This window comes from Monodon monoceros, unplaced genomic scaffold (genome assembly GCF_005190385.1).
Source record: "Monodon monoceros isolate NGI ecotype Baffin Bay Population unplaced genomic scaffold, NGI_Narwhal_1 Super_Scaffold_13, whole genome shotgun sequence".
In the NCBI taxonomy this organism is placed as follows: domain Eukaryota; kingdom Metazoa; phylum Chordata; class Mammalia; order Artiodactyla; family Monodontidae; genus Monodon; species Monodon monoceros.
The window spans coordinates 11,256,839-11,392,050 of NW_021703769.1; the positions used below are offsets into that span (position 1 = coordinate 11,256,839).

Here is a 135,212-nt window from a genome sequence, read left to right on the forward strand (position 1 = left end):
CACACACACACACACACACACACACACACACACACACACACACACACCAGCATTCCTTCTCTCCTTCCTCTTCTTTTTTTTAATACCAAAGTCTTTTTTATTTTTTTATTGCTGTCTTTTTTAAATTTTATTTTATTTATTTTTATACAGCAGGTTCTTATTAGTTATCTATTTTATACATATTAGTGTATATATGTCAATAAAGTCTTTTTTAAATTTTTTTATTTATTTATTTGGCCGCACCGAATGGCTTGTGGGATCTTAGTTCCCCGACCAGGGATCAAACCCAGGTCCTCGGCTGTGAAAGCACAGAGTCTTAACCCCTGGACTGCCAGGGAATTCCCTCTCCTCCCTCCTCTTCATTTTTCTTCACAGCACTCACTATCTGACCGGCTATATCCCCCACCATGAGGATGTAAACTCCATGAAGACAGGGCTTGGGGCTGTCTTGTTTTCTGCTGTATTCTTGGGCTTAGCCCAATGCCTGGCACATGGCAGGTGCTCATTCCTGGAGCACATCTTTGAGTCTTCTGTGTGCCAGACTTGCGATCGCAGATACAGCAGAGAACAATAAGGAAACATCGTGGAAAGTGGCATCAGAGGCTCTGGGTCCAGGACCTCATGCAGTCACTTCCCAGTTGCGGGACCTCAGAAAAATACCAGAGGCCTGAGGCATAGCTGATCCCACAGACTAGCGCCACAGCCCCACTCCCCCAGTGCCATCCCCTCAGCTCCTTCCAAGGACCCTGTGACATCCACAGTGCCATTATTCTTCTCTGGAAAATGCTGGGCTCAGTTATTGTTGATACCGTATGGTCTGTGCTTTCACAGGTTTCACAAGAGGCACCAATTAAACAAAATCCACCTCAACAGGACCCTTAATGACCCAGAACTGGGTTTTGTTGTTTGTTTTTTCCTTTCGTTTCCATTAGTTCATTTACCAGCCATTTACTTATTGGGCACCAAGCACGTGATGAGGTTGGTGAAAATGTATCATCTCTTCTGGACCCAGGTTATACTTCCATAAAAGGTTTACCTTTTAAAAAGTATAACAGAAAAAAAGAAGGAGGGAAAAGACACATTGGCACACAGGTTGAAGTAATGCACAGACAAAGGTCTGGAAGTTTGCACCCCAAAATCATAAAACTGTCCTGGGAGGGTGAGGAAGGGGCTGGCCCTCGGGCAGGTGGTCCAAGATGGACTTCAGCCTCATCAGAAATGTTTTCACATTTTAAGAGAATTAATGCATGTACAGTATTACTAGCATCATTTGAAATCACAATTTAATCGTGAAAAAGGCAAAAAGACAGGTCGGCCAGGGAATCAAAGAGCAACTTCTATCTATTGAACACCTACTGTGTGCTCCAGGGGCACCCGGTTAGGCCCACCAAGTCCTAATCTTCCCAAGTTTCACCTTAGATCAGCCAGTGAGGGAAGCTGGGAACCAGAAGACTGGGTTCCTCTCGTCTCCCTGTGGCCTTGCACAAAGTCTTTCTTCCCACTTCCCAGGTGAGGAAACTGGGGTCAGCAAGGTCAGTGATGGGGACAGCTACACTCAAAGAATGTTCCTGAACGTCTAAGGAGAAACTCAGTGCTTGCTGACCTCGCTGCATGCCACAGCACCCGCTAAGTGCAAATGTGGAGACCCTCATTCTGAAATCACTAGGAATCTCAAGACAATAGCAGAGCATTAAACCTAGCCCGGGGCCCTTCTGAGCACAGGGCCCTGTGCACCTGCCCAGGCTGCAGGCCCGTGAAGCCCGTGCTGGTCTTGCCTTAGCTTACCAAAAACTTTTTCAAAACTCAGAGTGGGAATTAAGTGAGTTTTCTGAGTAACCTTCAGGCAGTCTGAAAGCTCCTTTCTCCAGAGCTTTCCATTCCATGCCAGCCGTCTTAACATGCTGGTATTCGTAAGGCCTAAGGGCAACATGGGCTCCCCCTTTCCCACAAATAGCAATAACACCACCAACAAGAGCAGCTACTATTATTGGGTACTTAGTACGCGCAGGTATTGTGTCAAGATGTGCACACATTTAACTCCTCGAGTCTGCTCAACAGTGCTGTTAGCTAGATGCTCTCATGGACAGGCTCTGGAAGTGGAACCTGAGGCATAAAGTGAGGAGCCGCTCAGCCCAGGTTACCTAATCAGATGGGGGCAGTGCTGGGATTCGTACCCAAGCCTGTGGCGCTACAGAGCTCACGTGCTGGCTCAGGAAGGAAGGCAAAGGCCGGTGGGAGGCGGGCGGAGATTGGCAGAGCTGCCCCAGGCCAGGGAACGAGGCTCCAGGGATGGGAGTTGCAGGCGGGGCTGCCCTCTGTCCCACTGCCTCCCCTCCCCACTTGGAGCCCTGAGCTCTGGGCTGGAATGGCCTTTGCCAGGCAGTGGTTTCATCATCCCCTGCCAGGCCCTGGGGAACCTCTGGGAGCCTGGCACGGCTGTCCAGCCCCCTGAGTCCAGGCCAGAGCACTGGGTAAGGAGCACACTCCGGGGTCACCCAGACCCAGGTTCAAATCCTGCCTCTGCCACCCACCAGCTGTGGGACCTCAGGCAGCGTAATCCCCTTCTCTGAGCTCTTGTGTCTTTTTGGTTTTTCCTTTTGAACCTGAGGTACAAAAGGCCAAGTTATCCAAGCTGATTCCTCAATTCACAGTGTTGTCATCATTGCCCACACAAGGCTCCTCTCTGGTTTTATTTATTCCCCTTAACCCCACTCTCCACTCCCTGCCCACCTCATTCTCATGTGTTCAATGTGTATCTTTAATTTTTGGTAATTATTTTACTTTTATTCACTTATGTAGGACAAAGTTCAGGAAAGGAACTTATCTCAATGAATTTTTACCTCAATGAATTTTTACCCCAGCGCCTATTTATATATGTGACCACCACCCAGATCAAGACATAGAACTTTTGCAGCAGCCCATAAGGCTCCCTTATGTCCCTTCCCAGGCAATAACTCTACACCCAAAAGGAACTGCTACTGTGACTTCTAGATTTGTCTGACCTGTTCTCAAACTTCATATCAGAGGAATCACACGGTACGTGGTCTTTTGGGTTTAGCTTCTTTCCCTCCGCATAATGCTTTTAAGATCCATCCACAACGTGTGTGAATCAGTCGCTTACTCCATGTTATTGCTGAACAGTATTCCATTTATAGATGGACTACAATTTGTTGATCTTCTCACTTGCTGAAAGACATTTGAGCTGTTTCCAGTTTGGGGCTATTGTAAATAAAACTGCTGAGAACATGCTTACAGGTCTTTTTGCGGACATGTATTTTCATTTCTCTTAGGTACATTGAAGGTCAGACTTTTTATTTGTTTTTCTAATTTATTTTGGTGTAACTTTTGAACTTACAGAAAAAATTACAAGAGTTACAGGAACTGTTCACCCAGGATACAGAATATCCTTCACCCAGATTGTTTATATTTTTTCCCACTTACTTCATCACTTCCCCTCTATTTATATTTCTCTCTTATCCTGAATTATTTGAGAGTCAGTTGTAGACCTGATGTCCTTTTATTCCTAAACCCTCCAGCCTGTATCTCCTGAGCCCCCATTACGCACCTGGTACTATTATCAAATTCAGGACACTTAGCATCGATGCAGCACTACTATCGAATCCATATACCAATTCGATATTCCATAATCGTCCCCATAAAGGTCTTTATGATTTTTTTCTGGTCCAGGATCACTCTTAGCTTCCCTCAGTTGTATGTAGACTCCTTCCACAGTTCCTCAGCCTCTCCTGGATTTTCTTGTCCTGCTTTTGAGGATGACACGCTAGCTATTTTGCAATATGTCCTTCACTCTGGATTTGTCTGATGATTCCTCCTAGTTAGATTCAGGTTATGCATCTTTGCAGGGATATAATACAAGTGATGCTGTATTCTTCCTGCGTGTCCTGTCAAGTGGCACACAATTGTGATTTGTCCTATTGCTGGAAAATAGGGACAATAAAAGCTCCCACCTCCTAGAGCTGTTACAAGGATTAAATGACACAACCTAAGGCCTGCTTTTGTAATTATTATCTCTCCTGCATTTGGAGGGAGGGCCAGGCATGGGGCCAAAGAACAAACACACGGCTGTCCCCACCCAGACCTGTCTCCTGGGCCCTAACCCTCACCCTGCCTCCTAGAATTTGCAACCAAGATGCACAGAGAGACAGGGGTAGGCAGAAGCCCAGAATTCTAGTCAGGCCAGACTGGAGGCCCCTTCGTGCTGTCTCAGCTTGATCCCATGAGAGATGGGGACCCGAGGCCCTGAGAGCACAGAGTACAGTCCCCAGTGTCACCCAGCGAGCCAGTGGGGACTCAGCCCAGCCGCTGCATCCTCCACGCCAGGGGTTTTCAACTCAGGGGGATTTTTCCCCCCAAAGGACACTTGGCAATGTCTGGAGACATTTTTGGTTGTCACAGCTGGGGGCAGTGATGCTACTGGCATCTAGTGAGTAGAGGCCAGGGATGCTGCAATGCCCAAGAGCCCCACAACAAAGAATGATCCTGCCCCACACGCCAACAGTGCCACGGTTGAGAAACCCTGGTCCACAGTGAACTAATGACAGCAGGCACCAGATGAGCCCTGGCCAACTTATGTTGCCTATTTTCTCCCAGGACCCAACTGGCTGCAAAGAAAAGGCAGTTTGGACCTTCAGCAACATCTAGGGCTTAAAAAGAGGAGTCCCCATTGCACACATGGGGGTTTGCTGCCTCAGTCTCTTTTTTCCTGAGTCCACAAGGGTTCAGATCAGTGCTGTTGGAGAGGGTTTGAGGATGTACAACCTCTGGGGAGCTGGGTGGTAGGAGCTTACAGGGGCATCAGGAGCCCTGGCCTGGAAATGCAGGGGGCGGGGAATCTTAAACCACCTGTGGCAGCTGGGATTGCTGGGTAGAGGTGGTTACACCCTGAGATTATGTCTTCATTTCTGGCCTCTGATTTTTTATTTTTTTATTTTTTTTACTTTTGGCTGCGTCGGGTCTTCGTTGCTGCACGCAGGCTTTCTCTAGTTGCAGTGAGCGGGGGCTACTCTTCGTTGCGGTGCGCGGGCTTCTCATCGCGGTGGCTTCTCTTGCTGTGGAGCACAGGCTCTAGGCACGCGGGCTCAGTAGTTGTGGCTTGCAAGCTCTAGAGCGCAGGCTCAGTAGTTGTGGCGCACGGGCTTCGTTGCTCTACGGCATGTGGGATCTTCCCGGACCAGGGCTCGAACCTGTGTTCTCTGCGTTGGCAGGCAGATTCTTAACCACTGCATCACCAGAGAAGCCCTGGGCTCTGATTTTATAGAACTGAGGCTCCAGGTGGTTCTAGTTCTGGGCAGAGAGAGACAACTAACACTGACATGTAGCAGATTCTCAGTAAACAATTTGTAGGCAAAATGAATTGTGATAATAATTGATATTTATTGAATATTTACTATGTGCCAGGCACTGCTCTAAGCATTTCACTTGTATCATCTTACTTAACCTCACCACACCTATGAGGTAGGTACTATTACTGCCATCCCCATTTTGCAGAAGAAAAAACCAAGGTACAGGGAAGTTAAGGCACTTGCCCAAAGTCACAAGCTGTTAAGAGGAACATGAATGGATGAATGAATGAATGAAATGAAATGAAATGAATACCAGTCCCCATCTATATTAGCGTTTTTCCTTCAAACATTACTGAATCAAAAGTCTGGTTACAACCCTTCTTGGGGCATAACAACCCCAGTCCAACTCCCCGACTCCCTGGTCCTCTCCAGAGGGAGAGGTCAGCCCCTCTCCCTCTCACTGCCTTAAGGGATTGTGTCCCCAAACCTGAGCCTGAGGTAGACACTTACGCCACAAAGGCCTAGGGACCCTATTTTAATGGGACCCTTTTGTTTATCAAGGGCTTATTTTCCACCAAGCTCCATGCTACACAACAGTCAGGAATGTGAGAGACCCATTGCACAGACGAGGAAACTGAGGCTTAGAAGGGGAGGTCATTTATTCCAGGTCAAACATCTAAGTGACAAACACCTAGTGACCCACACCCATCTGACTCGTGAGCCCCACAGGGAGACAGAAGGAACAAAGGGCGATGAGGAAAAACTGACACTGGCAGGGGGATCATGAACAATCAAGCTCATCCCTCGATCATAGTCTCCCCCAAACTCCATCTCAGGATCTGGACAACCTAACCTACACAGAGACACATTCAATGACATCATTACAGTGTTTGTGGCTGAGGGAACTTGGAGGCCACATCAGTGTCCATCATAAGGGGAAAAGTACATTAAAATGGGGCAGATACATCAGAGGAATGTTATGCATCAGAGTAAAAAGCAATGAAGAGCAGCACGGAGACATCTCTAAAACATAGTCTTCCAGCAATGGATCTGATGTGGCTGTCCCTTATAGTATTGCCTGAGCTAGAAAAAGGTCGGAAACAACTTAAATGTCCATCAAAAGGGGATTGGTTCAATGATTATGGTACATCCGTGCAATGGAATATTGTGTGATCATTGAAAAGACTGAGGCAGCTCTACAGTAGCACTGATATGAACAACCTCCAAGATACACTGTTCAATGAAGAAAGCAAAGTACAGACCATGATGGAAAGCGCCACAATGTGACGTGTGTAAATATCATGTGCGTGTGCTCCACCTCACACAGACAATCTGAAACAAGAAAAACTGCTGGGAACTGCACTGACCTCTGGGGAAGGGAACTGAGAGTGTGAGGGCTGAAGTGAGAGGGAAACCAACTTTTCACTGCAAACCCTTTCATACCTTTTGGAATTTTGAACAATGAGCATATATTATATATTTGAATTAAATAAATTTAAAAGAAAAATGCAGAGAGGCCATGGGGGAGTTCAACTGAAATCATCCACAAGAGAGGTGACATAGTGTGGGGATCACAGGAGGGTAAGGAGGGCGTCCAACTGGGGAGGGGGGCCAAGGCTGTGTGTGCAGAGACAGAAAATTGGTTACACGCAGGGGACTGTCAAATAAGTAAATATATTGAGGATAATGCGAGCCAATTTTCTCACTGTTGAAAAGAGAGTTCCTAATATGGAAAGAGAGAAAATCAGGATAAATGTTGTGGTGATGGACTGGAACTAGAGTTATCAGCTGTAAACTCATAGTCTTCTAAATAGATGATAATGATGAAGATAGATAGACAGACAGACAGACAGATGCATAAATAATATGGATGTAAATATACGTCTATATATACACACACACACACACACACACACACACACACACACAGCCCTAAGAGAGCCTGGGAATAGGGACACCTCAGCAGCAATGAGCACACTTCCTGCCAAGACGTTGGCTTCTAAATACTGTTCTCTACTAAAAGGAGCCCGAGCTCCTAGGAGAAATGGCTAATTCCAGGGCTGGAGCAGGGAAAGCACTAGCTGAACCTGGAACACCTCCTGCCAGAAGGTAAGAGAAGTGCTCAAAGAACGATGGTGACATGTCAGAAGGACAAAGAAGCTCAAAAAAATAAATTAATCATTGAAAGTTTGATGAGGAATGGGATATTTACATGGTTTCAAAGTACCTCCACTCAAACAGTTATTAATTGCAAAGGGGAAAAAAGTAACTTTATAGATGTGAATTCCCCCAGATATCTCTTCAATCAAGTGATCAAAGTGAACATCACCATCCTCACCACAAGGAAAAAAAATTTTGTAACCATGTGAGGTGATGGATGTTCACTAAACTTATTGTGGTAATCATTTCATTATATATACAGGTATCAAATCATTCTGTTGTACATCTTAAACTTCTATGATGTTATACATCAATTATTTCTCAGTAAAACTGGGGAAGGGGGAGTAAACACCATCAACACTAGGACAAAGAGAAGAACACAGCATCACTTCTGTGATTTATATGCCTGACCTGAACACGCATGACCTGAATCTAACCACAAGGAAACAACAGGCAAACCAGGTGAGGGACGTGCTACAAAATAGCTGGCCTGTCATCCTCAGAAGTGTCAAGGTCATGAAAATCAAGGAAAGACTGAGGAGCTGTTCTAGATTAAAGGAGACTAAAGAGACATGGCAACTAACTACAGCATGTGATTCTGAACTGGATCCTTTCACTGGACATTATTAGGGCAACTGGTGAAACTTGAATGGGTCTGAGTACACGGCAGTAATGTAGAATGTTAATTTCCTGATTTTGATGGTTATATTGTGGTTATATAGAAAATATCCTGTTTGTAGGAACTATATACCAAAGTATGAGGGGGTGATCAGGCAACAGGGTCAGGTCGACAATTGATTCTCAAATAATTCAGGAAAAAAATGTTCTTTGTACCATATTGGTAACTTTTCTATAAATTTGAGATCTTTTTCAAAATAAAAACTGCTAGGGGCTTCCCTGGTGGCGCAGTGGTTGAGAGTCCACCTGCCGATGCAGGGGACACGGGTTCGTGCCCCGGTCCGGGAGGACCCCACATGTCGCGGAGCGGCTGGGCCCGTGAGCCATGGCCACTGAGCCTGCGCGTCCGGAGCCTGTGCTCCGCAACGGGAGAGGCCACAACAGTGAGAGGCCCGCGTACCGCAAAAAAAAAATAAAAAATAATAAAAAAAACCAAAAAAAACTGCTAGAGACTGAATGTTTATGTCCTCCAAAATTCATGTGTGGAAATAACTCAATGTGAGGGTATTTGGAGGTAGGGTCTTTGGGAAGTGATTAGGTCCCATTAGGAATGGGATTAGTTCCCTTATAAAGAGACTCCAGAGAGCTCCCTTGCCCTTTCTGCCATGTGAGGACACGGCATCTATGAATCAGGAAGCAGGACCTCACCAGACACCAAATCTGATGGCAATTTGATCTTGAACTTCTCAGCATCCACAACTGTGAGAGATAAATTTCTGTTGTTTATAAGTCACTCAGTCTATGGTATTCTGTTATGGCAACCAAACTGACCAAGAAAGAAAGTTTTTTTCAAACAGAAAAAAAGTAAGAAACGGAATAAGATCTAGGATTGAATATGATTAACAGGAATTAAACACATACTCATAGCATTTCCTATGACTCAGTAAGGCACTCCTAGGTATATGCCCCACTGAAATATGTACATATGTTCACCAAAGACATGTATTCTAGAACGTTCACTGCAGCCCCAATTTTAAGACCTAAAAGCTGGAAACAACCTAAATGTCCCTCAGCAATAAAATGGGTAAATGTATTGTGGTATATCCATACAGTGGAATTCTGTTCAGTAACAAAAAGAAACAACGCTGATACACACAGAAACTTGGATCAATGCTGCAGTTACAATATTGAATAAAAGAAGTCAGATACAAGAGGATGCCTATTGTGTGATTCCATTTGTGTAAAGTGCAGAAATAGGCAAAATTAGTGTTTGCGGTTAGAAATCAGGATAATGATCACCCTTAGGTGGGGGCTCTGAAATGGTCTGTGTTTGGATCTGGAAGCTGGGTACACGCACGGGTCCACACGGGGAAAATCCATTGAGCTGTATACCTATGCTGTGTACACTTTCCTGTATGTGGATATTTCACTGGGAAGAAAAGACATAAAACGATGAGATGCATAAATAAGGATAGACATTAACCACATTGGGGTGAGGGCTATGAGAAGTGGGTGGAATGGATGTGGGGAGCCAGGATGAAGGCAGAGAATAAAACGCAATGCAGACCTTGAAAGGACTGACAGCAATCTCGTCCTAAGAACCGGGAAGCGTGATTAGTTACTGCTCTACATCTGAGTTTCAAGACGCAAGGAAGAAACGGGTCCCCATCATCTGTATGTCCCTCACCAACCCACGAGAGATTCAGCAAGGTGAGCTTGATGACCAGCCCCATTCGGCATGAGAGGACTGAGGCCTGGCTTGGGTAAAGCAGCCCAGGCAGCCCCAACTCCTACCCCAGTTCTCTCTCCTTCACAGCCTACTGACCCCCCCGCCCACCAGTTTCTCTGAGGAGCCATCTTCCTCCCTGGCCACCTCCAACCTCCAGGGCCCCAAGGGCTGGGGCCTGTGAGGCAGGAACCTGGTGACAGCTGTAAAAATAAAAACTCACCTGCCCACAGGTGTGTGGGAGTCTGTAGGAGTCTCTGGCCTACAGACTCACCTCGCAGAGATCCCAGCTGGGCAGGCCCCAGGCAGGCTGGCCAAGTGCCTCCCAAGCACCAGTAGGCCAAGGGCTCAGCAGAGCAGAGGGGTTATTTGGGGTGGTGTGGGGTATCTGGTCCCAGCGCAGCTGCCAACACGCTCTGTGAGCTGCAGCAGGGGCTGACCCTCTCTGTTTTCAAACTGAGGGCCTCCTTGGTGGAGCACATATGGAAAGTGCGGAACAGGATTTGAGCTCACTGGGGTTAGCAGAAGAGATTCTGTCCATTCCAAGCGCCTGATTCAAGCCTGCCCTAACAGGCACTGAGATTCAGTCTCAGAGGAGACACCTGAGGACAGGCAGAAAACTTTCATAACAGATATCTTCATGCATTACTTCTGTAATTAAAATGAATTGAAAGAAATCCTTCCACCACATCTGATGGGAATTATTCTTCCTAAGCAAAGAGCAAGCCCCTCGTTTTGAGCTCATGTGCAATAGTATCAGTAAAACATTCTCAGACAAGGAAGCACTGGGGCATCACTAAGAAACGCAGGTCACAAAATAGCTCACATAGGTTGATTCTGTTTTGGCAAATACATCAGTTAGAAATAGATTCAGCTGCCAGTAACAGGAAGCCAAAGTGTCAGAGACCTCAATAAGCACAGATTTATTTTCCTATCATGTAAACAAGTCCAGAGCAAGGAAGACAAGGACTGGTATTGCTGTTCCATCACCATCAAGAACCCAAATGCCTCTTATCTTTTGGTTTCACCACTCTCTCCATGTTTCAATGTCTGCCTAATGTTCAAAATGGTCCTTGAAGCTCCAGCCATCACATTCCAGGCAGGAAGCAGAAAGAGTGGGGACTGGGGGGATTGCAGAGGAAGGAGGCAAAAGGGAATGTATCTCACAGCTGAGTCAGCCCATTTTAAGGAACGTTCCTGGAAACCTCACCTACAACCTCTATTTATATCTTATTGGTCACCCCTAGCTGCAAGAGAAGCTGGGAAATGTAGTCTTAGTATGGCACTTGCCCCCAACAATAGAGAGGTCCCATTGTTAAGGAGGAAAGGGGGATGGTGTGTGAGTATCAAACAGACGTTAGCTACCCTGAAGAAAAAGTACACATAGAACAAAAATTCTGGAAGGAAATAACTGCTGCATACAGAGGTCTCTCTCTCTCTACAATCACCCTGCATGAATTAACCTGTCAAAACTCTACCAAACACTATAAAGAATTTTACTCTCTTCTTGTTACAGATGGGGAAACTGAGACACAGTGAGATACAGTCACTTGCCCCGAACCACACAGCCAGGAAATGGTAACTTCAGAACTAGAATACAGGCAGCCAATTCTTCTAGCATCTGAGCTCTCAACCCACCAAGATGCTAATGACGTTATTAATAACAATGATGATGGCTAATTCTTACTGTGTGCTGGCACTGCTCGAAATATGTTGCATGGATTAACTCATTTAATCCTCACAACAACTTTATGAGGCAGGTACGATCATTATTCCATTTCAGAAACAAGGACATTAAGGCACAGAAAGGTGAACTGACTTGCCCAAGGCCACACATCAAGTGTTAACAGGGTTTATTTCTGGGTAGTAGAATTATGGGTGCTTTTTATTCCCTTCTTTTATTGATACTCTGTATTATCTAACCATCCCACCATGATCGTACACTACTTAGGAAATCAAATAAAAAGAAAACACCCCTCCTGGAGTCCAGCCTCCTGCCTTCCCCCTAGCCACCTACTACCCCACCCAGAGGCCTCAGGGAGGCCTGGCCCCGCCTCCCTCCCCAGCCTCCCCTCTCCCCTCCTCAGTGCCCTCTCCCCTGCAGTCCCCGCTTCCCAAAGAACTCTCCCTCTCTTGGCTCCCAGCCTTTGCTCCTCCCTTACCCGTATCCTGGCATGCCCTTCCCCTCATTCCTGCCTGGTGAACAGCTCCCTATGGCTCCAGGCCCTGGGTCAGAGGATCCTCACCCACAAGGTCTCCTGGGCCCAGGCAGGCAGGCTCCTTCCGCTCTTCACCCACTGCACTTTGCCTAATCCAGAGGCCGAAGGACATGTTTCATCCCATCGATAAACTTGTCAAGGGCTTTCTGGGTGCCAAGCCCTGGCAGGGACACCTGCTCATTCATCCTCATAACCACCTCTCTGAGCCTCACCCTGGCCTCCATGGCCCTGCAAGAAAGACCCTGCACCCCTCTGTCCTCCTTTCCCCACTCGACCCCTGGCTGCCTCTACTCTAGCCATACTGGCTCCTCACTCTTCCCCTGACACACTGAGCTTGGTCCTGTCTCAGGGCCTTTGCACCTGCTGCTCCTTCTGCCTGGAATGCTCTCTAAACACTCTCCCCAGTCACCCTCTACCACTTTCTCCAAGGCCTTAATACAGTCTGAAGTTAGCCTGCTAATCCATCATCCATCTCCCCCAGCAGGATGTCAGCCCCAGGGATACAGGGACTGTCTTGGGCTCACTTGACGCTAGCTGAATATGTAAATGGAAGCTGGTACTGCTCTTTGTTCATGGGTGAGGAAGCCCAGGCCCAAATTTGTCAAGAATCTGGCTGAAGGTCACCCAGCAAATAAGGGGCAAAACTCAGAGGTGTTTTTTTCCCCTGCCTCTTACTCAAAGATGGGCCAAAGAGTGCAAAATTGAGGTTTGCCCACCTGTTCCCCCACATGCAGTAACTAGCCGACAGGAAAGTGGCTTCGCCTGGGTCCAGACAGACATGGATTCAAATCCCAACTTTTCTGCTTTCTGGGAAAGTGATGTCCCTTCTCAGAGCCTTAGGTCTCCACTCTTTGAAACGGGACTCCTACTTCTTGTTCTCAGAGGGCACCTGGGAGGGGCTCAAACTCCAACCCCCAATTCCCCAGCCCACCCTGGCCTGCCTCACCCCCTGCACATGGCTACGGTCAATACAAGGTTGAAAACCCCCAAGGAGGGGCGGCCAGCCGGCCAGCCAGCTGGGGCCTCTGGGGCTCCATCACTAGCCACCCAGGTGGTCAGCCAGGCCGAGAAAGGACTAAGGGGGTGGGGGGCAGGAGAGGAAAGCAGAGCAAATGAGAGGTTTGGGGCCATGGAGGGGGAGGCAGGAGGAGAAGGCCTCATGCTAGTCACTCACCAGTCGTTGGGCCAATGCCTTCATCTCTCTGTGCCTCAGTTTCCCCAACTAGGGAAGGGGGATGATAAACAGCGCCCGAGTCATTGGATTATCACAAGGATAAAAGGCACATAAGGCACACACGATAACACCTGGCGTAGAGTGTGTGCTCAGGAAACCGAGGCTCTTCCCCCCTCACACCTCACCTGGCTCAGGCCTCTGCTCAGACGCCACCCACTAGAAGAGGCCTTCTTGGACCTCCCCACCCCTCCCTGCCCTACTTTCCTTCCCTCAGAGCCCTCGTCCCCACCTGTCATTACCTTGTTCTAGTTACTAGATACTGTCTCTCCCCATAAATTGTCACCTCCATCTTGGTCACCACATGTCCCTAGCACCCAGCATAGGGCCTGACACAGAGCAGGTGCTCAATAAATGTTTACTGAATAAGTAAAAAAAAAGAAAAAACTGGACAAATAAATATCTCAGAAACAAGGACAAAACAGTCCCAGGGAGGTCTAGACATGGTTTGGGTGGAGGAGGACACACTCTTTAGGTATTTAGACGGGGAAGTCCCGCTTCTCTTTCCTACCCACAAATTCCACCATTCTTAGCTGTGCAACCTTAGACAGGTCACTTCCCCTCTCTGAGCCTGCTGGCTTGGCAGGAAAATGCCAGCAACAAAAGCCATGGCCTCCAAGAGCACACGGCCCGGCACCCGGCAGTGTCTCCAGCTTTCATTTCTGACACCCACTTCTATCCTTGGTAAGATCACCAGGCTGTGGGGCAACTACACAAGATTATGAGGTGTAAATGTGTTGTCAACTCTCCTGTCCTGAGCAAACACTGGTTGGGCTTCCCAGCTAGCCTCAGTGGTCAACCCCACTAAATGGGTCTGTGGTTAACATGACCAGCCTTCCTGGGCAGTTGGAAGAAACCAGCAAATCCATCTATGCCAAGGTCTAGGCGTGCTATTTTGCACATCATAAACACTGAACTTGCATCCACTATTATTCCTGTTCCTCAAGGCACGTCCCTGGCCTCCTCGTGCTTCACCCCATCCAGCTCTCTTTCTTGTTTCCCAGCTTTTGAATGGACTGGCCCCTCCTCCCTGCAAGCCTTTAGCTCTCCTAGCCTAGTGATCCATAGGGTAGGTGTCCCCCCATTTATGACATTTCCTCAAGTCCTTTGGGCACAGCTCTGGCCACAGTGCTCCCACAGGCCACCAGGACCACCATCAGAGCCCTCAACCTGTTAACTATTTCTCCAAGCCCTCCTCAGGGGTAGTCAGAGGGGATTGGGTTCAAACTCCCTTAATGTTGCTTCCAAACTGTGAAACCATAAGCAAGTCACTTAACTCTGGCACTTGGGGTGCCTAAGCCCGGGGTGGGGCAAGGAGCCCTCCAGGAAGGGCCCAAGATTTGGGGTGGGGGCTGGGATGACCAGCCAGGCTCTCAGCCCTAAGCTTTCCCCAGAGACTTGGGAGTCAGACTTAGCTTCCTAACTGGCTCCACCCTTGCTCTACCTGAGCACTAACCCCGCTACTGTGGGCCTCAGTTTACTTTTGTAAAACCAGTGTAGCACCTTCCCTGGGTGCTTATTCAGATTATAGGGAGGGTGTGAGTGTGTAAAGAGCTGCACTCAACACTCGTTCTCAGGCAGCACTCAGGAAGGGAGAGGCTGGGGGTCACTCTTTGACCAGGCTGCTCCCCTCTCACCACTTCTGCGTCCTCTGGTGACAAAAATGGGTGAGCAGCACACATCAGCCAGCTCTCCATGACCAAAGGAGTGGGAATTAGAGAGGTTCGTTCCTAAATGGCAATTCGCCCCCCCACCAAAAGACTGAGCTACCTCCTTCCCTAGGTCCAGCCCCCAGGCTCTGCCCTTCAGCAGGTAAATCCTAGAGGCAGTTGAGCCGATGTGCTCGTGCTGACACTGGACTGACTTGGAGGTTCCAGGTTCCCATCAGTCATCAGGCCGCTCAGGATAAGACCTGTCCGGGGCCACACTGGAGGCCCAGGACCAAAGTGAGGTTATTTGTGCCCAGCGCTCTGTACAGCCCTCAGGCCACGAGCGGGAGACACTAGGGTTAGAGGGATGGTGTTTGCCTCGATCCTCAGCTCCATAACGGTGGGGGCTGAGCGTCTCTGTTTCCCATATCCTGGCCTCCCACAGGGAAGGAACATCCAGGCCTCCAAAGGGAAAGGGAGGGCAAAAGCATTTCCCCTTCTCAAACCACAAGATCAGCAGCTGCTCCCAAGATCCCAGGCTGCCCCAGGCCCTCAGCAAACTAAGCTATGAAGCCCCCCATTCCACCCTCCCTCCACCCCCGAATTCCTAGAGCAGGGGGCCCCCAAACCACTTTCTCACCCTTTTGGATTTGACAGCCAAAAGGCTGTTCCACAGCTCTAAAAGCAGGCCTTGTAATGGTAGCAACCTCTCCAAAGGTTGCTGTGAGGTTTAAATGAGATGGGGCAGGTCCAGGGTTTACTGGACACTGGCCCCTGGCAAGCGCTGGCCATGCTCGCGCTGCGCTTTAGACTCAAGTGCCAAATGCCAGGAGCCTCCCAGAGAAAAATAATAACAAGAGCAAATGCTTATATAACACCTCCTGCGTGCCAGGCACCGTGGGACACTGTACGTGTATCCACCAACCCCTCCGTCTACATCCTCAACTCTCAGGAATGCTGTCCAGGGCTGGAATAGGGGTGGAGGTGCAGTGCGAACGGGTGGGTGGGAGGGTATCAAGGGGTCGGGAAGAAGCCTCGCCTGGGGCCATTTCTGTCCCAAGGAATCAGGGACTGCAGCCCTGGGTTCACACCTGGGCTCAGCCGCCTTGAGCAGGTGAGGTTGGGCCTCAGTGTCCACAACTGGGCAAAGAGGACAAATGGCACATCTCCCACTCCTAGGAAGAGGAGTGGAAGTACAGGAACCCTTCCCCCCACTTCCCCTACCTGGCCCGGATTCTCCCCTCCCGCTGGCCAGGGACACAAACCCAAGCTTGCCACCCAGGCCACTCTCTTAAAAATACACATACACACACACACTATTTTCTAAACAGCCGGCCCCACTTCACTTTCCAAAAGAATCTGCCCCATCTTGGGCTCAGCAGGACCAAGACCTGTATCTCCTCCCCTTTCAGAGTCACAGTTCTGCTGGCTGGGTCCCTAAGCACTGCGCAGAGGTCAGAGCCCTCCAGGCCCGTCTAGACCCCAGCCTAGCACTAAGCCAGCCAGAGTCCCTGAAGGCCCTCCCCAAGCAAGGTTCCGAGTCACTCCTCCCCAGCACCCAGCAGCACTGAGTCACCCTGAAAGCCTGGCCCAGCACTCCTATGCCCCTCCCCCGCCCCAGCCTGGTACCCCCATCTCCAAGCACAGGCCCTGGGGGAGTAGCAGAGGAGAAAAAGCAGCTGCAACCCCCCCCACCCAACCACCTAAAGAGCCAAAAATAATATAGCAGCTCACACACACACAACAACCCCACACACGCCAGAAAAGCAAATATAAAATCATAAATCCAAAATAAAGGGGGAAAAAAAAAAATCAAAGCCAACTACTGCCCCCAAAAGGCTCTTTAACCATTCTCAAAAAACAAAAAAAAAAAAGTTTATTAAAAGTGTTCTTAATGCTTGAACGGAAAAGATTCCCAAATATACAGATGCCTCTTTTCTCATAGAAATAGATTATTTTTTTATAATACAAAAAAAAAGACCAAAAAAACAACAACAAAAACAAAAACAACAGCAAGAGCAACAACCCCGTAGGAACATCTTTAAGCGATTACTCAGGGCCCGGCTGACAGTTACACGTGGGTTGCGTCAGTCCCGTGTACACACGCGTTCAGCCATGTTTAAACCGATTGCATCAACTTCGAAACCGGCCCGCCCGCCAGCGCCTGGAGAGGGGTCAGAAGGAGAGGCAGAGTTTATCATTCATCTGTACACATAGACATCTCTTCTTTAAATAACACCACGGGCGGGCGGCCCATCTGCATGTGCGGTTGGTGTGGACAAAAATATAGATATATATATAATAAAATATTAAAATTACCGACGAGCTCCCCGCGCTGCCAAGTGCCCCAGTGCCAAAGTTTTGCCGGCGCCACCAGGGGCGGGGGCGGGAGCGCGGGCGCTTCCCGGAGTCTCGGTGGCCGCGGCGCGCCCGGCAGCGCGGAGGCCGGCCGGCAGGGGGACGCGCGCGGGGGCCGCGCTAGCAGTGGCCGGAGGAGGTGAGCAGGGGTTCTGGCAGCTGCTTGAACAAGTTCCGCAGAGTGCTGAGCTCGCGCGACAGCTGTTCCACCTTCTTCTGGAGCCGCTCGTTCTCGGCCGTGAGCTCCAGGACCTTGTGCTGCGTCTCCAGGTTGCGCATCTTGGCCTTGTCGCGGCTCTTGCGCACCGCGATGTTGTTGCGCTCACGCCGGATCTTGTACTCGTCGCTGTGCTTGTCCACGGTCTTCTTGGCCTTGCTCTTGACCTGCGAGGGCGCCGGCGCCGCCCCCACATAGCAGGCGGCCGGGGGCGCCTTGGCGTCTGCTGGGCTCGGCGTGCCGGGCGGGCTGGACGACGAGGACGTGGAGAGGCTCCCGCTGCTGCCGCTCGGCACCGCCTGGTAGCCGAGGTAGGCGCGCAGCGCGTACGGGAAACCAGCCGCCATGCCTGCGGTGCCGCCGCCCGGCGCTCCGGACTCCTCCTTCCGCTTGCAGTCCGCGGGCTCGAAGCCCGGCTCCGCCTTGAGCTCGGCCGGCTGCGGTGGCGGCGGCGGCGGGGGCGGCGGGTGTAAGGGCGCGAAGCAGCCCGGGTGCAGCGCGCCCTTGGCGGCCCCCAGACGACCCAGGCTCACGTAGCCGTATTCGGCCGCCTTCTTGCAGTTCTTGCCCCCGTAGTCGTCAGAGAAGAGGTCGGAGAGGAAGTCGTGGTGCTGCCCGGAGGAGGCGGGAGCGGGGGCGGGCGCGGGCGGAGCCGCCTCGAAGGTGTCCGTGGCCGGCGCCGGGGCCTGCGGCGCGCCCAGCGGCTCCAGGTATGGACTGAAGTCGATGGCGCGCTCGTGGTCACCGATGCTACCCAGCTCGCCGGCGGGGGGGCGCGGCCCGGGTCTGGCCGCGGGGGGCGCCGCGGGGGCCGCCTTGCCGCCGTACGCAGCAGCCAAGCAGTCCGCCTCGTAGTAGAAGTTGGCCACTTCCATGGATTTAAAGGCAGGCGGCGGCGGCAGGGGGAGACATGCTGGGTCCCAGGCCACCAGGCGTTGCATGAACGCGGGTGCCCGGGGAGGGGGCCTGGGGCTGCCCGCTCCGGCCGGCCCGCAGGTGGCGCGGCCTCCCAGCTCCGAACTGTCGCTGCTGTGTCCCTGATGCTGTTGCCGCTCCCTCCGGCGTGGCCGCTATTAGTGCGGGGGCTGGCGGCTGGACCCTCGGGTGGGTCCCCTTCCCGGTCCCGTGCGCGGCTCTGACTCGCTAAAGTTTCTCCTGAGCCCGGTTATTTATAAGGCGGGCCATGGCAACGGCTGCGTCACAACTGGAGGCCGCCCCAGCCCCTCCCCAGGCACGCAGAGGACACGCTGTGGCCGCCCGAGACCCCCGGGAGGGCGGCAGTGGGGCGTAGTGGCCAGACTGGAGACCCAGAGCGCGCCCTCGGGGGTCCCTCGGCCTGGTGGGGGGCGGCATCGCCCCCTGCCCACTCCCACCCGGTGGCCCCGGGATTGGGAGCGAGAGAAGGCGCTAACCCGCCCCCGGACCGCCCCCTCTGGGCTGGAGGCTATACTAGAAGGGAGGAGAGAAACCGGGGAGGGGGCAACGTGATCTTCTTCTCCCACCCCAAACACGGCCGCGGCCCGCCCCCTGCTGGAGGAGGCGCTGGCTTCAGGATCGGCTGCAACCAGTCCCGACTCCCCACCGAAGGGACACGCTCCAGGCGGGATGCTGGAGACCCCAGCTCTGGCTCCCGGAGAGGTGACCCATCTCCACGGCCCTTCCCTGGGTCCAGCCTCGCCCCTAAACTTGCCCCCATCCCCAGATCTTGGAAGGAGGGAATTTCACACCTATGGCGACTTCCTGTCTTAAATACGAAGACCTGGGTTTGGGGGCCTGCAGGTCAGGGGCGAGCTCCACTTGGGCCTGTGCCAAGGTCGACCGCGCCCCTCCCCTAGCCCCGCCCACCGCACCTGCCCGCCCCTCAGACCACACCCGGGTCATCTCCAGCCCCACCACAGCCCGACATGGGCCCCGGGAGGGTGGAAGGGGACAGGGATGCTTGTCTCCAACACACTGTGTGACCTTGGGCAAGTCACTTCACTTCTCCAAGCTTCAGTCCGTGAAGGTGTCGTTACTGTTATTATTATTAGTTGTATTACTGTCTCCACCACAGACTCCCAAACATAAGGCTTACGGCTCTGGGACGCACATCATAAAGAAGGGCCTTCTCCCAGGGTACAAAGAGGCCCAGAGGCCCACAGCACACCCAAGATCACATGGCCTCATGTCCCCCACTGTTCTCAGAAGGAAAGCCCTTGTCCAGGCACCCTCAGACCTATTTGCACCCGAGCCCAAAACACCTGTTTCTGAGGCTGGTGGGGTGGGGGACCAGCCAGGCTCAGGAGGGGCCATGCAGGAGAGAAAAGGGAATGCCCCTATTTTCACCAGGTCCCTACTGGGCAGTGAGGGTGGGCCTGGACCCAGAGTTTGCTTTTTCACCCTGCCAGAAGCATGCCCTTGCTGCCCCCCTGGTTCACAGATGGGGAAACAAGATGGCCCACCTGGATCTGAATTTAGGCCTGAGGCCCTCCCTGCAGAGTGGGCTCCAGTGGCCCTCCCTGCAGAGTGGGCTCCAGTGGCCCCTTACCCTCTCCTGAGCCATTCCGAGGCCATTTGGGCAGCTCCTGGGCCTACCCCTCTGCCACCCCCGGCCCAGGCCGCCCAGGCAGGAGCTCCCAGCCTGCCTGGTTGCTGACCCCCAGCCCACTGACCCCAGCCCTGGCCCTGGCGGGCAGGTGGACATTGCTCAACCTTCAGCATTATCTGCTGAGCTGGGGTGACCTCCGCCCTGGAGAGCTGGAGAAATGACATCTCTTGAGTGCCCTTGGGGGGTGGGGGGCAGGGAGGAACAGGATGAAACACTGGCCCAGCCTGCTGGCTTTCTAGGCCTTCCCAGCAGCCTCTGGGCCAGGGAGGGATCCAAGGCCCCAGGGCCACCCAGCCAGGCCTCCCAAGCTGCAAAATGGGACACTCAGGGCTGAGCTTGAGGGCCACTGCCTCCAGGAGGCCCTCCCTGCCCCACCTGCTGGTGAACTTCCTTCCCAGCCCTTATCTCCAGCCACCGTTATCCTAGTTGTCTTGTCTGCCTCAGTCCCACTCCAGACTAACCCCTCCATGAGTGCCAGCCCTCAAATATGGGAACTCCTGGATCAGGCGTGCTCAAAATGTACCAGGGGACGAATGCATTTGCTGTTACCTCTGGACCAAGACCGTTGTTTCCCCAGCTCTGCCCAAGGCAGCTCCTCAGGGCTCAGCCCAAAGGTTACCTCCTCTGAGAAGGCCTCCCTGACTTCCCCATCCTAGGCCCTTGATCACTCCTTTCGCATCCCCCTGCTTCATCTCCTTCACCATTCTCAATTACAATCAACATTATCTCACCTACGCATCTTGATTTCTGTTCCCACTGCCCTCTCCCATTGTCAGCTCCAACAGGGCCAGGATTTTTGTTTGTTTTATTCACTGCGGTTCCCCCAGTGCCTAGAACAGTGCCTGGTACACAGGAGGTGCTCAATAAATGGAGGAGGCTGAGAAGAAGGTGAGGTTCCCCCCACCATTAGCTGGGCTGTGTGACCTCAGACAAGATGGCTCCCCTCTCTGAGCTTCAGCACCCACCCCCACCTCTCAGGACTCTGGGGAGATGCTGTGAGACCTGGAGAGTCTGCAGCTAATTTGTGTGTGTCCTCACACAATCTTTCACCCTCTCTGAGCCATATTTTAAGCTCTTTACATATATTAACTCATTTAATCCTCCCGATAATTGGTAGGAAGCAGGTACTATTATTATCTCTGCTTTACGAATGAGGAAACTGAGGCCCAGCAGAGCTAAGTGTGTCCCAGGTCACATTCAAGGGGTGGGAAGGATTAAAGTCTTTCCAGCCCGACCTCCTGCTTTGGGTTTGTAACAAATCATAACGGGTCTGGCCACAGGGGCCCCATTTTCTAAATGGAAAAGCTGAGGCTCAGATAAGGGCAGTTGGGGTCACACAACAAGTCAAGGGGCAACCCAGACCCTGGGAACCAGCCCCCAAGGACCCGACTCAGTCCCATTGGGGTCTTGCCCTTCTGACCTCACCTAACAAATACTGAGCCTTTTGCTTCCCACTCTGCCCTGGCCTGACAGTGAAATCAGTGGCCGTTCCCACCCCAGTGCCACCCTAGGTGTCCTGCAGGGAGGCTGCGTGCACGGGTGACGTAAGCCCTTGTTTTCACAAGGCTCGTTGCTCAACAGGCCCTGCCTGCTGCCCCACCATTAATGCCCAGCCTTTCCCCGAGGAGGGCGGTGATGTGAGCTGAACCACTATGGCCCAGAGGCCTGGAACACACCCCAGCGGGCCTGCAGGCAGCAAGGGCCGAGAAACCAGGATCCACCTGACACCACCCACAGTGACTTCTCCCAGTTACCATCTGGCATAGGTGTCTGTAGGAACCTGGGGCGGGGAAGGGTCTCAAAATGGCAGCCAGCAGCCCTAGCCAACCCAGAGACGTGTTCAGCTTGACCCCATAGTGTTTTGCTCCAGATTTTTTGTTTGTTTTGTTCTTTAATGAATGTATTGCCAACATTTAAAAAGCAAGACACTTCACATCAAAATTCAAACTTCCAGCTTCTCTTGTAAGACCGGAAGCCGTGGGCCGGGACCACATGGCTAGGAATGGTGGGCAGGAGCCTGGCGGGGACTGTGGAAGAACAGGCACTTCCTACCCAGATACATGCCCCTCCTCTGCCCCCAAACTGCTTTAAGAATTCCTTCTCCCAGTCTCTGCAGCTTTTCTTTAGCCCCATTTGCAGGAGGAAACCAAGGCACCTTGCCCAAAGGGAGTGCCATTGTTGCTTCCTTGACAGAGAGAGGTGAAAGGGCTTAGAAATCAGCCAGCAGGTCGAAAAATAAGGCTGAAGAGGGAACCAGCAGAGATGGTCCATGGAGATTGTCTCTAGTGGATTTGGAGTTGGGGGTTGCAAGGAAGGACTTTTGTTTCTGCTCTGTACCCTCCTGGCTGTGGCACCCTCTAGACCTCAATCCCTGGTCTATTAAATGCGGGTAATTATATCCCCTCTCTCTTGGGCGTCTGGGCCTACTGTTCCCCCTCACACTGACCCACCTCAACACATGAGAGTGAATTACCTCCCCTTAGCCCCACAGAGGGCCTGACCTCGCAAGTCATGATAACCTCACAAATCAGGCAGGTGGGAAACAGGCCCAGAGTGGGTTAGGACTTCCCCCACCCAGGATCACAGTGAACTGGTAGAAGAGCCAAACTTAAAAGCCAGATTTCCCCTGATTCCTATGTCCGTGATTTTTCCCACCATGCCTCCTCTTTGAGACCTCACTCAGGTCCAGTGTCCTGGGATCCGGAATTTTGGAATCCTGGGATACCCTTGCTGCTGGCTAGTGAAACTTGCCTGAGCATATGCTGCCACCACGTGGCAAGCTCTGGGAATGCAGGAGTGATTTAAATGAATTTTTTTGATGGAGGACCTACTGGGTACTTTGCTTATGGGATATAGAGGTCAGCACTATGGATATAATAGATGCTCACAGGATAAGAGCAAGCCATCGCTGAAAGAAATAAAAATGTCCAACAAACAGACGAAAGGTACTCACTTTAATTTAGTCATTCATCAAATATTTTTTGGCACCTGAGCAACGTGGTTAAAAATATTTAAAAGATGCATTCTCTTTGACTCACAATTCCATTTCTGGAAAATTTGCCTAAATAAACATTCATAAATGTGTGTAAAAAAAACATTTTTGGCACTTACTGTGGCTCATGCCCTAGACACATATTCATGAACAAGACAGAAGTGATTCCTATTCTCATGAAGTTGATATTCCTCTTGGGGAAGACAAACAATAACCAAGATAAATGAGTCAACTATAAAAAGTGTTATATTCTGGTAAGCACCATGGAGAGAAACACAGCAGAGGAGGAGCATGGGGAGTGTTGGGGGATTTTACTTTAACTTTAGACTGGTCCAGGGAGGCCTCATTGAAGTGACAGGCGAGCAAAAACATGAATGCAGTGAGGGAGTGGGCCATGCAGATAGCAGCAGCGAGAAGAGCAAGTGCAGAAGCCCTGAGGTAGAACCATGCCTGGCCCATGTAGTCGCTGTGGGTGGAGTACAGGGGAAGTAGCGGGAAATTATCTCACAGAAATAGTGGAGGCCATATCACACAAGGGTTTGTGGGCCACTGTAAAGACCTGGGCTTTTACTTTGGGTTAGTGGGAGCCATGGAGAGTTCTGAGCAGAGGAGGGACAGTATCTGACTTCGGTTCTAATGGAATCCCTCTGGCTGCCTATGACGGATGGACTGTCCTGGAGGCAAGGGCAGAAGCAGGGATCTCAGTGAGAAGGTAACTGGAGTCATGAAAGCAGATGACAGGGGACTCCACCAAGCCATGGAGGTGGTGAGAAATAGTCTGAATCTATTTTAGAAGTAGAACCTGGGACTTTCCTGGTGGTCCAGTGGTTAAGACAACACACTCCCAATGCAGGGGGCCGGGGTTTGATTCCTGATCAGGGAACTAGATCCTGCATGCCACAACTAAGGATCCCGCATGTTGCAACGAAGATCCTGCACGTGGCAACGAAGATCCCACGTACTGCAACTAAGACCCGGCGCAGCCAACAGCCCAATTAAATAAATATTTTTAAAAAATTAAAAGTAGAACCTTCAGGATTTGCTGATCGATCCAGTTACAGAACAACCACACAATGGACCACTCTATAGCCATTTAAAGTGACAAGGTGTATGACACAAAAAGTACTAGCAACCAACAGGAAAAAAGGAGATATATTTGATACATTCAAAATTAAAAACTTCTGGTCAGTAAAGGACAAAATCAACAGAGTGGAAAGACAGCCTACAAGATAGGGGAAAATATTTGCAAGTCACATATCAGATAAGAGGTTAATATCCAGAAAATATAAAGAACTCCTACAACTCAACAACAGAAGGGGCTTCCCTGGTGGCACAGTGGTTAAGAATCCACCTGCCAATGTAGGGGACACGGGTTCGATCCCTGGTCCGGGAAGATCCCACAAGCCGCGGAGCAACTAAGCCGTGTGCCACAGCTACTGAGCCTGTGCTCTAGAGCCCACGAGCCACAACTACTGAAGCCCACGTGCCTAGAGCCCGTGCTCCACAACAAGAGAAGCCACGTCAGTGAGAAGCCTGCACACTGCAATGAAGAGTAGCCCCTGCTCACTGCAACTAAAGAAAGCCTGCGCGCAGCAACAAAGACCCAACACTGCCAAAAATAAATATTAGGAAAAAACAAACAACAGAAAAACGACTCAATTAAAATTGGGCAAAGGCTTAGAAATAGACATTTCTCCAAAGAAGATACATGAATGGCCAATAAGCACACGAAAAGATGTTCACAATCACTAATTATTACGGAAATGCACAAAACCACAATGGTAAACTACCTCATACCCACAAGGATGGCTACCGTCAAAAAAAAGAAAAACAGAAACAAAATAACAAGTGTTGGTGATGACATGGAGAAATTGGAACCCTTTTGCATTGTTGGTGGGAATGTCAAATGGTACAACCACTGTGAGAAACAGTAAGGCGGTTCCTCAAAAAATTAAAAATAGAATTACCATACAATCCAGCAATTCCACTTCTAGGCATATACCCAAAAGAACTGAAAGCAGGGTTTTGAAAATACATTTGTACAACTATGTTCATAGCAGCAATTATTCACAATAGCTAAAAGGTGGAAACAACACGTGCCCACTGATGTATGAATGGATAAACAAAATGTGGTCTATACATACAAGGGAATGTTATTCAGCCTTTAAAAGGAAAGAAGTTCTGACACAGGCTACAACATGGATGAACCTTGAGGACATTATGCTAAGTGAAATAAACCAGACACAAAAGGACAAATATTGTCTGATTCTACTTATATGAGGTACCTAGAGCAGTTAAACTCACAGAGATGGAAAGTAGAATGGTGGTTTCCAGGGGCTGGGGAGAGGGGAAAGGGGAGTTGTTTAATGGGTACAGAGTTTCAATTTGGGAAGATGAAAAGTCCTAGAGATGGATGGTGGTGATGGTTGCACAACGGTGTGAATACATAATACTTAATGTCAGTGAACTGTAGTTAAGATGGTAAATTTTTTTGAACTTTTTTAAATTGCCGATTGATTTTAACTGTTTACTTAGTAACATTTTTAGGTTACAGAAGAGTTGTAAAGACAGTACAGCATTCCCATAAAGTCTTTGTGCAGCCTCCTCTAATAATAGCATCTTACATAAACATGATACATTTATCAAAACTATTGGATTATAAGATGGTAAATGTTACAGAGCTACTATATGATCCAGCAATCTCACTCCTGGACTTGTATCTGGAAAAGACAAAAACTCAATTCAAAAAGATACATGCACCCCAATGTTCACAGCAGCACTATTTACAATAGCCAAGATATGGAAGCAACCTAAATATCTATCGATAGATGAATGGATAAAGAAGATGTGGCATATATATATATATATATATATATATATATATATATATGACTATTAGTCAGAAAACAAAAGAATGAAATAATGCCATTTGCAGCAACATGGATGGACCTAGAGAATATTATACTTAGTGAAGCAAGTCAGACAGAGAAAGACAAATACTATATGATATCACTTATATGTGGAATCTAAAAAATAATATAAATAAATCTATATACAAAACAGAAACAGACTCACAGACATAGAAAACAAACTTATGGTTACCAAAGGGGAAAGAGAGGAGAAGGATAAGTTAGGAGTATGGGATTGACAGATACAAACTACTATACATAAAATAGATAAGCAACAGGATTTACTGTATAGCACAGGGAACTATATTCAACATCTTGTAATAACCTATAATGGAAAATAACCTGAAAAATATATATATGTATATATAAAACTGAATCACTTTCTTCACTGTATACCTGAAACTAACACAATATAGTAAATCAACTATACTTCAGGGACTTCCCTGGTAGTGCAGTGGTTAAGAATCCACCTGCCAATGCAGGGGACACAGGTTCAATCCCTGGTCCAGGAACTGGTCCGGAGCAACTAAGCTGGTGCGCCACAACCACTGAGCCTGCGCTCTAGAGCCCATGCGCCGCAACTACTGAAGCCCACGCACCCTAGAGCCCACAAGCCAAAACTACTGAGCCTACACATCACATCTACTGAAGCCTGTGCACCTAGAGCCCATGCTCTGCAACAAGAGAAGCCGCCACAATGAGAAGAGTAGCCCCTGCTCGCCACAACTAGAGAAAGCCCACGCGCAGCAACGAAGACCAACGCAGCCAAAAAATAATAATTAATTAATTTTAAAAAAGAATAACGTCATCTTAAAAATATATATATATATACTTCAATTTTTTTCACTGGTAAATTTTATGCTATGTGAATTTTACCACAATTTTTTTTAAAGGACAAGGTAGATCTTCATATGCCAGCATGGAGAGATGCCCAGTGGCATTGTGAGGTCAAAGAAAGGCATGGCAGAGCAGTATCCTGATAGAATCATGTTTATCTTGAAAACCTTCGCCATTAGCTAAAAAAAGTTTTAATTGTGAATTCACACAGTGTTGATGAAGGTTCGGGGAAACTGGCACACTTACACACTTTTAGTGGCTTTGCAAAGTTGTACTTTGACCATAGCTATCAAAATGGGAAACATCATTGGGCCAGAAATGCTGGGCACTTATACTACAAAGACACTCACACCTGCACAAGCACAATGAACACTGCAATAGCAAATCTTGTGACATAACATCAGGGGCTGTTGTTTCCAGGAACTACTCTCCAGCTGCCAAAAAGAATGGGGCAGGGGCTTCCCTGGTGGTCCAGCAGTTAAGACTCCACACTCCCGATGCAGGGGACCCGGGTTCGATCCCTGGTCAGGGAACTAGATCCCGCATGCCACAACTAAGACCCAGGGCAGCCAAATAAATATATAAATATTTAAAAAGAATGGGGCAGCTCTACGGGAGAGGATCCAGACCAGCACTGTCCCGCAGGACTTTCTGGGATGACCGGCATATTCCACATCTGTGCTGTGCCATGTGGGAGCTGCCAGCCACATGAGGCCACTAAGCACTTGAGATGTGGCTCATGTGACTCAGGAACTGAATTGTTTACTTCATTCAATTTCAATTAAATTTAAGTAGCCTCCTGTGGCTAGTGATGACTGTATTGAACCGCACACATCTGGGACCATCTCCAAGGTCTATCGTTAAGAGGAAAAGGCCAAGTGCAGGCCAGGATGTGTGGTGTGCAAACCCCACGTAAATGAGGGGAGATACGGAAGCGTCCTCGTATGTTTTAGGAGGATGGAGTCTCCTACTGCAAGAGCCATAAGAAACTGGCTGCACTGGCCGCGTAGACTTCAGGGTGCTCGGAACGTTGTGTAATAACACACCCCAAAACTTAGCGGCTAACAACAACCCCCATTTTGTTTGCTCACGATCCTGCGGGTCAGGAATTGGGACAGGGCACGAGGGGACAGCTTGTCTCTGCTCCAGGGCTGGCTGCAGGCTGGAACATCCAAGGTGACTTCTCCATTCCCATGTGCGGCACCTCAGCTAGGCTGGCCTGAAGAGCTGATGGTTGCTGGAGCACGTCTGCCAGTGAGTTTTTCGTTTCCCCCGTTCTCCATTATGTAGTTTCTCCCTCCACGTGTGGCCTCTGCGTGTGTGTTATTGTCGTGTGGCTCCTGCATGTGGTCCAAGCTGTCTCTGCTGGAGTTCTCTCCTGTGGCCCCTCCAGGCGGCCTCTCCTCATGGTCTCCCCATCACAGTAGCTGCACTCCTTACACAGCAGCCGGCTTCCCCCATGGCACAGAAGTGAAAGCTGCTAGGCCTTCTTAGGCTGAAGCCCCAAACTGGCTCGCCACCATTTCTGTCACATTCTACTGGAAAGGCCAGATGCAAGGGCTGGGGACTGCACAAGGGCATGCCTACCAGGAGGCTGGTTCACTGGGAGCCCCTAGAGGAAGTGCACTGCAGGAGGAGGGCAAGGGTCCTGAGGTGGGAGGTGGAAGACCCACCTCCTTTTCTAACTTTAAAATGTTCACCATGGGTATGTATTACCTTATTACCATTTGTTGGAGCTTAGAAAGCCATGCATGGCATGGTCCTGCCTCCACGCCTTTGCTCCTGCTGTCCCCTCTGCCTCTACACCCTTCCCTCCCACCTCCAGCTGAGAAACGCCCTGAGAATCTTTCCCTGAATGCCCAAGTCAAATTACTCTCCACTTCCTCTGTGCTCCCTACACCTGGTGACCCTAGGATCTTATTCTGCCCCGGCTGGAGTTAGTTTTGTGTAATCTCCCTCTCCTTGGAGCCCCTCAAGGTCAGCCCAATATAGGTCATCTCTTTACACACACACACAGAGGACTCATGCAGGTGCTGAGGAGGTGCTCAGTGATTTGGGGGCACAACCCAGGAAAATACACACTAGCCTAACCCACAATCTCCCCACCCGGCTGGGCACAATGCTGGCATCTCTGGTTGCATTTGTCTAGAGTCACCGACAGGTGACGACAGAGCCCAACCTCCAACCTCTGCAGCTGCTATGAGTAGAGAAAGCAGATGTAGGTGGTGAACTTGAGATGTCAGACACCCCAGGGCAGGAAGCTCCAGGCTCAGCTTTGAAGAGAAATTTCCCATCCTTATTGCCCAACCCCCTCCTCCTCAACTTCAAAATTTGCTTCCCCCTCAAGCAATTGACTTTAATCTTAGGCGTGACAACCATTCATAGGTGCAGCGACCTGGTTACCTCTAAAATCTTGCGCCAAGTGAAAAGCACCAGACACAAAAGAATACTCACTTATATCAGTATGGACTCATGGATTTTACTTTATTCCAGGGGTTATAAATCCATCATTACCATCATTTGTTTTGATGCTCAGATTGGTCCTGATTTGGCTAGTGTCAGCCCCTTTCAGCTGGCTCCTGTGTCCTTTTATCACGTCCCCATCATTCTTGGAGCATGTCCTTATTTTCTGACACAACAAGATGTTCCAGGCTCAACTTCTACTTTTCTTACCCCAGCCCTCGTTCCTTTCAGTGGCGAAAATCTGGGTGCTGTCCAACATTAATCGTTACCAATCTAATAGGTGTAAAGTGATAGCCCCTGGTTGTCTGCATTCGCATTTCCTATTACTAGTGAGTTTGAGCCTTCCTCCCGTGCTTGTGGTTTCCCCTTCTGTAAATTGCTCTTCACGTCCATTGCCCTTTTTGCATTGGGGCTGCTGTCTTTCCTGTTGTTTGCAGGAGTTTCTCATATATTCTAAGCACTGCAGTCTTAGACACTGCAATGTCTTCCCACTTAACATCTGCCTATTAACTTTGTCTATAGGGTCCTTCGGTCAGAATTCCTTCATTTTGATATAATCAAAATGGTTTGGTTTTTTTTTTTTGCTTTTTATACATTTGTGCTTTTTTATTGTGGTAAAAAATAGATAACATAAAATTTACCATTTTAGTTACTTTAAGGGTACAATTCAGTGGCGTTAAATACATTCCCCATGTTGTGCATCCATCACCACTGTCCACATCCAGAAATGTTTCATCATCCCAAATGGAAACCCTGTTCCCATTAGACAGTAATCCTCCTTCCAGCCTCTTCCCCACAGCCTCTGGAAACCTCTAATTTGCTTTCTATCTCTATGAATTTGCTCAGGTATAAGTGAAATCATAGAATATTTTTCCTTTTGTGACTGGCTTATTCCCCTTAGCATAATATTTTCAAGGTCCATCCATATTGTAGCACATGTCAAAATTTCGTTTCTTTTTTTTCTAAATTTATTTATTTTATTTATTTATTTTGGGCTGCATTGGGTCTTCGTTGCTGTGCACAGGCTTTCTCTACTTGTGGCGAGCGGGGGCTACTCTGTTGCGGTGCGCGAGCTTCCCACTGAGGTGGCTTCTCTTGTTGTGGAGCACGGGCTCTAGGTGCGCAGCCTCAGTAGTTGTGGCGTGCGGGCTCAGTAGTTGTGGCTCGCGGGCTCTAGAGCGCAGGCTCAGTAGCTGTGGCGCACGGGCTTAGTTGCTTCACGGCATGTGGGATCTTCCTGGACCAGGGCTCAAACCCGTGTCCCCTGCAATTGGCAGGCGGATTCTTAACCACTGCGCCACCAGGGAAGTCCAAAATTTCATTTCTTTTCATGGCTGAATAGCATTCCATCGTGTATATATAACTTCTACTAATTTTTATAATCTTGCACCTCATGTGAAGCCTTTAATCCATCTAGAATCCGCCTTTGCGGATCTCTCACTGGCCGATGGAAGTCAGCTGACCTGGAGCCTGGGAAATGCAGCCTGCAGAGGCCAGCCCCTCTGTAACTCAGAACAGAACCAGGGAAGGGCAGAACAAGCATCTGAGGGCAAGGAGGACCAGTCCCTCCCAAAAATTCAGTATGAATTAAAGATCCAGTTTATTTGGGGCCACTTTCCCAACACCATCTTCTGAACAGTCTCTCCTGGGCGGCAGGGCTGCCGTTCTTGTGTTGTTACTTCTCAGGTATCCACGGACTACTCCACCGTCACTGCTCTGCCTCGCTGGTCTGTCTGTCCTTGCACCAGCACCCACACAGCTTCTACTATAATGGCATACGTCTTTCAACTGCTGATGGGGAAGCCCCCTCTTTACTCTTCTTTTCTAAGGTTGTGGCTAAGTTCTTTCCACGCCACATCTCATCAAATCCTCAAAACAGCCCCGTGTCAAGGGGTACAATCCTTATCCTCACAGGACAGGTGAGGAAACCGAGGCCTCAGGGAGGGAAAGTGACTTGATGAAGTTTACAGAGCTGACAAATGGCAGAACTAGGATGAAGCAAGGCGTATCTGACTCTAGGGCTGCCCTTTGATCCCCAGCACCCAGCTGCCTCTCCCATTTGCAGTCTGCCAGGCTCTTATCTGTAAGAAGGGGGAAAGGGCTGGAAAGGCCTGCTGGGCTGGCCACTTGCGAGTTTGCTTGCATATCAGGAAGGGAAAGCACTCATATCAGGAAAGGAAACCACTGAGCATTTAAACAGAGAGACTTTCCAACAGGGAATTGGTTACAAAGATGATGCAGGAGCCCAGAAGCCAACCAAGCAATTGTGAAGAACCTCAGAATCCGCAGCAGTAGAGTCACTGCCACTGCTAAGCTGGAGGGCCTGAGGGAGGTAGCAACACTACAGTAGCCCGGGGCCTGTGGTCACTCAGCAAAGCGGGAAACACAGTGCACTGTCCTGTGGGAGTTGGAGCCGTGGAGAAGACTCATTTGCTGATGGAGATGCAGCCCAAGGTGTAAGGAGACAGGGAAAAATACTTCTCCCTTCCTCATACCTCCAGTCTCCCACCAGGATCTCTCACTGGCCGATGGAAGTCAGCTGACCTGGAGCCTGGGAAATGCAGCCTGCAGAGGCCAGCCCCTCTGCAACTCAGAACAGAACTAGGGAAGGGCAGAACAAGCATCTGAGGGCAAGGAGGACCAGTCCCTCCCCAAGAGGACCTCCCTTCCTGGTCCCAGTTCCCACCAGGCAGTCCCCACCATGGTTCCAGCCCTGGCTTCTTGGATCTAGTGATACCACATCCTCCTGTCCCTCTGACCTTCCGCTGTAGCTCATCCTGGGGTGCCTCCTCCTGCCCTTTTGGCATCTCAGCTCCTCCATCATCTGTGTAAGCAATTCCTTGTATTTCATCTTCTGTTTGAAATGCCTAGAGTGGTCTCCATTTTCCAGACTGGATCCTCGCTAATACAGCCATGCCATAATTCAGAGAATGGCCACAGTGCTACATGCTAAGTTTGTGGATTGACTGAGTAAAGAACCAGAGGGGAGGGCAGAAATTAGGTGTGCTGAGTCCCCAAGGCAGGGCCGATCCCAGGCACACTGTGAACCAAGCTGCAGAGGAACCACAGCAATCCCAAGGCTGACTCTGGGTCTACACAGATTCTGGGGATTCCCAAATCAGGACCCAGGCACAGCTGAGAGGCTCCATGTGGTTCTGGCCAAGGAAATCAGCTTCTATTAAGGGCCTCCTGTGTGCCTGTCTGTATTCATATATCACCCCATGTTAGTTTTCTAGGGCTGCCATAACTAAGTACCACAGACATTTATTTTCTCACAGTTCTGGAGGCTGGAAGTCTGAGATCAAGGTGTCCGCAGGGTTGTTTTCCTCTGAGGCCTCTCTCTCAGCTCAGAGATGGCCGTCTTCTCCCTGTGTCCTCACACCCTCTTTGCTCTGTGCATCTGTGTGTCCTAATCCCCTCTTCTTATAAGGACACCAGTCATATTGGATTAGGACCCACCCTAGTGACCTTGTTTTAATTTAATCATCGCTTTGAAGACTCATCTCCAAATACAGTCACACTTTGAGATGCTGGGGGCCAAGACTTCAACATATGACTGGAGGGGGTGAGCACAATTCAGCCCATGATAACCCCCAATCTCACAACGTGGACATTATCAGCCCTGTTTTCCAAATGAGGAAATGGAGGCCCAGACAGTGATTTGCCCAAGGCCACCCAGAGCTGGGTCAACTCAGGTCCAGGCTCTTCACCTGTCAGACCCCAAAAAATCTTCTCTCACTCTCTGTGATTTCCTCAGACCCTGGGAAATGGATTCCAGTCTTCCCTTTAATTCTTTTCCTTTGTGTCATAAGACAGTGATCCACCATGTATTGAGCATGTATTATGGACCAGGCTCTTCCATTGGCATTTGGTATGTTTTCTAAATACACAAGATGCCTCTTCTTCAAGCCTCTGCTCAAACCTCCTCAGGGACGCCCCGCCTCCCCGAGCCCCTTATTTGTAACAGTGCCTCCACCCACACAGATCCATCTCCTGCTTTATTTTCCTTTACAGAGTTATCAGTACCTGAAAATATCTTATATGTGTGTTTATTTTTTTACAGTCTTCCCCCAACGAGACTCTATGAGGGCAGGACTCAGGTCTTGGTGTATCCCTAGTGCCGCGATGAGATTCATTATAGGTGCTTAATGTTAGTTCAATAAATAATCAAATGAAAAAAAATAATTAAACAAATGAATGCTCTCGTCAAATCCTCACCAGACATCTGTATGATGAGGGCCCTGGGATCATCATTTTATTAAAGAAACTAAGCCTCAGAGAAAGTCCCAAGCTCACCCAGCTAGTAGATAGTGAAGCTGGAATCTGAACCCAGGTCTGTATTCTCAACCTCCACACCCAGGCCCATCTCCTTGCCTTGGCCTTCCTTCTAAATCTCTCCCTGCTCTGTGGCTTCCCAAATGACCCTCACAGCTACCCTGAGCCTCTTGTCCTGGAAATTCCAATTCCTCACTAAGCTGGGCTGCAGTATCATTTTGTGCCAGCAGGTGTCACCAGAGAATTCCTCATGGCCACAATCAGCTGTCCAGCACTCCAGAGCATGAACCTGCCAGAGTTTATTCAATCACCTTTAAGGATATTTCCAAGTTTTTGCTCCACAGACCAGTCTGAAGCTACATCCTTGCACCTGTGTTCATGGGCTATGGGGTGCGAATTTCTCTGGGAATGGATTCCTAGAAATGGAATTCCAGAGAGCAATGAACATCTTTAAATTGCATAGATTCCATGAACTTGCTAGCCTGGTTTACAACGCAGGAGTGTGGGGCCCAGAGAGGGCACGTGGCTTACCCAGGGGCATACAGCAAGCTAGTACAAGGGCCAGGTTTGAAACTGGCTCCACTGGCCATGAATTTTTCCATGCACTTGGAAGATACTTCCACCTAGGCTGAAGTGCCGTCTTTGTGCATTTTTTACATGTTTGTGGGGCTGGATCTGCTTACTCCTTCTGTCATTCAATCACCTACTTGTTCATTTAACAGATGCATTGGTGAGATACAGGCTCAATGCTGTAAGAATGGCTCAAATAACAAATGTCTACAAGACAAGAAAATAGTTTACTTTCCTCTCTCACATCAATCTGAATGAAAGCAGACTTGGATGGTGGCTTTATGGTATCAGGGACCCAGACTCTTTTCTGTCTTATAGCTTTTCCATCTTCAACCAGCAGTTTCCATCTCATGGTCCAAGATGGCTGCTCTAGCATTGCCATCACATCTACATTCCTGCCAGTGGGTAGTAGAGAAAAGGAAGTAGAAGTCAACTTCTTTAAGGGCACAAACCAGATGTTTTCTGCCACTTCCACTCTCATCCTATTGGCTGGAATTAGTCATGTGTCCTATATTGCTGCAAGGGAGGCTGGGAACAGTAGTCATTAGGTAACATAGCTGGGCAGCCATCATATTTTCTTCTAAAACTCGGTGATCTATTACCAATGAATATACTGTCCAGTTTCTGACACTCATACATTTTCTGGGCACCTACTATGTGTGGGAGAAGGTGCAGCAGACTGGAAATAGCACAAACTTTGGAATTTGACTCGTCTTAGGTTTGAATCCCAATTTTACCTTTCCCAGCTGTGTGTCATGATCTCTCTGAGCCTCAGTTTCCTCATTTAAAAAATGGAGACAAAAGGGACTTCCCTGGTGGTCCAGTGGTTAAGAATCTATCTGCCAATGCAGGGGACACGGGTTCGAGCCCTGGTCCAGGAAGATCCCACATGCCGCAGAGCAACTAAGCCCATGTGCCACAACTACTGAGCCTGTGCTCTAGAGCCCACGAGCCACAACTACTGAGCCCGCATGCCACAACTACTGAAGCCCGCATGCCTAGAGCCCGTGCTCCACAACAAGAGAAGCCACCACAACAAGAAACCTGTGTGCCGCAATGAAGAGTAGCCCCCGCTCGCTGCAACTAGAGAAGGCCCGTGCGCAGCAGTGAAGACCCAATGCAGGCAAAAATAAATAAATAAACAAATAAATAATTTTAAAAAAAGAAAAAAAATGGCAGCTGCTTTTAAAATGAGCCATACCCTGAGCCACACTCCCAAGGGCCAGAGGTGACTCAGCAGAGGCCCTGCCCTCGATTCCAGTGGAAAGGCATTCCAGGGCAGCCTTCTGTCGATAAAAGCTCAGAGACATGTCTGTGCATAATCCCAATGCATCAATCATGCATGAGTCAGAGCAGTTATGCCCATAAGTCATAAAGTAGCAGCTGGGCCCAGGATTCTTGGCATCCTTCCAAGCCCATCTCCCCAACCCCATTTTACAGAGGAACAAACAGAGCCAAAGGAAGTGCTGCGAGCACAGCATGACTACACTGTTTCATTTTATCAGTCTCCTCCTAATTAGGCATGGGGGTTGGTTCCACTTTGGAGTCATCGTAAACAGACTTGGCTGGGCCTCCCTATGCCTATAGGAGCAGGGTTTTCCGGGGTAGCTGGGGAAAAAGAATCACTGGGGTGAATTGTGGATCCAGGGAGTGCTCCAACTGCAACAGAGAGAGGCGTCTCTCCCCAATTTACTTATAGGTCACAGTTTTTCAACCTCAGCACTACTGACATTTTGGGGCAGAGAATTCTCTGCTGGCGGGGGCTGTTCTGTGCCTGGTAGGATGTTTGGCAGCATTCCTGGCATCTACCCACAAGATGCCAGTAGCATATCACCACCCCCAGTTGTGACAACCACAAATGCCTCTAGACATTGCCAAATGTCCCCTGGGGGGCAAAATCATTCCCAGTTGAGAATCACTGCTCTCAATGCACAGAGCCTGTGGCAGGGTTTATAAGCACAGATTCTTTAAGCAGATTTATAGATGTTATTGATTTTCTTCTCTTCGGACAGGTGCACGCGTTTTATCTCTTTGGAAGGGGTCCATGACTTTGGTAGTCACTGGTTTAAGAATAAAGATTTCAGGGACTTCCCTGGTGGCACAGTGGTTAAGAATCCTCCTGCCAATGCAGGGGACATGGGTTCAAGCCCTGGTCCAGTAAGACCCCACATGCCGCGGAGCAACTAAGCCGTGTGCCACAGCTACTTAGCCTGCGCTCTAGAGTCCACAACTACTGAGCCTGTGAGCCACAACTACTGAGCCCGCATGCCTAGAGCCCATGCTCTACAACAAGAAAAGCCACAGCAATGAGAAGCCTGCGCACCACAATGAAGAGTAGCCCCCGCTCGCCGCAACTAGAGAAAGCCCACGCACAGCAACGAAGACCCAACGCAGCCAAAAATAAATTAATTAATAACAAAAGTAATTAAGTTAAAAAAAGATTATTAAAAAAAGAATAGGGATTTCAGGTTATTATTGGGATAATTAGTGGGATTTGAATATGGGGAATAAGAATGATATTATAACATTGTATCAGCATTGAATTTCCTGGTTTTGAAAACTATACAATGGTCATGTAAGAGAATGTCCTTGTTTTTAGGAGATGCACACTAAAGTAATTAGGAGTCAAAGGACATTGTATCTTTTTTTGTGTAACTGACTCTCAAATGGCTCAGAAAAATTACACACACAGAGAAAAAGAATGATAAATCAAATGTAGCAAAATGTTGACAACTGGGGGATCTGAGTGAAGGAGATATATGGAAAGTTGCTGTACTATTCTTGCAACTTTTCTGTAAATTTGAAATTATTTTTTAGAAATTATTATTTTAAAAGGGTTTTTAGAAATCACCATCTAGTTTTTAAAACATGGTTTTAATCTGTTATTCCCCCTACTCCCAAGAAAAAAGTGCATGATTGTGCCCAGGAGCTGGGACCCATTCAGGTCAGTCCCAAGAATCTCCCAGAAAGGGTTCTCTTTGCTTTTATTTGGGTCTGTAAAATGCCCAGAAAGAAGCTCCACCCAGCATTAACAGTGGTTAGTAATGGCCCCTACCTAGCCCCAGTTTTGTTCAAATGTCCACGTCTCCCCCAGGAGCCCAGTTGGCTCAGGAAAGTGACCCCATCCCCAGATCCTTAGAAGGGCCTGAGGGGTCTAAAGGGAATCTTTTCCCCCTGCTAGTGACTGGTCCAGGAACAGGCATGTGATGCAAGGGAGCCAATGAGGAACAAGGAGCCTCCAGGCTGCTTTTTTACTTGTTTTGATGAATAAAATGAACGAAGTGACTTATGAGACATCTGACCCTAGCACTCTTGGATGCTGCCCTGATAACACCATGTGAAGAAGCCCATCTAGCCTTCTGGAAGATGAGAGGCCACAAACAGAACTGAGATGCCCCAGCCAACAACCAGCACACACTGCTGGATGTATGAATGAGCACAGCTGGAAGCTGAATGAAGCTGCAAGAGTGAGACCAGGTGAAACCAGCAGTGGAACCACTAGCCAATCCACAGAGTTGTAAGGAGTAATAATCAACACGGTTTTAAGCAACTGTTTGGGGATGATGTGAAGATTCGGTGAGGTTATAACATGACACAGAAAGTGCTCAGACAGATGCTGGTCATTATTGCTGACCACGTATTACTGTTCTCATCCCCATGCCGATCACCCCCTCTGTTTTCCTCCACCTAATGAAGCTCTCCCTATCATCCTCCACCCATCTCTTACCCTGCTTCATTTCTCCACATCACCTGTCCCTACCTGACATTAGATTATCTTTTTACCTGTTTATTGTCTGTCTCTCTTGCAACTGGGAGGGTAGGGACCACTGCTGTATGGCCAGTACCTTACACAGCATCCGGCCCACAGCAGGTCTCAGTAACGATTTGGTGAATAAGTGAATGGAGCAATCCTGATCAACATGATTTGAGGCAAGTCATGGGGGGCTCCATCCCCCAACACTGTGACACCTTGGGGTGTCCAGGTCGGGCGGCTTTGCAGCCTGCGTTTCAGAGCTAGCAGAAACTGGAGAACAGAGACCTGAAGGAGAGTCAGGGGCCAGCCACCTGACTCTCTGGGGAGCTCACACACCAGGAAGCAGGTACAGTGATGGCAAAGGCCCAGCAGTGGATGACAGCGCAAGATGTCAGGAGACAAGGCTGGAGAGTCAGCAAGGCCTCGACTGTCAGGTGAGGGTGTGGATCTCACCCCACCGCCCCCATAGTCAAGTGTAACAAACGTTTCTGCAGGGTATCCTGCCTGGCAGGTACCCCACCTCTCACTGTGCTCACTGTGAACCTTACAACAAGCCTATGCAGTGCTGTTCTTTCCATTTCACAGAAGGAAAATAGACCCACAGAGGCTCAGAAACACAGCTGTGAGACTCCAAGCTTCAAAGGCCAGGCTCCTTCCACTGCCCATTGCTGCCCTTGGCCTTTGTCCCCACCTTAGGTGTGTAATTCTGCCTCTTTCCTCTCTTCTGACTTTGCTCTAACTTGATGACCAAAATTATGTCATTCTCTAGGCCAGAAAAACTACTTGAAGCCATTGGACATCTCAGCTTGGGACGTCCAACCTGCACCTTACACGCAGCATGCCCAAAACAGAACTCCTGGTCTCCCCCGCTCCCCAAACCTGCTCCCACCTTCTTCACTAGCTCAGTCAATGGCGCCTCCATCCTTCCAGTGGTTCAGGCTAGAAACCTGAGAGTCATCCTCAACTTCTCTCTCCCTCACCCCACATGCCACCAACCAGCAAGTCCTGGCCACACAACCCTCAAAATGCAACCAGAATCCCCCACTTCTCCCACCTCCACAATCACCCTGGTCTGACCCTCCATCCCCTCCTACCTGGACTATAGCAGTCACCTCCTCTCTGGTCTCCTGCTTCTGGACGGTCTCTGAGTCCACCTCTCACATGCAGCCCGAGGATCCTATTAAAATATAAAGTCAAGATCACTGTACAATTCTTTACCAGAATTGCCCAATAGAACTTTCTGCGAAGGTGGAAATGTTCTAAATCTGCACTAATTCATTACCCACCAGCCACATGTGACTATTGAGCACTTGAAATGTGCAGAGTATAACTGAAAGACTGAAATGTTAATTTTACTTACCTTATTAGCTACCCTCTGTTTATTAGCTTCCCTCTGTGGGAAATAGGCACTCTTGAACACAGATGGTGGGAGTATAAATTAGAATATGATTCTAATGGCTACCTACCGACCGATAGGTTTATCTATATCTAGCAAGATGACAAAGCAGTTAACATTTGTCAAAACAACCCCACTTCAGGAGTCCAACACATCTACCTTCACATGCAAAAATGACATTAAGTAAACCATCTATAACATCCAAAGATAGGAAATGACCCAAGTGTCCATCAATAAACAGCTAGTTAAATGAATTATGGTCCAGCCACACAGTGGAATACAATGAAGTTATAAAAAATGAATGAGGAAATAATGACCCCCTAAAGCACAAAGAAAAAAATAAATTAGACTTCATCAAAAGTAAAAACATTTTTGTGCATCAAAGGACACTATCAAGAAAGTGAAGACAACCAACAGAATGAGAGAAAATATTTGCAAACTATGTCTCTGATAAGGGTCTAGTGTCCAGAATATATCAAGAACTTTTACAATTCAACAATAAAAAGACAACCCAATTGTTAAATGGGCAAAGGATTTGAATAAATTTGGATTTATTTCTCCGAAGATATATACAAATGGCCAATAAGCACATGAAAAGATGCTCAACATCACTAGTCATTAGGGAAATGTAAATCAAAACCACAGTGAGATACCAGTTCATATCCATTAGGATGGTTACAACCAAAAACAGAAAATAACAAATGTTGGCAAGGAGGTCGAACAACTGGACCACTCACACATTGCTGGTGGGGATGTAGACTAGTACACCTGCCATGGAGAACAGTTTGGCATTCCTCAAAAAGTTAAAGTTACCATTTGACCCAGCAATTCCACTTCTAGGCATATACCCAAGAGAAATAAAAACATATGTCCACACAAAAATCTGTACATGAATGTTCATGGCAGCACTATTTATTATAACAGCCAAAGGTGGAAACAACCCAAATGTTCATCAACTGAATGTGTAAACAAAATGAAGACTATTCATCCAATGGAATGTTGATGGCCATAAAAAGGAATGAAGTCCTACAAAATGAATGAAACTTGAAAACATTATGCAGTGAAAGAAGACCAAAAAAGGCCACATATTGTATGATTCCATTATATTATATGATTCCATTATATTATATGAATATATATATTTTTTTACTTTCAAAGCATGTGAATGTCCTACATATTAAAAATAAAATTATTTTCTTAAATATAAATCAGGTTACGTAATTCCTCTATTCAAAACCTTAGAATTCCCCGGCAGTCCAGTGGTTAGGACTCCATGCTTTCACTACTGAGGGCGCGGGTTTGATCCTTGGTCGGGGAACTAGGATCCTGCAAGCTGCTCAGTACGGCCAAAAACAAAAACAAAAATTAAAAGGGAATTCCCTGGCGGTCCAGTGGTTAGGACTCCATGCTTTCACTACTGAGGGCATGGGTTCGATCCCTGGTCGGGGAACTAAGATCCCGCATGCTGAGCAGCATGGCCGAAAAAAACCACAAACAAACCTTAGAGAGAAGAGATTTCTCAGTTCATTTTAAGTAAAAACCAAAACCCTCTATATCCTTTCAAGACCCTACCCTAAAACCAAAACCCTCTATATCCTTTCAAGACCCTACCCTATCTGCCCCGCTCCCTTCCTCTCTGATCTCACCTCTCTCACCTCCCCCTCTCTCACCTACTTCATGTCTCACTGGCCAACGGGCTGTTCCTGGACATGGCAAGCATGTTCCTGCCTCAGGACCTTTGCACTTGCTGTTCCCTTGGCTTGGAACAATTTGCCCCCAGATATTTGCATAGCTGGCTCCATCTCCTTTAGGTCTTGGCTCAAATGTCACTTTCTTGAACAGGCCTCCCCTGACTCACACCCTCACCTCCCAGGAGACTCTGTCATGTTCCCTGCTGTTTCCCTAGAACAACCTGGGCCAGATTGGTGCTTAATAAATGTGTTCAATGAATGAATGACCTCTTTGTCCATCACCCATCTTGTGCTGGCCACTAGGGGATCTTCAGACACCAGCAGTAACCAGCCCATCTCAGCCTGCTTGGAGGTCTGGGACACATGCAGAGAGCTTAGAAAGGTGTTTCCCTGAAATCTGAAATCCAGCCCTCACCAAGGCAAGCCACCTTAATCTCCTGGATTGAAAAATTGAACTAAGCTAAAAATAAGGCAAGGCCAGCCAGTTTTGCCAGAATTCACCAGGATTTGGGCTGCAACCTGTCCCTGCCATGGAAGCACACTTTTCTTTCCTGAAGGTATAGAAGGAAACAGGGAAGGAGCATGGACCTGGCTGGGGATGGTGGCCTCCCAGGGCATGAACACCCAGGAAACACACCTGGGATGAACGGCTTTTCCTAGCAGCAGAAGAATGCAGGGCTGAAAACCTCAGAGAACCAGAACAAGGGCGGAGCCTCCAAAAGACATTCTAGAAGGGTTCTCACCTCCCCACCCTGCTCCCCCTGGGCACCTCTTGGGTCCTTCCACGGCCTCTAAAACAGCTCCCATTTGGTGACACCAGACGGAATTTATGTGAGCAATTACTGTGTACTTTGTAGTGAGCTTGACCGGTCATTTACCTGCTGAGGAAGTAAAGTCATTTGGCTGAGACTTAATTCATTCATCAAGCATTTACTGAGCCCTACGCTGATCCAGACATGGAGGTTCAGCCGTGAAGCAAGCAAGTCCCAGCCCTCAGGAGCTTGTTTTCTGGTGGCGGAGACACGAACTGTAAGTTCACTGCCTACGACAAGCACTGAGAAGACGGGGTGATGTCGCAGTGACTGGCGGAGTAGGCACCTCTCAGCGACGTGGTGAGGGGGGGCCTCTGAGGAGGCAACACCACTCGTTATCATGAGTAAAAATATGCTGCGGTCTAGCTTGGCACGGCGCCTAACAGATATTAAGCGCTCACCAAATCTTACAGTGACTCTCATCAGTCTACTGTCTTCTCCCTCAAGAGAACAGGCGCTCCCGAGCACACAGCACGAGCTGTCACACAGTAGGGGTACGCTCGGTCCTCGTAACCTCTGCACGCGGTAGGGCTCAGAAGTCGGTCCAGTGTGAATCGGCCCCAGCCAGGGACACTGTTCAAAGTGCCCACCAAGCCCTGGCTCCCCCGCCCCGCCCAGGCGCCCTCCACTCGAGTTCCTTGCACACAATAGGCGCTTGGCTGTGCGTGCTGAAAAGACGCCCGCTTCTGGGTGCGCCGGCGCAAGACCTCGGCCCTTTGCACCGGTGAGTAAACCGAGCCCGAGGTGGACGACGACGCTGCCCGAGTTTCCGTGCGGCTGACGACCAGGCCGGACGCGGAGGCGGAGGCGGAGCGTGACTGGCACTGAGGCGCCGCCACCCCACAACTTCCGCACCCAGCTGCGCCAGCTGCGGACCTGACCCCCGCGCGCCGCGGTTGGTTGCGGCTCGGAGGTCGCTGATTGGCTGACGTGGCCCCGGCGCGGGCCCCGATTGGCTGTGACGCGCGGCCGGGCGAGGCCCCCGCCGCCGCCGCAGCCGCGCCTGGACTGGGCGGTCATTGGGCGGCGTGATATCGCCGCGGTTCCAGGGACCCGCAGCTGCCGCCGCCGCCGCCAGCAGAGCGCACCGGGCTGGCCGGGCGAGTGGCTATGGCGGGCGCCGAAGACGGGCCGGGCCAGCAGCCGGAGGTCGACGAGGACGAGGCGGCGTATAGCCGGCGCTGGGGCGCGCAGCATGCCGGGGCCCGCGAGCTGGCCGCGCTCTACTCACCAGGTAGGACCTCCGGGCTCCCCTCCGGGCCTGCAGTCATCAGCCTGGGCTGCGGACAGCAACCCCGGGTCCCCAATATCGGAGCCCCAGCCTCCGGCCCCGATGCAGAACTCCATCTGCGGCTTCTAACTTGCAAATAGCTCCCCTAAGTCCGGGGACCCCACCCCAGCGCCCCTTCCAAGCCCAAGGCAGAATCCCAGCCCCGGGGCTTTCTGGACAGCTCACATCACACAGCCAGGTCCGGATCCTAGCTCGGGGTACCTGCGGCTGCAAAGAGCGCCCCTAGCCTTAGGGACCCCCCACCCCAGGATCCTGTCCAAGCCGAAGGCAGCCCCTCAGCCACATGCACTGACCCCTAAAAGTCACACCCTATCCCGGGTTCCCCAGATCCAAAATTCGCACTCTAGGGCCCCATCTGCACCCCAGCCAGGACCCAGAGGTAGTGACCTCAGATCTGGGCATGGCAGGCCCCCTGCTCTGGGAACCCCAACTCAGGGGCCCCCAGCTAAGCCCCATCTTAGATTTATAGTTTCAGTCTACAGACCACCATTCCCCCACTGCATTAACTCTCACCCTATATTTTGGAATCCCCAGTGGTGAGGGCACTGCAAATCTTCCAGTTTAAGCTCCTCTCACATACAAGCCCCAATTCCAGCCATCTCCTTCCCCCATGTAGATATATTAGCCCCCTCCATTGGGACTTGGGGGTCCCCAGACTGGACCACAACTCAGAGACCCTTGCTCTGGTTCTGCCCCAGGACAAGGTCTCTGGTTTCTTCCTGCTGGGCCTACCATTTCTTTTCCAGCAAGCACCAGCCTCCACCCCCTTCTCTGACTTCCACTTGAGCCTCAAGAATCTCATTGCCAGACCCCAGCAGGGCAAAGTGTCCCCAGGGGTTAAGGGAAGTGCCTTTGAGAACTCCAGAGTCAAGTGACTGGGAGGCCCCTCTGCCTGGGTGTTGCCATCACATCAAGCTTTGTTTGTCAAACATTCTGACATCTTTCCTTTTGCTAGGGGGCAATCACCAAGCACAGCCTTTGCCTGGGGTGGACATGGGTCCACTAGCACCTTTGGCTTTTTTCCCTAACTGGCCTGGGTTTGCATACCATCTCTGCCATGACTAACTGTGTGACCTTGGGCCATTTGCTTTCTTGCTGAGCCCTAGATCACCAGAGGCCTTTCTGGACTTGCAATTCCATGTTCTGGGTGTGACTTTTTTCATACCTGACTTGGGCACCTGGCCCAGGATACCATGGTTTCTTCAGCCTGTTCCCCCAACACCCAGCTTGTGGACTTAAAACCTCCTGTGCTCCCTGGGGCAGGCTGGACTTGGCATCCTGACTATTCTTCTTAGCTGTGTAACCTGGGCCAAGGCACTTTCCCTTTCTGAGCCTCAGTTTCCTCACCTCTAAAATGGATACAAGATAAAGTTTATCAGTTCCTTAGTGTCGCTGAGAGGAGGAAATGAGATCGTCTACCTTGGTGCAGTGCCTGTCACACAGTAGGCAATAGCTATTATTAATCCAATAGTCTGACCCTCCCTGTGAGTCTTGGGGTAAGCTCTCTCACCTCTCTGCTTCTTAGACTCACCACCTGGGAATCAAGGGTAAGGATTCAAAGCCTGCCTCCTTTGGTGTCCAGCTATGCCCACTCAAGTGAACCCCACCCACCTTCAACCAAATCATACCTGGGCATTCTGAGCTTCCTCAATGGACTGCCATCTTCTCATTCCACCATGATTGCATCTTTGCCCAATTCTGGTATCCCCAAGTGCCCCTCACTCTCTGAAGAGCAGCCACTGCAGGGATTTAAGGCTGCAGACAGTCTCCTGGTGCCCCAAGCCTGCAATCAGAGGCCTTATCTCCTCTTACCCTAGAGTTGGGGCAGGGCAGGGGGAGTGCCTGGAGAGGGGGAGTGAAGGAGGAAGAGACTAGTTTCTCCAAATTCCATAGACCTCCCTCTGCCCGTCTGTGTCCCTTGGCCTTGAGGAAGAACCTCAGTCTCTGGGCCTGACCTATAAAATAAGGGGCCAGGCTGAATACATATTGAACACCCTCATCCCATGCCCTGTTCTAGGCTTTGGGGGCAAAGCAGTGAACAAAACAGGAAAAATGGAGCTGGCCTTTTTATTAAACCCAGTAAATAAGGGAAATATCTTACTTGCCCAGTGGTGGCAAGTGCTATGGAACAGACATACAGCAGAAAAGGGAGAAGTGAAATGTTGGGGACAGTGACATTTTAGAGAGGGGGCAGTTAAGGCCTCACTGAGCAGGTGACAATTGAACAGAGACCAGAAGGGAGGGACTCCTGAAGATATTTGAGGAAGGATTGGTCCAGACCAGGGACACAGCAAGTGCAAAGGCCCTACGGTGGGAGCAAGCCTGAAGTATTTGCAGGACACCAAAGAGGCCTGTGGGCTGGAACAGAGTGAGCTGGGGGAGAGTAGGGAAAGTTTCTGGGTTCCAGGACTGAATTCTTGAGATTCCTGGGGCCAGTGATGGGTTGGCACCATGACAACTGGCAGCAATAATACGGCAGTTAACAGAGTTGACATTTATTGAGCACTGACTATGTGCTGGTCACTTCCCTTAGGTGCTCTCATTTCATCCTCACTACAGTTGTCTCAGGGGCATCCTGGTATTAACTCCATTTTACAGGGGAGGAAACCGAGACCCCCGTAGGCTCCTCGTAGCCCACCCCCAACATGTGTTCTTCCTAACGTTTGTCGTGCCTGGGATTAGGCTTGTGTCTGCCCCCACCAGAGGGGAAGGTCAGCAAGGCCAGGGGCGGCATCTGTTTGGCTTGCCTGAAGTGCCTGCACCCTGTCCATCTTTAAGACTTTCCCTGGGGCTTAGCAAAGAGTGGCGGCCTGCCCACAGTCACACAGACAGTTAGCAGGACCAGAATGAGAGCACTGGTCGGGGCGTTCTAGGTTCTGTGTTCCGAATCTTTGCTGTGGAAGTGAGCCAGCCCAAGTGCGTGTGCAGGAGGGGCACCAGTGTTCCAGGTCAGCAGAGCAGCACGCGTGCAGGGCTGGCGGCAGAGACAGTGGGCCTAGCGTCGGCCGAGAGCTGTGAGTTGTCTGATCAGGGCAGCCTCAGCCTGATCCCATGGACCCTGAGTGTCTGGCCAAGGAGTGTCTGACCCAAGCACTCCCCCAGGTCCAGGGAGCCACAGAGGGTCCAGGTTAGGGGTTTGCAGCACCACCCCACCCTCTGCCAGGTGCCGACGTTTGTGAAGGGTGGGTGGACTTGGCAGGTCTACCCCAGTCTCACGGGCAAGCCTGGAGGCAAGGCAGGTGTCCAGCTTCCCGGCAGGCGCCAACTGACCTCTGGCTATGTGGGTCCCACTTCTCAGGTACCTAGGCTCCAGGGGTGGATCTTGGGGGGTCACCAGAGCCCCGTTCACCCACCCTGGCTAACTACGGATGCCCCTGCCTTGTGGGACACAGGGACTCTTAGCGTGTGGTGGGGGGAAGGTGGAGGGTGTCAGGAGTGCTGGGTGGGGGTCCTGGCCTGTAGTCCCAGAGCTGAGCCTGGATTCTATCCCCCAAGACAGGCCTCCCTGAGGCCCCTTCCCTGGCCGGGCCTGGTCCCTGTCATGCTCCTGGCCCAGCTTTCCCTCTGTCTCCCTCAGTCAGTCTTGTTCATTTTCCATTTCTTTGTCTCTCGTTCTCTCTGGCCATACTCATGTTCTCTTTGTCACCTTATAATCACTCCCTGTCTCTGTCTTCCTCTTCTCTCTGTTTCTCATCGATTTTTTTTTAATTTTTATTTTCTTCATTTATTTTTTATACAGCAGGTTCTTTTTAGTGATCTATTTTATACATATTAGTGTATATATGTCAGTCCCAATCTCCCAATTCCTCCCACCACCACCACCCCGCTGTTTCTCATCTTTCTGTGTCTCTGATTCCTGTTCTCTCCCATCTCTCTCTCTCTTCCTCTGTGTCTCTCTGGTCTCTCTACCTCCTGTCCCCCCACCTCCCTGAGGCCGAGTGTCTCCTAGTGGTGGCCAAGGACCATCAGAAGTGCAGGTTCCAGGGCTTGTCTGACTGAAACCAGAAGAGTCGGGCCTGATACCAAGCCTTTGGCTGTGGCCTGTCCCCAGGCAAGCAGAGATGGCCTGCCCTGCACCTCCCAGCCCTCCCAGCCCTCCACACACAAGCCTGTCCCGCTCCCCAGGCCAACAGGCAGTCACTACTGTCACTCAGCCCAGATCGTGGACCCTGGCCAGGCCAGGGGCTGGCTCAGGGAAACAAGGCTCAGCACTCTGCCAGAGGTGGCCTGAGCCCTTCTGTCCTGAGGAAAGTCCTTCCCCTCCCTGGGCCTCAGTCTGCACATCTGTGAAGCGACACCATTTAGACCACCTGACCACGCAGTCCCTGCCAAGCAGACTGTCCATGCTGTGACTCTGGTGATTCTCGAGGGACTTTGGACAACACACTTCATCTCTCCAGGCCTACTTTCTCCTTCTGAAGGATGGGGCAAATAGCCCCCAGCCCATGGCGTACGGCAGGCAAGGGCTTGTTGGGATCGTCCCTGACACTGTCCCTGGTATGTAATAGGTGCTCCATGAAGGCCGCTTATTATAATAGATGTAGTTTTTATGGGTCATAGTTGAGGCACTTGTTCTGCAGAAGGATACCGAGGCCAGAGAGAGAGTTTAGATGGGAAAATATTCAGATTTTGGGACATTCTTTGTGGCAAGGGGAGAGAGCTGGGCTATCTTTGGAATCAGGACAGCCCCGAACATCCAGGCTAACGAGCTCAGGATCCAAACCCAGTTTTCATTTTTACCCGCAGAGCCTCAGTTTCCTCATCTAGGAAATTGGGATCACACAGTAGCTCCCTGGAGGGACTGAGACTTGAATGAGAGACTGAGAGACTATGCCTTGGGCTTGAAACCTCAGGTGACTGCAGGGACTTGGCCAGGACTGCCACCAAGGGAAGCCACCCAGTATGAGGCTGCAGGGAGGGGAGAGGACTTGGGTCAACAAGGAGCTCTTGCTCCGTCTGATGGAGGCAGGCTTGGGCTGGCCAGAGCCCTATGTTCTCAAAGGAGGTAGTTTCGTGTGATTTTTTTTTTTTAAGTGTAGCTGATTTTTTCAAAACTAAGAGCAAAATATGACAGAGGGAGTGGGTCTGCAGCATCTCTGATGCGGGCTGCACCCTGTACCCCAGCCCATAATAGGCCTCAGTGGGTGTTAGCCATTGTTGTTGTTGCTGTCCCTACAGGCTGGGTGGCAGCAGATCAGTACTGAAGAATCACCTGTCCCTTACCACCACCCCTCCTGGCTTCCTGCTTCTGAGCCCCAGGTCCTGGCCACAAACAGGAGCTGCAAAAGGGAAGGCCCTTCTGTGCCTGGTCTTGGTGACCCCAGGTGGGGGCCCCTGGGGTAGCATAGCCCCGTGACCCAAGGGAAACAGCCCCTGACTGCGAAGTAAGCAGCAAGGGGCTTCTGCATCTGCGGCTGTGTGATGCTGTTGGGATCCTAGCCCTTTCTGGGCCTCGAGGTCCTCATCTGTATGGGAGGGGCTGAGGGATGTGACCTTGGGCATGTCCCTTCCCTCTCTGAGCCTTGGTCTTTTCACAGGGCAGCTGTCCGGATTCTGGCTCAGGGCGCAGTCTGCTGCTCTACAGCCCGGACAAGGCCCTTTCTCTCTCTGAGCCTGTTTCCTGTCAGGAACAGTGGGACGCCTCATACTTCCTTCTCACAGTGCTTCAGTGAGGGGTGCCCAGAGACAAAGCCTGGCAGTCTTTCTCTAGGGTCGTGGTTGGGAATTTGTTCATTCCACAAGCATTTATTAAGCAACAACTGTGTGCCAGGACCCTGGTGAGCAGGCCAGGCATGGCCCTAGGCCTCCTGAGCTCACATGTAGGGAGGGGAAGAAGACAGATGTTAGACAGGCAGTGACAGTCCCTCGTGATATGGGTCCCATGTTGGGGGAGCCTGGGGGTTAAAGGAGGCATCATGGATGGCTTCCTGGAGGTGGAGGTTCCAGGTAGAGATATGTAAGAGCAGATTTGTCCTTGGGACCAGCTGCCTGAGAAAACAGTATTCCCAGGGGCCCTGTCACACGTTGTATCACCCACGTGGTCTTTTTATTTCCTTTTGCTTTAATAGTCTTTTATTTACTTATTTATTTTTGGCTATGTTGAGTCTTCGTTGCTGCACGCGGGCTTTCTCTAGTTGCGGCGAGCGGGGGCTACTCTTCATTGCGGTTCGCGGGCTACTCATTGCTGTGGCTTCTCTTTTTTGTTTTTATTAGTGTATTTGTTTTATTTATTTATTTTTGGCTGCGTTGGGTCTTCGTTGCTGCATGCGGGCTTTCTCTAGTTGCGGCGAGCGAGGGCTACTCTTCATTGCGGTGCGTGGGCTTTTCATTGCGGTGGATTCTCTTGCTGCAGAGCACGGGCTCTAGGCGCGCAGGCTTTAGTAGTCGTGGAACACGGGCTCAGCAGTTATGGCTCACGGGCTTAGTTGCTCCGTGGCATGTGGGATCTTCCTGGACCAGGGATCGAACCTGTGTCCCCTGCATTGGCAGGCGGATTCTTAACCACCGCGCCACCAGGGAAGTCCTGCATTCACAAATTTTAAGTTCAAAAGGGAGTACGTGAAAAAGTCTCGACCGTATAGGTTTCTTTCCCTTTTTTCACATAAATGGCTGTTTAGCACTTTGCTGTTTGCACTTACCAGTTTGTCCTGGATGTCCCTCCATAGCCACACATTAACAGTCACCCAGGCTTTTTTCCTAGCTACAGAGATGCCATAAACCAAATTAATTTGTCTGAGTCCCCCGGCAATGGACACAAAGGTTATTTTCAAAATTTCTATACCTGCAACAAAGCTGCAGTGAGTGGATCAGTTCGTCTGAGCTCACGTGCTATTAAAACAGGTGCCAAGATTTAAAGAGACGATCTCACACCCACATCCTGATTGCTGGCTTCTCTTGAGACTTAGAAGGTCTGGCCTCCCTGGGCCCACACTCCCCCTTGGCAATAGTCAGCCAGTTAGTGGCTACTGCTTTAGAAAGGGCATATGTGCTGTGGTGTTCCACTGTCCCCACCCAGCCCACCTCACTCCTTCAAATCACCTGCCTGGCCCCTGGAGTTTGAGACCCTTCATCGGCACTGCCTCTTCTCCCTGTGGCTGGAGCCCTAGAGGGGATAACCAAGGCCTTATTTCTCCTGAATTCCTGACTCATTGCCTGGAGCCCTGCTTGATGGAGGTTGGGCGGGGTCTGAACCTCCATGATTAAAAGCTGTCTGTAGCCTCTGCCTCCAAATAATTACCTACAAAAGGGGACAGGTGATGGGATGATGACAGTTAAAAAAAGAAGCTCATTAAAATTCCTTCACATGTCTCCAGAGAGAGCCCAAAGGGGCCCAAGAGACCGGTATTCTGGTCCTGTCTGCCAAAGAATCAGCATGTGCAAGGCCAGCTTCATGGGCATCAGACCTGTGCACAGGGGGCCTGCGCTCAGAACGGCCCCACCAGAAGCGCTTGGTTTAACACACCCGGCCCTGAGTGTCTGACCTTCAGCAGGCCCCTTCCCTTCTCCAGGCCTCGGTGACATCATCTGTGAAATGGGCAGGCAATCCCTGCGTTCAGCCTGTAGTCAGCACTGCAGACTCAGAACACAGTCGAAGAGCCCCCATGGGCCCAGCTCTGCCTGGCTTTGATCCTTGATCCCTCGGCCTTTGCCACCCGCCCTGCACTCACCTCTCGCCTCCTCTCCCTGCAGGCAAGCGCTTCCAGGAGTGGTGCTGTGTGGTGCTGTGCTTCAGCCTCATCGCCCACAACACGGTCCACCTCCTGCTGCTGGCTCACTGGGAGCACACACCTCTCGTAATGCTGGGAGTCGGTAAGTGCCCGCAGCCCTGCTGCCTGCCTCGGTTTCCCCAGGGGTCAGGGACCTACCTAGTGTCTGCGCCACTCTGATGGCGACTTACACGTGTGTGTGTGTGTGTGTGTGCTTGTGTGCACACGAATGGGGTACAGGTTGTGGGAACCCTGGCTCCCATCTCAATCGGTGGCACCTGTGTCCTTCCTGTCACTTGGGCCAAAAACCTGGATGTCATCCTCAGTTCCTTTCTCTCACATTCCACTCCAGAGCGTCAGCAAATGCTCTTGGCTGTCCTTTCAAGATGCATCCAGCATCCATTACTGTCTACCTCTACATCCCCTCCCTGGTCCAGCACCACCCTCCAGCCTGGACTATGGCGGAAGCCTCCTCCCTGGCCTCCCCGCCTCCACCTCTGCCCCGCACTGTCCATTCTCCACAGGCAGCTGGGAGAATCCTGTTGGATCCTCCGTGAGGTCACGCCACTGGCCTGTTGTCCCCTGTATACTTAGAATAAAACACCAACTCCTCAGCACGGCCTGGCCCCAGCCCCGCCTCACATCATTTCCTTCCTCTCCTCTGGCTCACCCTACTGCCGCCACAGTGGCCTCTCGCTGTGCCTCCACCAGGTGCTGTCAGGCACACCGCTAGCTCAGGGCCTTTGCGCATGCTGTTCCTGTGCCTGGAACTCTCTTCCAGCAGGTACCTGCGTGGTTCCCTGCCTCGTCTAGGTCACCTCCTTGGGGAGGCTCTCCCTCAACAATAGCAGCCCTGCCATACACCATCCCTCACCCCACTCTGTTATACAGTCTGTTTCTTTGTTTGTTACCTGTCTCCCCCACTCAAATATCAGCTCCCTGAGAGTAGGGATTTTTGTCTGCTGCTGTGTCCCCAGCCCCAAGCACAAAGCTTCACACAGTAGGTGCTCGGTAAATATTTATTGAATCAGTGAATGAATGAGCTGCAGTGTATTAGTACCTGTTGAGTGTCTTCCATCGGTCAGTCCTCACCCATCCACAGACTGGGGGGGTGGAGGCTGCAGTTGTCATCATTTTCCAGATGAGGAGACCGAACCTCAGAGAAGGGACCGGCCAGAGTCACACCTCAAAACAGAGAGTATGACATAGTCCTTAATTCACTGTCTCCACTCCCAGGTCCTGGAGTGACTCAGTTCCTTCCTCTCCGCACACCGCCCCTCCCCTCTTCCCTCTAATTCAGGTGTTCATCCCTTCCCCCACCCTGGGCTCCCAGGCTGACAGGGCAGCGGCTGTGCCCTTGGTCCGCCTAGCCAGCCCCAAGTGTTCCGCTTCCACAGTCGCATTAAAAGCATTCTGGTCGCCTAAGCCAGTAGCGCTCAGGCCAGCTAATTGAGCCATCTGGGTCTGGGATGGGGATAAGCATGTGCTGGGGGCGGACCAGCTGAAGGGGAAGGAGGTTAAGCCATCTAGTGCCAGGGAGCCTGGGCCCCGCCCACAGGAGCCAGACATGTCCCCTCTGCCCAGGGGTGAGAAGGACCTGCACCTCCAGCCTCTCTGCCTTGGAGCAGCACGTTCAAGGGCAGGGATGTAGACAGTGTGAGCCCCGACGCCCCATCTGGGGGTGGTCACGAGCAGGCCCCTACAGTCCTGGGTTCAAGTCCCAGCTCTGCCACTTCCTGGCTGTGTGGCCTTGGGCAAGTGTCAGTGCACCTCTGAGCCTTGTCTTCCACATCTGGAAAGTGAGACTGCTCACAGCCCCTGCCTCCTAGGGCCTTTGTGAGGGCAAAATGCAGGTGTGCATAACTGCTGAGAGGGCAGCAACTGAGTAGAGGTGAGGAGGGGACACCGCCCAACATTCACTCCCCAGGGCTCAGACCTTCTGCCTCAACGGTCAGTTTAACAGTGGATATTTCCCAAGCCTACCGTGTGCAAGACCCACGCTGGGCTCTTTTAACTCTTGGCGGCAACTGAGTGAGGAGGGTCTGATCCCTGTGCTGTGAGAGGCCAGGTGACTTGCCCATCGACCCTAACCCGGGCAGCAGCAGAGTCTGGGATTTCATATCCAGACCTGGCCGGGGACTACGCAGCCTCCAGTTGGCACTAGGAGGAAAGGGTGTTCTAGTCAGTGGGCCCAGTCTGGGCAGAGGATCAGTAGCACCAGAGCCCCAGGTGTACGTTGTGTGAACCGGGAGGGTGGGCATCCCAGGCAGGTCGCTGCCTCCCTGGTCGGTTGGGACCAGACCCAAGAGACTTCGCTCCTGCCTGTGATAGCAGCCCTTCCACCCAGCACCTTTGCCTCTGGCCTGATAAGGGCAGACAATCCCCTGATAGTAGTGTTTGCACAGTTCCTAATGGATTTAAGTAGCTGCCCTGATTTGTGTGTTGACATGCCGGAAGTAAGGGCACCGTGCCAGCCTACACAGCCCACCTGCTGCTGTCTCCCAAGAGGTTCTGGTGCCCCTGGCAGGCCCCAGAAACCAAGGGAGCCAGAAGCCCTGAAAAGGTGCCCAGTTAATAAATACAGACAGATGACACAATCCTGGGTAGCAGAGTCAAGATAGGGGAGCTGGCGGCGAAGAGGAGAGGTAAGAGGTCAGGGAAGGCTCTCTGGAAAAGTGACATTTGCACAGAGACCTGAAGGAGGTGAGGGAGGGGAGGCAAACAGTTGTCCCTGGGGTGTCCCAGGCAGAGGGAACAGCAAGTGCTGCAAAGGCCTTGAGGCTGGGGTGAACCCTGAGCATTTGGAGGATAGAGAGGAGGCCCGTGTGGCCTGAGAAAACTGACCAAAGGAAAAGTAGTTGGTGGCAGCTGAGGGACAGCTGGGGGCAGTGGGGGCAGGTCGTGTAGGGCCTTGAAGGCCATGGTCTGGATTGGGGGTTTTATTCTACAGGCCGTGAGAAGCCACTGGCGATTTTCCCACAGGGAGCTGACATCACCTCACACTGCAGGGAGGACAGATGGGGGCAGGGAGGGCCAGAGAGGAGGTGAAGGTGGTGGCCCGGAACCCTGCAGGGCAGTGGAGGTGGTGAAAAGTCGTCAGATTCTGGGTGAGCTGTGAAAAATGAGCACCAGAATGTGCTGTCAGGTTGGCTGTGGATGGGAGGGGGGAGGGGTCAGTGGCCTGAACTATGGAAGAAGGGACCGAGAGGAGGTTAGAGGACCCGCGTGAGGGGAGATGCTTGGGATGCCTGCCTGAGGGCCAAGGGAAGGTGTCGAGCAGGAAATTGGAAATCCGGAAATCTGGGTGTCCTGAGAGTAGAGATGGTGTTTGAAGCCCAGATGCTGGCAGAGGGCCCCGGGGTGGGGCGGAGGGACTGTGTGCGAGCACAGGAGAGGCCCCCCGAGGCCTCCCGTGCTTGGGACGGGGAGAGGAGGAGGAGCCAGCCAAGGGGGAGAAAGGGGAACTGGGCTGGCTTGCACAGGCCGAGAGTAGAATGTGTATCCAGAAGACTTGGGGATCAACTGGGAGCAGCCAGCTGAGCAGAGCAGCAAGATGGGGCAGCGAGGGCACCACCGGATTTGGCCCCTTGGAGGTCATTAGTGACCTTGACAAGGACAGTGTGAATGAGTAATAAATGAGTGGCCCCGGGAGCCCTGAGCTATTTGCCGCACTTGGGGAAACTGGAGGGAAAGTGTGAGGGCTCTGAGCCAGTGCCTGAAGGAGTGAGTGGGAGTTTCTGGCAGACAAATGGGTGGGGGTGGGGGGCAGGGGTTCCAGGCAGGGGGCACAGTGAATGCAAAGGTCAGCACTCGCAGGGCCCCAGGTCATGGCCAGCCTTGTAGGTCAGGTGCAAAGTCTCCACGGGATCCGAGCTGAAAGGTGGTAAAGACAGGCTTTGGCCCCAGGACTGTAGGGACCAGCCTTCAGCAGTGTCTGCCTCTGTCTCAGCCCCTCTGCCTCCACACCAGGCCTTGAGGTGGGCAGGGCGCGAAGAAGTCCCAGCCAGGTGACCTGTGGGGAGATGGAGGCCCCAAGGGGCCCAGGGACTGTCTCAAGGTCACCTGGTGAGTCAGGGTAGCCTGGAGTGAATCATCATCTCCTATGCTGTCCCAGTGTCCTGCAGGCAGGGTGGTAACTAGGCCCAAGCTGCCCCCAGAGTGAGCCAGCCACCAGGCGCTGACACCAGCATTGGGACAAAGAAGCTTCTGTGTGCCCGCCTCCGCCACCTCTACCCCCATTAAAGAGGACTTGGGCAGCAGGCCTGAAGGCCTGGAGTTGCTCCTCTAGAAACAGCCACCGCCCATAGATCACAGAGCCGTTTCCTCCCTTAGGCGGGGAGGGGTGGGGTGGGGGGTGGGGGGGGGGGGGCTCTGTCCCTCCAAAAAAAATTCCTGACGTCTGCCTAAAGCCCACATCCCTCCCTGCTCAGCAGCCTGACAAGGCCAGGGGCTTGAGGCTCAGAGAGAGGAATAATATTTAACTACTAACTGTAGCTACATTCGGGGAGCACTTGCTATGTCCCAAGGATTAGCCCACTGTTATTAACTGACTGTAGTTAAGTAAGTACCATTAATGTCCCCATTTCCCAGACGTGGACGTGAAGGCTCAGCATCGTCATGAATGGCCCTCGCCTTGGTCTCTGGCCACTCGCCAGCAGCCCTGACCACCTCAGGGCAGCCCTCACCCTTCAGGTCTCCTTTCCTCCCCTGGCACGTGGGGTGTGGTGGGGCCTATCACAATGGACGTGATGTGAGATAATACACGTTTTCTTTTTTTGTTTTGTTTTTTTTGCCACATCTAGTGGCACGCGGGATCCTAGTTCCCCGACCAGGGATCGAACACGTGCCCCCTGCATCGGGGGCACGCAGTCCTAACCACTGGACCGCCGGGGAAGCCCCAATACACGTTTTTTTTAAATGGACTTTATTTTTTAGGACAGCTTTAGATTTACGGAAGATGAGCAGATGTACATCGAGTTCCCATATATGCCCTGCCCCCAATTTCCCTTATTATTAACATCTTATCTTACTATCATACGTTTGTTACAATTAATACACCAATATGGATACATTATTATGAACTAAAGTCCATAGTTTATTCAGATGTCCTTACTTTTTAGCTAATGTCCTTTTTCTGTTCCAGGATCCCATGCAGGATTCCACATCACGTTTAGTTGTCACGTCCCTTGAGGCTCCTTAGCTGTGAGAGTTTCTCAGGTTTTCCCTGTTTTCAGTGATCTGAACAGTTTGGAGGAGTGCTCGTAGGATGCCCATCTGCTGGAATTCGTCTGGTGTTTTTCTTAGTGGGTTTTCTTAGTGTCTTGGGGAGGAAGCGCTCAGAGGTCAAGTGCCATTTTCATCACCTCGTAGCAAGGGTATGTACCGTCAGCATGACTTATCCCCATGATGTTGACCTTGATCACCTGGCCCAAGTGGTATTTGTCAGGTTTCTCCACTGTAAAGTTACTCTCTTTCCCCCCCCCACCCGCACCCCGCTTCTGTACTGTATTCCCCTTGGAGAGAAGTCACTGTGTACAGCCCATATTTAATCTGTGGGGAGTTATACACCTGATGATGCACTTTTTAACACCTTTGACAAAGCACCCAGCACACAGGAAGCACCCCAATGTTAACCGTGATCACAAAACGTTTTTCTAATATTGTTTTTATTATCATTGTTATCATCTGTAAGGATTAAATGCTTAGGACGATTAAGGAGATAAGATGTATAACCAGCTTAGGACTGGCCTTGGTACAGTTTAGGGATTAAGAGAGATAAAACGTTTAAGGTTCTGGCACAGAGCCTGGTAACTATAAATGCTCAATAAATGTCCAGTAAAAATAAATAAATAAATAAATGGATGGATGGATGGATAGATAGATAGATAGCTGACATCTTTACCCTAAGAAGATGAGGGCATAGATCTTCACACAGGCTTGTGAATGCATGTTCACAGGAGCCTGAGTCATACCAGCCCCAACCTGGAAACAACCTAGTCGTCCAAGAGCAAAACGGATAAATGTACTGTGGTACATCCAGATGGTGGAATACTACTCAGCAATAAAAAGGATGAACTCCTGATACACACAACCACATGGATGACTCTAGAAGCATTACGCTAGTGAAGGAAGCTAGACCCAAAAAAGCACATACCATAAGAATCAATTTGTATAAAGTTCTAGAATTGGCCAAACCAAAGTATAATTATGGGAAGCGGATCGGTGGTTGCATGGAACAGGGGTGGGGAGGCACTAGGGGGACTGCTGGGGGGCTGCGTTCTCCTGAAGGCAGCATTTAGGGGCAGGATTAGTCCAAGCTGTTGGGACAGGGGCTCAAGAGGCACCTTAGCTGACCCTTCGCTGTGCAAGTGAAGATGCTGAGGCCCAGAGGGGGCAAAGGGCTTGCCCAGGGTCACACAGCAATATGGTAGCAAGAGATGAGGCCCCCGACGCTTGATCTAGCTCCCCCTTAGCTCTTGGCCACAGTGCCTCTAGTCCCTCCTGGTAGACGCAAGGCAGTGTGTCCACAGCATCCTGTGTAGTTTGCAGTAGGAGGTCTATTAATGCCCCTGGACCTACTGAGGTACAGATTAAGGGCGTGAAAGCATGCTGGTTTTGGAGGCTGGTAGACTCACCTCTTCCCATCCCATGCCTGCCACTTCCAAGCCATGGGACCAGGGGTGATGCTTCAACCTCCCTGAGCCCCTTTCCTCATCAGAGAAGTGGGGAAAATAAATGAGGCTGTCACCTCAGATGGTGACAAGTGCTGTGAAAGAAGTAAAGCAGGGAGATGTGACCGAGAGCACCTGCCTGGGAGGAGAGCTTCGCCAGGGGGTTGGTGATGTTTGCTCTGAGCTAGAAGGCTGAAGCGGAGCCAGCCACTCGGGGATCTTCAGGGAGAGGGTGGGGTGCCAGGTAGAGGAACAGCAAGTGCAAACGCCCTAGGCTTCGCCAGATTCCCCAACCCCTTCCCCAGCCCAGGTCCACCCTCCCAGCACCGTCACTAAGGAGCATGACTCCCTAGCCCTGGGCGGGGCCTTGTGTGCACTGGACTTTGAGCCCTGCCAAGCCCTCCCCTCTCCCCAGCCCAGCCACCCATGCAGTGTCACCCCCTTCCCCGCCCTGTCCTTTGGCTTCTGCATGCCAGGAGGTGCTGTATGTCTCCACCTGGCGGCCCACTTGTCACCAGGAACTTGCAATGTATGCAGCTGTATCTCCCCTGCCCCCCGCCATCCCTCCCATGTTTGGCATATGTGGGGTGGATGCTCCAGGGCCTCTGGAAAGCCTTCATTCACAGCCACCCATGACTCGGGCCCACACACCAGAGCTGCACGTCCATAGTGACCCACACACTCACTCTTGCTCCCTCGCTCATGAGTCCTGCTCTCCAGGGAGGCATCTAGGGGATTTTCTCAGCCTTCACAGTACCTCAGGGCCCTGGTCCCCTGTCACCAAGGGGCTATGGGACCTAGCAGAATTCGAATAACCTTTAAATGGCCCAGCTGGCCCTTGGACAACCAGTTCACACCGAGAAACAGTCTGGGAGGGGAGGGGGTTGCCTGAAGTCACGTGACCCAGTGGGCTGCATTTACCAGCACTTAAAACTGCATTTGTTTTGTGTATTTGTTTACAACTTCCTCCCCCCACCCCCACCCCCATATCTCTGTCCCAACGACATGAGCTCAATGTCTGATGCACCTCTGGCTCTAGAGCTTGGCACACAGTAGGTCCTCACAGAATGTCGCTTGATAGACTGAATGACTGAATAACAGCAATAATAATATGTATTGAGGGCTCACTATGTGCCCCACACTGTACTTAATGCTTTACATCGATTCATTCAACAAATGTTTACTTACTGAACCATATTATGTGCGAGTAATTGGAATGTAGCCAATGTAAACGCAAGACTAAAATCCCTGTCTTTGTGGAGCTGATATTCTTGTAGGGGAGACAGTAAACAAACAGAAATGAAGTCCAAGGTGATAGGTGCTCGGAAAAGAAGATAGGTGCTAGGAAATGCTGGAAGATGGGAATGGTTACAATTTTAGATCAGGTGTCCCCGGAGGACCTTTGAGGCAAAGATCTGAAGGAAGTGAGGGAGTGAGCTGTGTTATCTCTTGGGAAAGAATGTTCCAGCAGAGTGAAGAGCAAATGCAGAGACCCAGAGGCATGTAGGGGGGTGTAAGGGAAGGGGAATATGCCAGTAGGGCTGAGACACAGAGGGAGGGGAGCGTGATGGGGGTGGCACTGGTGTGTTACCTTGGGCAGCTTGCTGGCCACTCCACCTCGGTTTCTGCATGTGGACAGTATCGTGGTGCACCCTTCTGTGTTACATTTGGACCCCAAAGCAGGTTAAGAGCCCAGCTCTGCCACTTGCCATCTATGCGACCTCAGTCTAGTTATTTCTGTTCTCCAAGCCTCAGTTTCCGCCCCTATAAAGTAAGAGTAAAAATGGTACCAACTTCTAACAGATTGTGAGAATTCGTTAAGATCAAGCATGTAAAGCACTTGTGTCTGGCACTGAGAAAGTGCTCGATAAATGGTAGCTGCTGTGGTTTTTTTAATCATCATCATTCGTATCCATCTAGAGGAAACTGGGGCACAGAGAGGTTGAGTAACATGCTCAGTGTCACACAGCTAGTGAGTGACAGCTGGAATGTGAGTCCAGATGTAACAGCACGTAACCTCTGTATTATACTGAACCCTCAAGTGAGCGAATGGTTTGGGGGTCTCTGAGGGGACTCCACTCCAGTTCTGAACAAATTCAGAACGAAGACAAGGAAAAGGCTGCTGGAGGCCAAATTATCACACTTACTGTTGATAAAAGTTAGGTTGCGGGGAACGTGGCTTCCATGTGGACCTAAGGTACTTCCCGACACCAAACCCCAGAAGGACATTTTCATCTGGTTACCAGCAGCACTGGGGCAGAGTGGGCTTCCCTACATGGGGCGATTGGGGGTCAGAGAGAAAGGGACAGTTGGCTCTTAATAGGGAAAGGTTGGGCTGATCTGAGCATGCCCGGTTTACTCTCTCCAGACTCACCGAGCAAATGAGGCCCCACATCTCCCTGGGGAAGAGCAAGTAAAGGGACAGATTGAGACCAGGAATGTTATTCCTGAGACTCCATTCACAGAGAACAAAGAGTCCTAAGTAGAGAAGGGACACCTTCTGCCCCAACAAATGAGTGAATGAGTGAGCGAGCAAGTGAGTGACTTCCTGATTTGGGGTGGGCAGTGGGCAGGGATCTCCCTCTTGTCCACCGCCCCCCCCCCCCCCCAGCTCATGCTCTTCTTGTCCACAGTTGCAGGGGCTCTCATTGCTGACTTCTTGTCTGGCCTGGTGCACTGGGGAGCCGACACCTGGGGCTCCGTGGAGCTGCCCATCGTGGGGAAGGTGCGTATGTTGACCCAGCCCCGAAGCCCAGCCCATGTCCTCCAGGAGGAGGTCGGGCTGTCTGACCTTGGGTGAGTCCCCTTTCCTCTCTGAGCCTGTTTCCCTATCTGAAAGATGGGAACTGTGGTTCCAGCCTGACCCCCATGCCCCTCCTCCAAGACTAGAAAAAGAATCCCCTGGGATTTTCTGGAAGCATCAGGCGTGGGACAGAGAGCTTTGATACATGTCCACCTCACCGGAACCCCTTGAGTTTGGGGACCACGCCACATTTTATTCTCCTTTGCCTTCCCTGCCACACCTCACTGTTTCCATTGAACTTTATCTTGAGTCAGTCTGACTTTTTTGATTGTGGTAGAAAATCTGGTACAAACTTAACCAAAGAAAGGTACTGACTCATGTAATGAAAATTTTAGGAGTAGAGCCAAATTAGGGCATGGCTGGGTCCAGTGAGACGGACAGACCATATTCTTTGGACTCAGTCCCTCTCCATGTCTCTCTCTGCTGGCTCCACTCTCATGTAGGCTTTCCCCTACACGAGAAGGTGGGGAAAGGTGGCCAGGATGGCTCACAGCTGCCTAGACTTCCATCCTCCCAGCTCAGTGCCCCCAGTAGAAGAACTCCCCTTTCCCATAGGTTCGGCCAGAGTCCCATGGCTCATTCCCATTGGCCCAGCTTGGATCACACACCCATCCTTCATCCAGTCACGGTGGCCAGAGGGATGGGGTGCTCTGATTGGCCAGGCCAGGGTCCCGTGCTTACTCTTAACTAGGGGGCGGAGGAGTCAGCCCATTGGAACAACTGGTACTAAAAGAAGGGGAGGCTGTTACCAGAAGGAGGGCCCTGGACGTTGGAAAGAAAAAAGGGTCCTGCCTGTCACTGGGAGGGGCCTCCTCAATTGTCTTAGGGTAGGAAAGGAGGGTGGAGATTGTCTCCAAACACCCCCATAGCCCAGGTCAGGAGACTGAGGCCCACAGGGGGGCAGTACCAGCCCAAGGTCCCCACCAGGTCATTTTGACCCATCTTGCACTAAAGCTGTTAGACCCAGACCCTGAAGGCTGGGTGGGATCTGCAGCAGTGACGTGGTGGGACAGCATCTCAAAGGCAAGGAGGTGAGCCCGTGCGGAGTGTGTGCAGGAAGTCGGGGAGAGTGGCTGACCACCATAGGCTGACTGGTCGGATGGATCCCCTCTCCCGCCCCCCTACCCCACCCAGGCTTTCATCCGGCCATTCCGGGAGCATCACATTGACCCGACAGCCATTACGCGGCACGACTTCATCGAGACCAATGGGGACAACTGCCTGGTGACGCTGCTACCACTGTTAAACATGGCCTACAAGTTCCGCACCCAGAGCCCAGGTAAGAGTGCCCCCTAGTGGGCCTTCAGGGAGCCATTGGGGACGGGCACACATGCACCCCTCCCATGAGTCTCCTGTAGCTTTGTAGCTTGTGTGTGTGTTTGCCCCTCACTGTGTTAGAAAAATTTTTAGTTAGTTTCCCTCATGTAAAATTGGGATGTTTGACATAAAGATCTGTGTTTCCAGCTTCTCTTGAACAATCCGATCTGGCCACCCTGGGTCTTTGTTCCCACTTGGCTGTACTGGGCCAGAGCTGAGCCACAGGGGCACCCCCTTAGACAGAGATGCACGCTTTCCACTTTGCCACAGTCCCCACTACTCCCTGCTGTCCAATGCCTGGCCTGCCTTGCTCATTTGAATTACCTCCCTGGCCCTGAGGGCTTCTGGTTTTGCTGTCTGGGCTTAGTGGAAAGAGTATATGTAGCCTGCCAACCCAGTCCTGAGTTCAGACCTCTGCCCTGACTACTGTCTGGGGGAGGAAACTTGTGCCAAAGCAAGTCACTTCACCTCTCTGAACCTCAGCGACCTCGTCTGTCAGGTGGGGGATGAGTCCTTCCCCTGTGCCAGATCCTGTTCTAACCGGTTGACACGGTGCCGATCTTTAGAGCAGCTCCACTGCGGGGAGATGTGATGAATGTCTGTGGTGTTGGGGGTGCTGCCCCGCCCACCTCCTCTTCCCCAATGGGGACACCCGTCCCCCAGCTGCTGTGAGCATCCAGCTATCCCTTCTGAGAACTGCCAGGGCAGGTCCCGCCTCTTCCCTTGGGATAAGCCTGAAGCCAGTGACAAAAAAAAAAAGCCTGCAAAAGCGAGCCCCCTGGCCTCTGAGTGGGACCAACTCTATGGAGTCATTAACATTTCAGACCCCCACCCCCACCCCACCAGGATCAGGCTGAGACAAGACTCCCCCCACCCCATCTTTGCTTAACTCTTCCCCTGCCCTGTCCTGCTTTCCTCACTCCCTCAGATGTTTTTCCAGAAGAGAGGATTTCCCGCCCCCTCCCATCCCCACCAGTCAGATAACTCATGTGCACATGAATCCTTGTCTCAGGCTCTGCTTCTAGGGAATCTGGACAAAGACTTACTCTCATTTCGTTGTTGAGGAGCTTGAGACTCAAAGAGGTAGAGTCGTTGACCCAAGTTCATACAGTTAAGAAATGTCAGAGCAGGGGAGAATTCCCTGGTGGTCCAGGGGTTAGGACTCCGCACTTTCACTGCCGAGGGCCCAGGTTCAATCCCTGGTCGGGGAACTAAGATCCCACAAGCCGCGTGGCATGACCGAAAAAGGAAAAGAAATGTCAGAGTAGGGATCTGCACCCAGCTCTGCCTCATTCCAGAGCCCACATTCTTAACTATTACCTATGCTTATTCCATTCTGCCCACTGAGCAGAAGAGGAGACTGAGGCCCAGAGGGGAGTCTGAGCTTGCCCAAGTCCACTTGGGAGGTTGGAAAGAGGCCTGGGTGCTATCCTGGGAAGGGAGCTGGGCCAGGCTGGCAGTGGGCCCCCACCCTGTGGACAGCTCTATGGGGCCTATGGTCACCCCCCCCTTCTACCCACGCTGCAGAAGTCCTGGAGCAGCTGTACCCCTGGGAATGCTTCATCTTCTGCCTGATCATCTTCGGTACCTTCACCAACCAGATCCACAAGTGGTCACACACGTACTTTGGGCTGCCGCGCTGGGTCGTCCTCCTGCAGGACTGGCATGTCATCCTGCCTCGTAAACACCATCGCATCCACCACGTCTCACCCCACGAGACCTACTTCTGCATCACCACAGGTGCGGCTATAGGGTAGCGTGGAATGGGCTGCCCCCACTCTGACTGCAGCTCCATCCTTAGGATCAAGGGGCACAGGTCACAGTGGGAGGTGGTGTAGTCCTGCAGGAACATTCTCTCAGAACACACGTTTCTTGAGCATCTACTACGTGCCAGGCACTCTTCTAGGTGCCAAGGACACAGCAGTAAACAAGACAGACACACACACACACATATACCCCCTTCATGGAGCTGTGATTCCAACCACCCATCCATCCAGCAGATATTTATTGAGCACCTACTATGTGCCGTAGCACTGAACAAAACAGGCAAAAATCCCTACCTTTATAGCATTCACATTCTAAGAGGGGACATTCCAAGCACTAAAAAACAAGTACTATATCTGATTGTCCTAACTGCTATGGAGGAAAATAATGCAGAGGGTAGGAGAGGGAAATGGGGAGCTTTACCCTTTAAATAGGGTGGTCAGGGAAGGCCTCGCTGAGAAGGTGACATTTGAACTGAGGAAAGAGAGTCATGCAGATCTGGAGGAAGAGCTCTCCAGGCAGCAGGAGCAGTAGGTGAAGGGCCTTGGAGGCAGGAACCACATGCCTGGTTTGTTTGAGGAGCAGCAAGGCGGCTAGTGTGGCTTCAGTGAGAGGCGTGAGGGGTAGAAGGGTCGGAGAGATGGCAGAGTCCAGGTGTGAGAACTGCTGTGAGGGCAAACAAAGCAGGGTGGAGGGCAGAGAGTCATGGAGGAAGGGGGCATAGCTGTTGATAAAGGAGATCGGAAATCTGGAAAAAGGGGGGTTCCCTGCAGATAAATAGGGACAGATCAGTCCAGGCAGAGGAAACAGCAAGTACACAGAGGCCCTGCGGCAGGAACAGGTGACCCAGGAGTAGTAAGGAGGCCCACATGCTGTTGGTAGTTAATGGGCCAGTGCCAAAGAGGTGAGATGAGGTGAGGCGACCAGGTTTTCCAGGGGCAGCTGGTATCTTTTTAAGGTTAAGTATACCACACGTGCTGTTAAGTCAGACCAACTTGGGTGTAGCCTTCAGCTCCTCCATATGTGACTTGCGGAGGCTTACAAGCCTCCCTGGTTATTGTTTTTCTCATTCACAAGATGGGGCTACAGCTACCTCCTTCACATACCAGCTCCCAGGGCTGGGGTGTGAGTGGTAAGGTGGCAGATGCAAAGTGCTTTGCACATAGTAGGTACTCTAAGCTACAGCTACTGGTTTGGGGGCAGGGGTTGGGGTGTTTGGTTTGGTGTTGGGGGGGTTTTGTTTTGTTTTTGTTTCTTGGGGACTTTTGCCTTTCTGGAAGCAGAACTGAGAGCCACAAAAAAACATTTTTTGTACACCCTAAAGTCATGCTTTCTAGGAGCAGTTGGAGGGGTTAGAATTTAGGCTGTTGTGGAGATCATTTAACTGCTCAACCAGAACTGGGATCAGTCTTGGCTTGGCCATATACTAATTGGGAAACTCTCTTCCAAGGCTCAGTCTTCTTTTTTTTTTTTTTTTTTTTAATTAATTAATTAATTTTAATTTTGGCTGTGTTGGGTCTTCGTTGCTTCGTGTTGGCTTTCTCTAGTTGCGGGCAAGCGGGGGTTACTCTGTTGTGGTGCGCAGGCCTCTCTTGTTGCGGAGCACGGGCTGTAGGTGCGCGGGCTTCAGTAGTTGTGGCTCGTGGGCTCTAGAGTGCAGGCTCAGTAGTTGTGGCGCACGGGCTTAGTTGCTCCACGGCATGTTCATCTTCCCAGACCAGGGCTCAAACTTGTGTCCCGTGCATTGGCAGGCGGATTCCTAACCACGGCGCCACCAGGGAAGTCCCCAAGACTCAGTCTCCTCATGTGGAAAGTGGGACTAATAATAGTATGTACTTCAAGGTTCAGGTGGTAGACTGTAATACAGATTAAATAAGATTATGAGCACTGTTCACTGAGCACCTACCATATGCCAGGCATCATCCTAGGCAGTGGGATCAACAGTGAAACAACATGGGGTTCTACTGTTCGGAGCTGACATTCTAGTTGGGAGTTGGAGATAAAAACCAACACAAAACAGGGAGGTGACGAATTAATGAGATTGGTTACAGGTTATCATAAAAGCTGTAAAGAAATAAGAAAGGGTGACGTAACAGGACAGGAGCACTGGTAGTCAGGGAAGGCTTCCTGGAAGAGGTAGCATTAGAGCCAAATGATAAGAAACATTGCCTCCATGCCTGGCATATAGTAAGCACTCAATAAGAAGGTGAATGAGGAGATGAAGGCATATCTGAGCAGCCTCTAAACCCATTGGTGGGAAGCCCCTGTCCCAAAATTCCTCGGTCAGTCCTTGTCCCCTGCACCCTGCAGACTTACTCTGTTCCTCCCCTGCCCGAGGCAGGGCCAGCTCTCTCTCTACGTCCTCTCACTGCTGCTCTCCCATTCAACCCCTCCGCACACCCCCCTGCCCTGTTTCCACTGCAGGCTGGCTCAACTACCCTCTCGAGAAGATGGGCTTCTGGAGACGCCTAGAGGACATTATCCAGGGCCTGACAGGCGAGAAGCCTCGGGCAGACGACATGAAATGGGCACAGAAGATCAAATAACTCCTCCGGGCCACCACCTCGTTGCCAACCTTACCCAGCTCCCCCAAACCGAAGCCATCTGCCAAATTCCAGCCTCCTTGCGCTGGCCCATCCAGGTGGAGAGGACACCTCCTGGGCTGGGCCCGGGCACCCCCAGCCCACCCCTTGTGACACAGAATACTTGAGCCACTGATTTTTTTCATTTCCTTTTTTTCGTTTTCTTTCCTTGACCCCTCCCCAGCCACCTGACCTGACTCTGCAAAAAAAAAAGAAAAAAAAAGAGCCCCACCCTGCCAGCCATCCCTTGGGTTGAGGAGAAGTTCACCAACTCCCCACACTCCCACCACCCCTTGCCCCACTGGGCAGCCCTTCAGTGTGGCTGGTATTGGGGCACTGAGTCGTCTGTTCCTCTTTGCCCTCAGTGGTCTAGGAGCCCCCAGGCACACCTAAATGTCCCTGGAGCATTACCCTGCCATGGACCTGCAGACTGACCCCCAAGGCCCGGGTGGATAGACAGCCCCAGTCACCACCTTCAGCCTAGCTTGTCCACCCAAGGATGGCAAAGTGCAGCAAGGGTCTGGGGGCAGCTGGCCAGACGAGGCTGGAATTTCCTGATCAAGTCTGGATCCCCCTTCTTCCCCACCGCCCCCCCCCATCTGCCAATGTGATTTCAGCCAGAGCTGATGTTTCTGATCGGAGGATGTCTTCGAAGGGCACAGCCCCTGCAAAGGGTCTTTGTCATTTGGAAGGGGACACAGTGTCCCCTCTGGCCGGGGGTATGTCAGAGAAGGAACAGTGGGGCTTTTTTGTTTCGGTTATTTTTTTTTTTAACGGTGCTTGCTTGTTTAATGTAAATAATAGAAAGCCTTAATATCTTTTCTGTAACACGGAGTAATATTTTAATGTCATGTTTTGGATGTACATAATATATTTATAACAAAGCAGCAAGAGTCTACTTAACCTCGCTGCCTCATATTTCCTGGTTGCCTGGGGGAAGGGAAGTAAGGAGTCTGGAGGGTGAGGCCCCACCCCTACCCTATTCCCAGCTTCCCTTGCGACCCGTGATTTGGTGAGGAATGGTCTTCATGCAGAAAATCATGGTGATAGAGTAACAAAGGCTGATCCTTATGGGTGAATTCCTTTGGCAAATGTTTATCGGCACCTAATGTGTGCCAGGCTCTGGCCTGGACACCGGGGCATGGAAGTGAACAAACAAGGATTTACCCTGATGGAGCTGACCTCCTGGGGAGAGAGACAATAAACTTAAATAAATGCACATGGACATTCAGACGGTGATTTGTAAAGAAAATCAAACATCTTGGGAATTACATCAGAAAGGCAGGGTGAGGCTGCTTTGGCAGGGTGGTCAGGGAGGGCCTCTCTGAGGAGATGACATCTGAGCTGAGAACTGGAGGAGGAGATGGAAACAAATGGGGAAAGAACTGGAGGGAAAGCCTTCCTGGCTGGACAAGTGCAAAGGCCCTGAGGCAGGAACAAACCTGGGGTTTGTAAGAGAGTGTGGCTGGATGGGAGTGAGCAAGGGGAAAGTGGAAGATGAGGTTTGAAAAATAGGAACTAGTTGTATGGAACCTCACAGGCAAGTCGGGAGACTGGACATTTTAAACAAGTATCTCGTTCATTCATTGAACAAATATGAGGCATTTCCTATGTGCCAGGCACTGGGATTCAGTAGTGAACAGAACAGATTTACAATCAATATCTAGTCTGGGCTAGATAGTTGCTATAATAGTAACCAGGAAAAACAAAAACTTGTTGGGGACAGAGAAATGATAAAAGACTCTTTAGAGCAGTCACAGATAAAGTTTTTTTTAATGTGACCCAAAACTTCATTTTAAAGTTTGCTCGCCACTAGACTTGATTTTTAACTGTCTGAGGGGACCACAAAAGGAAGGGGTATTAGAATTCTTCAACTCTAAATGACAGAAACCATAACTTAAGCAAAAAATTAATAGCTAAAGTAATTTTATGAACTCATATAACTGAAAAGGTCAGAGGTGTTTCTGACTTAAGGTTTGGCAGGACTCAGGGGCTCACGTGACTCATCAGAACTTGGTCTCTCTGTCTAGCTCTGTTTTTCTCTGAGTTGAGACTTGACATTGGACCAGCTCAGCTCCTCAGTAGAAAAAGTCTCCCTTCCCAGCAGCTGCAGCAAAAGCCCCAGGGCAGGCTCTTATTGGCCTGGATTGGGTCATGTGCCTGTCCCTGAACCAACTCTGTGGTGGTAGTGAAGTGTTCTGATTGGCCAGGGCTGAAATATCCACCTGGAGTTGCAGAAGTAGGATCAACACTTCCCAAGTCACAGGATGAGAGGAGGGAGGGATGGTTCCCAAAAGAAAACTTAAGGTGCAGTGGGTGGGGCAGACAGCCAAAATCAGTACCAGGTAAGCAGCCTTGGGGCTGCAGGGGTTGCTTTCCTATTCCCAGGCTCTGCTGGGGGTATATTTCTAGGCCCTACCAATGTTTTAGTTCCCCCAGAAGCCAGCAAGAACAAACAGCGTGAGTCCAGAGAGGTGAAGTGACTTGTCCAAGACCACACAGCTAGTGAGGCAGAGCCAGGCCTCACACTCAGACCATCTTGCTGCTCCTGAATCCCAAGGACTGGAGAAATACTTTTCAAAACCAGAGGGACATATGTTTGGGGTCAGGTCTGGGAAAGTTGGGGTCATTTGTGAGATGGGAAGATTCCAAAAAGTCCCTATTGAGGGCCGGGGAGCAGGAAATGCTAATACCTACTGAACACTTACTACAGGCCAGATGTGGAGAGCTCCGTGCGTGGGTCCCCTTAAGCAGTCCCTGCAGCTCTGAGAGGTGAGTACACTTAGCCCCATTTTTTCCAAATGAGGAAACAGGCACAGAGGTCAAATAACATACCAAACATCACACAGATGGTAGGTAGCAGGGCTGGAATCTGAGCCCTGATCTAACGCTGAGCTCTAGCAAGCTTTCACACGCACCTGCAGCCCCAGTGGAGGGAGGGAGGTGAGGAGGCAGGTGGCCAGTGAGAAACGTGTCTCCTATGAGAAAGCAGCAACACATCAGGATGAGAAACAGCAGCTAACACTGAGGACTGAGATGCCCTGGAGACATCAGGCCCCAGAGGGCAGCTGCTACTTAGATCAGTTGAGTAAAGAGGAGCCAGAAAATCCAGATTTGTTCAATGCTGGCTCCGTTCTTTAAACATACCGTGGGCAAAACAGAACAGGTATATAGGCCAGTTTCTGCCCGTAACTTCCCAGCTGGAGCAGGGACGGCCTGATTTTGGGCGGATTTGTGCTGCTATCTGGTGGTGGAGTGGGGCAGGTGGCAGTGCAGAGCAAATACATGGGTTTCCAGCTCCACTGCGAAACGTCACGCATCGCCCCCCCCCTTTGCTGACTTGTCCTTAGAGGGGGTCTGGGCAGGGCGCCTGCTCCCAACATTAACCCCACCCCCTTCTGATAAATCTAAAAATTTCAAGCTAACCCTTTAAACATGATTTTGTAATAGGTAATGCATGCACAACGTAAGGAATAATAAACAATACAGGGGTCAGCTGACTGGCCAGTAGACCAGATCTGTCCCACCTGTTTTTCTACTGTTCCCCATTAGCATTTTCTTTTTAATAGTGGGGAGAATAAAGAATATTTCCTAACACACGACATTCAAATTCAGTGTCAATCGTAAAGTTTTACTGACACACAGCCATTCATTTGCATATTGTCTATGGCTGCTTTTTCAATACAGCAGCAGAGTTAAGAGACCAAACGACCCACAAAACCTAAAATATTTACTATCTGGCCCTTTACAGAAAAAAATTTACCAACTCCAGGTCTAGAGTGCTCCCCATTCATGTTCCCCCAAGCCCTCATTTCTCTTCCCCATCATTTTGATAAGACCCTTGCAAGTCGCTTACATAGGCACAGAGTCATGTCTGTCCCCCCTCTTTTCACACAATAGGTAGAATATTATATACACAGTTCTGCACCTTGCCTTTTTTCATTTAATATGTTTTGGGGATAGTATATATCAATGCTTCCTTATTCCTTTACACAGCTGTATAACATTCCAACTTCAGGATGGACCTTTCTTTTTTAACTCATCGCTCGTTGAATTTTGAGATAATTTTCATTTTGGGGTAATACAAACTGCTGTTGTGTGCATCAGAGAACTTAAGTCTTCGCTCATAAGGGCCAGTAGACCTGAGGGGTCAATTTCTGGGGATCGAATTGCTAGGTCAGGGATGTCTGTGTGCTGCATTTTGATAGCTTATGCCAAAGTTGCCTTCCACCAAGGCCGTGCCCATTTAAACTCTCAGAACTTTTGAGAGTGCCAGTTGCCTCACACCCTTGCCAACAAAGAGTGTTATCGAGTGTTTTGTTCTTTGCCAATCTGATAGGTGGTTTTAATTTGCATTTCTCTTACTATATTTCATTGAATCTAAGATATCATTGATTGTACCATCCATCCTGATTTCAGAGATGTTTGAATATAAAAATTTGCGTCTTAGAATCACTGAAATACAATATGTTGAGTGAGATTGGGTATCTTATCACATTTCCTTTCTCTGTACATGTTCTTTTCTGATTTTGGGGGGGAGGCAGGACAGTAATGGTTAAGAGCTTAGGGTTCAAATCCCAGCTCTGCCACTTACAAGCATGTGACTTTGGGCAAGTTACTTAATCTTTCTGTGTCTCAGTTTCCTCATCCGTGAGATGGGAACCTAACTCATAGGGTCATTGTGAAGATTAAATGAATTAATATATGCAAAACACTATGTTCCTGGAACATACTAAATGCTCCATACACGTTTGCTATGATTATCATCTTTCCTTTGGGATCTCTTTTTCTTAATGAGTTGCAAGGGCTCTTTATAAATTAAGGAAACATCCTTTTGGTTTTCCCCCCATCCCAGACCCCTGGTTTTTACTCCTTTTTCATTGACCACAAAACAGATGATACAAAATTCAGACATTATAGAAATAAATTGTATAGGAAGAAGCCAATGGAAATGACCCAGATGTCCATCGATATAGGAATAAATTAATTGTACCATTACCCCCTACCTACCCACTCCTATCCCTTTTTGGTTGTGTATTTTAGCAACTACATCAAACATTAAATATCTTAATGCTATACTTCAGACACACCCCAGGGGGGCATAACTCCATGTATGTGCCATGAAATGCCACGAACAAATGTGTCGCACATCCCATCCACCACAGACCCCTCCCCAGGGATTCTCTGTCTTCTGGGTGCCTATGACCCTTCCCGTCAACAGTTCCTCAGCTTTACTTTCTGTAGTTTGTATTATAAAAACTATAGGATGAATTTGGGGTTTTTTCTTAACTATGAATTGGAAATATAAACATAAAACTTTATAATGTTATCCACAACCTCGCTACTCGAAGTGTGGTCTGTGCCTCAGCATTGGCATCCCCTAGGAGGCTGTGGGAAATGCAGGATCTCAAGCACCCCTCACCCCTACAGAATCAGAATCTGCATTTAAACAAAACTGCTAGTGATTTACCTGCACATTAGAGTTTGAGAAGTATTGCTCTAAAAAATGATATTGTAGGTCTTGTAAAGTATATTGCATTTTTTACATTTTCAATATCTTTTTCAAGCTATTCATGCCTTTCACATCTCAGAGATTCCAGAACTCCCCGGATGTTTTCCCACCTTGTTGAGAACAGTGTTCTTGAGTGAATGCTGTGGAACAGTCCAAGTCCATATATCTCTTTCCTGGAACACTGTGCCAGCTTCCTTGGCTGTAGATAACAACTTACTTTTAAGAGCAGTTTAAGCAGTAATGACATTTATTATCACGTCTTAAGAAGCTTACAGGTAGGCAGCCCTGGGATTTGTTCAACTGCTCAACTACATCATCCAGGTCCTATCTAGCTCTTGCCATCTTTCTGTGCTGTCATCTTTGGTGTGTTGGCTTTTCAGCCTCAGGCTTGTGCCTCATGGTATCTATATGATTGCCACAGCTCCAATCATCATAACCTCATATATAGGAAGGAGGAAAGGGGACAAAAAAGGCTTTCTCCCCAGCTATTTTCAGAAGAGGGAAACTTTCCAAACACCTCCTGCCCAACTCCACTGGCCAGAAAGAACTAGATCACAGGCACACCCCTGGACCAACCACTGGCAAAAGGGAATGGCAGTGCCTGTGATTGGCTTGGATTCACACCTGGACGTTCAGCCTCCTAAGCAAAATCAGGCTTCTGTGAGCACGGAAGGTCATGACTGGACTGGCAGTCAGCAGTGTCCAACACACCTCCTCTCTGGACCCCTCACCTCCAGTCTTGCTGCCGCCCAATTCAATTTCCTTGAGGCAGCCAGGCTGCACTTTGTAAAAATGCAAACCCGCCTACGTTTTGCTTCAAACTTTCCAGGCTTCAGCTCCCTCACCACACAGGAAACATCAAGTGCCGCAGAGTTAAAAGAACTGGATTACAAACCTGAATTTACTCCTTTCTTGTGTGACCCTAGGAAGGCCATCTTACTCCACCGAGTCTCAGTTTCCACATCTGACAAATGTGGAGATAACAACAGCTACTTTGCAAGGGTCATTGAGGAAATAATAATAATAATATTGTAGTAATAATGGCAGCAGCTAATACTTATATAGCACTCGCTCTGTGTCAAGCCATTTTCTAAATTCTTTAGTTCTATTAGCCATTTTAGTCTTCCCACGAATCCGATAAAACAGGACTCACATCCGCGACATCTGAGGCTACCAGCTCAAGGGCAGAGAGGGAATGGGGCGCAGGGGCCAGAGGAATCCCGCTCTGGGGACTGGTGGCGACCACCGGGGAGGGGGCGGAGCCTGTCCGAGAGCGCTTTAGTACGGGGAGGACTACAACTCCCAGCAGGCTCCGCGACCCCGCTGGCCTATAATTACCAGCATGCCTCGGGCTGCCGTGCTTAATCTAGTCTTCCTGCGAGGCGCTCTGTGTAGAAATTCGCTTTATTGTCAATTTGCTTGACAGAAATTCCCCACGGGAACCACGGAATCTACGCAAGTAAACATTTATCAGCATCATGGATAAGAGGCTTGTGTTTTAATCGTCACTCCTCCACCTGTTATCTCTGAGTCCGTTTTCTCACCTCTAAATTGGGGATATTCCTAGGAGTTGTGGCACAGAGTTGTGAGGATTAAAAGGTGGATATGACAGCTTGGTAAATGTCAGTTCTTCTAGTGTCCCCTTCTCTCTCGGTGCCAAAGCGTTTATCAACGCATTTTATCCCCACAGCAACCCTATGAGGTTGATACCGTCATCCTCCTTTTCAGAAGGGGAAATTGATGCCAGGAGGGGTTCAAGTCCCTTGCCTCAAGTCACACAGCAAAGTGAGTGGTGAAGGAGGACTCGAACCCAGAAAATTTCACGCCAGAGGTGAGTCCACCTTAGGAGCCCAAATGCTTCCCACTTGCAGTATGACTTTTTACTGTGACCCAAAGTCCAGGGCAAATATTTTCTGTGCTCTTCAAGGTAAACTTGAATCACGTGATACACGGAATAATGTCAAGATGATTCCATGTGGCCAGTGCTGGGAAGAAGATGCACGTGGCACTTGGAGCGTCAATTATGGCTGAATTTGACCTGGTGGGAGAAATCAAGGAAAGTTTCCCTGAGCGGGCAATGACTGGGAACAGCACAGGCGATGGCCGTGAGGAGGGAGAGGACATGTATTCCAGAGGCCTTGAAAAGGGGCAGTGTAACTGGAGAGGTACAGCAAGTCTCAGAGGTGCAGGCAGTGCCAGGGAAGGGGGAAAGTGAGGCACCCAGGGTGCAGATTTTAGGGAGGCTCGCATTTGAAGGGTGGTGCAAGTGCAGAGCCTGGATCGGAGAGTGAAAGCCTCCTTAAATTTGGCGCCCTAGACCCCTCACTGACCCCATCCTAGTCCTGGCCTAGGTGCAGGGCATTGTGGGTAGGGTGGTTAACCATCCAGGTTTGCCCTGGAGATTCCTGGTTGTTGTCCCAGCAAGGTCATACTAGGCCCCCTTTCAATCTGCTGATTGTCATTGTTGGATGATAATTCTTTGGTCACTCAATTTGTAGAGTCTGTATTTTATCCCATGGGAATGGGGAGCTACTGAAAGGTTTAGGTGAATGGAACATGGGGGCAAGAATGGAGGCTGCTGGGATCATCCAAGTGGGAGACAAGTGGATGGAGTAGAGAGATGCTTAGGAGGCATTCTGTCAGAACAAGGTGATGAATTGGATGCACTGGGTGAAGGCTTCCAGCTTCCTTGTTCCTCTGTATTGAAAGTCCTGGTCATTTCTCAGCCAGTGTTCAGCTGTGTTGCCTTGAGGCAATCCTTTCACCTCTCTCAGCCTGTTTCCATATCCATATAAGAGCTTCTCAGACCATTTGTCATAGAGGAGTCACTTCTTGGATTTAACATTTGCAAGTATGTGTTTCCAGGGCCTTTGCACATGCCATTCCCTCTACCTCCTTCCCATCATTCAGGTCGCTGTTGAAATGTGACTTCCATAGGAGGCCCTCCCTGACCACTTCTTCTCTGGTTTATTCTCTATCCTATTATAGTTATGTTTTTCCCTATTTGTTTATTTGCTTCCTATCTCCGACTAAAATCTAAGCCCACGAGAGCAGGAGCTTGCTTCTTCAGGGATGTATATCCATCCCCAGCACCTATGACAGCATCTGGCACATAGTAGATGCTTAGTAAATATTTGTTTGATGGAATGAATGGATTGAGTGAAAGAGTGAACGAATGAATGAATGAGTGAATGCTTTCCCTGCCACCTTAATGCCCCAAATCATTTAGCTGCCCTTCTACAAGCCCCTTCTGGCCTGGGAGCATCGATCTTGGAAGCAAGACATCTGGCTTGGGTTCAAATTCTGACTCAGTCATTTAACAGCTGAGTTTAGATAAATGGCTTAACCCCTCTCGCCTTCATGTTTCACTTTAAGCCCGACCTGGTAGAGATGTTGTTGTGAGGATCCAACTAGATAGGAAAATGCCCCAGGCAAAATAGGTGCTTTTTATTCTTTTATTTTTGCAGTACGCGGGCCTCTCACTATTGTGGCCTCTCCTGTTGCGGAGCACAGGCTCCGGACGCGCAGGCTCAGCGGCCATGGCTCACGGGCCCCGCCGTTTCGCGGCATGTGGGATCTTCGCGGACCGGGGCACGAACCCGTGTCCCCTGCATCGGCAGGCGGATTCTCAACCACTGCGCCACCACGGAAGCCCAAAATAGGTGCTTTTTAAAAATATTATAAACTTGCATCTATTTATTTATTTAAATTTATTGAAGTATAGTTGACTTACAATATTGTGTTAGTTTCAGGTGTACAGCATAGTGATTCAGGTTTTTGGGTTTTGGTGGGGGTTTTTTTGCAGATTATATTCCATTATAGGTTGTGACAATAGGCGCTTTTTAAAAGCTTTCTTTTCTTTTTCTTTCACGGTCACACCCTTCCAAGTCTGATCCCCCTTGCCCTCCCCACCAAGCACCTCAATACCTCCCTCGCACCAGAGCCTGGAGGGCCTTGCAGGTTGCTGGGCCCTCACGCATGCAAACATTTCCTCTCTCTAAAAGGGCAGGAAAAAATACCTTCCCGGCAACGGGTCGCGCAGTCCTCGGAGCGGGCGTCAGCGGAGGCGTCTGCGTGTGCGCACACGCATGCGCAGAAGAGCCCGGAGAACGGGTGGGGGGTGAAGAAGGGGCCGGCCTTTGAGCGACAGCGACGCAAGATGGCAGCCACCACGGGCTCGGGTGAGCGGGGGCGCCGGACCCGGCCGGCCGAGGGGGCATGGGCTCGGGCCGGGGGCCGGGGACCCGCGAAGGCCCTTGCTGCGGGGCCAGGGCCTCTGCGATGCCTCTGTCCCCTGGGCCCCGTGGCGGCGACCCAGGCGGCCTGAGTGGGGAGGAGGAGCAGGCGGTGGCCGGAAGCACGGGCGGGGGCCTGAGGGGCCTGTGGGGCCTGTGGGCGGCGCGGCGAGGCCCAGAGGCTCCCCCGGGCGGCGTGAGGGCCCTGCTGAGAGGAAGGGCCGGGTCCCGCGGCGCAGAGGAGCGGCCAGAGCGGGTGAGGGGCGAGCCCAGAGGCACTGCCGAGGAGATCGGGGCTGGCGGCTCTTTAGGGGAGATCGAGGGGTCCCCTTGAGAACGAGGAGGCGCCCCAAAATGGATGGAAGTCCTTTATTTGGGTGCTGGGTGTCCGGGTGGGGGGAGGAGCCTTGGGATGTCCGTTTGGCGGGGACTTCGGAGAAGCCCCTCAGGATGGATGAGGGAAGAAAACAGCATCCTGAGGTGTGACTGAGAGGATCCCCCATTGGTAAAGGGCAGGGCTCCAGTGTTAGTTTGGGGGATTGGGTTAGCTGAGGAAATTTTTATGTTGATTAGAAAGGGGGAGTCTTGGGGTGGCTACTTTGGGGGGAATGAAGGGCATCTCCATAGGATACGTGAGAAGAGGAAAGGGATTTCTCAGATTCCAGAGGGATTTGGTTGGAGCAGCTGAAAGTGAAATGACCCCATCGTTACCAGGCCCCTAGTTTTGGAGATAGATGTTAGGTTTTAGGAGGCAAGCTCCGAGTAGGGCGGTTAGTGGAAGCTTGCGATAGATATTGGGTGAAGAACAGATGAGTTGGGAGCCCTGGAGGTGTCTGTCTGGGGAAGGGAGCCCCATGCAGTGGGTGAGAGTGGGAAAAGGTCAGGTTTCAGAGATGTTCTTTTTAGAGAAGAAAAATCTCCTTTGTTGGGTGAGGAAAGCGTACCCTAGGAGTGTCTGTTTTATGGAGACTGTCTCTCTCCCACTCTTTCGGGTGTTGGTAACATATGGGAGTTCAGCTCAGAAGTTCCCCAGTGGCTGGATGGGTTATGGGGAGAGGAACAAATAAAATGGGAAGTTTTGGGTGACTGGAGAAGAAAGCTGAGGTACAAGAGGGAAGGAGGGGGCTACGCTGTGGGCCAGGGGGAGTTCTTCCAGGCCCTGGTAGGTAAAGGGAAGGAGCATTGATTTTGAGACTGGATTCAGTGTTCCTAAGATGCACCAGAGGATCAAATCCTGAAGGATCTGTTTCAGAGCTAACACTCACAGCTGGGCATCAGGGGATGGACTCAGGTGGCCTTCTGGAAGAGGCAGGATGATGATTGTCTGGGGAAGGTCCCGCAGAGGGGCTGATGAGGCAAGAGAGTCAGATTCTGGAAGTGCAGAATTTGGGAGTAACAGAGTGTCCCCCTTTTGGTGAGGAGGGTGTCCCCTGAGGTGCCTGGCAGTGAAATTGGCCAGTGAAGTCCTCCCAGATGAGGTGACAGTGGGTGACCAGCTGATGGAGGAAACGAACAGGCCCACCTGCCTGGGTACTGAAATCCTCCAGCTGTTTAAGGCCGCAGCAGCACTGTTAGGAGAGGGTTGGTGACCCAAAGCGAGCAGGGTGAGGGGAGTCTTGTCTTTCCAGGATGTTACTCCTCTAGTATCCCAAGGGGCCATCTTTGTTTGATTGTTAGAGTGGGAATTGAAGGAATTGGAAGTAGGGGATCTGACTGAAGTCACCTACCCCAAGCTGCCTTTTACACTTAAAGCAGTGGGGTCTTCCTGGAGGATGAGGAAACCACACATCTTTTTCCTAGGTTTGGTTTCAGTTGGAACAGTGCTGAGTCAGTTCATTTACAAAGAGACTGCTACAGACATTCTCAGAAGAGAGAGGCTGAGTCAGGCCAGACTGTTGTGGGACACGTCTCATGAGAATAACACCCCTGCCAGGTTGCTCTGAACTGGGGGTACACTGTGCCTGCAGCAGCCAGCGTTGTGATGGCTTTGCAACTCAGCCCCTTGGCAATCACTTGAGATTGGCTACCTGTAATCCGGTTTAACAGCTCCTTAATTCTAACTTCTTGAAGCCCTGCCAGTTGAAGAGTGCTTCATAAATGCTGTGGTGGTCAGATAAACCATCGTCAGCTGCTGTCTAGTGGCATACAAGAGCACTTGGCATGGTTTAGATAACATGGAAGAGGTTTTGAGGTGCCTTAAAATGGGCTTCCCAGGGGCTTCCCTGGTGGTGCAGTGGTTGGGAGTCTGCCTGCCGATGCAGGGGGCGCGGGTTCATGCCCCGGTCCGGGAGGATCCCGTATGCCGCGGAGCAGCTGGGCCCGTGAGCCATGGCCACTGGGCCTGCGCGTCCGGAGCCTGTGCTTCGCAACGGGAGAGGCCACAACAGTGAGAGGCCCACGTACCGCAAAAAAATAAATAAATAAAAAAAGGGCTTCCCAGAACTCCTTTGTCTGTTTATTCAGCAGGTATTTATTAAGAATTTGCTGTGAATAGTGGAGAAGATGGACATAGCCCCTGTCCTTGAGGAGCTTCTATTCAAGTCAGAAGCCCATTAAAGGAGTAAATAATTAAGATTTCAGATAACAGTAAACGCTATGAAGGAAATTGTGTGATGTAGTATCTGGAGAGGTGGTCAGGGAAGGCTTCTCCAAGGGGGGGTATTTGAACTGAGACAAATGATGGAAGGAGCCAACAGTGTGTGTCACAGGCAGGGGACGGGGAGGCTGAGTGGAAAGGCCCTGTGGCAGGACTGAGCTTGGCATGTTGAAAGAACAAGCTAAAGGCCTCCGTGTGCAAGGGAGGCTTGTTAAAGAGATGAGTTGGAGAGAGAGATGAGTTTGGATTTTATTCAGTGTGGAAGAAAGCCATTGAACAAGTACCTGGTCTGAAGTAAACGTTCAGTAAATGTTTGTTGAATGAATGAATGAGAGTCTTAAGAGAGGAATGACAAGATCTGACCATTGCTCCCAGGCAGTAAGAGGAGTGCAGAGTGCTAAGGGAGGGAGCAGAAAGATCATATTTGGGTTAAACTAAAATGAGTGTACAGGCCTCTCTGCTTTCTAACCCTGAGAAGTCTTTCAGGTGTGGTCAGGGGCCCTGAGGCCTTCCTTAGGTTTAGAACAAACCTCTTGATTAATCTGTGCCCCTGGTTGCCAGGAAACAGCTGTGAAGCCTTTGAGTTCCTGTAAGGGCTGCACTTAGTTTTTTGTGGTCACTGCTTTCAACACTTGGTGACAGCAGCTTCCCACCTCCTTTGCTTCTGCAGTGTGTGATTTCCTCATAGATCTTAGAGGGGTGGAACTGTGGAAAACCCACTGGAATCCTCAGGATGCTTGTGTTGTGACAGGTGACTTCCTCCTGCCTTGGCCAGGATTGCAGGGCCTCAAAGAGTAGCCCTTGGCTGCCAGATCTTTCCTCTCACCCAGCATCCCACAGGCTGCCCTGACAGTAAACCAGAAACGGAGTGCCAGCAAAGTAAGCCCTTTACATTTTAAATTCGCATACGTTGGTGTGGCCGCATACACTCAATCCTCTTATGAACATTTAACCAGATGGGCAGTGGAGGTTAGTAGTCTTCCATTCCATTCAAGGGAGTTGCCTAGAAAGAGCTGGAGCTGGCAGATGAGAACCGGTAGTCTCTTAGCTGGTCTCGTTCCCGTGTGTCTCACTGTGTGAGCATCTTCTTGTGCCAGTTGTAGCTAAGTGCCTTTTGTACAACATGGGCCCTGCTTTCATGAGAACGTCTTCATGTTGTACGCAGCTGAAGAAACAGCAGTCTGCTCTAGTGATGGAGGGGAAACGCTTTGTTGGGCCACTACAATCTATTGTTCCTCTTATGGATTGCCAGGGTCAATTTGATGATCATGATTTTCCCTTTCACAATAACTTTAAAACCACCCTCTTCCCCCCACCATATTCTCTTCCTCCCTCCCTCTCTCTCAGCTGAAGTGTAGCTCTACAGTAGTTTGATAAATGTAGAATAGAGAATATAAAGTCAGAAATCTTTTTTCTTTTTCTTTTTTTTTTTTAAAGAGTAGACACCTTTATTTATTTATTTTGGGCTGCGTTGGGTCTTTGTTGCTGCGCACGGGCTTTCTCTAGTTGCAGTGCTCGGGCTTCTCATTGCAGTGGCTTCTCTCGTTGCAGAGCATGGGCTCTAGGCGCACGGGCTTCAGTAGTTGCAGCATGTGGGCTCAGTAGTTGCAGCATGCGGGCTCAGTAGTTGCAGCTCACAGGCTCTAGAGCGCAGGCTCAGTAGTTGTGGCTCACGGGCTTAGTTACTCCGCAGCATGTGGGATCTTCCCGGACTAGGGATCGAACCCGTGTCCCCTGCATTGGCAGGCGGATTCTTAACCACTGCGCCACCAGGGAAGTCCCAGGAATCCTCTCTTTGATTCTGAAAGGCCCCAGGGAAGTATAGAGCAGCACATTTGGTGAAGTAGAGATGTTAACACTGTTACTTTTATATTACGTAAAGTGGTTTAGAGGTTTCCTAGTACTTCGACTTAACCTGCTATGTCATCTCATCCAACTCTCCACAACCTAGTGAGCTCACCAGGGGAAGTATTGGCCCCCCAATATTCCTGAAGGAGATTGATGGCTGCCTGAGGAGTGGTGACGCTCAGATTAGAGCCCAGGGGCTTTTGACTCCAGTTCCTTCCCCAACCTGCTCCAGTGCCTTAGGAAGGAAATGGAAAGGCATGGATTCAGGCATGTGCTCTTCCTCAGTCTTGGCGTATTTAATCTTGATGAGAGAACAGGCTTTAATGAGAAGCGTCTGCCACCTGTAGCAGGAACTCTTTTTATAGCATCCCTGGCCACATTTTACCCATTCTGGGTAATGTGCTGTCTAATGAGAGTGAAGGCCACTTCTTGCTCTTGCTTATACTTTACACTCAATAACTCAACACTCGTTGGGCTTAGGGCCCCCTCATGTCATGTACAAAGTCAGTCCTTGTCTTCATTGACATGCAAGCCCTTCAGACTTCTTTTTAAGCTGCACTTCTAAGGCTAACTATGGGTAGACACTGTATTAAATACATCATCTCGTTTCTGACAGCAACGCTTTGAAGCAGGTATCTATTGTGAAGGTGAGGAAACTGAGGCCCAGAGAGGAGAAATGACTTGCCTGAAGCTCAGAGCCAGTGACTTGCAAACCAGGGTACAGAACTGGGACAGCTCTGCTCCAGGACATATGCCCTTGTCCATATTAGCATTTTTCCAGCCCCCCGTTGCCTGTTCTCCAGCTAGGCATCTCAAGTTCCTTCAGCCATTGGCAGGTCTGTTGACATTCCTGCCTTGGCGGATTAATTCTTTCATGGGTGGGTAGTAATGACACCAAGTATGATTCTTTCTTCATTGTCACGTTCACCCCGTACAAGTTCAGTAGGTGTAACCCCAGAATAGATGCCAAAAATCCTCCTTCTCTCCATCGGCATTATTGTCGTTCTTGTCCTACCAGTACCACCTTTCTCTTGCCTAAAAGACTACAAAAGCCTCCTGCTTCCAGTCTTGCCCTTTTCTAATCCATTCTCTGTAGAGGAGGCAGAATGGTTTTTTACAGACAAGAAAACAAACTGCCACTCTCTGCAGAAAGCCCTTCCTGCTGCACTTAGAATAAAATCCATCTCTTTTCCATGGCCCACAAGGGCCTCCATGGCCTTGGCCTTGCCTACCCCTGAGCTCACGTGATGTGCACACCTGTGCCCTTGCTCTTCCCCTTTTAGGAATGCTCTGCCTGCCTGTGACTGCCTGCTTCTCCTTCTTCAGGTCTCAGCTCTCCAGAAAGTCCATCCCTGCCCACCCCTTTCAATATAGTCTTCTCACTCATTATCATATCTCTGTTCTGTTCTAAAGTGCATAACCTTATCTGAAGGTTTCTTGTTTGTTTTTCCACATTTCTGTGCCTTTGCAGTAGGGCAGGAATAATCCTTGTTCTCTGCTATGTCCCTAGCACCCACATAGTCCCTGACATAGAGTAGGTGCTCAATAAATATTGAATGTTGCAGTGAATTAATCCAGGTTCTCATCTTGATGTAGCCAAATATATAAATTTGACATATTTGGAGAAACATTATATCTGATAGGGCAGAAGCAAAAGTGCCTGTTCAGCTTTTCAAAAAGGAAAGCTCTTGTCCTGATTAGTTGGCATTTATAGACGGACTTCAGCATGGAATTAACTCCTCTCCTTCCCTGACTGTCCTGAGGCACTTACCACACCTTATTCTTTGTCTCCACCCCTTTCAGATAAAATTTGATCTTTGGCCTTGGTCACCCTAGCAGCAGAGAAACACAGGGTCTTGCATCTTGTCACCAGCTGTTTGTTGTCACATTGTCTAGACTGTAAAGAATGATAGATTGCCGCTGTTTCTTCCCCCAGATCAGTGATTCTCAAACTAGTATATATTAGTATCACCTGGGGGGCTTGTTAGATTGCTGGGCTCCACCCTCAGTTTCAGATTCGATAGTTCTATGGTGTAATGTAGTGTAGTGTTCTGGTGTGTGGCCTGAGAATTTACATTTCTAGCCGGTTCCCAGGTGATGTGTAGGCTGCAGGTCTGGGGACCATACTTGGAGAATCATTGTTGCGTAGAAGGAGAGAAGAAATATGCTCCTCTGGACAGGCCCTAACCAGGCACCCAGACTGCACTGCACTTGCCAGTTGCTCAGAAACAAAAGTTACCTGCCCCTGACTTTATGCCCACTTTTCGAGAACGTTTAATCCAGGTGCATCACCTTCCAGGCCTCCTTATTTTCAGAATGGTAGCAGCACCAGACTCCTAGCTCAGTTCACTGTCTTCCCTGAATGGGCAACCAGACCAGTTTCAACTAGCAGCTTTCTTTCCCGGAGAAACCTGTGAGGCTCCGCCATTTTAAATCAAGACCCAGGCCAGGCCAGGGTTTTCCAAGATTGGCATGCTGTAATAGCCGCTGCTTTGTGACAATGCTTTTCCCAAAAAGATGTTTTAAAGGGCTTCAAAATCCTTTTTGTACCACAAATATTTTAATATGTTGCTGTGTTTCAAATTACTGCATTAAATGTTTTACTAGGACATGGTGTAAAACCCTATCAAATATTCATACTTTTTTAACCTGGTTGTCATATTTTCTTTGTAATATCCTGCAGCTGCTGACTTTTCAGTTTATATTTAGCCAGGAGAAAAACTGGCTGACTTTTGATACTGACACAAATCCAGGAAAAATCCTTCTGGAAAAAAGAATTCTGAAGTAACAGGAACAAATGTTTTCTTTTTAAAAATCTTGGGTTACTGCGTTATTTTAGCACCTTGGTAGAGTTATCTTAACATTTTCATAGCTAACCTTTTAATAGTTATAGTTTATTAAGATTAACAAGAGTCCATTTTTACATCCTCTATTGCCTCTTGAAGCTGTTCCTTCAGCTGCCTTTTAGGTGTCAGATTAACACACAAATTTTAGGAACCTTAAAATTTAGCTTGATTCAATGGATTAAAGTGCCATAGGAAGAAAATATGTTAGAGTATCACTGAGTTTTTCTGATCTGTTATGCTTCTGGTTTTTGACATACCTGGATTTAATTTTTAATATATTCACTGAAGTCTTTTGTTTAACGTGTCATGATTTTGAGCTTATTCTCTCCATTTGAGATGGAATGAAGTCCTCCCTGTGACTGATACACTCACAAGGTCTGCAGGAGCTCTGAACTCCACCAATATTTGGATTTATGTCCCTGGGGTAGCTCCTGAGGTTCTAGAACAAGGGTTATTTGGAGTCAAATGTTCTTGCTTTGTAGAAAATATTGGAGTTAGGCCATTTGGAGTTAAATGCTCTTGCTTTGTAGAAAATATTGATGTATTAACTTTGTATGCAGTTTCTAAATGGTTTGAAATATCAGTAACATGCTTTCATATATATTTCATGAAACAAAGTTCAATTTGTAATGAAGAATCCTTGACTTGTGTGGTGTGGGGAAAAAAAACAGTTTTCCCTCATTGAAAAAAAGTTTCTCTAAAAGTCTTGATCACACTTCATTAAAAAATAAAACTACTTATCAAATTTTAATTATCTCAAAACAAAGAACCTTATCTTTGTTAAGGTATCTCAGTTATATGGTATTTTGGCCACAGTAGACCGTATGAGAGGTTACAGTAGGAAAGGAAGAGGTACTGCCTTTTCTTCAATCAGGAAACATTTATTGAGTACCATTACATGCCAGGTAGCATACCAGATTCTGGGGAGGTAGAATTGAATGAGTCACAACTCTAACTTGAGAAGCTCCAAGAGTGAGTCAGACAACAAAAAAAGAAAGAAAATGAAATTTAAAGAAAAAGAAAAGGTACAGCACAGACATTGTGTGAACGTAAAGGAGCATGGGGCTGGGGGTAAGGGGGCTCTTAGAGGACCTCCGCAGACTCCCCAGCTCCGAGTTGAAGATTTGTGTTTCTTCTTAAGATCATCATATTTAAAATTTAATGTATAACTTTTCTTGGGCTATTTGAAATCCATACTAAGCCCCTTTGATAATCTTTTTAATATTAGACTTCCTTTTAATAGTGCTATGAATGCTTCCCTGCTGTATTTCCAGAAATAAACCAGAGTTAGAATTTTGTGACGTTGAGCATTATTCATTCTGAAATAACATCCCTAGCTAACACCCGGCCACCATTCATTTATTCAGCAAGCGTTTGAGTGCATGCTTTGGCAAAGCACTCTTTGACGTATTGGAAGTTCAGCAGTGAACAAAACAGATGAAGTTTTATTCTCAGGGTGTTTATGTTCACATGGGAGAGACAGACAGTAAACAACTAATGAAGTGGAAGAGAATACACTTAAAATGTCAAGTGGTAATGATGCTGTGAAGAAAAATAAAGCAAGATAAGGGAATGGGAAGTTGGAGCTTAGATGAAGAATAAGGGAGCCAGCCAGCCAGCCATTCCCCGCTCGGGGACAGAGAATTCTGGGGTGAGGCAACATCAGGTGCAAAAGCAAAGTCAGGTTGCCTCTTCAGGAACTTCAGAAAGGATGGTATGGCTGAAGGAGGGTGAGGAGCAAGGGAAAGGGTGGCAGGAAATGATGTTGGAGAAACAGGTAGGGCTCTGTAGGTGAGGTAAGGAGTTTAGATGCTAGTTGTAAGGGAAAGCCAGTGGAGGGCTTTGAGAAGGGGAGTGATGGGATCTAACTTAACAGTGGTTGCAGTGGGAATGGTGAAGATGATTGTATTGGGGATATATTTGGAAATGGGTTAGGTATGGGGTATAAGAGAAAGATCTCTTATCATAACTCCAAGATTTCTAGCCAGAGAAATCTGTTTGTGCTATATACTGAGATCGAAGAGTGGGTACTTTTTGTTTTTTGAGGAGTGCAAGGGAGTTTTGTTTGGAATTGTTTTAAGTTGGAGAGGCCTATGAGGCATATAAACGGAGATGTGTAGAAGGCAGTTAGTTGGAAATATAAACTGGAGAGTTATTAAGCTTCCTTGGTCTGGGTAAACTCACTTGGGGAGTAGATAGGAAAGCAGCGGTCAGTGGGCTGTGCCCTGAGGCCTGGCAGCCAGTGTTTGGAAGTCAAGGAGGTGAGGCCGATCAACTAGTGAGGTAGGAAGAGAGCCTGAGGCTAAGGGAAGAGAGTTACAGGAGGGAGTTATGGGTGCTGCTGAGAGCTCCAGGAACTTGAGGTAGGGGCTGAGAATTGACCACAGGATTTGGCTAGAGGGTGCTGCTTGGTGCCCCTGACAAGAGCAGTTTGGGTGAGTGACTAGCTAGAAAAGCCTGATTGGAGTAGGTGCAAGTAGAGTGAAGAATTGCAAACAAGGGGTCTAGACAGCCCTTTTGAGATTTTTTGCTAAAAATGAACAAAGAAATGAGTTGGTAGCTAGAAGGGGATATGGGATCAAGTGAGGGTTTTTGTATTTTATACTACGATGGATAGTACAGTGCCGATGAAGGTGATTCAGTCTCTGTCCCAGGTATTACACAAAGTGCTTTTATAGGTTTTACCTCATTGGTTCTTCCTCACCACTTGTAGACGCAAAGAGTATCGGGATCCCTGTTACTCTGAGGGTCAAGGATAACTTGGCGTAGTCACCCAGCTAGATTGCTGGAAAGTTGCAGAGCATGGATTTGAGCCTAGGTTCCTGGTCTTAACCCTCTGCTGAGAGATTATAGAATTTTCTCTAAATTATATTCTGACTCTTATTTGTGGGAGGTAACTTCGCCATTCCTCTGACCAGCCTTTTTAAAATAGAGCAGTCGGGACTTCCCTGGTGGTCCAGTGGTTAAGACTTCACCTTCCGGTGCAGGGAGTGCGGGTTCGGTCCCTGGTCAGGGAGCTAAGATCCCACATGGCTTGCGGCCAAAAAAACCAAAACATAAAACAGAAGCAGTATAGTAACAAATTCAATAAAGACTTTTAAAATGGACCACATCAAAAAAAAAAATCTTAAAAAAAAATAATAAAAATAGAGTGGTCAACCAGGTATCCTTACATTTGTGATTCTACTTCCGTGGCATCTAAAGATCGTTTATGTGAGTATACACATACGGGGAAGCATGGGTTGACTTTGTGTTTATCTTTTATAAAATGGAGTGTACATACCTTTTTATCCTTTGCTCAGTTTTTTTATTTTTCAACGAATATTTATCTAAAGACTACCATGTAGAGGCCAGTTGTTTTAATGTTTTTTTTATAAAAATGGGAACTATCACCACAGTCATGCAAATTAATATGTGCTGCCTTAAATCTCTTTAACATCCCACCTACCTCAGCTTATAAGAAGTTCGATAACTTGTTCCGTTGTCACAAGTATTTGCTCTAAGCAAATGCTTCTGGCTTTGTATCCTGAGATGTTAGTAGTAACACATCCCTAACCTGGCCTCTAATCCTTCAGCCCATCCTAAACATTACCTGGGAGATTTGCCTTATCTCTTGCCCTGCTCAGAGCGTTTTGCAGCTCCCCACTAATTACCCTCAGGATAAAGTCCTCTTAGTAACATGGCCCCACCTCTTTAGCTTTCATCACATTCAGAGGGGTCTATGACCCCCTCAAAGATTAAGAAAAGTTGCCCTATGATTATATTTCTCTCATACGTTCTAATACTGTTTTGTTTTATTGAACTTTTGTATGTGTATCTTGTTTCCATAGTGAGACTTTATACTCTGATTGGGAAGCTCCTGTTTTTATTTCTTTCATAGCCCCAATAAGGTCTAGCATGGTGTTGGATAAGTGTTTGATAATTATTGTACTGAAAGAAAGTGTGTGTACATATATATTACTAACAAATTTATGGGTAGGGAAATTTTGACAAACAGGTAACAAGCGTAGCTAACATTTTAAAAAATTGCAGTCCTGAAATGTGTGGATTTTGCTTGTAAAGGTGGAATGAGCTCAGTTTTACACACATTAAACATGGTGAACCCTAGATGGTTCCTTACTAGGTAGAGTTCAGTATACCAGCTAACCAGATGGTTCCTTACTAGATAGAGTTCAGCTAACCAGGTGCTAATCAGCCACTTCTATTTAAATATCAAAAAAAGCTAAATGAATCACTGCATAATTTGTAAATTTTTGGAGTTCCTGATTTCTGCTAGCTGTAGTTATTCCCCAGACTTCACTTTTAATCAATTTTTGAGTGAAAATAAAAGTTTATGGCTTAGGAAAAATGAATTAAAAAGTAACAGTCCTCTTTAAAAGCTATCCAGGGACTTCCTTGGTGGCGCAGTGGTTAAGAATCTGCCTGCCAGTGCAGGGGACATGGGTTCGATCCCTGGTCCAGGAAGATCCCACATGCCATGGAGCAACTAAGCCCGTGCGCCACAACTACTGAACCTGTGTGCTGCAACTACTGAAGCCTGTGTGCCTGGAGCCTGTGCTCCGCAACAAGACAAGCCACCGCAATGAGAAACCTGCGCACCGCAACGAAGAGTAGCCCCCGCTCACCGCAACTAGAGAAAGCCCGCGTGCAGCAACAAAGACCCAATGAAGCCAAAAATAATAATAAATAAACAAATAAATAATTTTTAAAAATAAAATGAAAAAAATAAAAGCTATCCACTTCGTGGACTTAAATTCTTCGAGATTTTGCTAAATAAAGGTTAACTGAGTACTTAACTGCCCAATGCCAGATTACAACGTTTATCAACCTTTGCTTACCCTTACCCTCAGAGGGTTTAAAATATCCTCTGAGCTAAACCTAGGATATTAGGGCTTAAAAGGATTTTTGAGAACAATTAGGTGACCTCGGATGTTGCAAAGTGGTGTCCCATAAGCAGAATCTGACCCATAGACATTTGACCAGGGCAAAGACGTGACTGTCCCCTTTAGAGAGGATGTGTATTCTCCAGCTCACCTCAGTTCTTAACACTTCCTGTTGTTTTGAGCCAGACATTAAAGAAATCTGCAAAGCCATACCACTCTTCTCACTAGTTTAATTCTGTTCTTTGGAAAATATAGTTATATGTTATTTATCTTAGCACGTAATGGTTGGTTGTGGTTAGTTGTAAATGAATTAAGTATTTTTATCATTTCTCAGTTTTAATTTTCTAATTTGGTCAATATCAATAGCTATAACCCACATAAACAAAGGCTCTTTGAAGTCTTCAGTAATTTTTAAGAGTGTAAAAGGGTCTTGAGACCAAAAAAGCTGAGAACTGCTATTCAAATGGAATAAATGCTTATCATAATTAATCAGTATATAGTACAATTATTCTGATATTCATATGTATATTCCAACTCCTGCTTGGAATATTTCTAGACTGCCTAATAGATGCTGGCCAATCCAGAATTTTTCATTTATTAAGCTGTTTTGATGCCTGTTTTATAATTGAATCAAATTGAATCATCCTGTAATGTCAGTACAGAAGTAACAACGAAAAGCTGACTTCGTCCTCTGTGGTGCTCATTTACTGTTCCAAATACTAACCTAAAATAAGTTTAAGTGACTCATTTGTTGTTGTGCAGTTGTGTATATGAGCTTTGCATGCTTTGTTTTTAAGTAATTAAATGTCTCTAATCCAATGGAAATACCTGTTGGAAGTGCAAGATTCATTACTAATATAATATTTTCCCCTACTTCAGAAGTAAAAAAATCAAGCGTCAGAAAGATATGTTGAATTCACTACCTGTTTTGAAACTAATAGCAATGAGCTTGTGATATTTGGATTAAGGGGAACTTCCCTGGTGGTCCAGCAGTTAAGACTCTGCTTCCAGTGCAGGGGGCGCGGGTTCGTTGCCTGGTCGGGAAACTATGATCCCACTTGCCGCGAAGTGTGGCCAAAAAATTAAATTAAAAAAAAAAAGATTTCCTAATCAGACCTGGTTGTTAGATGAAGAGGGAACATTTCCACCTATAAGGATGTTCTTTGCTAAAGTTTATAAGAGGAACAGTTACACCTGAAATAATTAATCCAACCTGATTTAAAGATCTGACACAGGGCTTCCCTGGTGGCGCAGTGGTTGAGAGTCCGCCTGCCGATGCAGGGGACACGGGTTCGTGCCCCGGTCCGGGAGGATCCCACATGCTGCGGAGCGGCTGGGCCCGTGAGCCATGGCCGCTGAGCCTGTGCATCTGGAGCCTGTGCTCCGCAACGGGAGAGGCCACAACAGTGAGAGGCCTGCGTACCACAAAAAAAAAAAAAAAAAAAAAGATCTGACACAAAAAATAGCACATTTGGGGGAATTCCCTGGCAGTTCAGTGGTTAGGACTTGGCACTTTCACTGCTGGGACCCCGGGTTCAATCCCTGGTCGGGGAACTAAGATCCTGTAAACCGAGGAGCAGCAAAAAAAGAAAAGAAAAGTACATTTTTTATCTTGCCAAAGAGAGCAACTTGAAATAGAGGTCACATGTATAACTTCATTCAAGAGTGATGGGCTGGGCTTCCCTGGTGGCGCAGTGGTTGAGAGTCCGCCTGCCGATGCGGGGGACACAGGTTCATGCCCCGGTCCGGGAGGATCACACGTGCCGCGGAGCGGCTGGGCCCATGGGCCATGGCCGCTGAGCCTGCGCGTCTGGAGCCTGTGCTCCGCAACGGGAGAGGCCACAGCAGTGAGAGGCCTGCGTACCGCAAAAAACAAAACAAAACAAAAAAAACAGTGAAGGGCTGGGCTTCCCTGGTGGCGCAGTGGTTGAGACTCTGCCTACTAATGCAGGGGACACTGGTTCGAGCCCTGGTCTGGGAGGATCCCACATGCCGCGGAGCAACTAGGCCCGTGAGCCACAACTACTGAGCCTGCGCTCCGCAAAAAGAGAGGCCGCGATAGTGAGAGGCCCGCGCACCGCGATGAAAAGTGGCCCCCTCTTGCCACAACTAGAGAAAGCCCTCGCACAGAAACGAAGACCCAACACAACAAAAATAAATTAATTAATAAACTCCTACCCCCAACATCTTCTTAAAAAAAAAAAAAGTGAAGGGCTTAGCCATGGGAGCTATTGTACTTTGCTGTTGATCATTTGACTTGAACAAGTTTTGGTAACACCAAAGAACACAGACCACTTAAAGTTAGTCACTTAGGGAATACTATGAAGTGAGATTCCCACTCTCAGAGAATCCTTGATCCTTATTTCAATCAGGTGTCACATAACTGAAGCCCTAGAGAAGGTGAGGAAGCATGACTGATGTAACTTATCTGGGGAAGAGTGTTCCAGGCAAAGCGAATAGCAAGTGCGGTTTGGTTGACATGGTTCCTAAGTGTTGTGTTGATCAAATGACACAATCGTGGTTGTTTGTTTTTTTTTTAACATCTTTATTGGAGTATAATTGCTTTACAATGGTGTGTTAGATTCTGCTTTATAACAAAGTGAATCAGTTATACATATATCCCCATATCTCTTCCCTCTTGGGTCTCCCTGCCTCCCACCTTCCCTATCCCACCCCTCTAGGTGCTCACAAAGCACCGAGCTGATCTCCCTGTGCTACGCTGCTGCTTCCCACTAGCTATCTATTTTACGTGGTAGTGTATATATGTCCATGCCACTCTCTCACTTCGTCCCAGCTTACCCTTCCCCCTCCCCCTCCCCATATCCTCAAGTCCATTCTCTAGTAGGTCTGCTCTTTATTCCCATCTTGCCCCTAGGTTCTTCATGACATTTTTTTTTTCTTAGATTCCATATATATGTGTTGGCATACGGTATTTGTTTTTCTCTTTCTGACTTAACTTCACTCTGTGTGACAGACTCTAACAACCCAATCCAAAAACGGGCAGAAGACCTAAATAGACATTTCTCCAAAGAAGATATACAGATTGCCAACAAACACATGAAAGAATGCTCAACATCATTAATCATTAGAGAAATGCAAATCAAAACTATAATGAGATATTATCTCACACTGGTCAGAAAGGCCATCATCAAAAAGTCTACAAACAATAAATGCTGGAGAGGGTGTGGAGATAAGGGAACCCTCTTGCACTGTTGGTGGGAATGTAAATTGATACAGCCACTATGGAGAACAGTATGGAGGTTCTTTAAAAAACTAAAAATACTACCATATCACCCAGCAATCCCACTACTGGGCATATAGTCAGAGAAAACCATAATTCAAACAGCCATGTACCACAATGTTCATTGCAGCTCTATAAATAGCCAGGACATGGAAGCAACCGAAGTGTCCATCAACAGATGAATGGATAAAGATGTGGCACATATATACAATGGAATATTACTCAGCCATAAAAAGAAATGAAGTTGAGTTATTTGTAGTGAGGTGGATGGACCTAGAGTCTGTTATACAGAGTGAAGTAAATCACAATCGTGGTTTTTTAAAAAAATCAGAAAATATGGAAAGGGGGGGTTGGAACCACCCATAATCCTTGCACCTAGAGATAACCAGGTTGCACCTAGGGATAATCTATCCAGGTTTCTTAAGATGTCACTTAACATCTATATTAGTTTACTAGGGCTGCCATAACAGAATACCACAGACTGGGTAGCTTAAACAATGGACATTCAGAATTCTGGAGGCTAGAAGTCCAAGATCAGGGTATCAGCAGGTTTGATTTCTTTTGGCTTGCAGGTGGTTGCCTTCTCACTGGGTCCTCACATGGTCTTTACTCCATACAGATGTGCATACCTGTTGTTTCCTTGTGCATGTAAGTTTCCTCTTCTAGTAAGGACACCAGTCATATTGGATTAGGGCCCACCCTAATGGCCTCATTTTAACTTAATCACCTCTTTAAAGGCTCTGTTTCCAAATATAGTCACATTCTGAGATGCTGGGACTTAGGTCTTCAACATATGAACTTGAGGAGGCACAGTTCAGCCCATTACACCATCTGTGAACAAGTATGTCAGATATCTATCAGTCTTCCTATCAGTACAATTCTGTGCTATTTGGATATTCATTTTTATTAGTGCAGACTTATAAAGTAACCAATAGTAACAGCAGTAGTAATGCACAGTGATTTTTTTTCTCCTAAGCCAAATTAGGATTATTAAAGATTTAACTTTCTAAACAAAAGGCATTGAATTGTCTGGTTTTTTGCTTATAATATCACAAACAGCCTTCAGTTTCGCATTTGCTGGAGGAGACTTAATCCAGTATAAGTGAATAATCCAGTCGGCTCTTCTGTGGATAAAAAATGCCAGTGTTTTCCAAACGGACCATTCAAGAATGCTTTCAGATTTTTCCTGTTTCCTTTCAAGTACCATCTGTGCTATTTAATATTTTTCTTCAGTTTTTTTCTTCAGTTTTTTCTTCGGCTGACTCTTTTGCTTATGTTTATTTTAGAAGGAGAATTTTAACATAATCATAAAGGGGAAATTCGTTTAACATTACTTGCCCTAATAAATACATGACTGTAAAATGAAGTGTTCACTCATGTACCACCTAAAAAAAGCCTGGGAGCAATAGTTGACTTCTCTTTCTCTCACACTTCATAGGCGATCTGACAGCAAATCTTACCAGCTCACACCCCTGAAATATCTAAAACTGTGCTACTTCTCACCACCTTCACTGCTATCACCCTGTTCCTTCACTGTTAACACCTGTGATCTTTTGCTGGGATTATTGCAGTAGCCTTCTGGCTGTTTCTGCCCTGGCTCCCTTCACTGTACTCTTCATACAGCAGCCAGAGGGATCCTGTTAAAAACAAGTCAAAATCCTGTCATTCCTCTATTCAAAACTCCAGTGGCTTTTTAACAGTTGGAGTCCCTAATTTCCTACTTCCATCTCACTGACTCTTTGCTGTTCTTTGACACTCTGGGCAAGGTCGTACTTCAGGACCTTTGCACCTGCTCTTTCCTCTGACTGGAAGACTCTCCCCTCAGCTGCCGATAAGTCATGTTCCCTATTTAAAATTGTAACTCCCGCCACCAGTACTCTCTGCTCCAGAACACCACCGTCTGTCACACTACATAACTTGCATAATTTGTATTTGTTTCCTTCTAGAATGTAAGCTCCATGAGGGCAGGCATTTTTATTTTGTTCACAGCTTATTTCTTGGTGCCTAGAAAAGTGCCTGATTTCCTCAGTTATTTATTCCAGTTGAATTAATAGTAAGATGTGTTCCACACTTTGGGAAATACTGAGATATACAGAGAACACCTCCCACAGTCTTGAGTCCCTCCAGTGGGTCTTTCTTCTTAATCATATGTTAAGTGCTGCTTGGCTCTGAGTCTGGCCAGTTGGAGGCTCAGTAAAGAAAGCTTGTAACTTGCCTGGATCCTGAGTTTTTTCCTGAGGAATAGTCTAAATGCCAGGGGAAGAGGTGAGTGCGGGGAGAGGTAGGCAGGACTGGTTGGGAGAATAACATCCCCATCTGGGCCCAGTACCTAGACTCTGTTCTGGAAGACACCCAGAAGCGGTGCAAGCCTCAGCCTGAACTTAGGTGCAGTGGCATGAACCTGTGAGATGTGTTCGTGTGTTTGCTTCCATGAGCTACTTTGCAGGCTTTGGAATTTTTGGAAACAGGTAAAGCAGAGAACTGGCTACCCTCTTAGCTTTTTCACAAGAGAGAAACTATGACTTAAATATTTGCAATTTTTCATCCTTGCCGCCTTCTGTTGACTCTGAGTTGATCAAGAGGACACTGTTGTTACATGATAGGGCCAGGGCGTCTGTTCCTCCTAAGGTAGTTTGAGAGTCGTTCCAACAAATGAGCATGCCCTTAGACTCAGAAATGCAGAATAAGAACAAAACAAAAGAAATAGCCTCTTTTCTTCCAAGGCACTTTTGTTAGCACTTTAGTTTTCATCTCAAACTATTGGGCCCAAATTAATCAACATTTCAGCTTGTAAACCCTTTATGAAGTTCGTCAAAGCTCCAGGGATGGGGGTGGGGTGTCTTTCTAGGTTTGGTCATCCAGCCCTGGTGTAGTTGACACTTCACCTGTAACAAACCACGTGCCCCTTCCTTCTGGTTGTGCTGGTCAATACAGATAGCTTCGTAAGCAGCAAGCTTGAGGTACGACAACTTACAGAAGTTTTTAGCACATAAGCATCTTTATTCTAACCTAGTGATAATGAGCAGCTAGCTCTAGGCTTACAAGTTCCCCTGGAGTTGCTAGTATCTTGAATTTCTTTCCATTTATTTTAGGAGTAAAAGTCCCTCGCAATTTCCGACTGTTGGAAGAACTCGAAGAAGGCCAGAAAGGAGTAGGAGATGGCACAGTTAGCTGGGGTCTAGAAGATGACGAAGACATGACACTTACAAGATGGACAGGGATGATAATTGGGCCTCCAAGAGTAAGCGTCGAGCTACCGCTATAAATGTCAATGTCTTAAATTCACTGTGCCTCCTTTTAAAAAATATTATTAGCCTTATCACGGAAAAAGCTCACCAATGGTATATTTTCTGAAATGTGGCTATTCTTTTTTGACCAGTTTCAGTTTATATATTTGAACCTCCTCTGATGCTGTTTAATCCCTCTAAATGGTAAGCAAAAACCTGTTTAGTCTCGTAGTGTGAATTTACATGACAATGTAGACAGTGAGGTTTGAGGTAATTGTACCCTCACGTAGTTTAGAACAAACTCCTGGGCTTATCAAATAACAAGGCTCCAGGTACAGCCAGCATTCCTGATGACAGTGTCCAACTGAACTTCGGAAAACCTTTATGGTTGTGGTTTTTATTCATTGTTTCCCAGTCCTGCCATGCGTCTGTATCCTAATTCATTGGGCCATTCAACAAAGGGTTATTGCCTGCCTGGTCTGCTCTGGTGTGTTCCAGGCTCTGTTGGGCCCAAAGACCTTTGCGAAGAAGACAAAGACAGTGGGGATGGGGAACAGGACCCCTCTTTTAGAGCTCTGTGATTTTCGAGCATTCCCAGTCTTATAATGCCCGCTAACCTTTTTTTGTGGCACATAGTAAACCCCCCAGAAATGCCCTTTAATTCTCACAAGAGCCTGTTGTAAGGTGCTCCTGTTGGGTAGCTGCATTCCATCTTACAGATGAGGAAGCCGACTTGGAAAAGCCAGGGTACTTGCACAAAGTCACATAGCCGATAATTCCCAAACCTCGTCTCACTCCAGAGCCTGTGCTCCTAACCACTGTGCTATATTGTCTCCTTCCTATTTATATTTTGAGTTTTCATCTGTTCCCACTATAGAATTATCTAGTGTTAAGTAGCAATTTGATGTAGGAGTGAAGAAATAGATTCCAATAATGTGACACTTGTTTCAGACAAGCGGTAGGAGATTCTGCCTGAGTGTAGCAGGCCCTTTCCTGTGTCTGCTTGTGCTTAAGGGTGATGATGTTCGGTCATTCTTTTCACCTCGTGCAAGGCTCTGCACCAGCCTCTGGGAGATAGAAAGACACATGGGATGTGGCCCTGTCTGAAAAAAGGAAGAGTGTGGTTCTCGCTCAGTGTTAGGACTCTTAGATTGTCATAAACACTCATGATGAATGACTGGCTTTGATATTTAATGTTACTTTTTGCATCATTTTTGTGACCCTGTAGTTTTGTTTGGGGGGTTTAAAAAAATATTCAATCTGTTTTTACTCATTTCTTGATCTTTTTTTAATCTATGAAAATCGGGGTTTTCTGAATCTATTAAATACTGGGAAAAACCTTGATCTAGAAGGCTTGTTTCTTCATAAAGATCATTTCTTGCTGTCTCTGAAAGTCCACTGTATAGTGATGGCTTCCTTCACTGCATTCTTAGCTTCCTAAGAATGGTTTAGGTTTTTTGAAGATGAGAACTATTCTTCCCTTCTCTTTACTCTCCAGAGCACCTAGAAATGACTCAGAATGGGGTAGATGTTCAACAGATTTGTTAACAGACTGATTTTTAGGTTCTAACAAACTAAGAATGAACCAGCGTACAACATTGTGAATACACTAAATACCACTGAATTACATACTTAAACAAACAAATGAATAAATAAAATGAACACTAAGTTCTGTTGAAAATATGCTGTTCCGCCTAAAACATCTTAGGTTACCCTGAGTTTCAGTTTACCTCTTTCCAAAGGGGACTAGCTTTTAATGAGTAGCTACAGTATGCAAGATACTTTTCATATGTCCTTTACATCCTTTTTTTTTTAATTGAGACATAATTCACAAACCATAGAATTCACTTAACCATAGAATATACTTTTAGAGTGTACAGTTCAGTGGTTTTTATTATATTCAGAATTGTGCAACTGTCACTAATTTCAGAGCATTTTCATTACCCAAGAAAGAAACCCCATACCCTTTGGCAGTCACTCCCATTCTGCCTTCTACCCGCTCACTCCTCACCCTTGACAATCACTGTTTACTTCTGTATCTATGCATTTGCCTGTTCTGGACATTTCATGTAATTAATATGTGGTCTTCTGTGACTGGCTTTTACTTAGCATGATGTTTTCAGGATTCATTCATGTTATAGCACTTATCAGGAGTTCATTCCTTTTTATGGCTGAATAATATTCTTTTGTATGGCTATACCATATTTTGTTTATCCATTAATTAATTGATGGACATTTGGATTTTTTCCACTTTTTGCATATTATGAATAATACTGCTATGAACATTTGTGTACAGGTTTTTATGTGGACAGATGTTTTCAGTTCTCTTAAGTATATACATAGGAGTGGAATTGTTGGATCATATGATAACTCTGTTTAACATTTTAACCAACTGGCAAACTGTTTTCCAAAGTGGCTGCACTGCACCACTTTACATTCCCACCAGCAATGCGTGAGGGTATCAGTTTCTCTGCTCCCTCACCAATACTTGTTATTGTGTCTTTTTACCCTTATAGTTTCTATTGCCCTGGCTCCCCAAGGTTAAAAGCAAAGTCATAAAAGGAGCTACCTGCTTCTAGGTGCTTCCTGTGACCAATCTGTTTTATGATTAACATACAGGGTATATGCTGTGCATCTGGAATATCAAGCTAATTATTAAAGCATCTAAATAGAGCTCTGAGTAACTCACGTCCCTGTTGTATTTTTGTTGTTGTATTACTCAAAATCCTCCACCAGTATTTAAAAGGCATATACCATATGATCCAGCAATTCTGCTAGGAATTTACTCAGCTTTTCTTGACTGTATTGCCCAAAAGCCTGTATGTACAAAATTATTTCATGCAGTGTTTTCAATAGTAGCAAAATATTGGAAAGCACCTCAGGATCTTTCAGTGGACCATATTATATACTGTTGAGCTTTTCAGAAGAATGAGACAGATTTATATGTGCTGAAATGGAGGATCTCCATGATATTTAAGTGAAAAAAGGTACAAAGCAGTATACAGACTGTGCTGTCACTTGGGGCGGGGGTGGGTGAGGGAAGAGGAAGAGGCCAGACATATACTTGTGCTTTGAGTACTTTTGGAAAACATAAAAGAAGTTGATGACAGTAGTTGCCTTCAAAAGGGATTGCTGGCTGGGGTCAGGGTGGAAAGGAGGCTTATTTTTCACTGTATTTTTGTACTCTTTATGCTTTAATCATATGTGTGTGTTAGCTATTTGAAAAAAAAAAAATATATATATATATATATCTTTTTTTTTTGAAAGCAAGTCCTCCAAACCTAAAAGTAAAGCTTCCCATCCAAGTGCCTCTTGCAAAATTCTGGCAAACATGTGACTGTCCACAGCATTAGACGTGGAGTCTTTCTACTCTGACCGTGAGGTGGTAACACTAGCCAGGTTATAGAGCAAAGTTTCTCAGCCTTGGCACTATTGGCATATTGGGCTGGGTCATTCTTTGTTTTGGAGCTGTCCTTTGCATTAGAGGATGTTCAGCAGCATCCCTGGTGTCTCCTCACTAGATGCCAGAAGCACCTCCCCAACCCTGTTGTGACAGTCATAAATGTCTCCAGGTGTTGCCTGACTCCCACCACTTCAGGAGTGGGACAGGGACAGAAATTACCCTGGTTGAGAAGCACTGTTAATACCTCTGGGGTTCTCCAAGATAGTGTTTTTATGTGTGGGTTAGAGTGTAGGTGTGTATTTATACACATACTTATCTAAAAGTATTGTATGCATGCTTAGGAACAAACAGAATTCCAGGAGTGTGTGAAGTAAAAGGAAAGTGATCCTTTCCCCATTTCATTATACTTCCCACAGAATAAAAACTGATCATTTGGTGTGTGGTGTGTTTCTACTGGCATTTGCTGTGGGTACACAAACAAATACATATCCTTTTTAATAAAAATGAGACCTTGCTATGCTTAATGTTTTGCAGCTTTATTTTTTTCTCCCCCTTAGCAGATGGTGGACATCTTTCCATATCAGTGCATATTGATCCGTCTCTTTTTTAAAAGCTTTAAGTTACATGTCTGATAAATGAATATATTCTGGTAAAGTTTTTCAAACAGTACAGAGTAAGCAATTCACTTTGTTCCCTTTAATTCTTTATGTCAGTCAGGCAGAGAAACCATACTAGGTATTTCAACAGAGAGAATTTAATATAGGAGGTTGATCAAATAGGTGTTGGACTGAAAAAAGCCAAAAAAGCACGCTGGGGGAACACAAAGATAACACAAAGCAATCAACACCGCCTGGGTCTGGGGGGATGGGTCAGGAGAGGCTGGGGCCATGGAAACCTAACACTTGGAGGACAGATACCCTCTGCTGTTAGTTCCTGTGGGGCCCAGCAGAGCTGCTTGGAGGAGCACTGAAAGGCCAGAAGCTGGAGACCAGAGACAGCTCTTGCTGCCAGGATGAGGGCCTCGTGCCAGACTGACATTGGTGGGAACAGAAAGCAAATGGGAAGAAGCAAATGCCTCCTTTCGCCTTTTTATTTTCTATTAGGATTGTGTGGTCAACTCAGCAGTTTAGTCTTCAGGCTGTGGAATATTCAGGTGGCACTATGATTGAATTAGAGAAATGAATAATTAATCTTGCCTTCAGAGGGACCTGTGGCTCACTCAGAAGGATACCCTGACTGATGGGAAGAGAGTTTCTGTACAGAGGAAAATTGTGTCTTGTCACTGTTCAGAGGGGTGTGTGCAGGTGCTGGTTAGTAAGCTCCAAGCCCACCTTTCCCTGCTCTGCTTTGGATCCTGGGGCTGGCACTCTGCAAACTACATTTTTCCTTTGTCAGCTGGCTTCCCGTTAGGCTCCACCGATCAGGACACAGGAGAGAGCCTGTAAGGCAGAGAGAAGAGACTTGTTCCTTCCTGTTTGCCTCTTGTTCTGTCTGCGCCACTCTGGTAATTGCCCTTCATCCTGGCATCAACAGTGGGTTCCAGCCTCCAGCTTTTGGGGGCACCCCAAGCATCAGCCTCGCAACACCCCCTCCTTAGAGATCTGGGTTCAACTCTGGAGCCCTCTTCCTCTGAGCCTCTAGATCTGATCAACTCCAGCTTTGTTTCTTTGCCCCCCCCAGCCTTAAGGGGGAACAAAGGGAATAATAAGCCTTAGCTAACCCAGAGGTGATACCTGCTCCCTGCGGTTACTACCTCTGTGTTAGTTCAGGCTCCTCTTCTAAAGCTTTTTTCAGTCCAGTGATACCTGTTTAACCGATTCCCTATATTAAATACTCTGTTAAAATCCTAGTGTGGTGTCTTTTTTTCCCAGCTTTTCCCGAACTTTCAAATCCCCTCTTTCCTCCCCAGATTAACTGTGAACAGTAGTTCGATGCGTCTCCTCTCACACCTCTTCCTGTACATTTACTACCTGTCCATGTCCTAAGTTGTTGAGATCTTCTCAGGCTCTACCTGGTCTCCCTTTTTTAGAGGGCCCATCCTTTATTCTAACATAGCATATGCCCACATTGCACATTAAACATACTTTTTATATAACTGTATCAGATTTGAACTGAGTAGTGGTTGACTAGTTCACCTAGTGTCATCTTTCTTTTATATATTAATTTAGATTTTGTGCTTTGCATATTTTTGCAGCCAATACCTTTTTCCTTTTCTCATATCTCATACATCTTAGAAATACATTTTAAAAGTGAAATTTTGCCATTTGAAACTACATGGATGGACCTGGAGGGGGTTATGCTTAGTGAAATAAGTTAGACAGAGAAAGACAAATACTGTATGGTAACACTTTTATGTGGAATCTGAAAAACAAACAAATGAATATAACAAAACCGAAACAGACTCACAGATACAGAGAACAAACTAGTGGTTACCAGTAGGGAGAGAGAAGGGAGGATGGGCAAAATAGGGGTAGGGGATTAAGAGATACAAACTACTGTGTATAAAATAAGTAAAGCTACAAGGATGTATTGTATGTACAGAGAATGTAGCCAATATTTTATAATAACTTTAAATGGCGTATAATCTATAAAAATATTGAGTCACTGTGTTGTACACCTGAAACTAATATTGTCAGTCAACTATACTGCAATATAAATAGATAAATAAGCAAACATTCATTGTATTTTATAATACTTTCAGATTTACAGAAAAGTTGCAAAGGTGGCGTAGAAGGAAAGTCCTGGTATACACCCCCCTACCCCAGCTTCCCTTATTGTTAACATATTAGTACAGTCCATTTGTTACAACCAATGAACCAATATTGATGCATTATTAACTGAAGTCCATAATTTATTCAGGTGTCCTTAGCTTTTACCTTATGTCTGTTTTCTGTTCTAGAATCCTATCCAATATACCACATTATGTTTTGTTGTCATGTCCTAGGCTCCTTGTGCCTGTAACAGTTTCAGGGTTTTCTTGGTCTTGTTGTCCTTGACAGTCTGGAGGAGTACTGGTCAAATATTTTGTAGACTGTCTCCCTGTTTGAATTGGTCTGATGTTTTCCTCATGATCAGGCTAGGATTATCTCACATATATATTTTAGGCCCAAGAAAAGTTTGTGATCTCTAGGCTCTGGGTATGTAGTGATCAATGGATGAAACAGCCTATGTACACATAAATATATCCAGAGTTGGTGGGAGGTGTCTGTCTGCTTCTATAGGTTGTACATAATCTGCAACTTGCTGGCTATACCAAGAGCTATGTCTTGGCATCCTTTGCAGGGGTGTGTGCGTGCGTGCATGCGTGCGTGTGTGTGTGTGGGTATGTCTGGGCCTCAGCCTTTGAAAAGGCTACAGAGTATCCAGTTACAGGAGTATGCCTTATTTGTTTAGTCAGTCTCTTGCAGGTGGACATTTAGATTGCAGTATCAAAAATAACTAAACAGTGCTTCACCTTTTTGTACGAGTCCGTCTGTAGGAAATTCCTAGAAATGGTCTTGCTGGTCTAAGCACTCCTGTTTCAACATGTTGATAGGCACTGCCAAATTGCCCCATGAAGCTCAAGCCATGACAACAAAGTTGTTCCATGATCAAATAATGAATCTTAAAGAGAGCAGTGTTCCTCACGGAGACAGAATGTTCTAGCAATTCTCCTTCAGGCACATTTCCTTTCTTCAATGAAACCTTTTTAGCAGGTCCTTGGAGCCCTCGTAAACAAAAGAGAAGAAAACCAGAACCTCATTTTCTATAACAGTTTTGCTTTGGGCTTTTTAGTGACCCTTCAGTGTCTCTGCTCACTTGACTTGAGGCACTTTTCACTGTGTTCCAGTGAAATTGCCAGTTGAACATAAGTGGTGAGAAATTCAATATTCCTCTTGTTCTAAGTTAGTCATAGCATGCATGTTCTTATATTGGGCTTTCATAGTGTCAAGAGTAACGTTAAGATTTAATCTATGTAATGATCAGAGTCCTATTACTAAACTGCTTACCTTCTTAACCATTTTGGTGCTGTTGTTAATAGAGTGATCAGTGCCCTCTTATCAACACTGATAAGCCAAAAACCATGCTGGCAGGTGAATAAATCGGCGCATCAGAGCCTCCAAAATGTAGTGTCAAATATTTTAACAGACTTTGTGATTTTGGTAATTACTGTGAGCCCCCAGGGACTTTTTTATGTAAGAAATTGTCTTTGAATTGTGTGACAAAGCCAGTGAGCAGGAATGCAGGACGCACCCAGAGATGAATTTGGGATCCATGCAGTCAACAGATATTTATTGAGTGTGAGACTGTGTTAGGCGCTGAGGCTGGACCTTTTACCATATTTTCCATAAATCTGTACAGAAACCGTGCCACTCTTCGCCTCCTGCTTGTTATGTTTACTGAGTGAGTTTTTCTTTCTCTGAGGAAACTCCTTAATTGCAACAAGGTGTTCCTTTTATAAAAGCGTGAAGAGCAACATTCATTCATTCAACAAACAGCTGAATATCAGTTCAGTTGAGGCCCCTGCCCTCCTTGTTATGAGTTTAGTGAGGGGTGTCAGACACAGGACTAGGAGTCAGTTTTCAGACGAGGGCTCAGGAGGACGCTGAGAGGAGTGAGCTGCAGTGTGCGGTGGGGCAGCTGGTATCAGGGCCCCAAGGAGAGAGGACCTGGGGCTGGATGAGGAGGGAGAAGAATAAACGGAGAGAAAGGCAGGGGTGCACAGGGTCCGATCCAGGAACTGGGGCTTCCTTTCTTAGGTCACCAGGAAACCATTGGAGGGGTTAAGCCACAGGAACGGTTTCTGGTTTTGAAAGGTCAGTCAGGCTGCTGTGTGGGGAGCAGATGCTAGGGGAGCGAGGGAGAAGGCAGAGGCTTGGGGTGGTTCAGATGAGGTGTGGTGGTGGAGGAAAGTGGGTGGGTGTGGGATCTCTTCTGGAGGTAGAAGCTGAGACCTTTTGACGATTGGGAGGTAAGGGGTGAGGAAGAGGGGAGTCGTGGCTGGCTGCTAGGTTTTTGCTTTAACTGCTGGATGGTGCTGCTACTTACGAGGGAAGAAGAGAGGGGGGCACCTTGAGGGTGGGTGGAAATCCAGAATTGATTTTTGATTTTGTTATAGGCTGGGGTCCCTGTTAAGTGGATGTGAAAAGTTTCTATGAGTATATTGAGACTGCCTTCTGAATTGTAAAATATTAATACATGTCCCAGTTTTTAAATTAGGGACGGGCCACTATTTAGACATAATGTTTTCAAGCATTTAAATCACATCTTCTTTAATTTATTCCCCCCAAAGACCGCTAGATGTCACTGTTTACACAGGAGCAATTTCTCATGCAGCATGCAGTGAGGAAGGGGCACTGGTGCCTGAGAGGGGAACCCAGAGAAGGGTGGTCCTTGCCCTCAAGGGGGCCAGTCTGATGGGGAGCTGTCACCCCCTGGTGTGGTCTTCAGACACGCAAATGATGATAATGCAACTTCATATAAGACAGAAAACTTGTGAAGTAGCCTTCTGTTTCATATGACGTTTGAACTGGGTCTTGAAGGTTGTGAAGTAGTTCAGGTGCGGGCACGGCACTCTAGGCAGAAGGAACAGCCTGGGAAAATCAGCACGTTCTGCTGTTCACTGGGTGGAAGTTAAAGGGAAAAGTTCATTGGCTTTAGGGGATCGGACCTTTCCAGTGTTTCTCAACAGAGGCACAGTTGGCATTTGGAGAAGGACTATTTTTTTCCGGTGCAGGTCTGGCATCCTTGGCTCCCCACCTCACATACTAAATGCCAGTAATCTCTCAGGTCATCGTAAAAACAGCAGGGAGAGATGATGGCACCTACAGCTGAGATCCCTTTCACAGAGCACAACCCCAAAGTGGTGATGAAGTGGGAAGCGACTCTCCTGTCTCTCCCCCACCCCCACCTTGTGCTTCGTTTTGAAGTTCTCTCAAGAGTTACCTGTTCTGTGCTTTGTACATGGTGGTATTTAATGCACTGGCTGATGATCCCCGCATGAGTAGACATCTGGTGTGACTTCCCAGAATGAAGAATGCCTCTTACACACCATTTCCCAGAGCGTAGAAAAATTCACATAAAAACAAGTCCATCTGATTGGGCTTAATAATACTAGCATGAAACTTCAGTGATAACTAGCTTAAATGTTCCGCCTTCTTTATATTCCCCCCCAGGCCAGGATTCATATACACCAGTGTATATGCTAATTACTGCTAACTTATCAAATAACAAGTAGACTTTGTGTAATGGAAGCAGATGCACCAGTTCTGCAGTCAGGAATAAATGAGGTTTCAGAAGTTCTACCTTTTTGAATTCTTTGTAATTGCCTGACATGGCTGTACCCTTTTTTTTTTCCAGACAATTTATGAAAACCGAATATACAGCCTTAAAATAGAATGTGGACCTAAATACCCAGAAGCACCCCCCTTTGTAAGATTTGTAACAAAAATTAATATGAATGGAGTTAATAGTTCTAATGGAGTGGTAAGTTGTTTTTCCTGCCCCTACTTGTTCTCTGGGGTTCTCTGAAAAATGCTTTGTACTTTAATATTATCAGGGGCATTTTGGGCCGGAGTCCATATGTTAATTGGTTATTTGATGATAAAATATATTGCAGTATGAACATGTGCAGATTTGGGGTGAGGGCCTGTTTCCCAATTGTGTTTAACTACAACTTACGTGGCATTTACTCTGGCCTGTATTTCTCAGCACTGTGCCGGTCACTTTGAGATAAGAGCTCATTCAGTCCTCCTGATATACACCCAAGAGGTAGAGAGGTGAGGAAACCGAGGTGAAAGATCTTGCCCAAGGTCACACTTTTACCTCATGGGCCTTATTTGGGGACGACATACTATTTTTTTCCTCAAATGGTCTTGCTTTTTAAACTTATTTTTACCACCATTTGCACTGCCATAAATGGAAACCAGTCTCATTTGTCATAAGAAGGCAGTAACAGCCATGATAAATATTACAAAAACAAAGCAAAGTTGGTAAATGCTTCCTCCATATGTTGCTTGCCAAAGGTTTTTGAGCCTCTGAGGCCTGCTCTCTTGTTCAGAGGGGAGATCAGCAAGTATTAAAGGGTGCTGCATATGAGCATTGCATGAGCTAGTAAGCCTTCTGTTTTGAGGTATTCAGAAGACTTGAAAGAAAATTGAAAAGAGATGAGCCTTGTTACTGTGTTCAGTGTTTAGTGTTGTCTTTGAGTTCCACCTGAAGTCCTGAACCCAGGACTCAACTCACACTTTGGGAAATTTCTTGGGGAATGCTACACTAACTTGAGAGGGTATGACTCTGAGGAAGGCCCTTGTCATCAGAGCCTGGGTCCTCGCCACCCGTTGCTTGTGCTCTCCCTACTGCCCTGTACCTCTTCATCGTCCACGACCCGGGCATAACGTTGAGAGAGGACAGGCCCTGAGCGGTAGCAGCAGCCAGCCCAGGGGCAGCTCAGGTCGTTGTTTCAGAGCCGGTTGGGTTGAGTCTCACCAAGTGTGAGCGCCATTTCTCTAAAGGTGGCTTTACTTATTCATAATTTCCTTCTCCCACACAGTGAGGGTTTGGGACACAAAAAGGGAAAAACAGACTAACTGGAGGGAGGGAATCCTGTGGGTATTCTGCATGTCAGACACCACTGTGTGATCAGCATGTTCAACTTGAAAAATGCATTTTACTCACGTTTCTGCTGTAGCTTAGCTCCAGCATACAACTTTTCTTTTGTTTGAGAGCCTGACAGTACTTTGTTCTTTGCTTGCCTTTCTGTAGGTGGACCCAAGAGCCATATCAGTGCTAGCAAAATGGCAGAACTCATATAGCATCAAAGTTGTCCTGCAAGAGCTTCGGCGCCTAATGATGTCTAAAGAAAATGTGAAACTCCCTCAGCCTCCTGAAGGACAGTGTTACAGCAATTAATCAAAAAGAAAAACCACAGGCCCTCCCCTACCCCCATTCGATTTAAGCAGTCTTCATTTTCCACAGTAGTAAGTTTTCTAGATACGTCTTGTAGACCTCAAAGTACTGGAAAGGAAGCTCCCATTCAAAGGCAGTTTATCTTAAGATACTGTAAATGATACTAATTTTTTGTCCATTTGAAATATATAAGTTGTGCTATAACAAATCATCCTGTCAAGTGTAACCACTGTCCACATAGTTGAACTTCTGGGATCAAGAAAGTATATTTAAATTGATTCCCATCATAACCGGTGGGGCACATCTAACTCAACTGTGAAAAGACACACCACGCAATCACCTTGCTGCTGATTTACATGGCCTGGGGTCTCTGCCTTCTCCCCTTCCCCTCCCCCTGCCTCCTCCCTCCCTGCAACAGCCCTCCAGCTTGGGGTGGCTTCTTAGAGTAGATGTAAGGGTTTCAGGTCACAGCCTGTGGGACTCCTGCTGGGTGTGGGGGATGCTTTGTCTGCACCCCTGGTTTCTTTCTTTAAGTCTTAAATGCTGCCCCCCTTCCAAGCCACCATCCTCTTCCCACTCTCCACTACCACCCTTGGCCGAAGCATAGATTGTAACCCCCTCGGCTCCCCTCTGAAATTGGCCTTTGGTGAGGAATTCAGGGCTTTCCCCATATCTTCTCCCTCCACCTTAATCGAGGGGTGCTGCTTTGTCCTTCCTCCTCCTCAAGTCCCTTTTTGCACCATCACCACCCAACACTTTCCATGACACTTCCTTGCTTTGGCCAGAAGCCATCAGGTAAGGTTGGAAAGCATACCTGACCTCCCTCATTTAGTTTTGGAACCACACTTACTTACTCTCCACCAGCCTGGGAAATGAATATTAGGTTCTCAGCCCTGCCACCCTCTGCTGTCATCTCAGCTGATACGTTTACTTAGCTCAGGTTTTGATAAGGTGAACAGAACAGTCACCAGGGTCACAGACCTGCCAGCTCTCAAAGTCCTTGGTGGTTAAACTTGGAGAAAGGCCACAGAAGACACTTGTAAGCACACACGATCCCTCTGAATGAATTTTCTTTTCCTGTAATTGCTTTAGCTTTTAAAAATTGAAGAAGTTTTAAACAGGGCTCTCATTTGGTCATCCTTGCAATCCATTTGGGTCTAGTTTGGAATCTGACAACTGGAACAAAAAGAACCATGAACTCGGTGCACACTTTGGTTTCGGTGCTGCTGCTTCTCTCGGTCCTCAGCAGGGATAAGAAAGAACTCGGTGTGCACGGCAGATCCCCGGAATTCCTGGCCAATGGCTGCGTTTTTCCACTTTTCTGTTCAGGACCACTAAATGCTGAGATGTTGGACGCATACCGAAATAAAAGCAATTCATTGTGTTCTAAGGTTTTTTGTTTTTTTTTGTTTTTAACTTAGTGTTTGTGTAAAGCCACCTTTTGAAGCAGCAGCTATCAAGTCTGAAAAGCAATTGATGTTTCCATTCATCTTTTTCTGGGGAAAACCTTAGTTCTAAGGATTTAACATCCTGTAAGTAAAGTTTAACATAACAGTATTCCATAGCTAGACTTTTTATTGTCAGACCATTGCCTGATTTTAATATAATAAAAAGTGTGCGTTAATATTTAAGAAGCTGTGCTCTTCTTTCTCTTGGCATATAATTTATTCAGTAATAGAATTTAATGTCTTTGGGATTCAATTTGACCTCCTAAAGCAGGGGTCGGCAAACGTTTCCTATGATGGGCCCAAGTCAGTAAATATTTAGGCTTTTTATCTTTATTTCTTTCTTTTGGCCATGCCGCACGGCTTGTGGGATCTTAGTTCCCCGACCAGGGATTGAACCCAGGCCCTCGACAGTGAAAGCGCGGAGTCCTAACCACTGGACTGCCAGGGAATTCCCAAATAGCTAGGCTTTATCGTCCAAGAGGCAAAATCAAAGAAATTACGTGAGTATTTATGTAACGAGAGAAAACAAATTTCCACAATTTTTTGGATGAAATTCAAAACATCATAATTGAGTACAGTTTTTATAATGTTACAAGTATACTAAGAAGAATGAAATGCTTTTTTTAGGGGATAACATTTAATTGGGATTCAAAGTATTCCCTATTATCAAATCTATTGCAAATGTTCATCTATAAAAATCTTTCTTCATTTGAGGGGCCGTACGGAACCAGGCAGTGGGCCAGATTTGGCCCATAGACCATAGTTTGCCAACCCCTGCCATAAAAGATTGAGTGAAAAAAAGGGTTGTGGTTTCCCCTCTTTCCTTTGATTTAAGTAGCTTTGTGGGGGGCTTCCCTGGTGGCGCAGTGGTTGAGAATCTGCCTGCCAATGCAGGGGACACGGGTTCGAGCCCTGGTCTGGGAAGATCCCACATGCCGCGGAGCAACTAGGCCCATGAGCCACAACTACTGAGCCTGCACGTCTGGAGCTTGTGCTCCGCAACAAGAGAGGCCGCGACAGTGAGAGGCCTGCGCACCGCGATGAAGAGTGGCCCCCACTCGTCGCAACTAGAGAAAGCCCTTGCATGGAAATGAAGACCCAACACAGCCAAAAATAAGTAAATTAATTAATTAATTTTTAAAAAATTATAAGTAGCTTTGTGGGACCCTAGCTGCTAAGTCTCCACTAGTACCTACTTATTGGCTGGAGGTAGTTGTCTTCTGTTTGGAAAAGAAAATAGAATTCTCCCCTGTGTTTCTAGTGTTTGAAACAAGAGTTTTGATCTGATTGACAGTTTGTCTACCCTCTCCTGTGTGAGGAGTGGGAACATGTCGCGGCTGTTTTTACTTAGGATTTGCACTTCTGCTGTGGTCCCAAGCCACCAGTAGGCACCACCTTGGTGTCCTGTGCCAGGAGCCGGGTCGTCCCTTGTGGCCGTTGGGGCCGGACCTGACTTCATGGAGGGCATCGGGTTGTTCCTAACACGCCACCCTCCAGAAAGTGCTGCCAGGATTTCTGCCAAATGGTCCTTAGGAATCCGTCCTCTGGGGCGGGTCGCTGCCTTTCAAGCTCCCCTGAAAGGGGATCGGGCCGGAGACATCTGTGGGCTCTTCACCCTCAGTCAGTTCTCTCAAGAGAGAAAGAAGACGGGAGATTCTAGAATTATTTCAAAATTCTACTGGAAAGCCCCAAAGCAGAGTCAGGGCGGCAGCTCTTCTGTTCAGTGACTTCCAGAGAGGAAACAAGTCCCATCTGAAATCCGAGACTCTGCACCTGTTACCCTCTTAGCGGGCTACAGGGAACTGGGCCTAGAGCTTTCAGGAACTCAACCAGAACCTTCTGTGACAACCGTTTGAACCTTTGGTCTGTGGTTATGTCCCACAGTCGTGTGATTTGCTCCTTATCTTTGCTGGTGCGTTCACAGGTGGTCTTAAGTTTACAGCCTAAACCTAGGGCAGAGAAGAAGCACTCGTCTGAGGTGCAGAGAGAGCACTTCTTTCGTCGGGTGGCCTCCGATCCCCAGCTCCTGCCAGGTCTTTGCTCTTGAGAGAAAATACTTCCACTGTTCCTTTTCACTGTGCAGAACTGCACGGAGCGGAGAGGTCTTCACAGTGACCTGACAATGCTGGGGGGAAGCACCCCCCTTCTGATTGACCTACAGCAAACCAGCAAGGGGTCTCCACTGCCACGTGACCTCTGACCACGACCTTGTGGTGAGGGCAGTGCCCTTGAGCTGCTTCTCTGCTGAGAAAGTTCTTAGGCCCTTCGAGTGGAGGTGCCACCGCTGCCTCCGGTTGTGATGTAGCAACGTGGATTGTGTTGAGTCAACGGCATGGGCCCTGCGGAGTGTCTGCTCCTCTGTCTGGCTACCAGCCAGTCCCTGCCTGTCCTCTTGCCCTTCCCCCCCATGGCAAGTGGACACTCAGTCACGTTCCCTTTCCTTGCCTTTGCCTGATCCACAGAACCCCGTGTAGGACTTGGGACATGGTGTCAAGGACTTCAGCAGAGGAGAACATTCTAAGGAAGGGCAGCACGTGAAAGCATCTCTTCTTTCCACGTGAGAAATGAGATACTGGGGTGGGCTCTATGGGCAGCACATGGCTCTGAGCTATAGGGGTGACACCTGGGCGTACCTCAAAGGCTTTCTCATGGCGATTACATAAAGTTGGCTGCTGTGTTTTAGAGCTGTTGGCACGTTGGCTGCAGGTGGCCTTGGAAGAGGGGACGTCTTTGCACTTAGTGCCAGCCTCGCTGCTGCTGGCCCTGGCACCGTGAACAGGAAGGCACTGTCCATATCTTTGGGGTTCCGGCACATGTCTGATGAAGGTGTTCCTCGGTGCTGGGGATGTGGGCTGAGTGAATGCCGGATCATTTTTTTTTTTTAATTGGAGTATAGTTGATTTACAGTATTATTAATATATTAATTTTAGGTATAATCTTTCTGATACAGATTTTTATGTGAAGTCTCCCAACATTAGTGTGTCAAACTGATACACTTTTTTCATTCCCATGTAGAACTGTACATCGCAGCTTGCAGGTCACAGTTGAGGCCTCCAAACATAAGGCTACATCACCAGCTGTATCTTGTCCTCCCAAGGTTGTCATCTTGGTGGCCTTTGACCTCTGGGAGGCCTGCAGTCCTGGAAGCTTTGCCCAGGGACGTGCAGTGGGTCCCCAGAGCGTGGGCAGCACTACCTGTGGCCCAGGTGGAAGGTGCCAAGTAACACTGGGCTGCCGCCGGATCCCCGGGAAACAGACCCACATTTCATTGAGTCTGAGATGCCGTCCGCTGTGAGATGCACCATTATTTTATGTACTACCAAGAAAAAAAATGCTGCCAATCACAAGGGTAAGACACTACTGATCGTAAGGAACGTCCCGGTTCCAGAAACGTTAAGGCGTAAAAGTGTCCATTTTAGGTTTGGCGAGAAGTAGGGTGTCTTGTCAGTTGTGATAAGGACAGGGGTGGCAGCCACCCAGGCAGTGAAGGACAGAGACCACATCCCATCCCCTGCTAAAAAAATTAACCTGCCCCTTACACTATGAGGAGAAATCTGAGCTGGAGACCCCATTTTAATTTTTACTAAAGAGAGACTACATGAACCTAGACTGTACTTCAAACAACACAAGGGAATAGAATGGACGATGAAGTTCCCGCCGCTTCTGACCCATCCTCTCAAGGTGAAGCCCTGAGTATTTGGGTCCCTCTGACATCAAGCACGCATGTGCAAGCCGTGCCCCCCTCCCCCTCTCCTCACCCACTGTATTTTGTTGTTGTTGTTAATGTAACTGGGAATGTGGCCTCCACTTTGCTCTTGCTCCAGACCTTTTTCTCTCTAACAGAACCTCTCAAGGCCCCTGCAGAGCAGCATCTAGGGAACCGCCCTGTAGTTCTGAAACAGCTGCTGAGCACCCAGTACACAGTGTGCCAGCCCCAGTGACCAGGGCCTTACTGGTGACGCTGAGGTCGCCTCTGATGTTTTGCTGCTGCTCACCAGCCTCAGGGCACATGTGCGCCTACATCAGTGGAGCAAAGTCCCAGAAGTGGACTTCTCCATCCAAGGACGTGGGCATTTTTAATTTTGTCATTTTCAAGTTGCCTCCTCCCACCAACAGTGTAGGACAGGTTACTTCTCCCTTTCTCTATGCTCGTACTTCTTTGCCAGCCCATCTTTGAGCTGAACACGCTATTTCAGTTTCATGTGCATTTTCTTATGTGTGAGGCTGTCTTTTCTTGAGTTGAAAAGTCCTTTTTTCCCTCTCATCTTTGTTACTTTTCCCTCCTGATTTGTAAGGGTGCCTTCCATAAAGGAGTTCTCGCTGCCCGAGACGGGCATTTGAAGCATACACAGATGGCTCTTGTGTGGCTTGGCAGGGTCAGCCGATGGGTGGCCACCTTCACCGGCCACCGAGGACCCTGTGGTACAGTAGCTCAGATCAGAAACCCTTCCCTGTGGTCAGTTGGGGACGTTTTCAGTCCCTCCTCGAGGCCTGTCCACTCCAGCGTCCCATGGATGAGTAGGGTTGAAGATAGGCACCTGGCCAGCAGAGTGGCTTCCTGACACCACCCAGAGCTGCCTGGGTGACGTTGGTGTGTGTTCTGTGTTCTGATGTGTACTGCCCCCAGCAGGGCTTTGAAAAGTGCAGACCATGTGCCAACTAAGTTGGCCAGTGCACTAAGTTGATACTTGAGAAACCTCTTGCTTCCAAAAGCCAGTTCTCATGTCTACCACCATCTTGCTGGCCCAAGTCCCCGTCACCTCCCAGGGCTCTCAGCTCTGTCCCCATCCCCCACAGGCCACTTCCCACACCTAGGATGTCTTCCCTCTCGGCTCTGTGGGGCTGACTCCCATCACTCGGAATGCAGGTCACGCGTATCCTCCTGAGAGAGGCTGGGCCCCATCTAAAGTAGCCACGCCGTCTCTCTGTCCTCACTGCCCGTGTTTTGTTCCTGGCAATTATTAATATCTAACAAGCTGATTTATTGGGTTAGTTATTCCTCTTTCCCTCACTGGAATGGGCGTCATGCAGGTAGCTGCCTCATCTGGCTTATCCACGGCTCTGTCTCCAGTGCCGAGGGCAGTGCCTGGGACGAAGTCGGAATGTGTTCAGTGAGCACGTGAATTATTCTCCAGAGCGGGGCCTCGGCCTTCCTCTCCAGGCCATCGGCAGTGATGAGGGAAGGGTCCCGGTGGGCCACCATGTACTAAGTGGACTGTGGGGTAGACAAACAGGTGGAATGGCTAAGGAGCGTGGCAGTTTGAAGACACGAGTGAGGGAACGGAAGTGAGATCTTCACGGAATCTCTCTAACTCAGGGGATCTCAGCGCATGACCCAGAGTCAAGTGCGCCAACCCCAGCTCCGCCTACGGGCTGTGTGGCCCTGAGCAGTTTCCTTAGCCTCTCTGTATCCACTTCATAGGATTTTTTTTTTTTTTTTTTTTTGGCCGCGCCCCGCAGCAGGCGGGGTCTTAATTCCCCTCACGGAGGAGTTCCAACCACTGGACCGCCAGGGAACTCCCAGCAGGATTGTTCTAATAATTACATGAGGTCTTACGCGTAGTGAGATTCTCACAGTCCTTGGCACACAGCAAACCCTTTAAGCTACCGTTAAATCACCCCGTTCCACCGAAGTGAAACTCCCCAGGTCTCCCGGCGCCGGGGTTCTCGGTTTGGGCTCAGGTCTGCGCGCCCGCTCTGCGCCAGCAGAGGGCGCTCGCGCGCTGCAGACTAATGCGCCGGCTTGGAGGGATTGGGCACGGCTGGAGTGGAAGAGGGAACAGATGTGACCTCTGGGCAAGGAGGCACCACTTCTGAGCTGGCCCTCAGGCGTCTGGGTGTGTGCATTTGGCGCAGGGGGAGCCTGCAAGAGACCCGGGGAGGGGGTGCACAACCACCGCCCAACCCCATACCTACCTGGAGGACCCAGTGTACCCGCGTTACCAGCCCACAGTTTACCCAGGTTGAGCTACGGTCCAGAAGGCCGTCGCCAATGGCGCCCAGCCTGGGTGTTCATGGTGGGGTCCTGCAGCGATGCCAAGGCGGCCTCTGGCTTCAGGGGTCGCCAACAAATGCTTCAGGGGCCTGATGAGGGCTGCTACAAACTGGGAAACTGAACTTTTTGCCTCAGGAAGGAGGGCTCAGGATGGCCACATCTTTCAGTTTTTTGAGAGAAAAACCAGACATCAAGATTTAGTAAAATATCTTGGGCTTACCTGGTGGCGCAGTAGTTGAGAGTCCGCCTACCGATGCAGGGGACGCGGGTTCGTGCCCCGGTCCGGGAAGATCCCACATGCCGCGGAGCGGCTGGGCCCGTGAGCCATGGCCGCTGAGCCTGCGCGTCCGGAGCCTGTGCTCCACAACGGGAGAGGCCACAACAGTGAGAGGCCCGCGTACCACAAAAAAAAGATTTAGTAAAATATCTCAATTTTTATGGTGTCAATGGATTAAAGGCTTTTAAAATTTTAATCACCAGTTACTACCTCCAAGCTACCTTTTAACTCTCCCTTGGAGAAAGGCATTTTGAGAAAAAACCACGTCCCCTCCTTTCTTCGCCTGCCCACCCTATCCTCCTCCTTCAGGCCTCAGTTTACAGGTCACCTCCTACATCTGGGTTAGGAGCCAAACCTTATCCCCGAGCTTTCCCAGTGGAACTTTCATCCACTGATTTGTTCGTTCATTCATTTATTCAACAAACATTTATTGAACATTTTCTATGTGCTGATCTCTGTACTGGAGTCACAGCAGAGAACAAAACAAACCAAAAGTCCCTGTCTTTTGAGCTAACATTGGAATAGAAGAGACAAAGTGAATTCGCAATGTCATTTCAAAGCATGAAGCACGTACCTGAAATACCCCAGTAAGAGCACGGGATGGGAAGGCAGCAATGGGCAGGGAGGGCCTTTCTGAGGAGGTAACTCCAAATGTGCAGAGGAGCTTCTGTGCCCAGAACCTGGCAGGGTGGACAGTTCCTGGTGAAGGGAACCGCAAGAGCAAGGGCCCTGGGGTGGGAAGATACATGTCACCCCAGGATGGATCAGTGGACACCTGGATGTGCTGTGCCAGGCCCTGTGCCGGGCACTGGGGAGGTAACAGCTGATGAATGAGTGAACAGACCCAGGGCTTGCCCAAATCCAGCTGCCTCTGCTCTGGTGTCAGCAGCTTTGTCACAGGCCTCTCCCCATACACTCTGGCCTCATACACAGCCTGGCTGGAAATTTTCCAGTCCCATCTCTGGCTGGAAAGGCCCTTGCACAGCCCCAGGTATCACCCCCCAATCTGGCTTGAGCCCACTTTTTTTGTGGCCTAAACACTGGGCCAGAGTCCACGTGGCTTATCCAGGGGTGTGGGGTGGAGAGGGAAGCTGAGCTGATACCTGACTTCCCTGGGCTGGGGTGGGCAGGATGTTCCAGGAACATCAGGCCTTTCCTCAGAGGAAGGCAGTGATCTGGGGGCTACAGAAGCCCCCACCCCACTTTTGCCCTGGGCCGGGGTCCAGCCCGGATGAAATGACATCTTTCTTAAAGGGTGACAAGGTTGGCACATCCAGTCATGAACAGCACACAGAGCGAGGATACATCTGTCTTGTCTGTCTGACTCTTGCTCGTCCAACAAGTATTGTGAGGGCATCCTCTGTGCCAGGCACTGGGGATGCAGAAATGGACAGGACAGAAAATCTCTGCCGTCATTCCAGGCATGGGAGACAGAGAGTAAAGAAATAATGAATAAACAGATAATTTCACAACTGGATCAGGACAATAAGAACAGTACAGTGATGGAATTCCCTGGGGGTCCAGTGGTTAGGACTCAGCACTTTCACTGCCAGGCCTGGGTTCAATCTCTGGTTGGGGAACTAAGATCCCACAAGCCGAGTGGCGTGGCCAAAAGAAAAGAACAGTACAGTGAGCTGATGTGGTAGAGAGGAGAAAGGGTGGGAGCTGCTTTACATGGGTGGTCAGAGATGACCTCTAAGGAATGACATCTGAGCTGAGTGCTCACTGGAGAAAGAATTGGCAGAGGGAGCAGCTGGTGCAAAGGTCCTGAGGCAGGCATGAGCTCGGTGGGAGAAAGGAACATCAAGGAGGCCACTGTGGCTGGAGCAGAGTATGTAAGTGTGTCGGCTGTAGGATTGAGGAGGATGAGATGGAGGCAGACCCCTCAGACCCTCGAGGACAGCTGTGATGGGAAGAATGATAGTGGCCTCCTCATAGGGTGATGTGAGGGTTAAATGAGACAGTACAAGAAAGTGTCTAAAACACAATATAGCGATTATTATTACTATTGTTATCAATCACCAACATCCTCCCCAGGTCTGGGCCTTGGGACCATCCTAAGAAGGGCTGTCCAATCTTTCAGGTTCTATCTGTGGCTTGTAGCATAGCGGTCGCCCCTGTTGGCCCAGTTGCCCCCACCAGGGCCTGGGGGATGGGAATGAACACTGCCTGGCACGAAGTGATGGCTCAGCCAGCTCCAGGAGTCCCTGAGGGGCACCCCAGCCTAGAGCAGTGGTCTCCCCTCCCAAGGAGTCATACCCTGCTACCATGCCCCAGCCATTCACAATTGGGGGGCATCTCCCCCAGCTTGGTCTAAATCCTAGTACCCCTGGGTCACCCTGAGCTGATGACTTGACTTTTCTGAGCCTCAGGCAGGGCTACCACCTGCCCAGGCCAGCCCTGCACCCCACCCTCAGCCCCCGCAGTGGCTCCGGCGCCCAAGCCATGGGTTCTTTGGAATGTGATTATTTTTCTTCCCAGATAATTCAGGCCAGAAGACGGGGCTGGCCACTTCCGGCCACACTGCTCTCACTGTCTTCCTGACCTTTCTCACTCCACAAACTTGACACTGTGGTCAGAAGCCTAAAGCCAGACCCAGGAGCCCCCATGCCTCCCCCTCTTGCCCAGGCCCCTGATCATCACCCAGCTCTGGGAACCTGACTGTAAACACCCAGGACCCCCAGCTGCCCCTTTCTCACAAACCCCACCTGAGAACATGCTTACCCAGCCATGGATGTCAGGGAGCATTGCACTCTACAGTTTACAGGGTGATTTCAAACCATAGAGCTCCCTGGAGCTTCCCAGTTAACCCAGGGACACTTCAGCATCCACGCTTCCACATTTATTCATTCAACAAGTATTTAATGAGCACCTACTGTGGGCCCAGTGGATACAGCAGGGAGAAGAACAGGCAGAAACACCTGCCCTCATGAAATTGACATTCTGGGTGTGGTAATGGTGTACGGAGCAGGGAGAAACAATAAACAAGTGAAAATTCAATTATGTAGAATATTGGTTGGTGATCAATTCTATGGAGGAAACTAAAGCAGGGTGGGGAGTGCTGGTGATAGGAGTAAGGCAGGGAAGCCCTGATATTTGAGAAGGTGGTATTTGAATACAGACTTGAAAAAGGTAGGGAATTGAATCATGTGGACAGCAGGGTGCAGGGCGGGAAGAATCTTTCTGGCAGAGGAAACAGCCAGTGCAAAGGCCCTGAGGCAGAAACATGCTTTATTTATTGGAGAAACAGCCAGGAGGCCAGTGCAGCTATAACAGAGTGAGTGAGGGGGAGGAGGGAGAGGATGAGGTCCAGGAGACAAGGCACAGATCATGCAGGGCATTGTAAAGATTCACCTTTTCCTCTGAGGGAGATGGAAGCTGTGTAGAGGAGAAACAGATGTGACTCAGGTTTTCACGGAGTTCCTCTTGCTGCAGGCCATGAGGCAAGGGTGGAACAGGGGATCAGGGAAGAGATGGAGACAGACCCCAGGTAGGGAGGTAGGGAGGAGAGGATGGGACCACCCTGGGCATTCCCAGGAGAGCAAGTAAGAAGTGGGTGGATGCTGACACTGTGTGTCATTGATTAGAGGATGTGTGTTTTCACATGGTGTCTCCACTGACCCCACCCTTCCCAAAGGCCCTGAGGTGGTAGGAGATGCTAACAATGCTGGGTGACCTTGGGCTGTTTGCTGGCCCCTGAGCCTCAGTCCCCTCAGCCTGACCACAGGCCATGACTCAGAGCCCTGAGTCCCCCCCGAAAAAACCCAGCCCCAGGAGGAATACTTTAACCTCCCTGCTCACTCCCAGCCCAGGACCGGATCCATTAGGCTGACGTCCTGTGACATTTTTACCCAAGGCCAGTGCTTCCTGTGAAACTATAGATATGTGACCCTCAAGCCTGGCAGAACAGTGACCCTGGGGGGCTCTGAGCAAGGCCCAGGGAGGCAGACACCAGCCAGGCAGGGCTGGATCTGCAAGGGCTGTGTGTGGTGGTCTCCACACCCAACACAGCTCTGTTCAGATTAATCACAAAAGCAGCACCCGTGACTGCACACTTGGTACAGCCAAGCACCTTCCTGGCCCGAGTTCCTGGAGGCCAGCACAGCCCTGGTGCGGGAGGAGGGGGTTGGGCAGGGACCCTGGGGCTCAGAGAGGGATGCCATTGGCCCAAGACACACAGCTGGTAAGTGGATGATGGGGGCTCGAATGGGCGTCTGAGCAACTCAGGATTATCTGCTCCATGGCCGGGCTGCAAGTCAGTTGCAGCTGCTACAGTCCTGACCCCTGGGGGGCCCTAGAGAAGGGTGCAGGGGTCCTTGAATCTGAGGAGCAGTCAAGAATGCTGTGTGTGTGTGTGTGTGTGTGTGTGTGTGTGTGTGTGTGTGAGAATGTAGGAAAAGAAATCCAGAAACACTCTGGTATTCTAACACCCTCACTCCAGCCAGTTCTGGACAAGGGGCTGCCCCCTCCCTGGGACACTTGGCAGTGTCTGGAGACATTTTGGTTGTCACAACTGTAGGGATGCTACTGGCATCCGATGGGTAGGGACCAGCGGTGCTAACCATCCTACAGGGCACAGAGCACCCCCAGAGCAGACAGCCAGCCAGCCAGCCAGTCCACAATGTCAGCGGTACCAGGGAGGAGAAACACTGCTTCAGCCTGTGTGAACAATGGGGGTGGCGGGTGTATTTCTTCCTTTTAGCTTGTCCTATTTTTTAAAGAGAAGTGATTAAGAGTATGAGTATGCAGCCAGGACTGGGGTTTATATCGCATCTCCCCAGCTGTGTACCCCTGGGCAAGTGTCCTTATCTTCCTGATCACTAGCTGTGCCATGGGAGCACACCCACCTCCAGCGGCTGTGGGAAGATTCAGTGAGACGATGTCTGTGAAGGGGCTGGCTCAGTAGACCCTCAATTCGGGAGAAGTTAATGTTTGTGTCGTTAGGAAAAAATAATAATAATATGCCCAAGGGCTGGGCCAGCATGTCATATAAAGTCACTCGGGTCGCCCTGACCCAACGCTTTGAGGGAAGGTTTGTTTTTTATCCCTTATTTGGCAAATGAAGAAATTGAGGGGGCTTCCCTGGTGGTGCAGTGGTTAAGAATCCGCCTGCCAACACAGGGGACAGAGATTCGATCCCTGGTCCGGGAAGATCCCACATGGTGTAGAGCAACTAAGCCCATGTGCCACAACTACTGAGCCCGCGAACCACAACTACTGAGCTCGTGTGCCACAACTACTGAAGCCTGCGCACCTAGAGCCCGTGCTCCGCAACAAGAGAAGCCACCACAGTGAGAAGCCTGTATACTGCAACGAAGAGTAGCCCCCGCTCGTCGCAACTAGAGAAAGCCCACGCGCAGCAACAAAGACCCAACGCAGCCAAAAATAAATAAATAAATAAATAAAAAGAAATTGAGGTACAGAGAGGTTAGGCAATTTGCCTGATGTCACACAGTAAGGGGCAGAGCAGGGACTGGAACGCTCGCTTCAAGACCCAAGTCCCCACCTGTCAACCACTGGCTCTCTCACTGCCTCTAACATCAAGTAAACGGGCTTTTTCAGTTGGGTTTTCCCAATTGTCTTCTCTAAACCTTGGGGTGATTAAGTCTTCGTTGGAATTCAGATCACTGCTAAAATGACAGGTGCCCCTTGTATTTGGCCACTACCCTCCTGCCTGGGCCCTAGACACCCTGCTTTATGGTGGATCCCAAGAGAAGGGCCAAGACCCCTGGGGATTTCACGCCCCCTCCTGTCCTGAGCCGACTTCAAAACCCTCCTTGTTGTGAGCCCTGCTTTGATTTCAGGCATTTTATGGGCATGAAATCCAAGCCTTGGTCCTTCTGAAGATATGGTGTTCCTCGGGGGTGGGGTGGTCTTGTAAGGCCATTGGACAGGCCACGGGGCATGGCTTGGGCTTTGAAAGGATCTGAGGGAAAGTCTAATCACCCCTTTAGGATCTGGGGCCATGTTCTGGGAGAACAGGACCACAAGCGCACTCCTCTTAGCAAGCACCTGTGGGCCAGGTGCCCTGCCAGCCTGGGGCAGGCTTCATCTCATGCACTCTCCATAGCAGTTTCCACGAAGCCCGTGATGTTCCCCCCAAGTACAGATGGGGAAACTGAGGCTCAAGGAAGAGCAGCCACTCAACCATCACTCAGCACAGAGCCAGGTTCTAGGCTCTTTCCTTTGCATCTCGCCGCCTCCCTCATTCCAGAGGCCACAGTGAGAGGGACTAAGGGCAGACAGGTGGACAAATTCCTTCCCAACGTCCTAGGCTTTAGCTCTAACGGACGGTGCTGAGAGTTCCTTGGGTGGACAGTCTGCGGAATATCCAGGAAGTGGGGACAAGCGCTGGCTGCAGCGTATCTGAAAGGCATCAGCATCATGGGTGGTGAGGTGCCCAGAACCTCAGCCCCCGGTGTCCAAGCTGGGTGTGGACATGAGTTTCTGGGGATGGGGTGGGGGTGGCACCTGCAGAACCTGATTTCCTTGTCACTTTAGCTGGACGACTTCAACATCTCCTCACACCCACCCCCTCACTGGCTGGACGGCCTCTAGCTCCCTCCACCCCGAAATCCAAGCAGGTACCCCAGTCTGCAAAGCCAGTCATAAGGGATGAGAGCAAACAGCCATCTGGCCACACCCGACTGTCCCTGGACCACCCACCAGAGCTGAGCTGCTCGCGGCTCATTCTTCTGTCCCTATTCCATACGAGGAACCTGTATGTATTTTCTGCAGCTGCCGTAACAAATTGTTACAAACTTGGTGGCTTGAAACAAGAGAAATGTATTCTCCCATGGTTCTGGAAAATTCCAAAATCAACGTGTCAGCAGGGCCATGCCCCCTCTGAAGGCTCTAGGAAAGAATCTTCCCCTGCTGTTCCAGCTCACGGGGGCTCCCAGCGTTCCTTGGCCTGCAGACGCAGCCCTCCAGTCTTGGCCTCCATCTTCACGTGGCCTTCTGTGTGTCTGTGTCCTCTTCTCATAAGGACACAAGTTGCTGGCTTAAGGGCCCCCCAGTCCAGTATGATCTCATTTTAAGATCCCGGACTAATGATATCTGCAAAGATCCTGTTTCCAAATATGGTCACATACTGAGCTTCTGGGTAGACGTGAATTTGGGGGGGGGGACACATTATTCAAGTCACTACAAGCACCTACTGTGTGCTCCAGGCCCTGGGGACAGAGTAGTGAACCAGACAGGGCAGGCTCAGCCCTCATGGAGTTCCAGTTCAGAGGTGGGCTGGGGAGAGACAGAAACAGATAATTACAGAAATGATGGTGCAGTAAACTCCACCAGGAAATGTTGGACTTGGGACACGCACAGCCAGAGGTGGAGCCTTCGGCTGGGCTGGGGCCAGACCATCAGCCTCCCCCTAGCCGACTCGCTGCATCCCCCAGGTCTGTGCAGTGGCCTTCCTCCCCACTCTTAGTCCCCTCATACTCGACCTGGGGCCTCAGCTCAGGACTCACCTCCTGGGAGCCTCCTCGACCCCACAGGGGCCCACTCTGGGCGCCCAAGGCCCCCTAAATTTCTGCCCAGCATCAGTAGATGGTAGGGTTGTATTTTTTAAACTTGGGATTCTTCAAGTCTATTTATTTACAAAAAGAATGCTTTCTGTAAACAAATAATAATAATAATTGAAAGCATTGATAGAAAAATGCAGTGACTTTCTCCCCTCCATAAGTCCACTGTCTAGAAATTATCTGGTAGATGCACTCAGCATAGTCAATGGTACACAGTAGGTGCTCCATAATGTTTGAATACGTGGATGGCCAGTACTAGGCCCTGGAGACAGTGAGATGATTAAGTGGCCGCCCCTGGGGCACAATCTCTATGCTGCCCAGTCTAGAGTGGGCACACAGTTGGTGCTCCATGAATGCTGGTGGTGGCTGGGGAGTTGCCTGTGGGGTCTCCTCCATCTTTGCTGCTGTCCCTGGTGAGGGGACCCCTTAGTGCAATCAGGGTGAGGTATGGCTGCAGGGATGTGGGAAATTCCAGCCCATGGCCTCAGGGAATTTCCTTCTGGGCCTCCAATCCTCCAGGGGCCAGCTTTCAGCATCCGGGTCTTCTGTCCACAGCCGCTGCCCAGACATCAGGAACTTGCAAGGTAGGGTCCACTGGTCAATCCATGAGCACTTATTGAGCACCTACTGTGAGCTGGAGGTCATGTTACCTGCTCAGTGGTAAATAAGACCAGCCCTGTCTCTCCCTCATGGAGCTTGTGTTCTAGGTTGGGGGACAGACACAGACAAATCAGTAAGATATCGGGACCCAGTGCCAGGGAGAAAGAAGGCAGAAGGGTTCAGGGAGCAGCAGATATTAAATAAGGAAATCAGGGCAGCCTCCTGGAAGAGGTGACATTCGACAGAGAGTCAGAAGGGGAGGAGGGAAAGTTAGATGTCTGGGAAAGAACATTTGGGAAAAGCAGAGGAAAGGCCTGTGATGTGAGGTTGTCTTCAGGTCCAAGGAAGAGGGAGGAACTGATGTGGCTGGAGCCAAGGGCGGGAGGGAAGGGAGGAGATGGAGCATGTCCCATGGGGCTTTGTGGCCGCTGAGAGGATGCTGGCTGTTCTCTGGATGAGGTGGGTGGGAGCCATGGAAGGTAAGAGCACAGAACAGACCTGACTTGGATCTCACACAGGGTCCTCATCCTCAGCCCTGTGAGTGTTGAGGTCAGATCGTTCTCAGTCGTGGGGCTGTCCAGGCGCTGGAGGACGGTTTGGCAGCCCCTCTGGCCTCCACCCTCCAGATGCCAGTAGCATCCCCTCTGCCGGTGGTGACAACCAAAATGTCCCCAGACATGACCACACGTCCCCCAGGGGTGGGGGGCAAATCGCCCTGTTAGCCTGCAAGCAGAGATTATCAGGGAGCGGGTGGGAAGTGAGGAGACCTGTGAGGAAGGGTCTGCGACGGTCCAGCCTGGGAAGCTGGTGGTGGGCGTTGGGGAGAAGCCATTGGTTCTGGATCTAGTTTGAAGTAGGAGCAGACAGGAGGTGCTGACAGGTTGGATGGCGGTTTTCTGGCTGAGCCACTGGGTCCAGGAAGCCCGGAGGCGGGCTTCCTGTGTGATCTGTGTGTGATCTGTGTGTGATCTGTGTCGGGTGGGAATGGAGCTGGGTCTGGACGTGTGGGTCCTGGGAGTCATTGGGCTGTGGGCCTTGGTGGAGCAGGAATAAAATACCAGAGCTCACTGAGGGGGAGGGTCGATGAGAAAGTCCTGGATTTGGGGAGTTCCCTGGTGGTCCAGTGGTTAGGACTCTGTCCTTCCACTGCAGGGGGCACGGGTTCGATCCCTGGTCAGGGAACTAAGATCCCACGTGCCTTGAGGTGCAGCCCAAAAAAAAAAAAAATCCGAATATAAAGAAAGTCCTGGATTTGGCTGCACAGGTGCGGGGAGAACTTGTCACAGCCTCCCCTTAGGAAGCATGGTATGCTGGGCCGCCCCTTACCCACATGATCTCATGTGATTCTCACAGCAGCCTTTCAAGGCTGGAGCCCTTGGTAGCCCCAGTTACAGATGAGAACGCAGGGGCCCAGAGAGGCTGATTGACTTGCCTGAGGTTACACAGCAAGTCAGGCATAGGGATGGAGAGGAAGCCAGCCCACCCCGATGCCCAAACCCTGGTCTGCATCCAGCCCCTGGTGGCGGGCTGGGTGGGGGCGGGGGTGGCTGTCAAGGGGAGGGAGGCTTTATTTTCTAACTTTGCGGTTTTCTTTATTTTCTAAAGTTTCTGCAGTGAACATGTTTCTCTTTTGCATTCAAAAGGAAACAAAACCAAGAAAGGGGTGTTTTGACTTGTCTCTTTTTAGGAGACATTCCTTGTGAGGTTGTTCCCCCTGCTCACCCCACAGAACAGCTGACTGGCTCTGGGTCTCAGTTTCCTGTCGGCAGCATCGCTGGTGGGCTGACACAAGGAAACAAACTTCAGGGAGGGCAAATTAGCACGACTCTCAAGAGAGTAAATAGGACTCCTCTGAGATTCTCCTAAGAGCTGATCATCTAGAAAATACTTGCCCGAAAAAAAAAAAAAGGAAATACTTGCCTAAGTCCCCAAAGACATGGATGGGGGTGGGGTCCACCCCGGCATGGTCTGTGGTAGCAAACACAGGCAACAACCTAAAAATTCATCAAGGGGAGCCTGGAGAATAAGCTGAGGTGCCTTCCCAGGATGGAATACTACGCAGCTGTGAAAAAGAACAAGGCTGCAGGGAGGTGCCCAGGATATATTGTGAAGAGCCTGGCGCTGTACAATGTATATCTTGATACTATTTGTAAAACAAAAACAACATAGGAAAACAACATAGGAATGGGAAGAGATGTGGAGTTGTTTGTGGATTCTCAGACAATCCCTGGAAAGTACCGGAAGACACTCTTAACAGGGGCAGGGCTAAGGGTCAGAAGCAGGAAGAAGTCTTGGTTTTTTCTTTCTTTCTTTTCCTCCAGTTGTTATTATTCATTAATACAAAAGAGTTCAGGCCAACAAAGAAAACATAAAGACAAACATCCTCACCACACAACCCAAGAAAGACACTATGGAGAGAACAGCGCCCCGGTAACCCCTCCCAGTTACTTTCCTCCCGGCTCACAGGAACTGCTGTTCTGAACCTGCAATTTATCCTTCCCACGAGTGTCTTCACTTTGCTATGCACTTAGCACCCCTTGAATTTTAACTGAGTTTTGTACTTTGTTTTCTGTGTGGGTTACCTTTCCCCTCAGGGATATAGAAAATTAATTTCAAAGAAGTTTTCTTGCATTGTCACCCCTCCAGATTGCTCCTGGAGCTTCAGTTTCCTGGAACAGAGGGCTGCACCCCTCGTCTGGGCCCCCATAGGCCCTGAGCAGAGCAGAGGAGCTGGCGGTGGAGCAGATCAAGTCCTGGGCACAGCAGCTCTAGCTCACTTGCCGGGCTTCTGCAGGCCCGGGGCGTGGAGCCAGCAGGCTGGAGCCAGGCGGCCTCCCGGGCCTCCTCACAGCCGCTTTTGATAAAGCCCCTCTGTGCACAGGGTGGGGGGGCCAGGCCGGCTGGAGCCAGCTCACATCTGGAGGCCAGCACAGGCCTGGGGCAGCCGGCGCGGCTGACAGTGGCGCCACCCCGAGCCACACGCCCGGCGCTGGGTAAACAGCCCCGCGCCCACCCAGCAGCTCACCTTCCGCCCACAAGGCTGCCTTTCTTCTCGGACCCAGGACGGGGCCACCACGAACATTCCTCCCAGCACAGGGCAGAACGGGCCGCTGACCTCGAGGCTGGGCCGAAATCTGAATCCAGGTACCAGGCGATGGAGGCGGGCGTGGGGGCTGTGGGAAAGCACCTACTATGTGCGGGGCACTGAGCTCATTTCAGGCTCACTGCTGCCCTGGGAGGGGAAACAGGTGGCTGAGGTGTGTGCACTGGAGCTAGAAGACCTGGGTTCAAATCCCACCTCCAGCTGTGTGACCTTGGGTAAGGCACTCAACCTCTCTGAGCCTCTGTTTTGTCCTCTGTAAAATGGAAATTATAATAGTCCCTCCCTCAGCAGGTTATGGGACTATTAAAGAAGTTACCCTGGGAATTCCCTAGTGGTCCAGTGGTTAGGACTCTGCACTTCCATTGCAGGGGGCCCAGGTTCGATCCCTGGTCAGGGAACTAAGATCCTGCATGGCACGGCCAAAAAATTAAATTAAATTTTATAAAAAGGACGTTACCCTCAGTCAATTGCTCAGAAGAGTTCCTGGATTATAAGTACTTGATACTACTATGACTTCTCAGTCGCTCATTCAACAAAGCTGAACTCAGGGTGTTCTGTGCTGGGTACGAGGGTTAAGATGGTGAAAAATGGGGGATTCAGCCCTCACTCAAGGAGCTGCATCCCTGCTTAGCTGACGAGGCTACTGCCCAGCCACCCAAGGGACATCCAGGGCCAGCCTGGGCTCCAGGCCAGGGCTCCACACTCCTTTCCCTAGGGATCACAACCCATTACCTGCCTGGGGGCAGCAGGCCGGGGTCCTCACCTCATGTGCCAAGAGGTTGGTGAGTGGGGGCAGGAAGCAGCCACATTACCTGACTTCAGACCAGGTGAAGCCTCTCCAGTCACACCGAGTTCTGCATTTTCCTGGCGGCGAGGCCCTCACCATGTCTTGTTGCCTCCATGACGGGGCAGGAACAGCAACACAGGTACCTCCTGACCCTCCGTGCCCTCATCTGCCAGAGGGCCGATAGCACAGGTGCCAGTCATGGCGTGGCGCTGGGGAGGCTCTGTGTGTGAGACCACGGGAAGGGAACAAAGCCTGGCACAAAGGAAGAGGTCTGAGTGGAAGCCAGGGTGGCTTCCTAGAGGAGGCCATCGTGCTCCCGGGGGTGGGGGTGGGGCAGGGGAGGAGAAGCAGGAATCAAAGGAGGCTCAGGGAGGGAGAAAGACAGAACTGAGCCCCTGCAACGTACACAGCCCGCACTGCCCAGAAGTTCACGAGAGCCAGGTCACTGTTCCAGCAATCGGCAAGGTCTGTGCTCTAGCCATCCTCATTTCACAGATGAAGAAACTGAGGCCCAGAAAGCAAAACTAACTTATTCCCTCAGGGACTAAAAGCCAGAGTAGAATTTGAACCCAAGAGGCCATAATGCCTCCCTCCCTCCTGCTCTCCTTCCTCCCTTCCTTCCTTGGGCCTTTACTGCGCCCCCAACTGTGTGCTGGATTCACAGACACAAGCAAACCCAGGGTCAACCCTCAGGAGCCCCTGCCTCACACCTCTGTCAACCACCAACCTGGAACCGTCCCTTGCCCCTTCTGGGCCTCGGTTTCTCTCCTCCGAGCAATGGGTTCAACTGCTACAGCCCCTTCTGGCCCAGCATCCTGACTCAGGGCAGAGGGATGAGCGGCAGCCAGGGCCGGCTGGCGGGGGCCTCCCTGCCCCAACCAGGCAGGCTGGGGGTCCTCCACCTGCTGCCACCCCCCAGTCCCCCGTGAACCTGCTCGCCAGGCTGGAGCCAGCCGCCATCTGGAGCGACGGGCTGTTTATGGAGCCAGGCGGCGGCGGCCCTGGCCCTGACCCCGCCAATCTGGAAGCGATTAGCGGCCCAGGCTGGGGAGTATTCGGAGTTCCAGTCAGTGGGTCGGGAGCCCCCCCCCAACCCCACACCCTGCACCACCCGGAGCCAAGGCCGCTCTGGGGGTCTCCGAGGAGCCCCCTTTCTTGCAGGGCACTCCAGCTCGGACCTGCTCCAGGGCCTAGAGCTCTGAAAACCAGCAGCCGGGAGGCTGGGCCACACACAGGCCAGGATGCGGGGGTGGATGGAGAGGGTGGGCGGGGGGGGGGGAGAGCTGGGGCCTTCCTGGAGGAAACCTCGCGCAGAATTGCTTTCTGGCATGTTTGGTTTTGAATATATATACAAGTGCACAGAGGAAACACACACACAGCTCAAAGAGCACAGAGGGTGTAAAATGCATAGAGCGAAAAGTCAGTGTCCCTCCCCTCCTCCCCTCAGGTCCCCACTCCCCAACCAGACAAATCGAATGTTTTCAGTGTCTAGGAGCTCCTTCTGAGGTGGTGTGAGCGTCTACACACACATCTATCTAGTTATTCTTCTTGCCTTTTTCTGCAACCGGCAGCCCACTTTACGTTCTGTCCTGCCACTTCTCCCTTGGATTAATCCAATATTTCTACACTACTGCTGCTAATAATCATAATGTTAATATGATTGCTGATTAATAATGGCAGCAGGGCTTCCCTGGTGGCGCAGTGGTTAAGAATCCGGCTGCCAGTGCAGGGGACATGGGTTCGAGCCCTGGTCCGGGAAGATCCCACATGCCGCGGAGCAACTAAGCCTGTGTGCCACAACTACTGAAACCCGTGCGCCTGGAGCCCCTGCTCTGCAACAAGAGAAGCCACCGCAATGAGAAGCCCGCGCACCGCAACGAAGAGTAGCCCCTGCTCGCCGCAACTAGAGAAAGCCTACATGCAGCAACGAAGACCCAACACAGCCAAAAATAAATAAAGAAAAATTAAAGAAAAAAAATAATGGCAGCAAAGGTTTCTAGAGGACTTATGTGCTGGGCACAGTTTCAGGTGCTTTACATGGATTAATGAATGAATCATAAGAGTGAAGTGCTCCTATTGGGAAGTTCTATCACTCTCGTCATCCCCATTTTGTAGATGGGGAAACTGAGGCACAGCACGGCCAGGAACCTGCCCAGTGACACACAGCAGTGACTGGCAGAGCTGGGATTCAGGCCCAGGCAGTCGGGCTCCCAGGTCTGTGCTCCGAAACTCTTCACCATCCAGCCTCTCCCGAGGCTCCAAAGTAGTTCGCCGTCTGGATGAATCTGGCGGTTTTGACGAGGCCTTGGGTGATGCACCATTGGGTTGTTTCCATCTTGGGCTGGTGTTAAATGTGCCATGAACACCCTCGTGTGAGGTCATGCCACATGGAATCGGGGGGAGGTCCATTCTCAGAAGGGCCTGGCTAGTCACAGGGGTGAGCGGTGCAAGGGCAGAGGGCCACTGCCCAACTGTCTTCTGTGGTGGACGGAGGTGATGCTGACGCCTGATCCAGTTCCCTGGAAGAAGGGAGGAAGCCTCAGCTGCCACATCCTGGGCCTGTTTCCAGGGAAACCCAGGCCGCACCCGGCACATCCAGGGTTCCTTGGTCTGCATGAAGCCTGCCCTCCTGTTCTCCTCTGATGGGTGGACAGGACTCCAGGCTCCCTTCCAGTCTTCCTACCTCCAGCCTCACCCCTCCGGTCCCAGCTCCATGCTGCAGCTGGAGCAAACCTTGCAAAACCTAAATCGAGTCAGGCCTCTTCCAGCTCAACTCCCATCACCCTCCCTTTCCCTCCCCTCCATCCAGGCCAAGCCACAAGTAGGTCCCCAAAGTGCCATGCCCACTCACCCACAGGCTTTTGCACAGGCCGGTCCCTGCCCCTGGAACGCCTTCCTCACCCTTCATCTGGCTAACTTTCTCCTCAGCCTTCTGGTCTGAGCTCACAGCCTTCCCCAAACCCCCAGACTGAGGTAGGCAGGGCCTCCCCTGATCCCTGCTGCCCGGGCCCCTGTGAATCTTAGCTTGAATCCCACTGTTGTCTGATGGCTGTCTCTCCTGACGAAATATCAGCTCCAGGAAGACAGAGATTTTTACATGTTTTACTCGTTTCGGGATCCCCAGAGCCTAGAGCAGAGACTGGAGCACAGTAGGTGCTCAAACAATTTGTTGGAAGTGTGAAGGTATGAATGAATGAATGAGTCAGTGGGGAGCAATCTGTCAGCAGAATGCCTGTCCTGAAGTGAGTGGGGTCCAGGCCTATCCCTGAGGGGAGGGGGAGGGGAGTACAGCTGGGAGAGGAGGAAATAAAGAAGGGTTTATTAAGCGCCTACACTACTCAGGCACTTTCTCTTCGTTCCTTGGGCCTGCAAGACCCATCATACAGATGAGGAGACAGCCCCCTTCATTCGCTCCACAAACCCATCCTTCAGTCTCCAGACCCTGGGCTGTCACCCTCTGCAGGGTGACAGCAGAGAACAAGCCAGGCACAGGCTCTGGTTTTTTAAAGCTGGTGGGAAAGGCAAACCCAACAGGAAGTGGGACAGAATAAACCAGAATTAGTGCCTGGGCACCTGAGCAACACCACTCCAGAGCCAGCCGCTGATGTGAACCCTGGCACCACCCGAAGTGACCTTGACACAAGTGACGGCTCTCTGTCCCCTCTTCTGGGTGTTCAATGACAATAATGATCATAGCCAGCACTTATGTGGCGCTTACCGTGTGCCAGGCCCTCATCTGAGCACTTTACGCAGATGGCTTGTTTATTCTCACCAGTCCTCCGAGGGAGGGACTGTTAGCATTCCCATCTTACACGTGAGGAAACCAAGGCCCAGAGAGGTTAAGTGACTTGCCCAGGGACACACAGAGGTAGGCCCAGGAAGGTAACATTGTGAAGTCACACACAGGGTCACAGATGTCAAATTCAGGATGAAGCCACCTTTGGAGGGAGGGTGGGGTCTCCCACGGTCTCTGCATGTTTCATTTCTCTCTTGGAGGTGGGAATGTGGCTGCTCATGCATCATTTCTGGACTTTTTTTTGCAAGCAATCTGCAACAGCACATAGCCACACAGCCACATTACGTAGAGTGACTAACAGTGGACACAGGGCTGACCTTTGACCCAGCTCTGTCTGACTCGGGGCTGAAACCAGCCTGGGTGAGGGGGCCCCTCCCGGCCCCCCTCAGCCTCTGGGCTCTCCAGGCTCTCAGTGACGCAGCTGTGGTGGCGTTTGGCAACCCGAGCTGCCCGCAGTTACGACAGCCCCAGCATCTGCCAGCAGGGGCGGGGTGGGGGGAGCCCCAAGCCTACCCCTGCCTCTGCCAGTTCGGTTGACCCCTCCTCCCAGCAGCCCCTCTCCTGGCTCCACCTTTCCTCAGAGTCTTCACCAGCTGATACCACAATTGCTGACAGTGACCAGAAAGTCAGCGAGCGCCTTGAGGGCAGGACACCTGTCTGTGCTGTCACCACTCTCTCCCCAGAACCAGCATACAGCTGGCACTCAATAAGTACTTGCTGAACAAACAAATGCAAAACTGGATAAGTGAATTGCAACCCCTCCCTCCCTTTCTTCTTTCCTTCCTTCCTGCCTTCTTTCCACAGATAGCTATTGAGCACCTACTATGTGCCAGGCTCTGTACTAGGCACTGGGAGACACAATGGTGAATGGAACAGGCAGAGAACTCTGTCCTTGAGGAGCTCATGTTCTAAAGAGGATGCTGTGACTTCCCTGGCGGTCCAGTGGTTAAGACTCCGCACTTCCAAGGCAGGGGGCGCGGTTTCGATCCCTGGTTGGGGAACAAAAATCCCACGTGCTGTGCGGTGTGGCCAAAAGAAAAGAAAAAAATTTTTAAAATATATAGAGGATGCTAGTCACCAACGCAGTCATCCTGCAAACAAAGGGCAGAACTGCAGCTGGAGAAGGCGCAGGGGGCTGAGGCTCTGGGTGCCATGGGCACCTGTAGCAAGTGGTTGGACCTCTGGGGGGGTGTGAATGTCTCCTGGTGGAGGTGTGACCCTGCAGTGGCTCATTGGGCAACGCAAAGTTTGCATCTCCTCAGGAGGCTCAGCGAGGACAGCCGCGGGAGTGAGTGGGACACACGTTATACAAGAGGAAACCCTGGGGCGCTGACCCTGCCCTCCTATCCCGGAAGGGTCTCTGAGGAAGTGACGCCCTGAACACAGAGCCGGATCCGTGGCGACCGCGAAGAATCTTCCCTTCCCGGCAGAGGCACCAGCCATGCAAAGGCAGGAAGGCTGCCACACCCCTAGGAAGCTGGAGGCTTTGCACGGGATGCCCCCCTCTGGCCTGGCTTTCTCCTTTTGTGGAAAGGGAACAGTCGCCCGCCCACCCCCACAAGCGGGGATGCTGGTAGGTTCTCTGGGAGCCCTTTATGCGCTGGGCAAGGCACTTGATCTAAATCCTACAGGGTGAGTGGTTTTCTCCCAGTCTTCCCCGCTAAGCTGTGAGCCCTGTGGGAGAGGGCCCAGCACAGCCTGCACACAGTAGGTGCTCAGGGTGCGTCTATGGGTTAAATGAGCCAGTGAGTCTCAGATTCCTCATCTGTGCGATGGGGTAGTGCTGGTGGGGCCAGGGGGGAGGAATGAACTTCACGTTACAGCTTGTATTGTTTCCTCTCCCCAGTTCCTGGTGGTGGGTCAGGCCTCTGTGGACCCCCTCGAGTCCTGGAAGATGATCGTGTCTGCGGGCTTGGGGAGACGGAGAAGAGAATGTAGACTGAACAGCTCTCCAACTCCAGACTTTGAGGCAGGATCCTGAGGTACTTAGAAGGAAATGACAAGCAGCCTCATTTACAATTGAAGGAAACTGAGGTACAACAACAAAATAATAAAATCTAATGCTTACTGAGCTCTTACTCCAAGCCAGGCACAGTGCTAAGCCCTTTGACCCAAGTTCTTTCATTTAATCCCCCCAACGATCATCACTCTCGGAAGCTAATACCGTGACCCCTATTTTACAAGTGTGGGAATGAAGACTCGGGAGGTAAGTCAAGACCATGCCTCCTGTTAATGGGGGATCTGGGATGAACATGCAGATCTGGCTTCAGAACCCAGAATCATAAACCCGGCACTTCCTGAGGGGAGGTGGGGGTAGGAGGGAAGGGATGGGGGACACCTGGGAGAGACAGACGATAAGCCCTTGTCTGGGGGCTAAGGGCAGTGGAATAAATAATTGCAAGAGTGAGGGACCCAGGGTCAGTTCCATGTTCTTCCTACCCTGGATGGCCCAGGGCAGTTTGGAGAACCCCGATTCTAGCCCACCCCAGCAACCTAGAATTTACTCTGCTTCGTTCATTCATTCAATCATTCAGTCAACAGAAAACAAAATACAGGATGACACAGATCAAATATATCCCTGTAAACAATAAATGTAAATGGGTTGAATGGGTCTATTAAAGAACAAAGACTCATATTAGATCAAAAATCAAAATCTATTCATTTATTCATGGGCCAAATATTTATTAAATGCCTAAAAGATTCAAGGTCCTGTTTTAGATTCTAATGATAGAATGTAAAAATAAAATTTCTGTTAAAGAAGGAAAAACACTGGGGAAAGGAGATCCAGGGAGAGAGATCTTAAGGTGCAAAAACTGTGAGGCTGCAATGAGTTGGAGGATGGAGGAGCCGAAAAGGGGCCGGTGTGGTTGGAGAAGAGCACTAGTGAGCAAGCGTGGGGGCAGTGAGGCAGGCAAGGCCTGCCAGGTCAGGTCCGGAGAGCAGAGGCAGCACCAAGGGGGGCCGAGATGCAGAGGAGCCAGGTCCTGCTTACCTAGAGCTGTGGGGCAGCGACCGCTCCTCACTCTTCCAGCAACCCCAGCTGGGACTCTTGACCCTTCCTCAACTGAATGCAGCCAAGATGACCTCGCCCAGCCTCCTCCCAGGGAAGAAGACTTACCATGAATTGAAGGCCTACTGGGTGCAAGGCTCTGCCATGCGTGGTTTACATGCTTAATTAGCTCATTAAGTCCTGCCATCAGGTTAGTTTTCTCCCATTCTGCAGAAGAAAAAAACTAAGCCTCAGAGAGGTAGAGTGACCTGCCTGAAGCCACACAGCCAGACAATGGCAGGCCTGAAGTTTGAACTTGGAGTATCCAACACTATGGTGTGCCTTCTTGGCACTGCATAGCTGCCTCCCAGGAAATGGCAGTGGAGAGGTCTCAGCTGGCTGTGTCCTCACGTGGGTCCCCTGACCTCTACGACTTCAATTCTCCATCTGGGAACCCACATGCCAGGTCAGTGTCGAGACCTGGATGACTCCCTCCCTCCGGGACGTGGAGTTCCAATGTGCTGAGCTGGCGCTTCTGATTCCACCCCCACAATGACTCCATTTGACAGAGGAGGAAACTGAGGCTCAGAGGGGGAAGTGATTCTGCAGGGTCACGGCCTTGGGACTCCCGAGGGCCTGGGACTTTTGCTGAGTCTGTTCATTGGATGCTAAGAATGAGGACCCCCCCCCCAAGGATGCAGAGACTTTGGGATGGGGTGGAGGGACAGGAACAAGGATACACAGGCAATAAGGGAGAGCAGGCCTGGAACCCAGGACACCAGCTCCCAGCCTCTGCCCCTCACTGCATCCTGGGGAAGGCGGGGGCCTGGCCCCTGGGTCCGGATTATTTCCTGAGAACGGGGAGGAGCCATGGGAAGTCTCCCCGCATCACCCCACTCAGGTCCTGCCCAAACAGGAAATGCCAGGCAGTCCCCCCACCCACACCCCAGGGCCGTGGGAAAGCTTTGCCTGGGATCCAGTGCTTCCAGCTCTGGCCCAGCCTCACTGGGGATCTAGACCCTAACAGGGCCTGCGTGACCTTGGACAAGGTCCTTCCCCTCTTTGGGCCTCAGTCTCCCGCTCTGTAGTCACAGAACTCTGCCACCTCCCGGCTGTATGACCTCAGGCAGGTGTCTGTGCCCTTCTGAAGCCCAGCTCCCTCTTCTGTAATGTAGGGGACAGTACACACAGAGTGTGCTCCACCCACGGAGCCATTATCACCCCAGGCAAGGGTGTGACAGGGGAGGCCTTTGGAAAGATCCCTATGGCCCTCTGGGAAAGACGAGGAGCTACCTTGGACTCAGGACCACACCAGGTACCTCTCTGCACCTCACTTTCCCAATGTGTAGAAGAGGCAGAGCCATGGCATGGGCTGAATCACAGGGATTGAATGCCAGGAAGGGGGGTCAGCGGGGAGGGGGCGGTTTCAGGCCACAGGGGAAGGTGGAATGAGACAGATTCAGGAGAGGTGCAGATGCCGGCTTTGGGAAGCCTGGAGAATGAGGCCTCCTGATTATTTACTGCTCTTTCCCAGTGAGAAAAGGCAGCCAGAATAGTGGAGAATGGCTGGGGGATAGGGCTGGACCCCGCTTCTTGGGGACTTGCAGGGCTCTAATAGGCGGCAGGGGTGAAGGCGGCTTTGTTGCGCCTCCTGGTCCTCCCAGGCAGGAAGCAGGTGCTCCCGGCTGCCAGGCCTTGGATGGGTAGTTCCCAGAGCCTCCTTCTCAGCAAACCATGACCCCATGGAGTCAGTTGAGGCTGGCAGTTCAGAGAGGCACAGCAACTTACCCTAGGTCACACAGTAGAGTTGCCACCACTTCTTCAGACCGTCCCTAGACAAAGCAGGAGTCCCAACTATGAACAGGAATGAAGACCCCTGCCAGTTCCATGCTGGGGGGCAGCTTGAGCCCTAGACCCTGAAGAGACTTAGGGAAACTAAGGCACCAGAGAGGTCCTCTGGCTCTGAGGCACCAGATGGGCAGTGAGCTTCTGTATTTGGGTCTCTCCACCTTCCAGTGCCAGGTATGTCCTGGGGCAGAACCTGGGAAATGAGCTCAAGCTCTCTCATACCATCTTACAACCAGTGCCAAATTATAGCACTTCTCAGAAGCTGGCTTCTTTGTTGTAAAGTTCAGTAGAAGGTGTGGTAAAGATGAGAGATACCCAGAGCGTAAGATGAAGCGTGCCCAGAGCATAGCTCAGTAAACTGGGGCTATGGTAGCTATTATTGTTAGACATCTGTTACCTAATCCCCCTGAGCCTCAGTTTCCTCATCTGTAAAATGGGTTTAATAGTCCCTACTACAGAGTCCCACTGAGGATTCCAAGAGTTATCCCATGTAAAGCACTTACCATGTGTCTGCCTCTTTTTTTCCACTTCTATTCCAACATCCCAGTGCCTGACACATAGTAGGAGCCCAATATGTCTTAGCTGTATTATTATTATTTACTGTTATTATTATTATCGCCCTGACTCCAGCTGTCTGAGATCTTGGGCAACTCACCAACTTCCTGCCTTGCTCAACTTCACTTTCCTCCTTCATAAAATCAAAATACAATAGCGCCTGCCTCCCAGAGCTGGACAAGGATGCATTCCTGCATTCCACAAACACTTATTAACCGTTTTTTTAGGAACTGGGGATATAGCTGGGAACAAAACAAAAAAAAAAAAACTGAAAAAACCTGCCTTCATGGAGCTGCCATGCTCACGGGGCAGACAGACAACATAAATTGGTATTTTATATAGTGTGTTAGAAGCTGATAAGGGCAGGGAAAGGCAGTCTGAACACGGGCTGTAGTAGTTTTACGTGGTGAGGCTGGATGAGAACGACGGGGAGGGGTGGAGAGGGTGAGGGGAGGCCACGCTGGGCCTGTGGGCTGCGTGTGGGGGGGCGGGGGGGCTTTCTGTGTGGGGTGGGAGCCCTGGAGTGTTCTGAGCAGGGGAAGGATGTGGTCTGACCCAGGTTCCCCAGCAGAAAGTGTACTATAGGTGGATAAGGAGGGGTATGCAGGGGAATGAAGGGGGGTGCCAGGAGATGGCGGGATGCAGGGGGATGAGGGGGGAACGCAGGGGGAAGGAGGGATGCAGGGGGATGAAGAGGGATGCAGTGGGA

At 49.4% G+C, this 135,212-nt stretch overlaps 3 protein-coding genes and 2 non-coding genes across 6 annotated transcripts; 4 read left to right on the forward strand and 1 right to left on the reverse strand.

Moving 5' to 3' along the window:
* Positions 1–16,770: 16,770 nt before the first annotated feature.
* CEBPB (CCAAT enhancer binding protein beta) lies at positions 16,771–18,869 on the reverse strand. Its single transcript, XM_029220954.1, has one exon. The coding sequence runs from the start codon at positions 18,420–18,422 to the stop codon at positions 17,385–17,387; it is 1,038 nt and encodes a 345-aa protein (XP_029076787.1). The 5' UTR covers positions 18,423–18,869; the 3' UTR covers positions 16,771–17,384.
* A 23,896-nt stretch (positions 18,870–42,765) lies between these two features.
* Positions 42,766–67,112, forward strand: LOC114894105 (transmembrane protein 189). The gene is made up of 6 exons (XM_029220404.1): positions 42,766–43,001; positions 50,748–50,867; positions 60,069–60,160; positions 61,373–61,517; positions 63,083–63,295; positions 65,744–67,112. The coding sequence occupies exons 1-6, from the start codon at positions 42,878–42,880 to the stop codon at positions 65,863–65,865; spliced, it is 816 nt and encodes a 271-aa protein (XP_029076237.1). The 5' UTR covers positions 42,766–42,877; the 3' UTR covers positions 65,866–67,112.
* On the forward strand, positions 62,694–62,766 carry TRNAE-UUC. Its single transcript has one exon. It is a non-coding gene; the product is annotated as a tRNA-Glu (tRNA).
* An 8,407-nt stretch (positions 67,113–75,519) lies between the features above and the next one.
* Positions 75,520–107,210, forward strand: UBE2V1 (ubiquitin conjugating enzyme E2 V1). 2 transcript variants are annotated; one of them, XM_029220406.1, is made up of 4 exons: positions 75,520–75,594; positions 94,155–94,303; positions 104,032–104,157; positions 105,436–107,210. In XM_029220406.1, exons 1-4 carry the CDS (start codon positions 75,573–75,575, stop codon positions 105,580–105,582), a joined length of 444 nt encoding a protein of 147 aa, XP_029076239.1. In that variant the 5' UTR covers positions 75,520–75,572; the 3' UTR covers positions 105,583–107,210. The 2 variants fall into 2 exon arrangements, with proteins under 2 accessions (XP_029076239.1, XP_029076240.1); XM_029220407.1 differs by lacking the exon at positions 75,520–75,594 and adding an exon at positions 75,642–75,904.
* A 17,643-nt stretch (positions 107,211–124,853) lies between these two features.
* Positions 124,854–124,926, forward strand: TRNAG-UCC. Its single transcript has one exon. It is a non-coding gene; the product is annotated as a tRNA-Gly (tRNA).
* The last annotated feature ends 10,286 nt before the right edge of the window (positions 124,927–135,212 follow it).

Coding starts and splice junctions, on each gene's coding strand:
- CEBPB (XM_029220954.1), bottom strand. CDS start 18,422: ATGCAACGCCTGGTGGCCTGGGACCCAGCATGTCTCCCCCTGCCGCCG.
- LOC114894105 (XM_029220404.1), top strand. CDS start 42,878: ATGGCGGGCGCCGAAGACGGGCCGGGCCAGCAGCCGGAGGTCGACGAG. Junction 60,161..61,372: donor AGCTGCCCATCGTGGGGAAG/GTGCGTATGTTG, acceptor TACCCCACCCAG/GCTTTCATCCGGCCATTCCG. Junction 61,518..63,082: donor GTTCCGCACCCAGAGCCCAG/GTAAGAGTGCCC, acceptor CCCACGCTGCAG/AAGTCCTGGAGCAGCTGTAC.
- UBE2V1 (XM_029220406.1), top strand. CDS start 75,573: ATGGCAGCCACCACGGGCTCGG. Junction 75,595..94,154: donor GGCAGCCACCACGGGCTCGG/GTGAGCGGGGGC, acceptor CATTTATTTTAG/GAGTAAAAGTCCCTCGCAAT. Junction 94,304..104,031: donor TGATAATTGGGCCTCCAAGA/GTAAGCGTCGAG, acceptor TTTTTTTTCCAG/ACAATTTATGAAAACCGAAT.